The sequence below is a fragment of the Musca domestica genome, unplaced genomic scaffold (genome assembly GCF_030504385.1).
Source record: "Musca domestica strain aabys unplaced genomic scaffold, Musca_domestica.polishedcontigs.V.1.1 4, whole genome shotgun sequence".
NCBI lineage: Eukaryota > Metazoa > Arthropoda > Insecta > Diptera > Muscidae > Musca > Musca domestica.
In genome coordinates, this window is record NW_026712328.1 from 11,422,868 (window position 1) to 11,567,046 (window position 144,179).

Consider the following 144,179-nt stretch of genomic DNA (forward strand, 5'->3'; position numbering starts at 1 on the left):
AATTTTATGGCACGTCGAGGAATATCTCGTGAATTTTACAGCGACAACGGAACGAATTTCGTTGGTTCGGAAAGAGAATTACGAGAAGCCTTAGAGGACGTGAATCAAAACGAATTAATTAGAACGTTCACAACAAAATGGATTTTCAATCCGCCAGCTTCACCCCACATGGGAGGTGCATGGGAGCGTTTGGTTCGCTCAATAAAAACAATACGATAAAATTATGCCTTCGAGGTCCCCAAATGATGAGCTTCTAGTAGGACTTTTATTAAAAGTTGAAAATATCATAAACTCAAGACCTCTAGCTTATGTCCCTCTATACGAGGATACCGAAGAAGCTTTAACTCCTAATCATTTCCTTTTAGGAAGTTCCAGCGGGTTAAAGCCCATGACAACATGTATAGACAGTGGCATAATATTAAAGCAAAGCTGGCTCATTTCACAACAATATGCGAACATATTTTGGAAGAAGTGGGTGGCTGAGTATTTGTCATCATTGACATGCCGAACCGAATGGTTTGAGAAATCGAAACCTATATGTCAGGGGGATTTAGTTATAATTGTTGATTCTTCAATACCACAAAATGTGTGGCTGCGAGGAAAAGTCATTGAAACCCGATTGGCAAGGGACGGTGAGAAGTGCTAAAATTCTGACACGTAACGGCATACTGAAAAGAAAGAGTCTGACGTTGAAAAACTTTCTAGCCACACTGAGGGGGAATGTTAACGCCACTACCAAAATCGTCAAAGATTGAACAATCTGGCAATATTTAAAATATGTACTAAATCAAATCTATTACTAATCTTAATTTATCTAAATTTATAATTGTCTAGTAGCGTCAATGTTCGCCATTTTCATTGCAATTTTGTCTTCTGACTAGCGTCGTGATCTAAGTTCAAATTAAGTAGCAAAAATCTAGTAGTCTCAATACCATAAAGTATGTTAATATTTGTTTGAAATTTGTATAGAGATAAAAACGATTTGTTTCTTTTTCATTTAGGAATTTTAATTAAGTATATTTGTTCAATAAACCAATTCGTCTTTGAACGGAGTGTACTTTATTCAAAATCCCGAGAAACCACTAGGCCGGCCATTTAGCCCTAACAGTCCCCATATAACGGTATCTCTCGGAATTCGGTTCTTGAGTTACCTACCTATATTGGGTATGTTGATAATCCACACATTTACGCGTATAATTGTTTCAAATTTGGTATTTTAGAAGGTTTGATAGATGACAATCCTTGAAGTATAAAATTGTCCACAAAGGTTGCCGTTTTGGTATGGCCCCATATAACGGCCTCATTCAAACAGTCTTACTGGTATATGAAGTTAAAAGTGAAACACGCTTGAATTTAGATACTTTTATATAAAAATGTTTCCTTTACCCTCAGATGGATGATAATAATAATTCTGCCCGGCAGAACTTATTTTTATACCCTCCACCAAAAAAGTATGGAGGGTATATTAAGTTCGTCATTCCGTTTGTAACTCATCGAAATAATCATTTTAGACCCAACAAAGTATATATATTCTTGATCAGCGTAAAATTCTAAGACGATTTAGCCCTGTCCGTCCGTCTGTTGTAATCACGCTACAGTCTAAACGAATTAAGATAGAAAGCTAAAATTTTGCACAGATCTCTCTTTTGTCTGCAGGCAGGTCAAGTTCGAAGATGGGCTATATCGGTCCACGATATCGTATAGCCCCCATATAACGGTACCCCCGATATTCGGTATTTCGATGATTTTAGCCACATTTTTCAATGGAATTTTCTGAAAATCCACACAAGTAGTTCCTTGTGGGTACTTTATACCTCGGCGGAAAATTATCTATATAGGTCCACCATATCGTATAGCGCCCATATAACGTTACCCCCGATATTTGGTATTTAGATGATTTTATCCACATTTTTCAGTGGAATTGTCTGAAATTCCACAAAAGGAGTCCCTTGTGGGTATTTTACCCCCTCAAAAAGAATTGTCTATATATGTCCACGATATCGTATATCCCCCATATAACGGTACCCCCCGATATTCGGTATTTTGATAATGTTAGCCACACTTTTCAATGGAATTTTCTGGAAATCCACACAAGTAGTTCCTTGTGAGTACTTCACCCCCTGAGAGAGAATTGTCTATACAGGCCCACGATATCGTATATCCCCCATATAACGGTACTCCCCTATATTCCGTATTTTGATGATTTTAGCCACATTTCCAATGGAATTATCAGAAAATCCATACAAGCAGTTCCTTTTGAGTACTATACACGCAGACATAGATTTGTCTTTATAGGTCCACAATAACGTATATCCCCCCATATCGGCACATTCCTATATTAGATATTTTAAAGATTTTAAAAGAATTTTTATTGGATTTTATTTATTTATTTATTATTATTATTCTTTTTTTTTTTTTTTTTTGAAAATGTTCTTAGTCGTTCCAAATGGTGGAGCGTATTCAAAGTTCGGCCCAGCTGAACTTACTGCTTTTTTACTTGTTTTTTAAGTAATATGAATTATTTGTCATTGAAATTGGGCGTTGGAGACCCCATAATTTCCATATCTTTTATCATAGTATAATTCAAAGACGATTAAACAAATGTCCGGTCCCTTAATCATATGATGGTTATACAAAACGTGATCAGTTTTTGCATGGATGGTTTCTTCCCAAATTACCAACATTTGCCGAAATTAGTATGAAAATATAGTTAAAATGTAAGATATACTTGAAATCGGGTTGTATACTTATCCGGGGGTTATGACCCATATCATGAACTGCAAAAGTGATTTAAGGTATCGTGAAAGTTTAGGAAGAATTTCTGAAAGAATAGAAATCCTTTTCCTTTTCCCTTTATTTCACTGATTGCAGTCCCAATGCATTTTGACGGATTATTGTCATGTGATAGAAGTACGTAGGTCCACGTGTTGCAATGAGCCTCGTAACGTTTTGTCGGTTATTTTTGTTTATTTAAATGTGTTTGCATCTTCCAGCTGAAGCACGATGTAGATCCTGGAGTTGAAAGCTAAATGCCAATTTCAGACATGAAAGATCACGATTTAACATCTTATTGCGTACTATTTCATTTTTGATATTATTCATTCAGAATTCAAAACAATAAAAAATGTACACTTCTATATAGTTTTTAAATTGAAAAAAATTCACGCCAAAAGGATTTTTTCTTTTATATTTTTATTGGCATATTTTACGCAATTTTTTTTTTGCAAGATTCCATTCCGGAGTTGTATGAATTATGAAAATCCGTCAAAACGTTTTTGAGTTATGAGCATAGTAACTAATAAACAAATTGAAAAAAAATCTTCAACTTGTTCGCTGGTTTTTTACAGCCAATATTTAAAGGTCCTTACTATTATTTTGAAATTTAATTCCATTGAAAAAATGTTCTCAGTTTTTCCCTATTTTAGAGCTTTTGCAGTGCAATATGCTCTTTTTTGATTTTTTAGGAATGTTGGTTTGACCACGTTAAATTATTTTGACATCATCTATTCAGTTCCGCCACTCCATTATTTTCGTCGCTTTCTACTACCTACTTCTATCACATGACAATATTTCGTCCAATGAGAACTGAATATGCAAAATTCATTGGGACTGCAATCAGTGAAATACCGAATATAAAGGGAAAAGGATTTCTATTCTTTCAGAAATTCTTCCTAAACTTTCACGATACCTTAAATCACTTTTGCAGTTCATGATATGGGTCATAACCCCCGGATAAGGATACAACCCGATTTCAAGTATATCTTACATTTTAACCATATTTTCATACTATTTTCGGCAAATGTTGGTAATTTGGGAAGAAACCATCCATGCAAAAACTGATCACGTTTTGTATAACCATAATATGATTTAACATTTGTTTAATCGTCTTTGAATTATACTATGATAAAAGATATGGAAATTATGGGGTCTCCAACGCGCGATTTCAATGAAAAATAATTCAAATTACTTTAAAGACAAGTAAAAAAAAATAAGTTCGGCCGGGCAGAATTGTTACTATCATCCATCTGAGGGAAAAGGAAAAATTTTTATGTATAAGTATCTAAATTCAAGCGTGTTTCACTTTAAACTTCATATACCAGTAAGACTGTTTTGATAATGCAGTTAACTTATCAAAAAACCATAAAGTGAATGAGGCCGTTATATGGGGCCATACCAAAACGGGCACCTCTGTGGACAATTTTATACTTCAAGGATTGTCACCTTCTAAAATACCAAATTTGAAACAATAATACGGATAAATGTGTGGATTATCAACATACCCAATATAGGTAGGTATCGTTGTATGTGTTAGACAAATCCGAGGAGAAATGTGGCAAAAATCATCAAAATACCGAATTTCGAGAGATACCGTTATATGGGGACTATACCAAAACGTGAACCGATAGCTCATTTTCAATACCAACCATCCTAGACACATTACAAATTTTTCAGCTAAATTCTGACGCTATACGTCAAATAATGTGGGCTGTATCGTAATTTAAACAAACAGACATACAGACGGACAAATCGACTTAGAATTTTATGCTAATTATGAATATATATGCATATTTAATGGGGTCTATGACGAACATTTAGTGTTACAAATGGAATGAAAAGTTAGGGTATATTAACTTTTCACTTCCAAAGTGGATGATATAATAGCATTAAAGACTAAAATTACGGACCGGCAACGCGGACCGGGCCAGCTAGTGTATATATATACATATATATGATATGATTTTATTAGGAAGCTTTGACCCACAACGTCTTTGCAATAGTATTAGGCTAGAAGTTCAAATTTGGTATTAGAAGTTCGTAATGGATACTACATCCTACGACAGAAAGTTGTCTGTGCAGGTCTACTTTTTGGTATGGCCCTCATACAATGGTACCTCCATATATCCGGTATTTTGATGATTTTAGCTACATTATTCACCGATTTTTTCTGTTTCGTATTTGAATATTATGAAGAAGGTTGCCACGTCGTCAAATTTTTTACGGTTTTTATTTTTTGAAAATTCGTTCCAAATGGTGGAGGGTATTCAAAGATCGGCCCGGCCGAACTTACTGCTATTTTACTTGTTTAAATTTCACTTGGAACTGGAGATACAGCATCAGAACCGGATGTACCTCCAAAAAATTATATTTTATATGCACATATATATTAATCGATTTCAAATGCAGTCTCCAAATTTGGAATATGTAACGAAATTTGGAACAAAAATAAATTTACCAAATTATATTGAAATCGGTTTAGCGTTGCATATAGCTCCCATATATATTTGCGTTCGATTTCATGTATCTGACGCAACAAATTTTAATGAAATTTGGAATGAGTACGGAATTAAGAACAAAAATAAATTTGTCAAATAATATTGATGCACCAAACACGCTGTGTATGTCAAATATCAATGAAATTTGGTATGAGTAAGGGAATTTGGGAAAAAAAAAATACATTTTTCAAATCAACTTAAAAAATGGGATAGCGAAGCGCACCGGGTTCAGATTATAAAACTGTTATAATTTTACTATGTTAAAAGTGCAACAGAATACTGATTTTCTATTCATTTAATATTTCTCCCAAAAACCGAGAGTGAGAATTTCGTTAATTGTTTGCAATTGAAAGTCTTTTTTTAAGAAAGGATCTTCTTTAAAGAACTCTTGTAACCACTCTGATATATTTCCCGCACGTAGCCCGCGCTTTATTCCAACATTATTCCTCTTATATGAGAATCAAAAACAACTAGTTAATACAGGCCTCGAACATCGATAAACTCATCTAGTTGTACATAATATGTATTTCATCTTCTGCCTGCAAAGAATGCTCTAGTTCCTCCCAAATTTCGGAGCCTACTTATTATCTTACGAAATAAGCGACCCATGGGCCCGTCCTAATATCTTTTGAAGGATAATGTTCCCATTGTCGGATTCTCATGATTACATCTCTCATTTGAAATATATACATTATTTTTAGAAGTATGGCAATAAAATTAGTAATCATTTGTAAATGTAACTGGTAGTCACTGACTTCTTTTTCATCTTAGTTAAAAGAAACAAGGGCCGAACTTTGAATACCCTCCACCATTTGGTACAAATTTGGCAATTTTCAAAAAAATAAAATCCATTAAAAATTCTGTTAAAATTCCAAAAATACCGAATATAGCCGTATATTAGGGTCTATACGACGACGTGGACCTGCATAGGCAACTTTTGTCATAAGCTATCATAATATTCAAATGCTTTACTTGAAAAAAATCTGTTTATAATGTAGCTAAAATAAATAAAATACCGAATACAGGGAGGTACCATACGTGGACCCATGGTACAATGAAGAGAAGGTAGGCCAACTTTGAAAAAATTGCAAATATAAAGGTCTACCTGTTTGGCTTGTAATGTCAGAATTAGTATCAAAAACAATAAAAAATCAAACAACTTGTTGCATTTATTTTGAATAAATAATTGAAAACCGCGATAACTGAATGAAATGTCAACACTTCTTTTCAAAATCATGTACTATATATCTCTAAAGGATTATTTCGCTACAAAAACTCTCGATTTTGTCGATCCATACGTTGAAATAAACATTTTGAAAACACCCGAATTTGAATGTTTTCTGAACAATTTTTTGTTATTGAAAAGAAAACACATACATAAACAAATAAAGATGACATATTAAGCCAAGAAAATAAAAAAATTAAAATCATATAGTATGATAGCCCTACCTTGATATCATTGTACCATGCGTGGACCTATATGACCGATTGTATAAGACAGACAAACAATTGCTACCCAGACAATCAAGTTTTTATTTCTGTTCATTTTCTTTTTTCGTCTGGGAATAAAAGCTTTTTCTACCCATTGCCCTTCTGTCAAAAATTTATTTATATTTCCAAAAAGAAAATGTGTTTATTTTTTAAGGATTTCGTCTGTTGATTTTGGATGTGCCGTGTCGGTGCTCGGACATAATCCCCACGCTTTTTTTTATACCCTCCACCCAAAAAAAGTATGGAGGGTATATTAAGTTCGTCATTCCGTTTGTAACTCATCGAAATAATCATTTTAGACCCAACAAAGTATATATATTCTTGATCAGCGTAAAATTCTAAGACGATTTAGCCCTGTCCGTCCGTCTGTTGTAATCACGCTACAGTCTAAACGAATTAAGATAGAAAGCTAAAATTTTGCACAGATCTCTCTTTTGTCTGCAGGCAGGTCAAGTTCGAAGATGGGCTATATCGGTCCACGATATCGTATAGCCCCCATATAACGGTACCCCCGATATTCGGTATTTCGATGATTTTAGCCACATTTTTCAATGGAATTTTCTGAAAATCCACACAAGTAGTTCCTTGTGGGTACTTTATACCTCGGCGGAAAATTATCTATATAGGTCCACCATATCGTATAGCGCCCATATAACGTTACCCCCGATATTTGGTATTTTGATGATTTTATCCACATTTTTCAGTGGAATTGTCTGAAATTCCACAAAAGGAGTCCCTTGTGGGTATTTTACCCCCTCAAAAAGAATTGTCTATATATGTCCACGATATCGTATATCCCCCATATAACGGTACCCCCCGATATTCGGTATTTTGATAATGTTAGCCACACTTTTCAATGGAATTTTCTGGAAATCCACACAAGTAGTTCCTTGTGAGTACTTCACCCCCTGAGAGAGAATTGTCTATACAGGCCCACGATATCGTATATCACCCATATAACGGTACTCCCCTATATTCCGTATTTTGATGATTTTAGCCACATTTCCAATGGAATTATCAGAAAATCCATACAAGCAGTTCCTTTTGAGTACTATACACGCAGACATAGATTTGTCTTTATAGGTCCACAATAACGTATATCCCCCCATATCGGCACATTCCTATATTAGATATTTTAAAGATTTTAAAAGAATTTTTATTGGATTTTATTTATTTATTTATTATTATTATTTTTTTTTTTTTTTTTTTGAAAATGTTCTTAGTCGTTCCAAATGGTGGAGCGTATTCAAAGTTCGGCCCAGCTGAACTTACTGCTTTTTTACTTGTTTTTTAAGTAATATGAATTATTTGTCATTGAAATTGGGCGTTGGAGACCCCATAATTTCCATATCTTTTATCATAGTATAATTCAAAGACGATTAAACAAATGTCCGGTCCCTTAATCATATGATGGTTATACAAAACGTGATCAGTTTTTGCATGGATGGTTTCTTCCCAAATTACCAACATTTGCCGAAATTAGTATGAAAATATAGTTAAAATGTAAGATATACTTGAAATCGGGTTGTATACTTATCCGGGGGTTATGACCCATATCATGAACTGCAAAAGTGATTTAAGGTATCGTGAAAGTTTAGGAAGAATTTCTGAAAGAATAGAAATCCTTTTCCCTTTATATTCGGTATTTCACTGATTGCAGTCCCAATGCATTTTGACGGATTATTGTCATGTGATAGAAGTACGTAGGTCCACGTGTTGCAATGAGCCTCGTAACGTTTTGTCGGTTATTTTTGTTTATTTAAATGTGTTTGCATCTTCCAGCTGAAGCACGATGTAGATCCTGGAGTTGAAAGCTAAATGCCAATTTCAGACATGAAAGATCACGATTTAACATCTTATTGCGTACTATTTCATTTTTGATATTATTCATTCAGAATTCAAAACAATAAAAAATGTACACTTCTATATAGTTTTTAAATTGAAAAAAATTCACGCCAAAAGGATTTTTTCTTTTATATTTTTATTGGCATATTTTACGCAATTTTTTTTTTGCAAGATTCCATTCCGGAGTTGTATGAATTATGAAAATCCGTCAAAACGTTTTTGAGTTATGAGCATAGTAACTAATAAACAAATTGAAAAAAAATCTTCAACTTGTTCGCTGGTTTTTTACAGCCAATATTTAAAGGTCCTTACTATTATTTTGAAATTTAATTCCATTGAAAAAATGTTCTCAGTTTTTCCCTATTTTAGAGCTTTTGCAGTGCAATATGCTCTTTTTTGATTTTTTAGGAATGTTGGTTTGACCACGTTAAATTATTTTGACATCATCTATTCAGTTCCGCCACTCCATTATTTTCGTCGCTTTCTACTACCTACTTCTATCACATGACAATATTTCGTCCAATGAGAACTGAATATGCAAAATTCATTGGGACTGCAATCAGTGAAATACCGAATATAAAGGGAAAAGGATTTCTATTCTTTCAGAAATTCTTCCTAAACTTTCACGATACCTTAAATCACTTTTGCAGTTCATGATATGGGTCATAACCCCCGGATAAGGATACAACCCGATTTCAAGTATATCTTACATTTTAACCATATTTTCATACTATTTTCGGCAAATGTTGGTAATTTGGGAAGAAACCATCCATGCAAAAACTGATCACGTTTTGTATAACCATAATATGATTTAACATTTGTTTAATCGTCTTTGAATTATACTATGATAAAAGATATGGAAATTATGGGGTCTCCAACGCGCGATTTCAATGAAAAATAATTCAAATTACTTTAAAGACAAGTAAAAAAAAATAAGTTCGGCCGGGCAGAATTGTTACTATCATCCATCTGAGGGAAAAGGAAAAATTTTTATGTATAAGTATCTAAATTCAAGCGTGTTTCACTTTAAACTTCATATACCAGTAAGACTGTTTTGATAATGCAGTTAACTTATCAAAAAACCATAAAGTGAATGAGGCCGTTATATGGGGCCATACCAAAACGGGCACCTCTGTGGACAATTTTATACTTCAAGGATTGTCACCTTCTAAAATACCAAATTTGAAACAATAATACGGATAAATGTGTGGATTATCAACATACCCAATATAGGTAGGTATCGTTGTATGTGTTAGACAAATCCGAGGAGAAATGTGGCAAAAATCATCAAAATACCGAATTTCGAGAGATACCGTTATATGGGGACTATACCAAAACGTGAACCGATAGCTCATTTTCAATACCAACCATCCTAGACACATTACAAATTTTTCAGCTAAATTCTGACGCTATACGTCAAATAATGCGGGCTGTATCGTAATTTAAACAAACAGACATACAGACGGACAAATCGACTTAGAATTTTATGCTAATTATGAATATATATGCATATTTAATGGGGTCTATGACGAACATTTAGTGTTACAAATGGAATGAAAAGTTAGGGTATATTAACTTTTCACTTCCAAAGTGGATGATATAATAGCATTAAAGACTAAAATTACGGACCGGCAACGCGGACCGGGCCAGCTAGTGTATATATATACATATATATGATATGATTTTATTAGGAAGCTTTGACCCACAACGTCTTTGCAATAGTATTAGGCTAGAAGTTCAAATTTGGTATTAGAAGTTCGTAATGGATACTACATCCTACGACAGAAAGTTGTCTGTGCAGGTCTACTTTTTGGTATGGCCCTCATACAATGGTACCTCCATATATCCGGTATTTTGATGATTTTAGCTACATTATTCACCGATTTTTTCTGTTTCGTATTTGAATATTATGAAGAAGGTTGCCACGTCGTCAAATTTTTTACGGTTTTTATTTTTTGAAAATTCGTTCCAAATGGTGGAGGGTATTCAAAGATCGGCCCGGCCGAACTTACTGCTATTTTACTTGTTTAAATTTCACTTGGAACTGGAGATACAGCATCAGAACCGGATGTACCTCCAAAAAATTATATTTTATATGCACATATATATTAATCGATTTCAAATGCAGTCTCCAAATTTGGAATATGTAACGAAATTTGGAACAAAAATAAATTTACCAAATTATATTGAAATCGGTTTAGCGTTGCATATAGCTCCCATATATATTTGCGTTCGATTTCATGTATCTGACGCAACAAATTTTAATGAAATTTGGAATGAGTACGGAATTAAGAACAAAAATAAATTTGTCAAATAATATTGATGCACCAAACACGCTGTGTATGTCAAATATCAATGAAATTTGGTATGAGTAAGGGAATTTGGGAAAAAAAAAATACATTTTTCAAATCAACTTAAAAAATGGGATAGCGAATCGCACCGGGTTCAGATTATAAAACTGTTATAATTTTACTATGTTAAAAGTGCAACAGAATACTGATTTTCTATTCATTTAATATTTCTCCCAAAAACCGAGAGTGAGAATTTCGTTAATTGTTTGCAATTGAAAGTCTTTTTTTAAGAAAGGATCTTCTTTAAAGAACTCTTGTAACCACTCTGATATATTTCCCGCACGTAGCCCGCGCTTTATTCCAACATTATTCCTCTTATATGAGAATCAAAAACAACTAGTTAATACAGGCCTCGAACATCGATAAACTCATCTAGTTGTACATAATATGTATTTCATCTTCTGCCTGCAAAGAATGCTCTAGTTCCTCCCAAATTTCGGAGCCTACTTATTATCTTACGAAATAAGCGACCCATGGGCCCGTCCTAATATCTTTTGAAGGATAATGTTCCCATTGTCGGATTCTCATGATTACATCTCTCATTTGAAATATATACATTATTTTTAGAAGTATGGCAATAAAATTAGTAATCATTTGTAAATGTAACTGGTAGTCACTGACTTCTTTTTCATCTTAGTTAAAAGAAACAAGGGCCGAACTTTGAATACCCTCCACCATTTGGTACAAATTTGGCAATTTTCAAAAAAATAAAATCCATTAAAAATTCTGTTAAAATTCCAAAAATACCGAATATAGCCGTATATTAGGGTCTATACGACGACGTGGACCTGCATAGGCAACTTTTGTCATAAGCTATCATAATATTCAAATGCTTTACTTGAAAAAAATCTGTTTATAATGTAGCTAAAATAAATAAAATACCGAATACAGGGAGGTACCATACGTGGACCCATGGTACAATGAAGAGAAGGTAGGCCAACTTTGAAAAAATTGCAAGTATAGAGGTCTACCTGTTTGGCTTGTAATGTCAGAATTAGTATCAAAAACAATAAAAAATCAAACAACTTGTTGCATTTATTTTGAATAAATAATTGAAAACCGCGATAACTGAATGAAATGTCAACACTTCTTTTCAAAATCATGTACTATATATCTCTAAAGGATTATTTCGCTACAAAAACTCTCGATTTTGTCGATCCATACGTTGAAATAAACATTTTGAAAACACCCGAATTTGAATGTTTTCTGAACAATTTTTTGTTATTGAAAAGAAAACACATACATAAACAAATAAAGATGACATATTAAGCCAAGAAAATAAAAAAATTAAAATCATATAGTATGATAGCCCTACCTTGATATCATTGTACCATGCGTGGACCTATATGACCGATTGTATAAGACAGACAAACAATTGCTACCCAGACAATCAAGTTTTTATTTCTGTTCATTTTCTTTTTTCGTCTGGGAATAAAAGCTTTTTCTACCCATTGCCCTTCTGTCAAAAATTTATTTATATTTCCAAAAAGAAAATGTGTTTATTTTTTAAGGATTTCGTCTGTTGATTTTGGATGTGCCGTGTCGGTGCTCGGACATAATCCCCACGCTTTTTTTTATACCCTCCACCCAAAAAAAGGAGGGTATATTAAGTTCGTCATTCCGTTTGTAACTCATCGAAATAATCATTTTAGACCCAACAAAGTATATATATTCTTGATCAGCGTAAAATTCTAAGACGATTTAGCCCTGTCGGTCCGTCTGATATTCCCCCATATAACGGTACCCCCGATATTCGGTATTTTGATGATGTTAGCCACATTTTTCAATGGAATTGTCTGAAATTCCACATTGCGCATTTTACCCCCTCAAAAAGAATTGTCTATATAGGTCCACGATATCGTATATCCCCCATATAACTGTACCCCCCGATATTCGGTATTTTGATGATGTTAGCCACATTTTTCAATGGAATTGTCTTAAAATCCACACAAGTAGTTCCTTGTGAGCACTTTACCCCCTAAGAGAGAATTGTCTATAAAGGTCCACGATATCGTATATCCCCCATATAACGGTACCCCCCGATATTCGGTATTTTGGTGTTTTTAGCCATATTTTTCAACGGAATGGTCACAAGGGATTCTTTGTGAGCACTTTACCTCCTGACATAGAGTTCTCTATATAGGTTAAGGATATCGTATAGCCCCCATATAACGGTACCCCCGATATTCGGGATTTTGATGATTTTAGCCACATTTCCCAATGGAATTATCTGAAAATCCACACAAGGAGTTCCTTGTGAGTACTTTACCGCCAGACATAGATTTGTCTATATAGGTCCACAATAGCGTATATCCCCCCATATATCGGCACCTTCCGATATTAGGTATTTTAAAGATTTTAACAGAATTTTCAATGGATTTTATTTTTTGAATATTTTCTAATTCGTTCCAAATGGTGGAGGGTATTCAAAGTTCGGCCCGGCCGAACTTACTATATTCACCACCCCCATATACACTTTAAATAAAAGTGTATATGGGGGTGGTGAATATATCAACCTAATCCGCCAAAGGTTAGGTGATGTCACAAACCTTGAAATATTGTTGTAATCACGCTATTGGTCACAATTATGACGAAATTTTGCGTTGAGTCGGGTTAGGGTCAGATTAAAGCCCTTTTGGGCTTGAAATGGTTCAAAAAGAGATTTTTCTCTTTTTGTAGTCTCCCATGCCATAATTGGCGACTAATTTTGCCTGGGTTAGAATTTAGAACAGCGAAGAAGCGCGCCTGTTTTGATCGACACAGTACAGCGAATGAAATGGACCCTACCTTTTGCGTGAAATAGCCATTTTCAAAAACAATATTTTACTTTGTGTAAATTTTGTGAATGAACGATTGATATTTTCTGATTGGCTACTCTGGCATTTCGTTTTGTTTGTGTTGGAGTTCCGTGAACCAAAATTTGCCTATAGAAAAAAAGCTCTTTTTGTTTACTTACATTCAAAAAAATAAGTTTGCTGAACAGGCTATAAGTTTGTCATTGCTTTTGAAAGACCTCGAATTCACGTCTTCGTATAGTCATCATATAACGGTATTTCCCAATATTAGGGGTTTTGACGTTTATTTTGGGTATTTGGAGTTCGCAGAGGTCCCGTATAGCCCCATATGACTGCATCACATGATTTGATTATTTAACGTTTTTTGCATTTATTAACGTTTTTTACATTTTGCAAGTTCGTTCCAAATGGTGGATGGTATTAAAAGTTCGACCCGGCCAAACTTAGCTGATTTTTTACTTTTTTTCTCATTTATTTTTACAATATTTTTCAGTGTTAGTCGTTGCATTAATATTCGTTTTGAAACTACTTGAAGAAAAATGAAGAAAACATGGTTATGTGCAGGAAAGTTGTTGAGGAGGTAATAAAAGGGCGCTAAGTGGCGCACAATGGTTCAAAAATTTATTTTCCAGGCCAACACCTCATATATTTTTTGTCATTTTTCATATAAGATATATTGCGTTCATTATTCATTTTGTTTTTCGTCAAATTACAGTAGTGCTTACACAATACATAATATCTATTTTATTTTTTTCGGGTACTAAATTTTATGTTTAGTGAACTAAGACTTTCATGAAACAATGTGGAACAAGATTTTGTATTCGCAGAAACATGCACCTTTTGTAACCGCCCCATTCATCAGTCATGTATAGAAATGTACGAATTAAAACAGGAAGCTAAAATTTTGCATAAATCTATCTTTTGTCTGCAGGCAGGTCAAGTTCGAAGATGCGCTATATCGTGGACCGATATAGCGTATAGTATATCGTATAGTTTCCATATAACGGTACCCCCGATATTCCATATTTTGATGATTTTAGCCACATTTTTCAACGGAATTGACTGAAATTCTACACAAGGACTTCTTTATGAGTACTTTACCCCCTGAAAGAGAATTGTCTATATAGGTACAAGATATCGTCGAAAAACCACACAAGGAGTTCTGTGTGAGTACTTTATCCCCTGGAAGAGAATTATCTATATCGGTCCATATTCAAATTCGAAACTTGAAATAAACGGTGAATAATGTTGCTAAAATAATCAAAATACCGTGTATAGGGAGGTACCGTTATATGGGGGCTATGCGAAGACCTGGTCCTGCATAGACAACTTTCTGTCACAGGCTGTAGCATCCATTACGAACTTCAAATACGACATTTCAAACAATTTCGGTGAGTATTGTACCTAAAATCGTCAAAATACCGAATATAGAGAGGTACTGACATATGGGGCAATACTATTCTGCCGCATACTGTAGTTCCCATTACGAACTCTAAATACGTAATTTGAAACTACTCAGGTAAATAATGATGCTTAGATCATCAAAATACCGAATATTGGGAGGTACCGTTATATGGGGGCTATACGAAGACGTGGACCTGCATAGACAATTTTTATACCCTCCACCAAAAAAGTATGGAGGGTATATTAAGTTCGTCATTCCGTTTGTAACTCGTCGAAATAATCATTTTAGACCCAACAAAGTATATATATTCTTGATCAGCGTAAAATTCTAAGACAATTTAGCCCTGTCCGTCCGTCTGTCCGTCTGTCCGTCCGTCCGTCCGTCAGTCTGTCTGTTCGTCCTTTGTAATCACGCTACAGTCTAAACGAATTAAGATCGGAAGCTAAAATTTTGCACAGATCTCTCTTTTGTCTGCAGGCAGGTCAAGTTCGAAGATGGGGTATATCGGTCCACGATATCGTATAGCCCCCATATAACGGTACCCCCGATATTCGGTATTTTTATGATTTTACCCACATTTTTTATCGGAATTGTCTGAAAATCCACACAAGGAGTTCCTTGTGGGTACTTTATACCTCGGCAGAATATTATCTATATAGGTCCACGATAACGTATAGCCCTTATATAACGGTACTCCCGATATTCGGTATTTTGGTGTTTTTAGCCATATTTTTCAACGGAATGGTCACAAGGGGTTCTTTGTGAGCACTTTACCCCTGAAACGGAATTGTTTATATAGGTCCACAATATCGTATATCCCCCATAGAACGGTACTCCCCTATATTCGGTATTTTGACGATTTTACCCACATTTTTCAACGGAATTGTCTAATAATCCACACAAGGAGTTCTTTGTGATTATTTTACTCCCTGAAAGAGAGTTTTCTGTATAGGTCCACGATATCGTATATCCCCCATATAACGGTACCCTCTGATATTCTGTAGTTTGATGATTTCAGCCACATTTTTCAACGGAATTATCTGAAATTCCACACAAGGGGTTCTTTGTGAGCACATTACCCCCTGACATAGAGTTCTCTATTACTATATTACCGCCAGACATAGATTTGTCTATATATGTCCACAATAGCGTATATCCTCCCATATATCGGCACCTTCCGATATTAGGTATTTTAATGATTTTAACTGAATTTTCAATGGATTTTATTTTTTGAATATTTTCTAATTCGTTCCAAATGGTGGAGGGTATTCAAGTTCGGCCCGGCCGAACTTACTGCTTTTTATACCCTCCACCTTGGAAAGGAGGGTATATTAACTTTGTCATTCCGTTTGTAACATCCCTAAATATTCATTTTAGACCCCATAAAGTATATATATTCATAATCAGCATAAAATTCTAAGTCGATTTAACGATGTCCGTCTGTCTGTCTGTCCGTCTGTCTGTCTGTCTGTCCGTCCGTCTGTCTGTCTGTTGAAATCACGATACAGCCCACATTATTTGACGTAGAGCTCCAAAATTTAGCAGAGCTATTTGCATTGTGTCTAGGATGGTTGGTATTGAAAATGAGATATATCGGTCCACGTTCTGGTATAGTCCCCATATAACGGTACCTCCCGATATTCGGTATTTTGATGATTTATACCACATTTTTTCACGGATTTGTCTTAAAATTGGTATTTGTAGGTCATAGCGGGTCCCTGAGCGTGTGGCAAAACATTGCATGTACAGGTCCACGTTGTGGTATAGCCCCCATATAAAGGTACCTCCCGATATTTAGTATTTTAGTTTTTTTACCACATTTTTTCACGGATTTGTCTGAAAATCGGTATTTGTTGGTCATAATGGGTTCCAGCTCCGGTGGCGAAACATTGTAATTATAGGTCCACGTTTTGGTATAGCCCCCATATAACGGTACCTCCCGATATTCGGTAATTTGATGATTTTTGCCACATTTTTTCAGGGATTTGTTCGAAAATTGGTATTTGTTGGTCATAATTGGTTCCAGCTTCGGTGGCGAAACATTGCATGCATGGGTCCATGATTTGATATAGCCCCCATATAACGGTACCTCCCGATATTCGGTATTTTGATTGTTTTTGCCACATTTTTTCACTGATTTGTCTAAAAATTGGTATTTGTTGGTCATAATGGGTTCCAGCTCCGGTGGCGAAACATTGTAATTATAGGTCCACGTTTTGGTATAGCCCCCATATAACGGTACCTCCCCATAATCGGCATTTTAATGGTTTTTGCCACATTTCTTCTAATGTTTCTTTTACCCTAAAGTGGAGGGTATTAAAAGTTTGGCCCGGCCGAACTTAATGTTTTTTTACTTGTTTACTTATTACTTGTTACATTTTTATACCTTCCTCCATACTATGCAGTGTATATCAACTTTGTCATTCCGTTTGTTACTCCTCGAAATACTCATGTCAGACCCAATAAAGTATATATATTCTTGATCAGCGTAAAATTTTAAGTCGATTTAGCGATGCCCGTCTGTCTGTCTGTCTGTCTGTCCGTCTGTCTGTTGTAATCACGCTATCTTTCGATGAATTGAGATAGATGACTAAAATTTTGCACACATGTTTATTTTTCAAGTAGGCAGGTTAAGTTCGTAAATGGGCCATGTATGTCCACGTTTTCATATAGCCCCCATATAACGGTACCTCCCGATATTCGGTATTTTGATGATTTTATCGACATTATTCACCGGAATTGTTTCAAATTTGGTATTTGAAGTTCGAAATGGATACTACACCCTAAGACAGAAAATTGTCTGTGCAGGTCCACGTCTTCGTATAGCCCCCATATAACGGTACCTCCCTATATTCGGTATTTTGATGATTTTAGCGACAATACTCACCGGAATTGTTTCAAATTTGGTATTTGAAGTTCGAAATGGATACTACACCCTAAGACAGAAAAATGTCTGTGCAGGTCCACGTCTTCGTATATTTTGATGACTTTAGCGACATTATTTAACGGTATTGATTCGGTATTTTGATGATTTTAGCGTCATTATTCACCAGAGTTGTTTCAAATTACGTATTGGGAGTTCGTTATGAGAACTACAATCTGTGACAGTAAATTGTCTATGTAGGTCTTCGTATAGGCCCCATATATCAGTACCTCCCTATATTCGGTATGTTGACGATTTTAGGTACAATACCCATCGAAAGTGTTTGAGATGTGGTATTTGAAGTTCGTAATGGATGCTACAGCCTGTGACAGATAATTGTCTATGCAGGTGCAGGTCTTCGCACAGCTCCGATATAACGGTACCTCCCTATATGCGATATTTTGACGATTTTAGCTACATTATTCACTGTTTATTTCAAGTTTCGAGTTTGAATATGATAATGGCTTTTGACAAACAATGCGGGTCGTATAGACCCCAATAGACGGATATATATGGTATTTTTAAAATTTTAACAAAATTTTTTAAGAATTTTATTTTTTGAAAATTTTTAAATTCGTTCCAAAAGGTGGAGGGTGTTCAAAGTTCGGCCCGGCCGAACTTACTGCTTTTTAACTTGTTATTTATTTATTTACTTAATTTTTCCTGATTGTGGTAATTTTGAAAAAAGCGATACTGTGTAGTATCCTATTGTTAAGGGTTTTAAAAAAATATTAAGTAGCTATATTATTCATTCATTATACCACAAATTATTTTATAACTAGTTACAATTTGGATCTACAGGTTCAATAAGTAGCAGTGACTCAAACAAGGGGTAAAGAAGCATAACAAAAAAATATTCAGAATGAATTTCCTAAAAACCATCTAAAACAAAGAACGGGAAATACAATACAGAAAGTTATTTTCAGATCTGACAAATATCTGAAGTTGATATAAATCTAATTTCAAGATTTTAAACGATTGCTGATGTACTTGCATGCAATGAAGAAATTGGTGCAATAAAATTTGAAGAACATATCAAGGAAACTGCGTGAATTATATAATTCAAAATATGAATGAAGACATATGTCTGCAACTGAGCACAAAGTCGTTAACTATGGATCAGACGTAAAGTATCATTTATACTAATGAAGAAGCTCAGGGAAAAAATCAGAAGAAGCTTAGGGGAAAAAACAACAAGGATTAACGATTTTATGGAGAGTATAATACAAGGAAAAGGTGTTGTCATATTTTTATCTGCTGCCATCGCCAAAACAAGTGTCAGAATTCGCCAAAACGAAATTCCCTCATATTGTGTCAAAAGTTATACTGCACTTAGGTTTTTGTAACTTCGTCATTTCGTTTGTAACATCTCTAAATATTAGTCGTAGACCCCATAAAGTATATATATTGAAATCACGATACAGGCCACATTATTTGACTTAAAACTTAGCAGAACAATTTGTATTGGGTCTTGGATGGTTGGTATTGAAAATGAGATATATCGGTAAACGTTTTGATATAGCCGCCATATAACGGTACCTCCCAATATTCGGTGTTTTGATGATTTTCGCCACATTTTTTCACGGATTTGTCTAAATATTGGTACTTGTAGTTCGCAATGGTTTCTAGTTCCGGTGGCGAAACATTGTATGCATAGGTCCACGTTTTTGTATAGCCCCATGTAACGGTACCTCCAGATATTCGGTATTTTGATTTCTTTTGCAACATTTTTCCACGGAAAATTTGGTTGGTCATAATAGGTTCTATCTCCGGTGGCAAAACATTGTATGTATAGGTCCACGTTTCGTATAGCCCCTATATAACGGTCCCGATTTCAGGTAGTTTGATTATTTTTGTCACTTTTTTAAACGGATTTGTCGAAAAATTGATATTTGTAGTTCGTAATGGGTTCTAGCTCCGGCGACAGAACATTGAAAATTTAGGTCCAGCTTTTCCTATAGCGCATATATAACGATACCCACCGACACTCTTCTTTTTTTTTTTTTTTTTTTTGATAGTTCTACTCACATTTACAAACGAAATTGTTTCAAATTTGGTATTTAAGAAGATTTGGAAGATGACAATCCTTGAATTTTGAAAAGTTTAACAGCATTATTCAAACGGTCTTACTAGTATTTGTAGTTAAAAGTGGAACACGTATGAATTCAGATACTTTTATATAAAAATGTTTTTTATACCCAAAAGTGAAGGGTATCAAAAGTTCGACCCGACCGAACTTAATGTTTTTTACTTGTTTTAATTATTTCTAATTAACCCACTAAATTATTTTTTCACTAGAAAGTTATTAGTCTCACGTTCATTTAAAGAATTAGTTTTAATTTATAACGGAGCGATTGAGTTAAATTTTTTAATTATTATGAGTTCATATTTAATTAATTATGTTTGTGATAAATAAATATCACACTTTAAATGGAAAATTGTACATAGACTTTAAAAGTTTTCATATTTTCCGATATTTTTTATTTATTTACTATTATTTTTTTTTTTTGGATTTCTCAATAGCAGTGCTCAGTTCATCTGAAACTTCTTCATTATTTTAGCTTTTGTGTGCATAAATAATAAATTATCCAAGTATTTATATTCAAAATAGATATAATGCGTAATTTCCTATAATTTGGCAATAATCGCCACGTTTGGCGAAAAATCGCCATATCTGACAGCCCTGACAGAAAACATCACGAAATTGTGTTAACGATTTATTAATATTTTGTTGGCATTATCTGATCTTCTCATCTTTAGAATTCGCAATCAATGGAAAGTACAGCATAAGGAGTTAGACGCACGTCATATGAATTTCTGAGTTTTTATATAAAGGTAATAGAAACATCAAGAACCAAGTTGTATATTGTTATGAAAAAAATATGCCTGTTATTATGCCAGTTATACAAATATTTTATATCCATTTGCTTTATAAATAATTTTGGCAAACACACATATTTAAAAACAATTAAATAGAATCGTTAAATATAAAGAAAAACAAAATTTTAATTTTCTCTTAAAATATCTCTTTTTTTTTGCTCATGTTCTAGAACACAGTTTCGAGCAGAGCTGATATAATACACAAAAACACCATTTAATTAATACAAAATTAAAAAAAAATCAAAAGTTAAAATTTGACCTTGAATTCATCTGCAACTACTAAATCGAATTTGATCGTTTTTGAGTCAGCGGGAAGCTAAATGTCTTACCTCTAGAACATAAAAAAGTTATGAAAATATCTGTATCCGTTCAATTTTGACCAGGGAAAAGCGATTCTGAACAACTGCGTTACGTAGGAGTGTGAGGCGATAGGGGTCATCAGAACTAGGAAAGGAAATTATGATCAAAGGTAAGGAGACGGATCAAAGGTAGGTATGGATTTTGATGGTATTCTGCATGTTATGATAGATTGTCCGTCGTTCCTGTATTTTTTAGAGTTTTTTTGTTTTTCCTGAGCCGGATGTTGGGATGGGATTCACCCAAATGGGAGTCGGCGGAGCTGGTCTCTGGACTGTATCAAAGAGAAACAAAGCACGCCATATGGAAGAACAGAGGGTCACGTTCAAATTAACCACAGCCGCATCCTTACTGAAAACTAGAGCTTTTGAAAGCACTCTCCAATCTATATGAATGTGCTGCTACTGAATATTCAGAAATTGTACCGGATTAAGTCGTTTGCAAGACTACAGCCAAAGGGATTTTGTTGCTACGTGCTGCAGCAACGTAGTCACCAGCTTGTATTGGTAGTAGTATGGAACTCCACCTCAGTCTGTTGAACCTATGCCGCATGTTGCTGTTCCAACTCCGAATTTAGCATGGTTTTGGCAATTTTATTGCATCAGACTCCGAGGTAAAATATTTTGGTTGCAGCGGTGCAGAAAAATAAACACAATGCAACACATGCATCAACGCTTGGGAGCATTGATGTGTCAAAAAATTTAAATGTTTTTTTTTTCAAATATAAGTAGATTTTTATATGTTTTCTTATACTACGTCATTCTGAGGCTATTATAATTCGCGTTTTTCAACAATTTTTACAAATTTAAATAATTTTTCATTCAACATTTTCAATTCCAAAATTGGTTTGACATTTCATTGTCCTAGCAGCTGTGTCGACGCGTCTACCTATATTCTTCAACCATGTCATGGTATTATTTAAATTTGTAAAAATTGTTGAAAAACGCTAATTATAATAGCCTCAGAATGACGTAGTATAAGAAAACATTTAAAAATCTACTTATATTTGAAAACACATTTAAAGTTTTTTGACATATCAATGTTCCCAAACGTTGATGCATCTACCTGTATTTTTCTACCATGAACCATGTAGTATATTGATTATTACACCGTGTTCACATTACACAGTTAACCTATTTATTTTATATTGAAACATATTATTAACTCGTATTTTAATCTTATTAGTTTCATCATTAATAAATAAATAAGGATTGCTCTACTTTGGTACTGTTTTGATTATAGAGAAGTTAATTATCATTGTCTTTTTAAAGAAAATTCGTCAATGAGTTTGCTTTCTCTGATAATTCTCCAAAGATAATTTGATCAACTTAAATAATCCGATTTCGCCAAATCCCCCTCCTAATAGCAATAAACTAAAAAGAGCAATTTCTAACCCAACTGCTATTGTGGTGTAGGCTCCAATATTAATTCCTCCAAACCCCCAAAAAAAAAATAAATCAGGATAGATTATTTAGAAAAGGTGGTGAACTTCTAATAGCAGCTCATAATTAGATTCCTTTAGAAGTTATTGATATCTCAGCGGATCCTAATAGCGAGTTTATCTGTGCAAAATTAAGTATCATTGGTAATACTCATGTTAAAATAAGAAGGTAAAATTATTTCAAATAAGACTAGCCATCTCTGCATTTTCTGTAATTTGCCTTATGAAATTTCATTGAATAAAAAATGGATTGCCATCTCTGATATCTGTGTATACAATGGATTTATAATTATGAATTTTGACAATGAGATGTTGTCAAATGAATAATTTTGAAAAAAACTTAAACATATGATTGCATGACTTTCCCTTCTTTAATTTGCGTTGGGGATTTTAACCTTCCCTGGGTTTCTTGGACCTCATGTGACATTATTTTACATTACATACCTCTGACTTACCAAACAGGTTGTTAGACTTAATTTTTTCGTCTTCATTGAATATTTCAATTTCTAGATGCTCTCCCTATGTACTTCCAGAGGAAAACTCTTTCCTGAATTTAATTTCTGCTAGTGCTTCCATTGATAGGTGTAATTTTGGGAAAACGAACCTTATTAAACTGCGCTATTGTTTAGTTTTGTAGAAACTGTACATGTTGTAAAAATAGTTTGTGTGTTGAATGTTCTTCTTTAAATTCTATTCTTATTATGTAAATTAGTTAAATAAAGAAAACACTTAAGATGCATGTGTTTTCCATATGCTATGTTTATGGTCGGTAATAAATAATGTAATAAATGTCACGGCCATAAATAGAAGATAAGAAAGGGTCGATCACAAATTAGGTACGTTTCATTTTCTCCCGCAACGTAATGTGTGCGTTAACGCACAGCGTGCATTAGTGAATAAAATGCATGTGTAAATGTATGAGATGTAAGCGTTAGTGTTAAGAATATGTTGTAAATAAATTGAGTTCCCTTCCAGCCACGGAACGAGAAAGATCATCTCGCGGCGTTTTCTTTTTCTTTCGTTAGTTACATCGCTTTGTGATGAGGTTAGGAGTCGACCTCATCAGCTATCTGATGGCATCGACATTGACTTTTGTGCCCAACATTTTATGAGCAACTTAATTTTGCATTATCTAACTCTGTACGTACAGTTAAACAAAATTTAGATCAGGGTCATGCTTAATTTACCCCACTGAGACGTTTACGTAATTTGAAAAACAGATTATTCAAAAAATTTTAAATGTCGAATACAGCACTGAACTATTCAAAGCATTCTTCCTCAAGGGATAGATATAACTCTGAATGCTCCAAATGTAATTCTCAACATTTTATAAAAATGAGACAAAGCCTGTTGCATAATCCCAAAAGCTTTTTAAAATTTTTAAATTCCAAAAGGAAGGCACAGAAATTTCCCAGCAGTATGAATCTTGGTAGTAGGGAATCTTCTGATAACTCAGTAATTTAAATTTTTTTTTTTTGCTTCTTAGTCTAGATTTAATGGGTTTTAAAACCTCCATTTTGAACTGGATATCCTCCTATTCAGAAAATCCTACTAAAAGTGTTATTTTTAATAATTTATCTTCAAAGAATATCATTGTATCATATGGGGTACCCCAGGGAAGTCCGTGGCCTATTGTTCTTTACCTTAATGATCTTCCGAACGTAATTTGTTTTTTTAATCTAATATACGCTGATGATGTGAAGCTTTTTCTTCACACTAAATCACTAAGTGATCAAAAACCCTTTTGATTTATTATCAGTAAAGCCTGGCTTTTGCCCTCTATTGTGTTTTTATTTATGTTATTACATTTGGTTTGCTTTGCAATTCCCCCCTTTTCCCCGCATTGTCGCAAACATTGTTCACTTCGTACCGGATTACGAGAATTTAATCGTTTCTTATTGTTTCACTTTGCAAAGCATCTTTACCAACAAATCAACAAACACATACAGTCCACACATCATCATTTCGTTTCCATCAAAACAACCAGGTACGTAAAGATAAAACTGCCTTGTTAAAAAATAATATTCTTTAAGAGAGAACTAAAAAACTTGTGTAAAACAACAACAAAACATGTTGTTTGCCCGCATCTAGTTTTGCAAATATTGTTTTGCCGTCGACAATCGAAAAATGTGTTTTATGAATGATCTCAGACTTTGTATTATTGGGCTTTTAGGTCTGTGTTTTATTTAATGAAAATAAAAACTATTTATTTCATGTTTCATCCGACGTTTCGTTAGGATTTTCCAACTTCTTCAGGTATATTTTTATTAAATCTGGCAACGACAACAGAAGTGGTAAAATATTTATTTAAGTTAATATCACATTATTGTTCCTAGCACTAAATGAAGTAATACTTACAAATATTTTTTTCGTCAAGTTTCTACATTTATATTTCGTTAAGCGAAGGATTTTTCACAAACACATCAATTAACTAATAAATAAATGTAAAAATAATTAAAATTATTATAAATATCACTTCACATCACATCACAGATGTTGCTTAGGTGCTAAGTATCACAGATTGTTGGAATACGACTAAAAATTGCGATCGTGTATATTGCATTTGTATTATCTTTGTCCTCCTTTCTATTTATTGCACTCTTTATTTTTTGTTGTATTCTTAAGCCCTCTAATGTATATCGTTTGTTCTCATGCTTCACTTTGTCCAAAATCTTGACGTTTGTGAGATCAGCTGTGTGGCCTTTTTCAACACAATGTTGTGTATTGTGTTCTGTTATTCTTGTGTTTAAGCTTCGCTTAAATATTCTTAATTTTAACTCATTTTTCATCGAAGATTATTATTCTGGAAATTGAAAACCATTTCTTGATTTTTCACTATAGTGTGAGAGATACAAAGCAATTATTTCGCGATAATGTTCGAATTTTTGGCCTTACATCGCGGTTTTAGTAAATTCTTGAAAGCTTTTCGGAACGTCCCTGGACATTTGATAAGTATGGTCGATTTTTTGGAAATTGTTGAGCTTGTTGATAATTGTTGCGTTGTTATTCCTTCGTATATTGTGCGCAGTCCAATTTTGTTTTCGGTTAAATTTATAGCAAACTAGCTGGCCCGGTCCACGTTGCCGGCCCGTAGTTTTTGTCTATTATGCATATTTGTCAAAACATAATTATTCACAAATATGACTGATATGAGTGTTCACGTAATGGTCGATTAAAAGTGTTTTAAAATACTTGTACCCATGGTACAATGATATCAAGGTAGGGCTATGATACCATATGATTTCAATTTTTTTTTATTTTCTTGGCTTAATATGTCATCTTTATTTGTTTATGTATGTGTTTTCGTTTCAATAACAAAAAAATTGTTCAGAAAACATTCAAATTCGGATGTTTTCAAAATGTTTATTTCATCGTATGCATCGACAAAATCTAGAGTTTTTGTAGCGAAATAATCCTTTAGAGATATATAGAACCTGGTTTTGAAAAGAAGTGTTGACCTTTCATTCAGTTTTCGCGGTTTTCAATTATTTATTCAAAATCAATGCAACAAGTTGTTTGATTTTTTATTGTTTTGATACTAATTCTGACATTACAAGCCAAACAGGTAGATCTCTATACTTGCAATTTTTTCAAAGTTGGCCTACCTTCTCTTCATTGTACCATGCTTGTACCAATATTTAAACCGTGGACTTCAAATGTGTGAATGTGCTATACAAATACATAAAAAAATTATATATCAATCTTATCCCCATGTAAGTGATCAAGTTAATTTTTAGTATGGTAAAAATCGTAGCAAAATTTTCCTGTCAAATGAGTAGTAATTTGGAAATTACTGTACTTTGTACACCTCATAATTGAGGGCTGAATGATTTAAGAATAAAATTTTTGTGTAAGATTTCCACCCCAAATATACATTTTTAGCCAAATCCTTTGAAATATGGTAAAATCAGGAGGTACCTTTATATGGGCACTACTCCGAAATATCGACGTACATTGAAAACTTTCTTCTACCACTTATAATCCAATATGACAAATAGCGGCCAAATCAAAAATATTGCTATTTTACACCCAATGGGGACTTTACTTAAATAAATTCGTATGGGGCAATTATCTGTATGATGGTTCCCTACCCCAAGGAAGCATATATACAATTTTTAAGCCAAATCAATTGATGAATGTGGTCAAGACCAATATGGAACCTACTCCAAAATTTTCAAATTTTATGCGAAGAGGTTCTCTACCCCCTTAGAAACAAAAATGCCAAATAAGGGCCGAAAAAATAAAAAAGTGGCTAAGACCTCACTAATAGCTTAAATCATACGATGGTTATATAAATATGAAATCGGGTTGTACCCTTACCGTGAGTTATGATCGATATCATGACCTGCAATAGCGATTTAAGTTATCTTGAATGTTTGGGAAGAATTTCTGTAAGGATAGAAATACTTTTCTTACTAAGAGTCCATTCCCTCTACTATTTTCCACCCTTTATATTTGGAATTTTACTGATTGTACTCCCATAGAATTGTGCATTTTGAGCTCTTATTGGTCGGATTATTGTCACATGAAAGAAGTAGGTCCACACTTTGAAATGAACCCCATTAGGCTTTTGTAATTTTTGTTTGTTCAAATGTGTTCGCAACTTCCAGCTGAACCACGATGTCGGCCCTGGAGTTGAAAGGTAGATGTCAGTTAACATCGTATTTCGCACTTGTTTCATTTTTTTGGTGAAAAATTGTATGTAGTGAAAAATTATTCTTTATTTTGTTCATAAAAAATACACTGAATTCAACAGAATAATACAAATTGATAAAAAAAAATGACAAAAGAAGAATAACAAATTGAAAAAATCTTCAACTTGTTCGCTGATTTTTTACAGCAAATGTTTAAAGATCCTTACAAAGTTTGTCAATAGAACGTACTATTATTTTAACATTTTGAGAATTTTTGCAATGAGATCTCTTTTTTCGTGATTTTTTAGCGATTTTGAAAAAGTAATTATCTTTTAATTTTGGTGTGACCGCGTTAAATTATTTCGATATCATCTATTCCGTTTCGCCACCACATAATTCGGTATTACACTTCCATGTAACCCGACATCAATTTCAGTTCTCAAGAAATCAAGTCAATTAAATAATTGGTATTAATATTCGAATTCAAAAATAAAATATAAAAAACACTACAAATGTACATTAGAAAAAAGTAAGTCAAAATGGAAAATAAATCATGCAAAATAATACATTACTATTGTACATTTCAAAAGTCAAAACGAAAATGTTAATATATCACATATTTACACGATTTTTTGGATATTATCCTTTTCGGACAGGAGACAATCCGAATTTGTATGAATCGTTAAAATCAGTCCAGCGGTTCTTATGTTATAAGTGTAGTAACTAACACAACTTTCTTTTATATATATATAGATTGCACTTAAATTGTTTTTTTTTTGCTCGTACTTTTTTTTGTTGTAGAGACTTGTTAAAAAACTTTCAAAATGCCGTTGAACCCAATCGACATGTTAATTAGAGCTTCGGATGCACCCGTAAAGTTTAACGCGAGCTTTAATCTATGCGTGATGAGGAATAAGACTTTCAAACTTTCAAATCCCACATCAATGGATTAAAAAGCCTGTGAGACAGAGTACAACAAATGTGTGAAAAAGGCTGAAAATTCATGATGACGTCTAAGAGATCTCAGAAGAAAAAATAGATGCTGTCGATCAAAAATATATTGCATCTTTTCAACTTTATTTGCGATACCAGGCTGCTATTAATAGGAATTTAGGTCAACTTAAATGGACTCGTTATACTTCTATTAAATCAAGTGTTAGTTGTTCATTATCAGAAACCCCGGGTGCGATCTCAAAAAAATCGCTCAATACAATTCTGCGATAACTTTGATTGAAACACGAAACCAATTAAATGTTTCAAATCAAGCTTTGGTCGAAAATCCTTTGCAGATTTAGACTCCGCTTACCTCTATTGTGGGGAATAGTAGTGCGAGTTTTCGTACATTAGATTATACTTTAAATTCTGCTGCCGTGTGACGCAGATGTTTTTAAAGGCGATTTTCACTCATGGCCAAGAGTTAGAGATTTGTTTGCCGCAGTGTACATTAATAATGCTCGTCTAAGCGACATTAAAGGACTTTGTCATTTGGTCCTGAAGACGATAGGGGATAGTCTCAAAGTTTCCACTTACAAATCGCAGTCTCGTGCCGACTTGGGAGGCTTTGCTCGAAACTAATGTTAATTCTAGGCATTGATGGCCATTTATGAGGTCAAACAGAAAATTGGGAACCGGTAATTGTATTTTTGTGTCTCCAACGACTGGCGAAAATAATTTGACTTTTTAGGAGCAGAGTGTGAAAGAATAATCCTTTCTTTTATCAAAATCGGCGTCATAAATCGTATGACTTTCCCATCTTTAAAATCTTAAATCCCGCTGATCGGTATAAAGTTATGAAACGCCATCATCATTGTATAAATTGTCTTCCTAGCGGTCATGAAGTAAAGATATATAGCATTTTCAGATTAAATGAAACCTTTTGCAATTCAAATGAAACCGAAATGAAACCTTTTGCAACCGAAATGAAACTTTTTTCAAATCAAATGAAACTTTTAGATTTTTAGAAGGAAAAATAACAAAACATTTTTATTTTTAGTAGGTTTAAAATTAAATCAACTAGTTATAACTAATATATAGTTAAAGAGGTATTTTTATTGATTATTAATATCTATGTTTTTATAAAATTATTTCTTAAAGCTTCCATAAATCGCAAGTGTAGATGCAGAAAGATTGAAAAAAGTTTTTCAATGTATTTTTCCAAAGGAACCGAATTAGGTACATTTTTATAATCTCCTCCATGGAAAGGAGGGTATATTAAATTTGTCATTCGGTTTGTAGCACCTCTAAATATTCGTCGTAGACCCCAAGAAGTATATACAATCATGATCAAAGTTTATTTACTTATATGTCTATTGAAATCACGATATTGATATGAAATTTAATTTAGAGCTTTGAAATTTAGCACCACATTGAATTGTGTGATGTTTCAATAAGGCATTACATTGTGTACGCAATAGAGCGAACCATTCAACAGCCCACATAGCAAGACTGCTCTATCTCCATAATCAATAAAGCTGCGGAGCGGGAATCCTTTATTAGGTACGATTAATAGATACTATAACTATAAAAAATTGTCGTAAAGCTTAATTTCGCATTTCAGTCCTAGCCATACCTATAAAGGCCAAAATTTGTTTGAATTTCTCTTTTTAGCGTTAAGCGTTTGGAATTTAATAATATGGAGGCATTTTATATCAAATCATTTGTTATAAAAATAATTGCAAATTTTAGAAATAATACAAAAATGTAGGTATTTATAATCAATAAAAAATCGTCTTTGTCAGTATATTAGATATAATTAATTAATTTAATTTGAAAACTACTAAAAATAAAAATGTTTTCTTTATTTTTCCTTCTATAAATTTAAAAGTTTCATTTGATTTGCAAAAAGTTTCATTTCGGTTGCAAAAGGTTTCATTTCCGCTGCAAAAGGTTTCATTTCCACTGCAAAAGGTTTCAATTCCACTGCAAAAGGTTTCATTTCCGCTGCAAAAAGTTTCATTTGAATTGCAAAAGCTTTCATTTAATCTGAAAGTGCTATATGATAGCAAACGTAGGTGTTCGAAGTGCAATAAGACATTGGATAATTCGATTCAAACTTTCACCGTGACCTCTAAAGTTTCCTTAAATTCGAGTTCTGGGCAATCTAATTCGAAAAATTGTGTAGCATCCGCATCAGCTGGATGTGTACCTCGTCAAGTGTTTAACGTGGCAGAGAAGAAAGCTGTACTTCTGGGTACGGCCATAGTGAATATCGTTTATCAAGGTGTTTAGTATCTTGATATGGCACTGATCATGCGCCGGAGTCCTCCTTTATGTCAGAGCGACTCGAAAATCGTTTGAAGCTACCCGTATCCCCCGCTAATGCTGCTGTTTCAGGAGATAGTTGTTCGCTCTCGGCTACTGCTAATAAAGTTTGTCGTGTAAAAATTAGCAGTCCACTCGATACTTCTAATGCATAAGAAACAAGTATGTTAGTGTTGCGTACCATTTCAGGATACCTTCCCTGATTTGTGGTCAATTCAGAGTTCAAGACGTAAATCCCCGTACTTCGCTTGGCAGATGTAATTCTTTTTGAACTTCGACCTGAAGATCTGTTGCTAGGAGCCAATCTTTACCCCAATCGTCCGATTTTGTCTGGAGCTTTACTGGCCCAAAACTCAGTGTTTGGGTGGCTTGTCACTGGTCCTATCCCTGCAGCACAAGTTTGAACTTTCGGCACTGCTATTGACGTAGCAGAGAAAGCTCAACTTAAACACATTGTTGGGATTCTGGGAACTTGAAGAAACTCCCAAAAGAAAAATAATATCCCCATCGTACCGTTTTTGGGGGAGAATTACGTCCGGACTACTCGTGGGAACTCAGAGGACGACGAAGCAGGTTTTAGACTACAAACTTCAGACGGTGTCATTGAGTGTTAATTGTGCACCATACTTAGCAATCCGGATTCTTTTGCAAATGGCGGATGATACTGAGTCAGGATTCCCCCTAGCAGCGCATATTTTTCGAAATTGTATGTACGTTGGCGATGTTTTAGCTGGAGCTCACCACATTGAGACTGCACTAGGAGCTAGGGACCAGTTCGCTCGGCAAAGAACGAGCGTAGAAAATGAACTGCCACTAATAGAGCTATTTTTGATCGTTTCCCCCCTTAGCCTTTGGTTGACGCTCAAGAGTTGTCGTTTGTGGAAGATAGCAGTTCTAAACCATTGGGTATTAGATGGAATGTGCGGTTAGATTGTTTCTACTTTGCATTTAAACCTATTTTTATCAATTCCAACTACAATAAGAGGGGAGTTCTTACGGCTATTGCGTATTGACCCCGTAGGATGGTTGGCCCCTGTGATCGTGACAGCAAAAATTATTATGCAGAAGTTCTGGTTACACAATGTTGATTGGGATGATTCACTTTGGCAGCTACTGTGGCTGATTGGAAAAAGTTCTTCGAATCATATCTCCAAGTAAACTCGATGTGGATTCCTAGGTGGATTCAGTATGTTCCAGGAGTTTCTGCAGAACTTTATGTCTTTTCTGGCGCCTCGGAAAACACATACACGGGGCAGTCTACATGCATGTCGAGTCTCAAGATGGAAATAATTTCGTTCATATGCTATCGTGCAAAACAAAGGTCGCTCCCTTGAAATCAATTTCATTGCACCGCTTAGAGCTTTGTGGATCAAATTTGGCTTCAGATCTTTTGAAAACTATAGTTCGGGAAATAGGTATCGAATTTCGTCAATTTTATTGTTGGACAGATTCCACTATAGTTCTTGCTTGTAATCTTGTTACCATTGACACTGACCTCGAAATGAGAATAGTTCGACGTTGAAGACATTTTGGCTAACTTTTGCGTAAATAGTTCCTGTTTGGCTAAAGCGTTTCGAGTCATTGCGTACGTTGTTAGATTTCTTCGCTAAACACATACCCGGTATAGAAACCATTGTTGATATCCTTGCAAACAGCTTTCTTCGTCAGAAATAAGTGACGTTCGCACTCGGCTGGTAATTATTGCTCAAAAGATGAATTTCACTAACGAGTACAAGAATTTGTTGGACAAAGAACCGTTAGATGCTAGGAGTTGTCTACTTTCCCTTAATCCTTTCATGGATGATAGTGGCGTCATGCGGATGAATGGCAGATGGGCACATTCACCCACGCTTGCCTATTCGGGGCGATTCCCCATAATTCTCCCCTGTCGTAGTACTTTGGCTCTCAGTTTGGTCGAATATACCCACCTAAAATGTGTACATGGTGATATTCAATTGATGTTGCGTACTTTGAGATTTGAATATTGGATTCCAATAACGGTACCTCCCGATATTGGGTATTGATGATTTATGCCACATTTTTTCACGGATTTGTCTGAAAATTGGTATTTGTAGGTCATGACGAGTCCCTGTGCGTGTGGCAAAATATTGCATGTATAAGTCTACGTTTCGTTATAGCCCCCATATAAAGGTACCTCCCGATATTCGGTATTTTGATTATTTTTGCCACATTTTTTCACGGATTTGTCTAAAAATTGGTATTTGTTGGTCATAATAGGTTCTAGCTCCGGTGGCGAAACATTGCATGTATGGGTCCACGATTTGGTATAGCCCCCATATAACGGTACCTCCCGATATTCGGTATTTTGATGGTTTTTACCACATTTTTTCACTGATTTGTCTTGAAAATGGTAGTTGTAGATCATAATGGGTCCCAGTTCGTGTGGCGAGTCATTGTAATTATAGGTCTACGATATCGTATATCCCCCATATAACGGTACGTCCCGATATTCGGTAATTTGATGATTTTTACCACATTTTTTCACGGATTTGTCTGAAAATTGGTAGTTGTAGGTCGTAATGGGTTCTAGCTCTTTTGGCGAAACATTGCATGTGTAGGTCCATGATTTGGTATAGCCCCCATATAACGGTACCTCCCGATATTCGGCGATTTTAATGGTTTTTGTCACATTTCTTCCAATGTTTCCTTTACCCTAAGGTGGAGGGTATTAAAAGTTTGGCCCGGCCGAACTTAATATTTGTTTATTTGTTTTGTATTTGTTTGTTTCGCTACAAAGGCATTAAATTTGGAAGCAATATTTGATTTGTCGACTGCTAATTTGTTGGCCACATTGCATAGATTCATTGCTCGTCGTGTTGGGAGGCTGGAGTCAAGAGCTTTAAACTACATTTTCGAAAGCAAACTCGAAATCATAAGTTAGCGTTGGAAGTATTAGCAACGGTTATGGCTAGGATAGAAGCCTGTTTGAGTTCTCGTTCACTTTTTTCGATGTCGGACGAATGCACCCGTTGGATAGATGTAGCGACTTCCGAGTCATGAATGTTGATATGGGACTAAGAATTGTAGTAAAATTTAACGATTGCATACGGTGTTTAGCAAAACCTCACCAAGCAAGGAACTTCCAAAGTAAAAGAAAATTTGCCGTATGTAACGAAGATCACCACACTCTTCTTCACGTTGATTCGAAGACCGTGGTTAAAACCCCAAGTAATTTTCGGCGTCGTCCGCATACGGATTATAAGCACCATTCGCGTCGTAGTCCGTACTTTCACCCGAATGAAAATTCTTGCCCCTCGCGGGTAGGATTGGTCGAATTTTTGTCTTCCAGTCTGGTATCTGCCTTTCACAGACTGTGTTAGTCAAAGTTAATGCTTTCATAGTGAATAGTCTTCGTATCCGTACTTCGCGAATCGATAATAGTCAAATATGTAGGCTTACTGTCACCTCTATTTACGACCGGAGTCAGTCCATTTCAATTGTGGCAGTTGTGACACATTAGGACCAAGCGCGTATACCTACATCGGCAATCCCAGAGCTGGTGGTCTTCCTTTGGCCGATCCAGATTTTAATCGGTCTGGTCGGCTGGCCTTGGTACTCGGGCCGGAGGTCTATGTCAGGGTCGCAACATCGGGTGCATGCGGGTCGTGGGTTACCGATGGCCCACTACACCCTATTTGGGCGGGTATTGTCGGGCATATGTAACATATAGTGTTACCAAATATTTTTTGAAAAATGAAATATTAAGAAAAAGAAACAAGAACTAAATTGAACTTGGAAAAAAACATGACAAAATGTGTATATATCGTTAGCGTAAATGCAAAAAGGTGTAACTAACAAAAGCATAATTGCGTATGAGAAACAAAAAACTTGTTTTGTTGTTGCAAAATGGTCAGGCTTAATCCCTTTATTGTTGTTTTTATAAAAACAACGTTTGTTTATTAGTGGAGAACAATGGTAATGTTTACCAGGTGGTAAGGCAGGGAATACCTAGGTTTCGGTAAGAGCCACCAATCCTCAGAAGTTATTTTAAGAATAACTTCTATGACAAAAACAAACATTTTTTTACCCAAATGACGAGATCGTAAGCTCAATAGAAGAGGAACCAAAGAATTAAGTAAAACTAAAATTCTTTCGGAAGATCTTCTAAATCTTACAACCGCACTTATAAACATTTACATCTTTCTCTACTTGTTATGCGTTCGTTCAACCTGAACGAAGTAGAATAACCATGTAGGTTGGTTTTGTCTGTTGCAACAAAAACCCCTTCGTCGACCGTGTCTTGTCTATTAATAGAACAGTGTTGGCTTGTTTGTTCTGGATACCATTTGTAGAATTTTGTTGTAGCAAAATGGTCAGGCTTAATCCCTTTTTTTGTTTTTTATATTAAAAAAAAACAATATATTGAGCTTACGATCTCATCACTTGGATAAAAAAATGTTTTTTGTCATAGAAGTTATTCTTAAAATAACTTCTAGGGAGAATATTCCAGACAAAAAAACAAAGGAACTGATGAGGATTGGTGGCCCTTTCCGAAACCTAGGTATTCCCTGCTATACCCCAGGTAAACACTATCGTTCTCCACTAATAAACAAACGTAAAGGGATTAAGCCTGACCATTTTGTAGCAACAAAATCCTATAGTATCCGGAAAAAAAACAAGCTAACACTGTTCGAAACAAAAAACTTTTAATGTAAACTTCAAACATATCGAATGAGGACTTTTACCAAGTTAATAAAAGTGCGTTTTTTTTTTTTTTTTGATCGGAGGCGTGTAAAATTTTGTAAAGAAATGTACTTTAATGCCATTAATAATATTCATTCAAAGGCTCAATTTTCAATTTCATGTTAGTTCCGTCTTTTTGCATTTTAGCTAACGATATGTTGTATTTTTAGTTACAACATCTCAATATGTTGCAATTTGGGCGGCATGATTAATATGGATTGGAAATTATTGTTTTGCTATGTTTACAATGGGTTAACGCATAATTAATTTGTAAATGATTAACATTGTTGAAATCTGTAATTGTCAACAGATTTCAACGAGTGGCAAATGACGCTTTTTCACTGGCTTAAGTCATCGGCTGGCTTCTTCCATGACAGAAGAATACAGGTAGATGCATCAACGCTTGGGAGCATTGATATGTCAAAAAATTAAATGTTTTTTTTTTTTTCAAATATAAGTAGATTTTTATATGTTTTCTTATACTACGTCATTCGAAGGCTATTATAATTTGCGTTTTTCAACAATTTTTATAAATTTAAATAATTTTTCATTCAACATTTTCAATTCCAAAATTGGTTTGACAGTTCATTGTCCCAGCAGCTGTGTCGACGCGTCTACCTATATTCTTCTATCATGGCTTCTTCGTAGAGGAACAAAAGAGTTTTATATTGACTTAGTTCGATTTTGGTCCTATGCTCCTTTGTTCTTTTCCGAAGAAGTCAGCCGATGACTTAAGGCAGTCAAAAAAGCATTTAATGTATTTTCACCTTTAGTACGGTCTTTGGTGTGTACGCGCTCTCTGCCTATGGGAAGGTGGCCCCCTCTGTCGGCAAGGGCAGGTGTGAAACTGGCTTAAGTCATCGGCTGGCTTCTTGGAACAAAGGAGCGAAGGACCAAAATTAAACTCAGTCAACCTCAAACTCCTTTGTTCCTATACGCAGATGCCTTAAGCTAGTAAAAAAAGCGATGTATTCCCACAAAAAATACAATAATTTGAAATTATTTTAAATTCGGTTGCAAAATAAATGCATATTTTCGGCGTTAATGGGCAACACATTGTACAATTTTGGGATAAAACTGTATTGTCCTACTATTTTAGATTCAATCTTGTCGAAGAACCCCAAAATCCCATTCTTGTTTCGCGAGTTTTCCCCGATTTAAAAATTTTGTAAAAAAAAATGAAAATAGACAAAACCAACTGTTGCATATTTAAAAGTCTATTTGAAAAATTCTAAAAAAAATTCTTAAATGAAAAATTCTTTATATTTGTAAAATATGTTGAAAAACACGAATTATAATAAACTCCGAATGACGTCGTATGAATAAAAATATATAAAAATCCACTTATGTATTTAAAAAAAAAACATTTAAATTTTTTGACATATCAATGCTCCCAAGTGATGTATTCTTCTGCCATGCCATGGTAGAAGAATATAGGTAGACGCATCGACGCAGCTGCTAGCACAATGAACTGTCAAACCAATTTTGGAATTGAAAATGTTGAAGAAAATTTTTTAAAATTTGTAAAATTTGTTGAAAAGCACGGATTATAATAACCTCCGAATGACGTCGTATAAGAAAACATATAAAAATCTACTTATATTTGAAAAGACATTTCAACATTTTTGACATATCAATGTACCTAAGCGTTAATGCATCTACCTGTATTCTTCTGCCAGTGCCATGCGTGGTTTGAACGCCTAAATTCCTGTACGTAATTTTAAGAGCGAACAACGTGATTCAAATTGCAATGGGAACATTGTATAAGCAAAAGGGATGGCTAAAGTCAATTAATCAATAAGCCGTCATTACATACCCCTACTCCGTTGACCGCGTTCCCGTAAGTCTTCAATGTTTGGCGGAAGAAATCTTGATTTGAAGTACAAGTATTTTGATAATAGTTTTCCTTGATTTTTCTGGTGTGTGTCGCAGTAATATGGATTTTACGGTATTTCTGAACAGAGATGAATTGTTCAAAGCTGTCATAAGCGAATTGAAGTCGATGGGCATTAAATTCTTTAAAGAGAAATTAAAAGCAACACAAAAGAATACACTTGTTAGTGGAAGTAAACGTATATTTCGAGTACCTCTCCATCACCTAGAACTCTGTGATGTTATTCTCGCGAATGGAAGCGTTGTTCAAATTCCAAAATTTGTGGCCGACGCAACCAATCGAATATTAGAACAGGTAGAAACGGAAGGCATATTCAGAAAAGCTGGTTCTTCGTTGAGACAAAAAGAAATTCGGGCAAGTATATTGATTTAAAATCTACAATGTATGTAGGTTTTAAAAGTGGATGGGGAGCAAATGCAAATTATTGCCTCAGCAAAAATGATCAATGGCATTTACCGAAAATTCTACTACAAGATAGTTCCGTGTAGAGACCCAAAACTAAATATGTTCATGTGTATTTCTTCAACAGGTAATTTTGGAGAATGGCATCCCACTCGGAAAATCACATCATGTTATAGATGTTGCAAATGTGATTAAGTATTTTTTTCGAGAGCTTCCGGAACCACTAATACCGACATTTATACAGGAGACAATGCTGCGTGCATTGCTAGCAGGGGAAAAAAATAAGAAAGCAATATTATTATCCTGCTTACTTCTTCCTACGCTTACAATTAATACCTTGCGGTTTTTTATGCAGTTTCTTCAAACCGTTTCGCTCAGTGAAAATGCCAATAAAATGTCTGCAGAGAATTTGGCTATCATCCTTACTCCAGGATTAATGCCGTTTGGGGACATTAACAGCCGCCGCTTTATAAATCACCTTAAAGTTGTTCAAATTCTTATTGAAAATGCTAACATAATTGGCATTGTTCCAATAAATATTGCACATAAACTACAACCGAAGGTAACCTCAGAATCAGAACTTTCGTCAATTACATCTGCAAATTCGGTTGAAAATATAAATACTAAAAAAAAGCAAAAAAGACGCAGCGGTTCGTTAACAAGTATAATAATTGGGCTCAACTTGAAAATTGTCTTACCTTTTCAATGCTTCCAGATATGTTCAATGGCTTTAAAAAATTGGTTGGGTCAGCTATGGGAAGCACAGAAGAATTGGAAAAAGGCTTGCAGAAGTGTAATACCGCCTCAAATATTCTAATGTCTGATTCTATAAATCCAAGTACTCCCTATAATAAATCAAGGAAAAAACGTAAATTTCCTGAACCAATGAGCGCTTTTAGCCTGAAAAAGAAGTAAGTCCAATGCGTTTGTATTATAGTTCGTTATGAGCGAATATTACATTTTAGGCGTGACTTGTTGGCGCTTCTTCCAAGTAATAGTGGTGGTTTACTACCGAGCACTCCGCTGATCAAGTAAGTATTCAACTATAGATTAAAATCTATATGTTTCACGATTTACATAATACATATATATCGTTATATCCTTCCCTTAATTTCCACTAAATTTGACGAAGACATTTGTGTCTAAACCGATATTCACCAAAATTCATATTATTTGAACAGATATTACGTTTCTTATGCACAATAAACGTGAAATCAGATGAAGATATATATGGGAGCTATTTCCAAATCTGAACAGATCTTTATAAAATTTAGCAGAGGAATTTGTATGCTGTGTCTGAAAGCTGGGGTCAAATATCGTTATTGTGAAGAGTAATCTACGGGTGTAAGGGACTTAAATACAAAATCGGATGGAAAATATGTATGGAACTATAAGTCCCATACATATTTCCCATATTTTAACTGATTTTCACCAAAGTTGATACACTTTTTTGCTGAATTCGTTCGCCTATACCTTATATCCATTCAATTGGGACTTTATTAACCATAAATATATATATATATATATATATATATATATATATATATATATATATATATATATATATATATATATATATATATATATATATATATATATATATATATATATATATATATATATCCTCCGAATATTCTTCGGAAATTTGCAAAATTTACGATAGTTTTGGATTTGATACAATTCAATGGGTTAAATGTAATTGAACAAAATATGGGATATGTCTGTCTACGTTTTGATATTGCCCACATATAAGGGTATACGCCGATATCAATTACTTTTTATACTTTTTAAACTTATTTCAACAAATTTTGCTAACCTGAGAATTTAGAAAGAAAAAAATGTTCTTTCAAATAGTAGTATTGCCCACGTTTTGGTATAACCCTCATATAAAGGTTTCCCCCTGATTTTAGCTTAACGGGGCCATGCCATATTTTTCAATTGTTTTACTACGTTCACACATATGTCAAGACTCGCTTGTGCAAATAAATCGAGTCTTATTATATTTTGTCAAAATACTTTAAAAAGTATGCAAAAATTCACTTAATTCCTTTCCCAAAATTTGTTTAAAATTTAAATTTTTTATTAATGTCTTTTTTTTGTATTTAAAAAAATTACTAAATAATGTAATAATAATGTTAAGTATTAATAAGGGATATGAGATTTGAAACATTACTAAGTAGAATAGACAAAATTATAGATTAGTTTCTCAAAAATGTTGAGAAAGCTAGTTCATATTTATTCATAGTTCATATATAATGCCCTATATCCAGGCGTCTCCAGTTTCAATTGTATAGCGAAATTCAAATATACAAATTTATAGTTTTTATATAGTTTTTATCCTGTTCTACTTAACCGATTTATACAATATGGGTATCATTTGAAAGCTTATGAAAATACCTATCGTTCTGATAAGTAATACGAGCAAATTGGTATTTTTGTACCATATTGTAGTAAATACTCCTGCCTTTTAAAATGGTGTCATATATGTCGATATGTCTACCGTAATTCCTATGATATTGGATTTTCTCCACCAATTTAAGTAGCCGGCCTTCAACTAGGGCTTAAGTGTATGTTCAACAACAACTACGCAGTTTTTCTGAATTTTACTTTGTTTAGAAAAATACATGTACAGACGGACGGACATGCATGAATCGACTCAGAATGTGATTCTATGTACATCATCAAAAGGAACTATGGGTCTATCTCGCTTCCTTCTCTATGTTACAAACTAATGCACAAAGACTTAATACCCTGCCCATAGTGTATAAAATATTAATTTTTTATTTATTTGTCATTAAAGTAATTCGTTTTGGTCTTACCGTGTCATCTTATAAATACACCTTTCGCTCGATGTATTCGGTAACATTCATATAAATACATGTATTTAACTTGTGTAATGAAAAACGTCGACGCTGTAAAAATTTTTGATCAGAAAGAAAAGTAAATTCTTCACCAGTTATAAGTAAAGGCTATAAGTAAATTGACTTTTTCTACAAGTATCTCTTGCATTATTATAATATACTTTTGGATGCTCCCTCTCGATAAAGAAATGCTTTGTATTTTTGTATAAATTATTATAAACTAAAAGTATATAATAAAACACAGGTATATTTATAGTAGTGTGATATAGCATATAGTTAGGTAGTATAGCGTTACTTATAAGTTATGCAAAAAATGCAAATTATAATAAATGTCACTTAACATATGACTTGATATCATGTGCAAACGTTTATTGCTGCCATTGTTACTTTCTCCTTTGAACTCGCGAAATCCAACTGATTTGATTCAACAATGATATTAGCGATTCGACGTTTTAATTTCTCTTTTTGATAAACATAAGAATATATACTTTTTTAAATACAAAAATTCCAATTCAAAAGGATAGTAAGATTTGTACATTTAGCTTGCAACTACAATTTCAGAGGAACGATATGAAAGCATTGGAATCAAACATATACATTATAGTCTTGTCAAAATGTCATATATGTAGTTCCGAAGATATTTGCTTCAAAAAAATCCAATCCCCGGCCAAAGGACGCCTATTTACAATAGGGTAAAATTCAGAAAAACTGCGAATCGCGTAGTTGTTGTTGAACATGCACTTAAACCCTAGTTGAAGGCCGGCTACTTAAATTGGTGGAGAAAATCCAATATCATAGGAATTACGGTAGACATATCGACATATATGACACCATTTTTACTTACCAAAACGATTAGTATTTTCATAAGCTTTCAAATGATACCCATGTTGTATAAATCGGTTAAGTAGAACAGGCTAAAAACAGGATTTTGTATGCGAACTTTTGGTAATTTAAAATTCGGTATTTAGAGTTAATAACAGGTTGTACCCAATATGTCGGGATATTTTCTATATAGGTCAACATTTTCCAATGACCTCATAAAACGGTACCTCCCGTATTCGGCATTTGAAGACTTTAGTCATATTTTCTACCAGAACTACGTAAATTTCGGTATTTTGCAAATGGTATTAATCCTCTAGCGGAACAATTTTCATATAGATTAACGTTGTTCTACGTGCCCTATTCATACTTTCCAAATGATGGAGGTTATAGAAGTTTTTTTTTTGTTCAAAATAATTTTTATACATTTTGTAAATTTGTATATTTGAATTTCGCTATACAATTGAAACTGGAGACGCCTGGATATAGGGCATTATATATGAACTATGCAAAAATATTAGCTAGCTTTCTCAACTTTTTTGAGAAACTAATCTATAATTTTGTCTATTCTACTTAGTAATGTTTCAAATCTCATATCCCTTATTAATACTTAACAGTATTTACTTACATTATTTAGTAATTTTTTTAAATACAAAAAAAAAACATTTATAAAAAATTTAAATTTTAAACAAATTTTGGTAAAGGAGTTAAGTGAATTTTTGCATACTTTTTAAAGTATTTTGACAAAATATAATAAGACTCGATTTATTTGCACAAGCGAGTCTTGACATATGAGTGAACGTAGTAGAACAATTGAAAAATATGGCATGGCCCCGTAAAGCTAAAATCAGGGAGAAACCTTTATATGAGGGTTATACCAAAACGTGGGCAATACTACTACTATTTGAAAGAACATTTTTTTCTTTCTAAATTCTCAAGTTACCAAAATTTGTTGACATAAGTTTAAAAAGTAATTGATATCGGGGTATACCCTTATATGTGGGCAATATCAAAACGTAGACAGACATATCTTTTTGAAAGAACATTTTTTTCTTTCTAAGTTCTCAAGTTACCAAAATTTGTTGAAATAAGTTTAAAAAGGTATAAAAAGTAATTGATATCGGGATATACCCTTATATGTGGGCAATATCAAATCGTAGACAGACATATCCCATATTTTGTTCAATTACATTTAACCCATTGAATTGTATCAAATCCAAAACTATCGTAAATTTTGCAAATTTCCGAAGAATATTCGGAGGATATGTTTCCTTTCCTTACTTAATTATAAATTCGCTCTGTCATTTTGTACCCAAACCTCTTTTTGGAACTTTGATCTACTAACTGCATACTATCCACGCATGTCGCGCAATGTCGTTACTCGCTATTGCATAAAACGATACCTGTGATTTAAATATAAGATTAATTATATGATTAAGATTTCGCACGAATTTTCGGAGGATATGTATCCTTTTGTTACAAAATTTAAAATTCGCTTTACCATTTTATATAGTCCGCAATTTGTAGTGCCTCTTTATATTCGGTATTTACCTGATTACAGTCCCAATAAATTTTGCATTTTGAGTTTTCATTGGACGGATTACGGCCATATGGAAGAAATAGGTTCACGTTTTGATATGAGCCCCATACAGCAGAGTTGACCATTTTTGTTTGTTTAAATGTGTTCGCATCTTCTAGCAGAAGTACGATGTAGGACCTGTGTTTGGAAAGCTAGATGCCAATTCATATACATGTATAAAATTTTACATACAGAATGTAAAGCATATACATATATATTTATATATATATATATATATATATATATATATATATATATATATATATATATATATATATATATATATATATATATATATATATATATATATATATATATATATATATATATATATAGATATATATATATATATATATATATATATATATATATATCAAAATCAGACCACCGTTCTAGAGGTATAAAAGTTTCTTTTATATGATGAAATAAGTTTTTATTTTGTTCACAAAAAACTAATAAATTCAATATGATAAGCCAATTTAAAAAAATGGTACATTATATAAAATTGACAGGAAAGAAAAACGAATTGAAAAAAGAAAAAATATACGAGCAAATTGGTATTTTTGTACCATATTGTAGTAAATACTCCTGCCTTTTAAAATGGTGTCATATATGTCGATATGTCTACCGTAATTCCTATGATATTGGATTTTCTCCACCAATTTAAGTAGCCGGCCTTCAACTAGGGCTTAAGTGTATGTTCAACAACAACTACGCAGTTTTTCTGAATTTTACTTTGTTTAGAAAAATACATGTACAGACGGACGGACATGCATGAATCGACTCAGAATGTGATTCTATGTACATCATCAAAAGGAACTATGGGTCTATCTCGCTTCCTTCTCTATGTTACAAACTAATGCACAAAGACTTAATACCCTGCCCATAGTGTATAAAATATTAATTTTTTATTTATTTGTCATTAAAGTAATTCGTTTTGGTCTTACCGTGTCATCTTATAAATACACCTTTCGCTCGATGTATTCGGTAACATTCATATAAATACATGTATTTAACTTGTGTAATGAAAAACGTCGACGCTGTAAAAATTTTTGATCAGAAAGAAAAGTAAATTCTTCACCAGTTATAAGTAAAGGCTATAAGTAAATTGACTTTTTCTACAAGTATCTCTTGCATTATTATAATATACTTTTGGATGCTCCCTCTCGATAAAGAAATGCTTTGTATTTTTGTATAAATTATTATAAACTAAAAGTATATAATAAAACACAGGTATATTTATAGTAGTGTGATATAGCATATAGTTAGGTAGTATAGCGTTACTTATAAGTTATGCAAAAAATGCAAATTATAATAAATGTCACTTAACATATGACTTGATATCATGTGCAAACGTTTATTGCTGCCATTGTTACTTTCTCCTTTGAACTCGCGAAATCCAACTGATTTGATTCAACAATGATATTAGCGATTCGACGTTTTAATTTCTCTTTTTGATAAACATAAGAATATATACTTTTTTAAATACAAAAATTCCAATTCAAAAGGATAGTAAGATTTGTACATTTAGCTTGCAACTACAATTTCAGAGGAACGATATGAAAGCATTGGAATCAAACATATACATTATAGTCTTGTCAAAATGTCATATATGTAGTTCCGAAGATATTTGCTTCAAAAAAATCCAATCCCCGGCCAAAGGACGCCTATTTACAATAGGGTAAAATTCAGAAAAACTGCGAATCGCGTAGTTGTTGTTGAACATGCACTTAAACCCTAGTTGAAGGCCGGCTACTTAAATTGGTGGAGAAAATCCAATATCATAGGAATTACGGTAGACATATCGACATATATGACACCATTTTTACTTACCAAAACGATTAGTATTTTCATAAGCTTTCAAATGATACCCATGTTGTATAAATCGGTTAAGTAGAACAGGCTAAAAACAGGATTTTGTATGCGAACTTTTGGTAATTTAAAATTCGGTATTTAGAGTTAATAACAGGTTGTACCCAATATGTCGGGATATTTTCTATATAGGTCAACATTTTCCAATGACCTCATAAAACGGTACCTCCCGTATTCGGCATTTGAAGACTTTAGTCATATTTTCTACCAGAACTACGTAAATTTCGGTATTTTGCAAATGGTATTAATCCTCTAGCGGAACAATTTTCATATAGATTAACGTTGTTCTACGTGCCCTATTCATACTTTCCAAATGATGGAGGTTATAGAAGTTTTTTTTTTGTTCAAAATAATTTTTATACATTTTGTAAATTTGTATATTTGAATTTCGCTATACAATTGAAACTGGAGACGCCTGGATATAGGGCATTATATATGAACTATGCAAAAATATTAGCTAGCTTTCTCAACTTTTTTGAGAAACTAATCTATAATTTTGTCTATTCTACTTAGTAATGTTTCAAATCTCATATCCCTTATTAATACTTAACAGTATTTACTTACATTATTTAGTAATTTTTTTAAATACAAAAAAAAAACATTTATAAAAAATTTAAATTTTAAACAAATTTTGGTAAAGGAGTTAAGTGAATTTTTGCATACTTTTTAAAGTATTTTGACAAAATATAATAAGACTCGATTTATTTGCACAAGCGAGTCTTGACATATGAGTGAACGTAGTAGAACAATTGAAAAATATGGCATGGCCCCGTAAAGCTAAAATCAGGGAGAAACCTTTATATGAGGGTTATACCAAAACGTGGGCAATACTACTACTATTTGAAAGAACATTTTTTTCTTTCTAAATTCTCAAGTTACCAAAATTTGTTGACATAAGTTTAAAAAGTAATTGATATCGGGGTATACCCTTATATGTGGGCAATATCAAAACGTAGACAGACATATCTTTTTGAAAGAACATTTTTTTCTTTCTAAGTTCTCAAGTTACCAAAATTTGTTGAAATAAGTTTAAAAAGGTATAAAAAGTAATTGATATCGGGATATACCCTTATATGTGGGCAATATCAAATCGTAGACAGACATATCCCATATTTTGTTCAATTACATTTAACCCATTGAATTGTATCAAATCCAAAACTATCGTAAATTTTGCAAATTTCCGAAGAATATTCGGAGGATATGTTTCCTTTCCTTACTTAATTATAAATTCGCTCTGTCATTTTGTACCCAAACCTCTTTTTGGAACTTTGATCTACTAACTGCATACTATCCACGCATGTCGCGCAATGTCGTTACTCGCTATTGCATAAAACGATACCTGTGATTTAAATATAAGATTAATTATATGATTAAGATTTCGCACGAATTTTCGGAGGATATGTATCCTTTTGTTACAAAATTTAAAATTCGCTTTACCATTTTATATAGTCCGCAATTTGTAGTGCCTCTTTATATTCGGTATTTACCTGATTACAGTCCCAATAAATTTTGCATTTTGAGTTTTCATTGGACGGATTACGGCCATATGGAAGAAATAGGTTCACGTTTTGATATGAGCCCCATACAGCAGAGTTGACCATTTTTGTTTGTTTAAATGTGTTCGCATCTTCTAGCAGAAGTACGATGTAGGACCTGTGTTTGGAAAGCTAGATGCCAATTCATATACATGTATAAAATTTTACATACAGAATGTAAAGCATATACATATATATTATATATATATATATATATATATATATATATATATATATATATATATATATATATATATATATATATATATATATATATATATATATATATATATATAGATATATATATATATATATATATATATATATATATATATATATATATATATATATATATATATATATATCAAAATCAGACCACCGTTCTAGAGGTATAAAAGTTTCTTTTATATGATGAAATAAGTTTTTATTTTGTTCACAAAAAACTAATAAATTCAATATGATAAGCCAATTTAAAAAAATGGTACATTATATAAAATTGACAGGAAAGAAAAACGAATTGAAAAAAGAAAAAAATCTTCAACTTGTTGAAGATTTTGTCAATAGTCTATACCATTATTTTGAAATTCGATCCAATTGAAAATTTTTATCGATTTTTTCGATTTTAGGATTTGTGCAAGGATACAGCCTTTTTTATTTTTAGCGATTATAAAAAAGAAAATTTTCCTTTAACTTTGGTGTGACCGCGTTAAATTATTTCGACATCATCTATTCAGTTTCGCCACCACACAATTCGCAAGAAATCGAGTCAATTAAATAAAGTTGATCAAATTAAATAAACCGTTCCTACGCGATAAAATATTGATTTTTTCGTTCATAGTTTATCCTCTTACTCAATAAATACATAAAATCTATAAATAACACATTTCACATTTTTCACATTTTTATTTATTTATTTATTTATTTTTTTTTTTTGATCTTATACTTTTCTGTCAAGAGACAATCCCGAATTTTTCTTTATCGCTAAAATCAGACCATCGGTTCTTGAGTGATAAGCGTAGTAGCTAACACAAATTTTTTTATGTATATAGATATTTGATTGGTTAATTTTTTATTCAATTTTAGGAAGACTACAAAACACCGTTCTAGCCTGAACCATATTCAAAAGATTGAGAGTTTAAATCCACAAATATTTGTTTCATCCATTGAAAGACGATGGAGCATTGTGGGGAGTCCAGATGAGCAAAATCTTAATAATGCTGAAGGTTCTTCAGATGAAAAAAGTAAAAAAAACCAGGTGGACAATAATGCACTTAAACGGCAATCAAGTACAGAGGATGTAATGAGCGCGCCATGTTGCCAAGAAAAATATACGAATAAAATTGATTATATATGCGATAATTTTAAAGACCATCATAATGAAATTAAGGATTTAATTCAAATTGAAATCTCTTTAGAAAAATCCTGTAATGATATGGAAAATATACAAAGGAAGTACGAAAGAATTTTAAAGGAAACCCAGGCATTGTCGTTACAGAAAAGGGACCTTTTTATTCGTGAACAAAAACACCTTCGTCGTTCCTGCAACGTGGATTTACGTTCACCAAGTGCACGTAAAATTGGAAGCATAAGACGCAGGGAGACTACTATGGTAAAGCAAAGAGGAGGGAATGACATTATAAATAACAACGATGTTTCTAATAAAAACACAAACTCCAAAATTCATTTAAAGCGATCACGACAGAGCGTAGGACCTATTTGTAGTTTTCGGGAGACCACTCAAAATTATAAAGAACGCGAAGTTGTTATTAAAAATAGCAATATGTGGGTACCTGGAGAAAATTTTTTTGGAGAAGTTCCACTGAATTCTAATACAGTAAATAATACAAAACAAAAACTATATTTTGAATATTCAAGGAATGATATTTCCTCCAAAAGGGATCTGGGTGAAATATTTCATGTTAACAGTTCGGCATCTTCTCCAATAGTAATTAAACAAAAATCTATTAAATCGGCCTCAACAAGTAAAGTACCATTTGTCAGTCGAATTCAAATGTCTGGAACAATAAATAATGACGACAGTGGTCGAGCGTCAATTAACCAATTAAGAACCCACAATGCTGGAATGGTGATAGCAAAAGCTAAACTTTTTGATAGATTAGGAGCTTGCAACACTGAAAACAAATATGGAATCAGCTATAATAAGACAAGACTGTCAACCAATTCGATGGATTCCAGACGTAAAACAATAAATGGTGGAGCAGTAAATTTGGCAGATAAATGGTCCATTTCCAAAAACGTTAATAAAGTTAATCGCGAGGAAAATCAAATGCAATCGCGTGGAAATTCCAAAATAGGCAGAATAAATTATGAAAAGCCTGTTCCAAATTAATTAATTATTAATGCAGTATTAAATAAAAAGATATAATGACTCAAAATGTACTTTTTATATAAAATAATCATTACAATGTAACATAAGATATTTATAACCAGCCATTCTCTTCTTTATCCAATTAACAGATTTTAACATGGAATACTTAATCTTTATATTTAGCAAATATTTTATTATTATTTTTCCCACATATCACCGGAAAATTAACCTCAATGAACCAATAAATAAAAGAGATAAACGTCTGCGCCCTATTTTATCATTGTAAAGATTAAAAAGCACGATTCGAAAAATATGTATTTATGGTAGAATTTTTTGCAAATTTGAGTTTTAAAGCAAGCTCACGAGCTTTATTGATGGGCAACGACAGCAGATGTATCCAGCTGTTTCACCGTAACCACTGAGATTCCATACGGGTCCAACTCTTTGGACGACTTGGCGTTCGGATGACGTCAAAATAGTTCTGTATTGTACAGAATGTTGTAACAGAAACGCTAATCCGCCACCTCCAGTTCTTGGGATATGGTGTTCCAGTTCTTGAGATCTTTCCTCAATACATGGTTTCCTTCCCCGCTGCAATTACATCATTTCATCTATCTTACCTCGGACCCCGTTGCAATTGAAATGGAAAAATGATACACAGTCATAATTTGGAACAACACTACACGGACCACAAGAATCTGGAGCATGCGCTTTGCTGGTTCGTTTCCAGTGCAGAAAATAAGCAAGCACTAACATACTAGTTCTTTTCTAGAACTGCAACAATGTAAAAGTTTTTACTATGGTAACCGATTCTCCCTTTATGGTATCGAAGACTTTTTGTTGATGCGAACATCATCACCCTTATTCTACTTGTCAGCGTCGCTTCTTTTGGGATGGCATCACTTAGTTTTTTAGTTAATGTTAATGTTTATGCATTACATATTACCTTATATATATTAACATATACAACATCGCAGTATACCAGACAGGTGGACGTCGTTAAATAGACTTAGAATTGTGTGCAGATCATGAATACAGGGTGAGATAAAAAAAACTGCAACAAAGTCAAACGCCATAATTTTACATTTTTTTGTTATGGCGGCCCGCACCATCACCACGGCCGGCGCATGAGTTCTAGTGGCCAACCGAAGGTGTACATTTTCAGCTGACCTCTTTGGCAAGTAAACATGATCATTTATGTTGCGGTGTAAGTTCTTGCACTTTTTGGAATTTGAATGGCTTTACCCCGAGCTCATTTTTCAATATTTGCCGAATGGAATATTGCGATATGTCGCTTCTTTACTTTTCAAACCATTTCTGCTGATGCTTTCTTCCGCCCACTTCCTTAACATCGGGCTACGCTACCAGTATCGTGGTAACGAGCGATGGTACGTGACATAAAAGATTTATTAACATTTAAATTCTGGAGTTCTATAACGATAGCCACTTGTGGTTTTCCAGCCAAATATAAAGAAATCACACTATCAGCTTGAAATCCATCACGAATAACATTTTTTCTGAAAAACTCTCACCAAAATGCTTTTGTATGCTTGTAAACAATATAATGAGCTGTCACTGGAATAATTTAACAGCTGTCGGACGAGTGGCTTAGAAATGACAGCAGTCTGAAGTTTGTTGCAGTTTTTTCATCTCACCCTGTATATCTACTTTATGAGGTTTACGATGAATATTTAGAGAGCAAACGAAATGACGAATTGAATATATCCTTATTTTCATAGTGGATGTGGTTATAAAAACCACAACAAATAATCTTCAAAGAGCTTTTTCAGGATTCGTCGCGAGAAATTACAGAAAAACGGTCAATAATATAATTTTCGGTTTTCACTTTGGTAACCTCTCAGGAAGATAGATTTTTTGTTTTTATTTAGAGTAAGACATTGGAAGCTATGTATCAATGGGGCAAACCCCGACATTAATATATCAATTTGGGAGAACTTGACTGATGTTTTCAACCACTCGTTATTTGAATAAGCATTGTATACGTATTTATGTTGCTTCTAGTGACGTTCGAAAAATAATTAATTAATCATATGACAATAAGAAATAATCAAGCAGTTCTGCATTTTTCTTTCCATTTTTACACCCTCCGGATACATAGTATAAATCCGTCTGTTGTAATCTCTCCAGAGTTCAAACGGCATGTAATAGGAAGCTAACATTTTGCATATAGTTGTCTTTTGTCTGCACTCAGGTCAAGTTCGAAATAAAACTCAATATTTGGATTTCGTAATGGGGTTTTCTGTTTATATTGAACAATTTCTATATAAGTCAAGTTTTTTCTATAGCTCCTATCCCGCAGATTGTGATGACTTTTTAGAGAACTATTCGGAATTTGGATTGGATGGTCGTAATAACATAAGTGATACATACAACTCTAATACTGGAATTTTGGCATTTAAAGACATATTTTTATATGAGTTACTTTCCAATTGGTGGGGGAAAATTTTTCACATTTATACCCTGTTCCAGAACTGCAAAATTATGAAAGTTTTTTCTACGATAACCAATTTTCCTTTATGATATCGAAAAAATTTCAAAATTAGTAGATAATGCTAGTTCTAGAACATTGGTATCACAGACAGGGTGTGGTTCGGAATCAAGTTAAAACTGTTTGGCAACTTTATGTTCGTTGTGAAACCGATGAACAACGGAGAAGAAAGCATAATCGTTTCTGGTGAGATCTACGATTAAATTCGAATTTTAAGAGAGATCGGATGAAGACAAAGTAAGTCTGAACGGCAATCGTTTATTCTGTTCAACCCACAACCGAATTAACTATAATGCCCCAATCCATGCACAATTACCGAAGGTAGAACAACGCTTACTCCTAAATATAATTTTTTCTTTTGGCGCACTTATTCTGCCAAAACATATACACATTTTGCTTTGAATAAAAAATAAAATTATTTCGAATTCAGCTGTAAAATAAATGCATATTTTCAACGTTGATGGGGTTGATGTATTGTCCTGTTGCATGTTTAAAAATCTGTTTGATACAATAATAATCCAGTACAGAGTTGCACTTCCCTATTTTTTTAAGTGGAGCAACCTTTCTAATTAAGCCATATTTGACACTATAGGACTCCGGTACAGAGTTGCATTTTCCCCACATTCTTTAAGTTGTGCAATGCATCAACGCTTAGGAACATTGATATGTTAAAATTTTTAAAATATTTTGTCAAAAATATGAGATTGTTATATGTTTTCTTTTACGAAGCAAACCGGATGTTGTTTATTTTAATAATTTTCATTCAACATTTTCAATTCCAAAATCAGTTGGACATTCATTGCCTTAGCAGCGGTTTCGATGCGACTACCTGTATTTTTCTACCAATACATACTTCAAATAAATCTTATTAAAGTGTTAACCTTACAAAAATTACTAGCATAAACATGGCATAAAGTAGGTTCATTCAATCAGTGTGACCATTTTAGTATTTTTGCAACTAAAATAAGCATTATTGTTTTATATGTAGCTGCAACATTTTTATTTAGAATTTTTCTTAGCATTTCTCAATTATTAATTTAGCTTTTTAAGGGTACAATAAGAAGATAGATCAGATTCGTAAAAATTACCCCAAAATTGTGCAATGCAACCAAATTTGAAATAATTTCAAATTATTGTATTTTTTAATCAAAACAATACACATACACAAAATGTGTGTATGTTTTGACATAATAAGGGCACAAAGAAAAAAATATATTTAGTCGGTAGGTTTGTTCTACCTTCTGTAATTATGCCTGATATAACCCTAAAGCGCTGTCAGCTTTCTGTCAAAAAGAATTACAATGACAAACGTCAATTTTGGTTTTTCTTTCTTTAAATTTTCATATTTTCAATTCGAAATCTGAAATTAAGTTTTGCGCAAGAGATGGCAAATTTGAATAAAAAGAGGGATTGAATTCTGACAATGTGAATTTAAGGCTCCATAAAAAAGCATGGACAAATTCCTACAAGATAAATAAAACCCTTATATTTCCCCATTAAGATGACTTGTCTAAGGTACACTAAATTTAGCAGACTTCCTTGTATAGACCACAGTCATCAAAGGATTTTTATTTTGGCCACATGTTTTTGTTTTGAATTTAAAGTATTTTGAATACTCAAAAATAAAAAAATCAAACATTTTTGACAAAAGTCGGTCTCTATCAGAAAAAAATGTAAGCAGCTGAGAGCTACCATCCATAATGAGAGAGTACTATGCATAATTTTATCCACAAAATGTCAAACGTTTTAATATTTTTTTTTTTAGAAAATGCTGATAACTTTTGTTTGACTAGTACGATTAAAATGTCAAATTTGGCAGTAGAAAAATAGAAAGGGTTTAAATGAGACCCTGTTGAAGAAATTGAATTCTTTTGTTATTAAGTTTCTAGCATAGACTAATAAATATATATGGACAAAGGAATGCTCTCACAGCTTATCTTGGAAAAAATTGCAATCAGCAGGTCTCTTATATGTTGTTTCAGGGTATGAGTGAAAATATTGAAGTCCATCACAAATCGGCTACTTTAACGGCCTGTAGTCAGAGATATTCTGGAGTGAGTTGGTAGGTTTGGCTGTGCAATTAAAGAGGTGCCAATGTTGCAACATTTCATATTGTAAGATTTCATTACTCTATGGTTTTACCCCTTAGAAAAATAAATGACCAAAACTCTTATTAGAAGTGGATGTGCTAAAGCTACCAGAAAGTTTTAAAGAAATATCTCTCTTGCAATATGGGAGTATAAATATAAAATAAGCCAATAAATTGTAGAACCGTAGTTTATAAAATACACATTTTCCCTTATTTATCGGCAAAGAAAACAGTGATCGAAGCAATAATTCAGTGGAAAGTCCGTAATAATAGAGAAAAAGTAAAAAAACATTAAGTTCGACCAGGCCGAACTTTAAATACCATCCAACATTAGCTAAAATATACATTTTTATGTAAAATGGATTCAAACATGTTTATTAGGTTGTAATATATGTTTTAATAAACATTTGTATAGGTTAGTGTTTTTTGATAATGCATAATTAATATAATATTACAAATTGTTATTGCCTTAAATTATTCATACATTTTTCTAGTATATCTTTTTGAATTATGACATAATCTGGATGTAATTTTAAGACCTGCTGGCATATTACTATAGCTTCAACAAACTGTTTAGTTTTCATGTAGTTGTAAGCCAATTTATAGCCGATATGTGGTTTCGAGCTGCCGTTGCAATTCCATGCACTGCAATAATTTTTAGCAGCGTCTCGGTAAAGCTGCGACTTTTCCGATATATATCCTGCTAATTCATAAGCTTTAGAAGAGGACTTATTATGCTGCAGGACTTTTAAAACTAAGGATTCTGCCACATCCAATTTGTTGGAATTAATATAAATGTCTGCCAATAACAACCAACTGCGCTCTAAATACTCGGCTTCTTCAAAATTCCATGCAACTCGGACTACCCGTTTTAGATGGTTTTTCGCACGTTGAGTCTGTTTTAATTGAACCAAAGCCGTAGCTGCACCAAGAATAGGGCCAACGCTTCCTTGAAGATCTTCTCTATTAGACAATTCAAGAAAGTCTCGTAGTGCAGATTCAATTTGAAACTTTTGTTTAGAAGCCAGTTTTAGAAAATTTTTTAGTAATCGATGATTAATTGCTTCGTTGTTCATAACAGTCGGGCGGGGTCTCAGCTCTTTTAATAAACGTTCTGCTGTTTTTAATGCAATGGCCCGCGCATCACTCATTTCTCCATTTTCTTCAGATTCCAAGCAATCATTTCCATTAGGTATGTCGCCATCAGGATTAATACATATTTCAATCATATTATATATAGCTTGCGGACCCCATTCATTATCTCTTCTAGAAACGTTAAAACTTCGTAATGCCCCATTTGGATTTCCATTATACCATTCGTAAAGTCCACGGCAATAGTTTAATCCGGGACATGTCCCGGGAAATGCTGTTGCTTGTTCGGCTTTTTGCAGAAATAAAATAGCGTGATTTAAAGATCCAGACCGTCTCATTACTTCAATCAATCTTGCTAAGGCTGTCCAGTAGCAAGGCTGTGAGAGCAATAGCTGTGAGAAGTGGTATGCAGCATTTTCGAAGTCCATCTAATAAAAAACAACTATTATTTATACTTTATCAAATTTTAATAAAAATCATACCTTGCGAAATGATAGATCAGCCATTAATACGGACGCAGCCTCATTGTTACAATCGATTTGTAAAATTTTTAAGCAAATGTCGCGACATAAATCTGTGGAATTCATTTGCATATAGATCCGACTGAGCGATATCAATACATTAATATCATTGGGATCGTACTTCAAACATTCCTTTAGGTGGATCAGAGCTTGCTCTATATTGCTAATCTTGGTGCAATGCTGTGCCATCAGCAAACAAATCCTATATAGTTTAAATCACAATTAATTAAAAATGTTTGTTAAATAGATATTAAAAATATTAAAATAATTAAGAATCACACTTAAAATAACTTAAAAAATAAAAATATTATTGTAACCATGTCATAATTCAAGAAGGTAGAATAAAGCTACCCTAATACAATTTTTTCTTTTGGTGCCTTTATTCTGTCAAAACATATACACAGTTGGCGTATGTGCGTATTCTTTTGAATAAAACATAAACGTTGTTGTTGTAGCAGTAGTACATGCAAGTGTTTGCGTTCTGCTAATCTGGTTCCAGCTCCAGATTTAGAAATTCGGCTACTCGGGCTGTAGCCAGAGATATTCTGGAGTGAGTTGAGAAGGTTTGGCTGTGCAATAAAATAGGTGCAGCCATGGTACAATGAAGACGAGGTAGGCTAACTTTGAAAAAATGCAAGTATAGAGGTCTACCTGTTTGGCTCGTAATGTCAGAATTTCTATCAAAACAATAAAAAAGCAAACAACTTGTTGCATTGAGTTTGAATAAATAATTAAAAACCGCAAAAACTGAATGAAAGGTCAAAATTTCTTTTCAAATTCATGTTCTATGTATCTCTTATGGTTTATTCCCTACAAAAACTGTTGTTGTTGTAGCAGTTTTACACGTTCTGTTGTTTTTTCCGACTAATCCGGTTCTTCCTCAATGTCCAGGTTTAGGAATTCTGCTACCTTTATGGGCTGTAGCCATAGATCCTCTGGACGGAGTTGGGCAGGCTTGGCAGGACAATTAAACAAATGCAGCGTGTTGTGCGGGCCTGTATCGCACGCTGGGCAGGCGTTCCGCAACCCCTCATCAATTCGCGCCCAATAGGAATTGAGACGGCTGCACCATCCTGAACGTAGTTGGGCCAAAACTACCCTGGTTTGCCTAGGCAGCCGACGTTCTTCAGCTGCAATGGATGGGGGGTGGACTCCGAGTATGGCATTCATACTGTAATTATTGACTACCTCTGCGACTGCATCAGTATGAATGCTATTCAGACCCGCTTGATAGGCTTCATGATCTAGAGGCTCTCTCTTATATCGCTGGACCTCTCTCTCTAGATCGTGCAGGTCCTTCCTGACACGCCTGGGTGGGGGAGTTCTATCCACCATATGGTGGTTAGGGTGACTCCCGCGATAACACCCAAGCAGGTACTGCAACGAAAGCATATGATTATGCTGACGTAAGGGAAGAACCTTCGTCTCCTCATGTAAGTGGTCCACAGGCGTCATGAGGAGGCACCCTGTTGCAGTTCTCAGGGCGGCATTCTGGCAGGTCTGAATACATTTCCACTGCGTTGCACTTGTATTCGCCGACCACACTGGAGCCGCATAGCTAACCACAGACCGACCTATCGCTTTATAAGAGGTCAACAAGGTTTCCTTATCCGCACCCCAAGTGCTGCCCGCTAGCGCCTTGAGGACCTTGTCCCTACTTTTCATTTTATCGCAAATAGCTGTGGCTTGCGCGGAAGACTTGAACATGCTATCTAATGTGACCCCAAGAATTTTGGGGTAGTTGGTGGTCGGAATTATATGCCCCTCGACCTGCACATTCAGCTGTGTTCTCATCTCCGCAGTCCATGTGGTAAATAGTGTGGCCGTCGATTTAGTGGCGGATATTTTCATATTCCTCGCGTGGAAGAAGGCGGCAAGCTCCGCGAGATAATTATTCACCCTGACACATATGTCATCAACTACAGGACCCGACGCCATGATCGTACAATCATCCGCATAAGTTACGATCTCGATGCCGTCTGGAGGGCGCGGAATTCCGGAAAGGTAGATGTTAAACAGTTCCGGAGATATCACCCCACCTTGGGGAACTCCCTGTTTCACTCTACGAGGCTTGGACTTCTTATTCCGGAATTCCACGTACGACTGGCGTCCACACATATAGTTGACTATCCAACGTTTCAAACTTGGCCGGAGGGTAGTGTTCTCAACGTCCTCGAACAGCGTGGCATGGTTGACCGTATCAAAGGCCTTTGATAGGTCGAGAGCCACCACTACTGTTCTGTGGCACGGCCTGTTCTGGTTGAGTCCTCGACTGATATGTGTGTATATGGCGTGCAATGCTGTTGTAGTGCTATGTAGTGGACGGAAACCGTGTTGATGGTTAGAAACTGAATAGCTTCCTCTGATACTGGGGAGGAGTAAGGCCTCGAGAGTCTTTGCTACTGGCGACAAAAGCGAAATTGGCCTGTATGATTCGCCTTTGCTGGCATCCTTGCCAGGCTTCAGTAGCGGGACCACCCTGCCCATTTTCCAGGCTTCGGGAACTATGTGGGTGGCTAACGACAAGTTAAGGACTTTGGTTAAATACTCAACTCCCGGCGTATCCAGTTGCTTCAACATTACTATTGATATTCCGTCCGGGCCCAACGCTTTAGATGACTTAGCGTTTCGGATGACATTCGCAACATCACCCATCGTAAACTGTGGAGGTACATCCTCAGCGGGAAGAGCTCTTATACGACGTAGTACTCTTCGCCTCGCTCTATCACTCTCGGGGTGCTCGACAAATTGGCGGTTAAAACAGCCAGCGCACCTCTTCGGATCAGTCACAGTTACGTCGTTAAATGTGACTGCTGTCCTATCATCCTTTTTCCCAGGGTTCGAGAGTGACTTTACCGTTACCCACAGTTTACTCAAATCGGTTCCGATGTTGCAACACTTCAGATGGTCTAGCCACTTTTTCCGCTTATGCTCCTGTACCAACCGGTTGACTTCCACTGTCAGTTCACTGACTCTGGGATCAGTAGGGTTGGTACGTCGGAGCTCATCACGCTCATTCGCTAATCCCGCTGCCTCTGCTGGGAAATTTGGTCTTACTTCGGGTATTCGACCAGCAGGTATATAGCGAGCGGCTGCAGCTTTGATGATGTCCCGGAAAATCCTTTCAGCTACCCGAACATCAGAAGGATTGGGCAGTTCTCTGAAGCGAAGGTTGATGAACTCTCTGAACTCGGGCCAGTGGGCTTTCCCATGGTTAAGGAAAGTGCGGCGTTCAGAGGTTATGAAATCGGGCGATCTGCTGATGGAGACGATTATCGTATACATGTATACAAAAACTGTAGATTTTGTCGATGCATACGTTGCTATAAGCATTTTGAAAACACCCGAATTTGAATATTTTCTGATTTTTTTATTGTTGAAAAGAATACACATACATAAACAAATAAAGTTGACTATTAAGCCAGAAAAATAAAAAAATTAAAATCATATGGTAGTTCTGCTCTACCTTGAATTCATTGTACCATGGGTGCAGCCTATTGTGCGGGACTGTATCACACGAAGGGCAGGCGTCGCGCACATCTTCATCAATTCGTGCCCAATACGACTACACCATCCTGAACGTAATTGCGTCAAAACTACCCTGGTTTGTCTAGGCAACTGATGTTGTTCAGCTGCAATGGATGGGGGTGGACTCCGAGTACGGCATTCATTTTATAATTGCTAATAGCATCTGCGACTGCATCGGTATGAATGCCACTCAGACCTGCCTGATAGGCTTCTTGATCTAGAGGTTCTCTCTTGTAGCGTTGGACCTCCCTCTCTAGATCATGTATGTCCTTTCTGACACGCCTGAGTGGGGGAGATTTATCCACCATATGATGGTTGGGATGACTCTCACGGTAGCACCAAGCAGGTACTGCAACGAAAGCATATGACCATGCTGACGTAAGGGAAGGACTTTCGCCTCCTCATGTAGATGGTCCACTGGTGTCATGAGCAGGCACCCTGTCGCAGTTCTCAGGGCAGCGTTCTGGCAGTTCTGGATGTACTTCCAATACATATAGTTGATTATCCAACATTTCAAACTTGTCCGGAGGGTGGTTCGATGCACGTCCTCAAACCGTATGGCATGATTGACCGTATCAAATGTCTTTGATAGGTCAAGGGCAACCAAAACTGTTCTGTCACACGGCCTTTTCTGGTTCAGTCCTCTACTAATATGTGTACAAATGGCGTGTAATACTGTTGTGGACGGAATCCGTGCTGGTGGTGGGCAACTGTATAGTAGTATTGGCTACTGGCAACAAAAGCGAAATCGGCCTGTACGATTCGCCTTTACTAGCATCCTTGCCTGGCTTCAATTGCGGGACCATCCGACCCATTTTCAAGATATCGGGCACTATGTGGGTGGCTAGCGACAAATTGAGAACTTTCGTTAAGTTCTCGACTCCCGGCATATCTAACTGTTTAAAAATTACCATTGAGATTCCGTCCGGGCCCAACATTTGCAACATCACCCATCGTAAACTGTGGTAACCACACCTCGGCGGGAATAGATCTGATACGACGTAGTACTCTTCGATAGTCACCGTTACGTCGATAAAAGTGACTGAGGCCCTATCATCCGTTTTCCAGGGTTCGAGAGCAACTTAACCTTTACCCACAGCTTACTCATATCGGTTCCAATGTTGCAACATTTCAGGTGGTCTATCCACTTTTTCCGCTTATGCTCCTGTACCAAACGGTTGACATCCACTGTCAAATCACTGATTCTAGAATCTGTAGGGTTGTTACGATGGAGATCATCACACTAATCCCGCTGTCTCTGTTGGGAAGTTTGGTCTTATCTCGGGTATTCGACCAGCAGGTATGTAGCGAGCGGCTGCAGCTTTCATAATGTTTCGGATAATCCTTTCTGCTACCCGAACATCAGAAGGGTTGGGCAGTTCTCTGAAACAGCGTTTAGTGAATTCTCTGAACTTAGTCCAATGTGCTTTCCCATGGTTAAGGAAAGTGCGGCGTTCAGATATTATGAAATCGGGAGATATGCTTATGGAGACGATTATCGGGAGATGGTCTGAGCCAAGGGAAATAACGGGTTGCCAAGTCACGTCATTTATCAGACCGGGTGACACTATGGAGAAGTCTGGGGAACTGTGACACTCTCATCTTATGGGGGGTAACCGTTAACCGTGCAGAATGTGGAGCAGTCAATCTGCCCTGTCAGCGCTGATCCTATCTGTCATTAACTAGGATGAAATGCCACAACTCATGGTGGGCATTAAAATCTCCTAGTACCAGGCGTTTATTGCCAACCAACAATGGGCTAATATCTGGAAATTAACGCGGTTTACAGCTATTAATCGACGGGATATACACACTAAGCACCTTTACCTCGCCTCCACACTTGACTGCTACCCCCATACATTCCATGTATGGCTCAATCGAGATAGGTCTGTACTGAACAGAATGGTGTAACAGAAACGCTAATCCTCCACCTCCACTTCTGGTGCGATCCTTCCTTAGTACGTTCTAACCGTAACAACGTTGTAGGCTGCAAATTTCATTCAGCTTGGTTTCCTGCACCGCTGCGATCTTAATATTCCTCCGATTCATAAATTCCAGTATCTCATCTATTTTGCCCCGGAGTCTGTTGCAATTGAATTGCAAGAACGATGCACAATCCGTGGTTGGAACAGCATATCGGTTGCAGTTCTGGAGACTGTGGTGGAGTTCCATACTTCGGCGACGCCTCTGATGAGGACGACGAAGAAGTGGATTTGCTGGGGACTACGCTACTGGGGCACGTCGCAACTTAATCTCTTTCGCTGCAGTCTCGCACACGCCTTAGTCAGGAACAGTTCTTAAAGTGCGCCCATTCCTATATCCATTACATCGCACAGAAACAGATCGGTGGTGAATGACGTGTTCTGACAAACCCAGCAGAACCCACGTCCAGAGTTTTCCTCAATCCCGACACGGACCAATATAATCCGGAGCAAGCATTCCGGAATATACTGCTCCCAACGCAGAAAAATAAACAAACACAAACATGTAAATACTGGGTTGACAGCCGCTGGACGGAACTGGGATGTTGTTTCCGGTCAATCCGGTATCGTAAAACCCGCTGCCGTGGGATTGAGCACCTGATATTGTAAGATTTCATTACTCTATGGTTTTACCCCTTAGAAAAATAAATGACCAAAACTCTTATTAGAAGTGGATGTGCTAAAGCTACCAGAAAGTTTTAAAGAAATATCTCTCTTGCAATATGGGAGTATAAATATAAAATAAGCCAATAAATTGTAGAACCGTAGTTTATAAAATACACATTTTCCCTTATTTATCGGCAAAGAAAACAACGATCGAAGCAATAATTCAGTGGAAAGTCCGTAATAATAGAGAAAAAGTAAAAAAACATTAAGTTCGGCCAGGCCGAACTTTAAATACCATCCAACATTAGCTAAAATATACATTTTTATGTAAAATGGATTCAAACATGTTTATTAGGTTGTAATATATGTTTTAATAAACATTTGTATAGGTTAGTGTTTTTTGATAATGCATAATTAATATAATATTACAAATTGTTATTACCTTAAATTATTCATACATTTTTCTAGTATATCTTTTTGAATTATGACATAATCTGGATGTAATTTTAAGACCTGCTGGCATATTACTATAGCTTCAACAAACTGTTTAGTTTTCATGTAGTTGTAAGCCAATTTATAGCCGATATGTGGTTTCGAGCTGCCGTTGCAATTCCATGCACTGCAATAATTTTTAGCAGCGTCTCGGTAAAGCTGCGACTTTTCCGATATATATCCTGCTAATTCATAAGCTTTAGAAGAGGACTTATTATGCTGCAGGACTTTTAAAACTAAGGATTCTGCCACATCCAATTTGTTGGAATTAATATAAATGTCTGCCAATAACAACCAACTGCGCTCTAAATACTCGGCTTCTTCAAAATTCCATGCAACTCGGACTACCCGTTTTAGATGGTTTTTCGCACGTTGAGTCTGTTTTAATTGAACCAAAGCCGTAGCTGCACCAAGAATAGGGCCAACGCTTCCTTGAAGATCTTCTCTATTAGACAATTCAAGAAAGTCTTGTAGTGCAGATTCAATTTGAAACTTTTGTTTAGAAGCCAGTTTTAGAAAATTTTTTAGTAATCGATGATTAATTGCTTCGTTGTTCATAACAGTCGGGCGGGGTCTCAGCTCTTTTAATAAACGTTCTGCTGTTTTTAATGCAATGGCCCGCGCATCACTCATTTCTCCATTTTCTTCAGATTCCAAGCAATCATTTCCATTAGGTATGTCGCCATCAGGATTAATACATATTTCAATCATATTATATATAGCTTGCGGACCCCATTCATTATCTCTTCTAGAAACGTTAAAACTTCGTAATGCCCCATTTGGATTCCCATTATACCATTCGTAAAGTCCACGGCAATAGTTTAATCCGGGACATGTCCCGGGAAATGCTGTTGCTTGTTCGGCTTTTTGCAGAAATAAAATAGCGTGATTTAAAGATCCAGACCGTCTCATTACTTCAATCAATCTTGCTAAGGCTGTCCAGTAGCAAGGCTGTGAGAGCAATAGCTGTGAGAAGTGGTATGCAGCATTTTCGAAGTCCATCTAATAAAAAACAACTATTATTTATACTTTATCAAATTTTAATAAAAATCATACCTTGCGAAATGATAGATCAGCCATTAATACGGACGCAGCCTCATTGTTACAATCGATTTGTAAAATTTTTAAGCAAATGTCGCGACATAAATCTGTGGAATTCATTTGCATGTAGATCCGACTGAGCGATATCAATACATTAATATCATTGGGATCGTACTTCAAACATTCCTTTAGGTGGATCAGAGCTTGCTCTATATTGCTAATCTTGGTGCAATGCTGTGCCATCAGCAAACAAATCCTATATAGTTTAAATCACAATTAATTAAAAATGTTTGTTAAATAGATATTAAAAATATTAAAAAAATTAAGAATCACACTTAAAATAACTTAAAAAATAAAAATATTATTGTAACCATGTCATAATTCCAGAAGGTAGAATAAAGCTACCCTAATACAATTTTTTCTTTCGGTGCCTTTATTCTGTCAAAACATATACACAGTTGGCGTATGTGCGTATTCTTTTGAATAAAACATAAACGTTGTTGTTGTAGCAGTAGTACATGCAAGTGTTTGCGTTCTGCTAATCTGGTTCCAGCTCCAGATTTAGAAATTCGGCTACTCGGGCTGTAGCCAGAGATATTCTGGAGTGAGTTGAGAAGGTTTGGCTGTGCAATAAAATAGGTGCAGCCATGGTACAATGAAGACGATGTAGGCTAACTTTGAAAAAATGCAAGTATAGAGGTCTACCTGTTTGGCTCGTAATGTCAGAATTTCTATCAAAACAATAAAAAAGCAAACAACTTGTTGCATTGAGTTTGAATAAATAATTAAAAACCGCAAAAACTGAATGAAAGGTCAAAATTTCTTTTCAAATTCATGTTCTATGTATCTCTTATGGTTTATTCCCTACAAAAACTGTTGTTGTTGTAGCAGTTTTACACGTTCTGTTGTTTTTTCCGACTAATCCGGTTCTTCCTCAATGTCCAGGTTTAGGAATTCTGCTACCTTTATGGGCTGTAGCCATAGATCCTCTGGACGGAGTTGGGTAGGCTTGGCAGGACAATTAAACAAATGCAGCGTGTTGTGCGGGCCTGTATCGCACGCTGGGCAGGCGTTCCGCACATCCTCATCAATTCGTGCCCTGGTTTGCCTAGGCAGCCGACGTTCTTCAGCTGCAATGGATGGGGGGTGGACTCCGAGTATGGCATTCATACTGTAATTATTGACTACCTCTGCGACTGCATCAGTATGAATGCTATTCAGACCCGCTTGATAGGCTTCATGATCTAGAGGCTCTCTCTTATATCGCTGGACCTCTCTCTCTAGATCGTGCAGGTCCTTCCTGACACGCCTGGGTGGGGGAGTTCTATCCACCATATGGTGGTTAGGGTGACTCCCGCGATAACACCCAAGCAGGTACTGCAACGAAAGCATATGATTATGCTGACGTAAGGGAAGAACCTTCGTCTCCTCATGTAAGTGGTCCACAGGCGTCATGAGGAGGCACCCTGTTGCAGTTCTCAGGGCGGCATTCTGGCAGGTCTGAATACATTTCCACTGCGTTGCACTTGTATTCGCCGACCACACTGGAGCCGCATAGCTAACCACAGACCGACCTATCGCTTTATAAGAGGTCAACAAGGTTTCCTTATCCGCACCCCAAGTGCTGCCGGCTAGCGCCTTGAGGACCTTGTTCCTACTTTTCATTTTATCGCAAATAGCTGTGGCTTGCGCGAAAGACTTGAACATGCTATCGAATGTGACCCCAAGAATTTTGGGGTAGTTGGTGGTCGGAATTATATGCCCCTCGACCTGCACATTCAGCTGTGTTCTCATCTCCGCAGTCCATGTGGTAAATAGTGTGGCCGTCGATTTAGTGGCGGATATTTTCATATTCCTCGCGTGGAAGAAGGCGGCAAGCTCCGCGAGATAATTATTCACCCTGACACATATGTCATCAACTACAGGACCCGACGCCATGATCGTACAATCATCCGCATAAGTTACGATCTCGATGCCGTCTGGAGGGCGCGGAATTCCGGAAAGGTAGATGTTAAACAGTTCCGGAGATATCACCCCACCTTGGGGAACTCCCTGTTTCACTCTACGAGGCTTGGACTTCTTATTCCGGAATTCCACGTACGACTGGCGTCCACACATATAGTTGACTATCCAACGTTTCAAACTTGGCCGGAGGGTAGTGTTCTCAACGTCCTCGAACAGCGTGGCATGGTTGACCGTATCAAAGGCCTTTGATAGGTCGAGAGCCACCACTACTGTTCTGTGGCACGGCCTGTTCTGGTTGAGTCCTCGACTGATATGTGTGTATATGGCGTGCAATGCTGTTGTAGTGCTATGTAGTGGACGGAAACCGTGTTGATGGTTAGAAACTGAATAGCTTCCTCTGATACTGGGGAGGAGTAAGGCCTCGAGAGTCTTTGCTACTGGCGACAAAAGCGAAATTGGCCTGTATGATTCGCCTTTGCTGGCATCCTTGCCAGGCTTCAGTAGCGGGACCACCCTGCCCATTTTCCAGGCTTCGGGAACTATGTGGGTGGCTAACGACAAGTTAAGGACTTTGGTTAAATACTCAACTCCCGGCGTATCCAGTTGCTTCAACATTACTATTGATATTCCGTCCGGACCCAACGCTTTAGATGACTTAGCGTTTCGGATGACATTCGCAACATCACCCATCGTAAACTGTGGAGGTACATCCTCAGCGGGAAGAGCTCTTATACGACGTAGTACTCTTCGCCTCGCTCTATCACTCTCGGGGTGCTCGACAAATTGGCGGTTAAAACAGCCAGCGCACCTCTTCGGATCAGTCACAGTTACGTCGTTAAATGTGACTGCTGTCCTATCATCCTTTTTCCCAGGGTTCGAGAGTGACTTTACCGTTACCCACAGTTTACTCAAATCGGTTCCGATGTTGCAACACTTCAGATGGTCTAGCCACTTTTTCCGCTTATGCTCCTGTACCAACCGGTTGACTTCCACTGTCAGTTCACTGACTCTGGGATCAGTAGGGTTGGTACGTCGGAGCTCATCACGCTCATTCGCTAATCCCGCTGCCTCTGCTGGGAAATTTGGTCTTACTTCGGGTATTCGACCAGCAGGTATATAGCGAGCGGCTGCAGCTTTGATGATGTCCCGGAAAATCCTTTCAGCTACCCGAACATCAGAAGGATTGGGCAGTTCTCTGAAGCGAAGGTTGGTGAACTCTCTGAACTCGGGCCAGTGGGCTTTCCCATGGTTAAGGAAAGTGCGGCGTTCAGAGGTTATGAAATCGGGCGATCTGCTGATGGAGACGATTATCGTATACATGTATACAAAAACTGTAGATTTTGTCGATGCATACGTTGCTATAAGCATTTTGAAAACACCCGAATTTGAATATTTTCTGATTTTTTTATTGTTGAAAAGAATACACATACATAAACAAATAAAGTTGACTATTAAGCCAGAAAAATAAAAAAATTAAAATCAAATGGTAGTTCTGCTCTAACTTGAATTCATTGTACCATGGGTGCAGCCTATTGTGCGGGACTGTATCACACGAAGGGCAGGCGTCACGCACATCTTCATCAATTCGTGCCCAATACGACTACACCATCCTGAACGTAATTGCGTCAAAACTACCCTGGTTTGTCTAGGCAACTGATGTTGTTCAGCTGCAATGGATGGGGATGGACTCCGAGTACGGCATTCATTTTATAATTGCTAATAGCATCTGCGACTGCATCGGTATGAATGCCACTCATACCTGCCTGATAGGCTTCTTGATCTAGAGGTTCTCTCTTGTAGCGTTGGACCTCCCTCTCTAGATCATGTATGTCCTTTCTGACACGCCTGAGTGGGGGAGATTTATCCACCATATGATGGTTGGGATGACTCTCACGGTAGCACCAAGCAGGTACTGCAACGAAAGCATATGACCATGCTGACGTAAGGGAAGGACTTTCGCCTCCTCATGTAGATGGTCCACTGGTGTCATGAGCAGGCACCCTGTCGCAGTTCTCAGGGCAGCGTTCTGGCAGTTCTGGATGTACTTCCAATACATATAGTTGATTATCCAACATTTCAAACTTGTCCGGAGGGTGGTTCTATGCACGTCCTCAAACCGTATGGCATGATTGACCGTATCAAATGTCTTTGATAGGTCAAGGGCAACCAAAACTGTTCTGTCACACGGCTTGTTCTGGTTCAGTCCTCTACTAATATGTGTACAAATGGCGTGTAATACTGTTGTGGACGGAATCCGTGCTGGTGGTGGGCAACTGTATAGTAGTATTGGCTACTGGCAACAAAAGCGAAATCGGCCTGTACGATTCGCCTTTACTAGCATCCTTGCCTGGCTTCAGTTGCGGGACCATCCGACCCATTTTCAAGATATCGGGCACTATGTGGGTGGCTAGCGACAAATTGAGAACTTTCGTTAAGTTCTCGACTCCCGGCATATCTAGCTGTTTAAAAATTACCATTGAGATTCCGTCAGGGCCCAACATTTGCAACATCACCCATCGTAAACTGTGGTGGTTCCTCCTCGGCGGGAATAGATCTGATACGACGTAGTACTCTTCGATAGTCACCGTTACGTCGATAAAAGTGACTGAGGCCCTATCATCCGTTTTCCAGGGTTCGAGAGCAACTTAACCTTTACCCACAGCTTACTCATATCGGTTCCAATGTTGCAACATTTCAGATGGTCTATCCACTTTTTCCGCTTATGCTCCTGTACCAACCGGTTGACATCCACTGTCAAATCACTGATTCTAGAATCTGTAGGGTTGTTACGATGGAGATCATCACACTAATCCCGCTGTCTCTGTTGGGAAGTTTGGTCTTATCTCGGGTATTCGACCAGCAGGTATGTAGCGAGCGGCTGCAGCTTTCATAATGTTTCGGATAATCCTTTCTGCTACCCGAACATCAGAAGGGTTGGGCAGTTCTCTGAAACAGCGTTTAGTGAATTCTCTGAACTTAGTCCAATGTGCTTTCCCATGGTTAAGGAAAGTGCGGCGTTCAGATATTATGAAATCGGGAGATATGCTTATGGAGACGATTATCGGGAGATGGTCTGAGCCAAGGGAAATAACGGGTTGCCAAGTCACGTCATTTATCAGACCGGGTGACACTATGGAGAAGTCTGGGGAACTGTGACACTCTCATCTTATGGGGGGTAACCGTTAACCGTGCAGAATGTGGAGCAGTCAATCTGCCCTGTCAGCGCTGATCCTATCTGTCATTAACTAGGATGAAATGCCACAACTCATGGTGGGCATTAAAATCTCCTAGTACCAGGCGTTTATTGCCTACCAACAATGGGCTAATATCTGGAAATTAACGCGGTTTACAGCTATTAATCGACGGGATATACACACTAAGCACCTTTACTGAACAGAATGGTGTAACAGAAACGCTAATCCTCCACCTCCACTTCTGGTGCGATCCTTCCTTAGTACGCTCTAACCGTAACAACGTTGTAGGCTGCAAATTTCATTCAGCTTGGTTTCCTGCACCGCTGCGATCTTAATATTCCTCCGATTCATAAATTCCAGTATCTCATCTATTTTGCCCCGGAGTCTGTTGCAATTGAATTGCAAGAACGATGCACAATCCGTGGTTGGAACAGCATATCGGTTGCAGTTCTGGAGACTGTGGTGGAGTTCCATACTTCGGCGACGCCTCTGATGAGGACGACGAAGAAGTGGATTTGCTGGGGACTACGCTACTGGGGCACGTCGCAACTTAATCTCTTTCGCTGCAGTCTCGCACACGCCTTAGTCAGGAACAGTTCTTAAAGTGCGCCCATTCCTACATCCATTACATCGCACAGAAACAGATCGGTGGTGAATGACGTGTTCTGACAAACCCAGCAGAACCCACGTCCAGAGTTTTCCTCAATCCCGACACGGACCAATAAAATCCGGAGCAAGCATTCCGGGGTATGCTGCTCCCAATGCAGAAAAATAAACACAAACATGTACATACTGGGTTAGCAGCCGCTGGCCGAAACTGGGATCTTGTTGTTTCGGGTCAATCCGGTATCGTAGAACCCGCTGCCGTGGGATTGATTGCAAAATGAATACATATTTTCGACGTTAATGGGCAACACATTGTAAAATTTTGGGATAAAACTGTCTTGTCCTACTCTTTTATATTCAATCTTGGGGAATAACCCAAAAATTCCATTCGTGTTTCGCAGGTTTTCCCCAATATAAGAATTTTGTAAAAAAAATTAATATAAACAAAACCAAATGTTGCATATTTAAAAGACTATTTGACACTATAATACTCCAGCACAGAGTTGCATTTTCCTAGTTTCTTTGGAGTTGAGCAACCTTTCTTACTGAGCCATGATTGTAACATAATTTTCGTAAAAAAAACTAGAATACTTGTTCCTAAAGACACTTTTATACAAGTAACTAAGAACAAAATTGCAATTTTTAATAGTTTAAAATTTTTTTATTAGCAGTCACGTATGATCTAAGTTCTGCTTCAATATTAATATTTATTTATTGTTGTGGAGATCTCGTATCACGACGACAAAGATAACTCACTGGCGACATTGGCTCAGCAGGAAGCAATGTAGTCCCCATCTCTAAAGTTCACCCACTACATGCTCCGGTGTAATCTCACAACCGAGTTAATGGGGAAAAATTCCTAAATGTTCTTTGCATGCATTTCATCTCACCTATGTTTTGTTCAATCATGGACCAAAAGAACCCAGAAAAAAACGTTCAGGGATATTTTGCATAAAAGTAAACGAAAACAAAACTGTGATCTCGTCTCGGTGTCGCCGAATTAATAACATTAAAACGGAATGGCAAATGGTTGCAAAATAAAGTTATTGTTCAGGTTCTTCTCCACAAAACTTACTATGCTGTGCTGTTTCAACAGATATACCTTTCATGTAGGCATGTTGAGCAGTGCTCATCGAAGTCAAAGGAAATATAAGTGACTCTAATTTCCCTCCACAGCGATGAAATGTGAGAGAGACGCAGACAAGCCTTAAAGATAAATTCCAGAAATGGTATTATTACCATCGATGTGTGCTTTAACATGGCGAGAGTAATGCCGTCCTGTCCCGGTGACTTGAAAGATTTGAAGGAATTTATCGCCCATAAGATTTTGGGGGTGCTTGCAATCCTATCAATGATACTTACCTCCTCTACCCCACAGTGCTGACTATGTCGCTCTGACAGTCGATCATTTCTCGCATCCGTGCTGTTCGGAAAGTGAGTGCTGGCTAACAGATTGAGAGTCTCTAGACCAGAGTCAGTCCAACTTCCATCTTCTCGTTTTCTACATCTAATGGATTTAGGGTCCTTTGGGTTGGTTTGTCTTTTACTTAGAAATTATTTATGGAAATACTTATAGCGTTTATGCTTTTGCATTATTTATATATTAAAATAATGTTGGTGATATAAACTGAGTTTGGGCTCCATCTTCAGATACACCAGAGATATAGTTGCGAGTTAATAAAACATTAAATTTATTTTATTAAAAAAAAATATTTTTATTTATGTTTTATTGGAGTGAACCTCCTTTATTGAGTTATCATTAACAACTGAAATAATTTTATAGTAACATTTGTCATTATGGTTATCATTATGTTTACTTAAATTACAAAGAAATCACCTGATGTGGTGGCAGACATGGTGTCAGCAAATTTTGGTGAGAACAGAAATAAGAACGGATGCACGTGTTAATGCAAGTATTGTGGGAAATGCTTATTTTATTTATTAGAAGAAATGTTAATATTTTTAATGTTAACTCCTCCGCCTTTAATTTCGAACGTCCGCGTTCCTTATAAAGAAAGCAGGGTTATTATCAATTATTTGTAAAGGAGCTGATATTTGCAATTTTTTGATTTAGCAATTTTAACAAACTTTGGAATTATTGATACTATTATGATCAAAATTATAATTAATGTAAAAGTTGTTGCAAATCCAATAACTTGTTTATTTTCTATTAATTTTATTATTGATGTATTATTAATGTGAAGTTGCTCCATACTTTGTAAAGAAAGTGTTTTTTCAAAGGAGTTTATAGATGGTAAATGTATAATCGCAGGTAATGGTTTGTAAAGGATTGTCTCAGTGAGACTGTAATGTTGATTACCGATAGTTATCGATGTATTTTGATATCTAATTACGTATGTCCGTTCAGATTAACTAATTCTCCATTAATTTCAACTTTATTTTTAAATTCATTTAATATTATCAAACCGGGTGTAATATTTTCAACTATTGGTATATGAAATCCGTTAGTAAGAGTACATTGTGATTTTTTTCCTTTTAGTAAGTTAGGTAAACATATCTCATTACTTAAATCTAACAAATTTTCGTTATTACATATTTTTATATTGTAAGCTGTTTTACATTCTTTTCTTACAGGACTCGCAGGTCTCTTTTTCAGTAATTGGTATAGCTATAATTAATATTAGTTGGTCTTGGCTACTTACGATTTTGGTTTCGCTAAATTTTATTGATAACATTAATAATATTTCCGTTTATCATATATTGTTTATTATTGTTATTTATTAATTCGTTATTTTTATTATTTAATAATATTAAGTCATTATGATCGGAACTCCGGATTTCCATATCGTTCCTAAGAAATCGATAGATTATAAATTTTTCTAACTGTGTTGGATCTGTTGTTACTCTATGTCCAAAGAATGATTCTATTGGTTTAGAATTTGTGGTACTATGGATAGGATTATTATATCTGTATAAAGCTTGATATAGTAGGTCGGAAAATGAATCAAACGTCTTTTCCGCTTTGATACATCGCATGATTTCATTCAACGTAGAGTGAAATCTTTCTACTTGCCCGTTTGTGGTACCAATATGTGGGGGTGTTTTAAAAATTTCTATTCCAAATTGATTTTCTAGCATGAATTTTATTAAAGTTGCTGCTAGCGATTTTTCATTGTCGACTACAATTTATTTGCGAAAACCAAATGAAGTTATTAATTCGCGAAGAGGTTCTTTAATATCCTCGACAGATCGTGATTGTACTATTTTTGCCTGAGCGTATTTAGAAAATTTATCTATACCTGTAAGTATTATTTTATGGTTTACGTAAAATAGATCTAAATGGACTATTTGACCTGGATATTCTGGAATTGGAGTTTCGTTTTGTTTGGGTGTCTTTCATATTTTTGTTCTTTGCAAACTATGCATTGTTTTACTATTCTCTTAATTTTAGATTGCATACTAGGAAAGTAAAATCTTTTTAGTAGCTGATGTTTATTTGCTTTTGCGTTTCATTTGTAGATCGTGATTTATTTGTAAGATCGGTAACGATTTCTCTTGAAAATATTAATTTGGAATTTCTAAAATGAATAGGATAGACTCTTTGTAATCCTCCTAAAGTTTTTTCATCTGTGTGAATGCCGTTTATGGATTAAGATATCTTTTGAGTAAAGATACAAGTTCTTCGTCAGTATAATTGTTTTGAGTAATGGTATGACGATGATATGTGGGAAAAATTATTTCAAATTTGTAAGTTGGAATGTCGTCAGTATGCAGAAATATTTGGTTTTTATAAACATTTATGGGAGAGTTGGAAAATTGTATCAAATTTTCAGAAGAACTTTCGTCGCTATGCTGCGTTGGTGTTAGTGAATTAATTTGTGGTGCTCTTGAAAGTGCATCTGCAACAACATTAGTTTTTCCTGGTTTGTATTGCAGTTCATAATTATATTCTTCAAGGGTAGCTTTCCATCTTCTAAGCTTACTATTAGTATTTTTATTGCTAAGTGCATGTGTAAGAGGTTGGTGGTCTGTAATTATTTTTACTTTAATTTCTTAAATTTTCTAATGCCCATATGATAGCGAGCATTCTTTCATTTGTAGCATAATTTTCTTCAGTTTTTCTTAGAGTCCTGGATATAAAAGCAATTGGTCTATTGTCTTGCGATAATACCGCACCTAACGCAAAGTTTGATGCATCAGTGGTGAGTTCAAATTCTTTTTTAAAATCGGGATAGGCTAGTACTACGTCTTGACTGAAGGAATTATTTAGCTTAAGGAATTAAAAGCTTCCATTGCTTGGCTATTGAGAGAAATTACTTGAGATTTTGGCAGGTTGCCTTCCTCCCCTCTTAAAAGAGCTGTTAGGGGTTTCGCTATTTTTGCGTAATCCCTAATGAAGCGACGGTAATAACCGGACAGGCCTAAAAAGGATCTAAGTTCTTTTATTGTTTTAGGTTGTGGAAAGTTTTTTATTGTTTCTAATTTTTTTGAACTTTTTTTTAATTCCATTACTTGATATAATGAATCCTAAAAACTCGACTTCATTTTTTATAAATTCACTTTTATCAAGCTGCACATTCATATTAGCGTTTTGTAATGTTTGGAAAATTTTCTCAATATTTTCTATGTGTCCTTTTTCAGTTTCGCTGAAGATTAAAATGTCATCTACATCCACAAAACATATCTTTCCAATATGTTGGCGTAAAATGTCATCTAGTGTTCTCTGAAAAATTGCAGGCGCATTTTTTAAACTAAAGGATAGGCTTGTGAATTCGTATTTTCCGTTATCAACCGAAAATGCTGTTTTTTTTATATCTTGTTGTCTTAATGGGATTTGATGGAAACCGCTTTTGAGATCTATAACCGAGAACCATTTTTTATTACCTAACTGCATCAATATATCGGATATTTCGGGTATAGGATATTTATCTGCTATAGTTATCTGATTAAGTTTTCTATAATCTATTACCATGCGAAACTTTCTTTTTTCGGAAGCGTCTATTTTTTTAGGTACTATCCATACAGGAGCGTTGTATGAAGATCTTGATGGCCTAATTATACCGTTTGCAAGTAATTCGTTAATTTGTTTCTCCACTTCTTCTTTTAATGAAGCAGGATAGGGGTAACTTCTAGAATAGACTGGCTTGTCTGATGTAGTTCTTATTTCACCTTTCACAATTGTTGTGTATGTCAATTTTTCATCTGGGTCCAGAAATAATTTAGGATATTTTTTTGTTAATTCTCTGATTGCATTTTCCTGATCTAGAGTCATATGTTGGGTTCTAATTCCTATAGTATTTACGTCACTAGTATATTGTTGGTTTATTTTTATTTTCTTTCCACCTCTTATTACTAATAAGCTGCGCTCTATGTAAATTATTGCTGAACGTTGTTTTAAAATGTCGTTCCCTAATATGGCATGAAAAGATTTGAGTGTTGGAAGTACCAAAAATTTTATTGGAATTTCATTATTTCCAAAAAGGTTTGCAAAGACATGGTGGGTAACTTTGATAGGACCTCCTATCGAATTAGCATAAAATTCGTTTTCATTTTTGATAATGTTTTTTGATAGGTTTGGTTGAATGTAGTTTTTATTTGAACCTGTAAGTTTTCTTGATATTCTAGGAAACTATTAATATATTCCTGTAAGGTTTGATCTTGGTTTAGATCATCTTCTATTTCATGTTTTACCACGGTGTGGAAATTTCTTTGCACTTTTAGAGGTGGTCTAATTTGAAGTGATTGTTGTGGTGGTCTTTTCCCTTGGAAGTTTTGCATAGGTCTTGGTCTGTTTATATAATTTATGTTACGAGTTCTTATACTGTCGTCGACTTCCATTGGTTGGGGTGGTTTAGGAGCAAAAGGTCTAGGTGGTGGTTGAAGGTTATTTTGGAATGGGTTAATTTGAAATTGATTATTTGAATTGGCCATTTCGTGATTGGTTATTTGGGAATGGATATGATTGGAATTATCCGTTTCTTGTCTGAAAAGTCTGATTTCTAGTGTCAAACCATGGTTGGTATGGTGACGTCGGTTGATACGAAAATTGTGGATAGTGTGTTGTTGGCTTATTATATCTTGGAGGCAATTGTGGTGACTGAACAAATTTCTTTATACTGGGGCGTGAATTTTGTGCATAGTTTGTTCTAAAGATTTGGTTTTCCAATTTTTGGCACAATGCAAGTGCTTGTGGTAAGTCTCTTGGCTCTTTTATTGCTAAAAGTCTTGGCATATCGCCATTTAGTCCCCTAATGAACGTATCTATAGCTTTTTCTCTATATGCTTTGGTTAAAATGTTTGTAGCTTCATTCTCTATTTCTAAGGATAAGGGTTAGGCATCCGTATACTTCATGGTAAAATTCTTGGATACTTTGCCTACCTTGGGTCAAAGAGGTTAATTGATATTCGAGAGATGATACATCTCTTTTATCGGCGTAATGTGTTATAAGACAATTTGATATACAATCCCAGTTTAATGGAGTATTGTATAATTCTAATACGTTGTCTGCTTGTCCTGTGATCTTGTTTCTTATAACGCTAATAATTCCGTAATATTTGGCAGTGCCCTTTATCGGTTCATAAATTTGAAGAATTCTCTCAACGCTTTTTTTGCCATGATATAAATTCCATACTGTTACCTGAAAATTCTCTTAGACTTTTTACGATATCTGGGATTTTATCTAGGTCTCCTATATTAGCCCTATGTTCTTGATTTATAACCTGATCCGTCCCTGAGAATTCATTTGAATTTTGATTAATAATTGAATTAAAAATGTGTATTCCTTCCGTTCTAATTGCTTGTGATACTATTTCTGTTATTGCGTTTCTAAGATTGACTGACATATCTTCTTCAGGTCTAATTTCTGGGGCGTTGAGTAATGGTGGTCGGATATGATTGTTGGGATTTGACATGATAGAAGATGGTTTTTTTATGTTCGGGAAAAGGATTTTAAAATTAAATCTTATAAATTAATTTTAATACATTTTTATTTGTATGTATTTGATAAGTCGTTATTTCTATTTACTAGTTCTTTTTTCTTTTTAGTGTTGTTTTTATAATTATGGTTTTGAATTGTTTCTTTATATATTCAGTTTGTAGTATTTTATGAAAATTATTCTTTTCTTCTTGTGTTATTTAGTTAATAATTATGGTTTTGAATTATTTCTTTATATAATCAGTTTGTAGTTTTTAAAGAAAATTATTCTTTTCTTCTTGTGTTATTTAATAATGTTTAATTTAAATTGTTTAATAATTGTCTTAAAATTAGAACTTACAAAATAAATATTTTAATCTGCATCCCACCGCTGGTTCCGATTTTGTCCTTTCTACGACTGCTACTTGGGATATTCTTCCAGACACTTATGAGGATGTCTTGCGTTGAAAAACTGCAAGATGTAGAGTTCCGGGTTGCTGTGTCACGATATTTTCTTAATCTTCGATAATATGCTTCTTCACTTTCTTTTTTGTTTAAAGTCGAAGCAATTAACTGATTTGGATTAGAGGTGTTTCTTTTATTTACTTGATATTTTTTTATTGCTCTTTTGCCAGTTAGTGATTTATTTATATTGTCTTTTACTTGTTAAAGTTTTAGAATGTTTTAGTTATTTTATTAGTTCACTAAATTTTCACTTACGTATTTAAATTTTTGTTAAATTTATAGAATGTTTTTTATTGTTCATTGAGATTTCTTTATATGTTCTTTATTAAAAACTTTTTTTTTATTTTATTGAATTAATTTTTTTCACTTATTTTTCAGTAATTTTTCACTAATTTTATTATTCATTGATATTTCTTTATATATTCTTTATTAAAAACTTTTTTTTATTTATTTTATTGAATTAATTTTTTTCACTTATTTTTCACTTATATTTATTTGTATTAACTTTTAGTTTGAAACACCGTTTTATTAAAAACTTTTTGTTATTTATTTTATTGAATTAATTTTTTTCACTTATTTTTCACATATATTTATTTGTATTAACTTTTAGTTAGAAACACCGTTTTATCGCGATAGACACTTAGCTGAACCCTCGAACGTTGGGCGCCAGTTAATAAAACATTACATTCCAAGACCACCTTCATATCTTGTATATCTACATTTTAGGTGTTTTGACAACAAAAGAGCCAAAATTATAATAATATATGTTATCATGCAAGATGTACCCTGCCAATGAACAAGCAAAATAAAAATATCGTTAAAAGTTTATTTTTTAAATTTTGCATAGTTTTACATGGTACAATAAAAAGTTGTTTTCATTTATTTTGTATTATTTGTATATTTTTAAAATGTGTCAAATAGCGCGAAAAATGAATGAAATGCCTGGATATGCTCTAAAAAATATGATCAATCAATCGTTCACTTCCATGGTAAATCTGCTTAATATTATTAATGCGCGCTCCGCAATTTAAGTTTCTTCCAATCATTGATTTTGAAAATATTTTATTTTTCAAAACAATAAATACATACACAAAATTGGCAGAAGTCGGACACACTTAGAAAAAAAGATTGTAATCATCTGGTAGCTTTACCTTACCTTTTTATTGTACCATTGTTAAAACTATGCAAAATTTAAAAAAATTAACTTTTAACGATATTTTTATTTTGCTTGTTCATTGGCTGGGTACATCTTGCATGATAACATATAATATTATAATTTTGGCTCTTTTGTTGTCAAAACACCTAAAATGTAGATATACAAGATATGAAGGTGGTCTTGGAAATGAAAAAGATAAGTACTCAATAACACTTTTACTGGCATCTGTGTTTGAGATTTGGAAATGTGTCCTATAATTGTTCGAAAAGTAGTAAGTGATAATAAATTGGATATTGGGTGAAGGGATAGAGAAAGAATTGTAAAAGGTATTTGTTGGTGTATGTACTTAAAAGAAGGAACTTATTTTGGAAATGCGTACTATAATTGTACTAAGTGGTACTAAATTACTTGTAGTGATGAAATGAACGAAACTATATCTCTGATGTATCTGAAGATGGAGCCCAAACCCAGTTTATATCACCAACTTTATTTTAATATATAAATAATGCGAAAGCATAAACGCTATAAGTATTTCCATAAATAATTTCTAAGTAAAAGACAAACCAACCACATGAACCAAGACCCTGGAAAGCAAGGGCAATCTCGTTGTTGGATGCGATGTCAAAGTCCACCACTTTCAATGGGGCAGTAAGGATACCAATGCCAAAGGTGTGCCCATTTTTGATTTTATGCTTAAACATAATCACAAAAGATGTAACAGGGGAAACGATGCTACTTTTCAAAATAAAAATAGGGAGGAGGCCATTGATCTCTCTCATAACATAGCAAATCTCAGTAGAGGAACTGCATCAAAAACCTCATAAAAATCCAAGAAAGGCTCGATGGGACAAATTCGCGGAGTTTACCGAGTCGAGGCTTATATCTACATGTAAACCTCTGCCTCAAACATTGATGGGCCTGTAAATTCAATAAATTCAAAGATTCAATTAGAATTCAAAGATTTTAATTGGGTGTTATGGGAAAACTTGTCCGCTCACCTCCCCTGGCAAAAGATGACAACCTGTTTGGTGGTCTAAAGATCTAACCAAGCTCAGGAAATTAAGTAGACGATTATATAATAGGACCAACAATACCAAAATGTATACGGACTGGGAAGCTTATAAACATTCTTTCAACAGGTACAAACGTGAGATCAAAATGGCCAAAAGGTTATCATGGGTGTGTCTTACTGAGTAGAAGATGTCAATGAAGCTTCCAGATTTCGTAAAGTTTTTTCAAAGGACCCTAAATCCATTGGATGTAGAAAACGAAAAGATGTAAGTTGGACTGACTCTGGTCTAGAGACTCTCAATCTGTTAACCAGTACTCACTTTCCGAACAGCATGGATGCGGGAAATGATCGACTGTTAGAGCGACATAGTCAGCACTGTGGGGTAGAGGAGGTAAGTATCATTGATAGGATTGCAAGCACCCCCAAAATCTTATGGGCGATAAACTCCTTCAAATCTTTCAAGTCACCGGGACAGGACGGCATTACTCCCGCCATGTTAAAGCACGCATCGACGGTAATAATGCCATTTCTGGAAGTGATCTTTAAGGCTTGTCTGCTTCCCTCTCACATTTCATCGCTGTGGAGGGAAATTAGAGTCACTTATATTCCCTTTGACTTCGATGAGCACTGCTCAACATGCCTACATGAAAGGTAAATCTGTTGAAACAGCACAGCATGATGTAGTAAGTTTTGTGGAGAAGAACGACTCGTACTTCACTTTGGCAGCCTTTCTCGATATAGAGGAGACTTCAACAATGTTACACTTGAGGCAATTCATGGTTTCATTACAAAACTTAGTTTACCACCAACTCATGCATTGGGGAGTGCTCTGTCAGGAAATCGTTTCCATTTCTTTGTCTTCTGTCTCCATTACTTTGTCTTCTGGTAACAAAGGATACTCTAAAGGATGGAACAAAAGTAGTGGCTTACGCTGACGATGTGGTTCTACTGATTGCGGGTAAATTCTTGCAAACTGTTTCAGATCTCATGCAGGGAGTTCTTGTGAAACTCTCTAGATGGGCACGATGCAACGGCCTCGGCGTGAACCCATTTAAAACTGCGCTCATACTTTTTACAAGGAGGCGGAAAATCCCAATTTTTTAGTTGGGTTAAGCCTGCCAACGAAAGATAAGTACCTAGGTACTGTCCTTGGCCAAGAAATAAATTGAAAAAGGAACATCGAGGATTCCTTATATTTTCGCAATTTTCTTGCGATTATAAATTCAATTGTGCTATTTTTTTTGTTTTGGACTGTAGTGCATCCAATCGCCACTGGAGTTCACCTTTCCCGTAAGAAAATAGTTACAAATTTTCAGTTTTCTCAGAGTTTCACCGATTTTTTGTAATTCTCAACATTTTTGAGTAATATGTTTCTGCACAACTCTTGAAAGGTCTGCTATTATTCCATTGTTTTTTTAAAAATGGGAAAGAGAATTTTTATTTACCCTCTACAACATCCTGTCGTTGTCGTTGGATTCTTTTATTAGTAACGCTGATCACACCAAAACCAAAAAACCAGCGCAATCGCTCCCACCATGACAGTTACCGAAATTGACAATTTGTCATCGTCCCCAATCTACGTCGATGACATAAGTTCTTGGATATGGATATGACGGAGCAGTTTAATGTGGTTCGCAAGCATAAGAATTGAGTGAATTGTTTTGCACTGAATCATTCACACGGTTCTTGTTTCAGTGACATCTTTCCACCTAAATCACGATCGGATTCTCGGTTCGTTTCTTCGCGAACATCCCGAAGGGATCTTTCACCTCCCTGGTTCAGTAAAATTGGACCATTTAGCTAACCACGGTCCTGTGTCTGTTGAATTCCGCCTCTCCAGTAAGTCGCGTCGCGACGTTGACACTGAGGGAGAAGATACTGTGTCAATTAACACAATTTTAGAGATTCGATTCGAAGGTGAACTTCGAAGGCACATTTCGCGTAGAAAATCGGGTCACCACTAAGACACCAGCCGAGTCTCTGTTCGATGCTTTTAAGAAAAATTTCCCACATCTTTCTTAGCCTCAATCATCGGAGATCGATATTGTCATTGACATCGATATCTATCCCAAAGTTATCACGGAGGGGGTGTATGTATGAAACGGTTTACCGACTGCCCAAAGTACGGTTTTCGACTGAGCCATATATGGCCTGTGCTCTTAAAAATAATAATTTGTTTTGTTTTCTTTTTCAACATTAATTCCGTCAAAGTCGAATTTGTCTAATTACAATTAACAAGTTCCAGAACTGTTTTATAACTTCAAGAATGTAAACGTTTTTATTGCGTTAATCAAATTATCCATTATGATATCGAAATGGCAAACTAGTCGCTTCTTGTTGGTTCCGGGACAGAGCAAAGGCGTAGTGCGTTAACTCTACATTGGACTTTATAGTATCATTAGTAACACACTTTAATTCATATTTTTAATACTTGTGAAAAGAGAAAGAAACCAATTAGTTGAAGGAAGAATACATTCCACTTTCTTTGAAAGTTTATAATATATTTACAATTTCCTTTACATATATGATTTTATTTTGTTTTTTGCTGAAAGAGTGCGCTCCTGGGAATAAAAAAAATGGGTGTGAGAAAGTTTTCCTCGTTTTTGAGTGTGCCCAAAATTTGTTGAAATGTGAGCTGATCTACTCTTGCCTAGCTAAGAGTTGCGTTTGTATGTGTTTGTATTTTTGCAGCCACCATTAGCAAAAATAACAACAACAATCAAATCAAAAGTATCGTTGCCTATCTTAATAAAGCCTGTGCTAGTGCAGTTGTTTGTGTGCTTGTTAGCTTTGTCAGCGTGGTTTGTAAGCTGTCGTCATAAATGATTTAGTGTTTAAAGTGAAACCAAACATATGACATGACATAAGCATCCACCAACTTAAAACTAACAGCCGTGAGTTTTTGAATTGTATAAAATTGTGAAAAAAATATCTAATGGGTAAGCACCATCCTAACAAATTATGACAACACGTTTCGAAAACTTCTAGGAATGCGTTTATCCAAAAAACACCGGTCCCCTGCAATATATTCTGCTGTCTTTTTCTTCGATTTTGTACACGATAAACCTAACCTCTTGCCTCCTTTCCTTCAAAGTGCACAGCAACATAAAAACCGGTTTGCTGTCGCAAACACACACGAATCACCAAAATAATGCTCTACTCATATTCACTCTTAGAGAAAACTCTTCATCTATTTTGAGTAATTCTGCTGCCACTCTAATTTTTCAAACAAGAGTGACTCAGGAGTGCTCCCACACAAAATAAAAGAGTGAAGAGTAGACTCCATTAAAAACCACCACTCTTTTAGCAATCGCATGACAAAGAGGAAAAAACAAAACGGATCAATATATAACATCACTATTCATCACTGGTATCCAATTGACCAAAGGCATGGTACAATAAAAAGGTAAGATGTCCGTAAATTAAAACACCTTGTTGCCTATAATTTTGAATAATTCTGACAGGAAGCGGGCATAGCCTCTGGGTTGTATTCCTGTAGTTTTACGAAGCTGTTCTACCTCCTTATTGTACCATGCCCAAAGGTAGAAACACAACAATGTCATAAATTGATTTTGCGGTAAGTAATCTCATTTGTTAAAAATTGTTTTTATATATTTTTGACATAATAAATTTACAAAACTTTTGTTCGCTTGCAAAATGTTTGCCCACTTCTGAACTTGTAGCATTGAACTTGTTTAGCTATGTTTACAATTGTTTACTTTGAAAATTTTGGGGGAATTTGTTGTCCAAAAATGAGATTGAATAATGTACCATGTGAACTTGGTATAACTGAAGTTGTGCGACTTTCGTACTAGTATCTACGATACGTCATCAGATGTTACGTTGCGTGTGTTCCACTAATTTTGATTGACAATCATTTGGCATCGTCAAAATTAAAGTATGTTGTGTGTTTGGAGATTTTTCGACTACTAAAATGGCAGACGATTTACAAAACTATAAATTACAACTTCAGCAGGTAATAATATTTATTTTTGACAGTATATTTATCATCTAAAATACATCTGTGTTTAGGTGGAAGCTGCTTTACTTACAGACCCTGAAAATGAAGAGCTTCTGAAGTTGAAAAAGGATTTGGAGGAGGTCATCGAATTAACCCGAGACCTCGTAAAAACTCAGCTAGAGGAGCAAAGTAAACCTGCATATATTGAGCCTGCAAATTCAAAATCTTCATATGATGATATAGAATCAGCTTTGATTCACGTTGAGAAACTTTTTTCGCCAAGCAAAGTATGGAAAATTGGTGATAAATGCCAAGCAAAGTGGACAGAAGATGGGCAGTTTTATGACGCCACCATTGAAGATATTACGGAACATGGTGAAGTTAGAATTATTTTTGATGCTTATCAAAATCGATCGACTACACTACTTAATGAGCTTCGTGAGAGAAGTAGTCGTACAGAAGTTTTTCCGAGTAACAAGCGTCATAGGCCTAATCAGAAAGAGTATCTTAAGAAACGAAAGCTTAAGAAACAACAACGCTTTAAAGAACTGGAAGAAGAACGAGAGCAAGATAAAAACAAATGGTTAAGTTTTACCACAAAGCATTCAAAAAAGCAAGGAATGCAGGTAAAAAGTATTTTTGCATCTCCTGAAAATGTTGAAGGTCGTGTGGGAATCGGTACGTGCGGTGTTGCTGGTAAAGGAATGACGGACTACACAGTCGGTGAAAAACATAGAAAAGGACTTTAAATTATTAAATTAACTTCAATTATGATTCTAAGGTGTTTTTTTTTGTAATAAAATGTATTTCATACTTACTTTGACATCATTTTATCTCTGTCATTTCCTCTTCCAGCTTGGTGAACGGAATTTCGCTTTTGAAGTATGTATTGATTTTCTTTTGCTTTTGATAACGTCTCAAATGCAAGGTCATCATGGCCGGCCTTTTCATGGACACGTGCCAATAGCAAAAGTTTTTTTGTTCTGAGCTGGATCTCTTCTGCATCCAAGGAGTCCCTGTGTATAGAGTGATAATTAAGATATTAATTTACTGCTATGAGATTTTGCTGTTGAATCTAAAACAATTTTCTAGTCACTTTAAGTCATATGTGATACCCTACTCACTAACTTACGATAAAGTTCCTATAGATGTGACCTTGGAATAGAATTCCTCAAGTAATAGGACTACATTAAAATCATTCAAATTATTAAGGTCCTCAAAATGTTTATTAGTAGAATTCAGTTCAAATTTATTGAGTGCTGTGTTATTAAATCCTCATTTAAAATAATCCTAAAGACGCTGAAACCAAAATCACAAATTTTACATTCAAGACTAGTTTTTCCAAGCATAATTGACATTACATGTTTGTGAATGTGTCTGGTCCATTTCACTTCATTGTATAAATGTTTATGTATATGCAATATATATCATAAATTTTGACATTTTTCGCTGTTATGGCCCATTTCACCCGCTAAATATTATGTCTCGATTTCCATCTAAAATGTTATTAGTCTTCCGGCAAATGTATGAAATGAATAACATAAGGAATATTCTACCTATTTATATAAGTGTTCACATTTATTTTGATGTTACAAAAAAACAATTCCCGCATCATATTTCAACATACCACAGGTTTGAGCTAATTCGTGCATTTAACATGCAAATCCCTGTCAGCATATTGCCACAAACATGGAAAACTACTCTCAATCAGCGAACAAAACAATCGAATAATATAAGTCACAAATTTTAATTTTTTTTCAATCATTTTGTACTCCGAACGAAAGAAAACCACAAACATTTCATTGCCAGAAGTACACAAACAATTGGTCTGTTCCAGAAGTGCAAGAATGTAAAACCTTTTACTACGATAACCGATTTTCCCTTTATGATATCGAAAAAATTGCAAAAATAGGAGATTCTTGCAGGTTTTGGGAGATAGGTAGATCCATATGTAAAATGGTGGGTCTAGAACCAATATTTCGAGGTGTTACAAACTTTCGTTGTTGGGTATAAAAGAAGTTTCATTAATGCACTTGTCTACTTTCTTTTGCGCAAACTTTTACGGATTAGGTTGATAATTCCGTCAACCCCATTTATACTGTTATTTAAAATGGAAAACGATCGGAGGCAATCATTATTAGAAATGGAAACAAATCTTCGTTTTGAAAGCACAAATTTTTGACAGAAAGGCAATAGTGTAAAATCATGGTACCATGGCACAATAGCTGCAGGTAGAACAAACCTGTAAACTAAATACAATTTTTTTCTTTTGGTGTCTCTATTCTGTCAAAGTATATACACAGCCTTTATATGTGTGTGTATTATTTTGAATAAAAAAGAAAATAATTTGAAATGATTTCAAATTTAGAGACAACAGAAATTCTTATTTTTTACGCTAACGGGCAACAATAGGTGTGTCTGGTTACTTTTCCAGCAGGAATTGTCCAGCAACTTCTTTCTGAGAGAGTAATGCTAGGAACACAATTGGAGCGAACGACGAATTTCGCCCTACGCGGCGACAAAATGAGCCGCGAAAATTCGTCGTATGGAACACAATACCGACGAAATTATAAAACAGCTGATGAAGTTGTTTACTTTTTGCTCATTTGTTGACTACAATGAATTATACAAGAACACATAATTCTTTACGTTCTCTATTATAATTTCACTTATGTCCATCTTCTCTATTATAAATTCACTGATATCCATCTTCACTCAGGCGCAAGTACACAAATAAATAAACAAATTAATTATGTTTTTTTTTATACGAGTAACAGATAGTAGAGTGACCATAACAAATTTTAAAGTAAAAAGTAACTTTATTTACTAAAACACATAAAATTCGTACAAGTATGGCCACCTTGTACTGTTTTGTTCGCCGGTCGCCGGCGTATGAAATAGAAATAAAGCTAATTGAGTTCGCGGCGACCGACGAAATTTTCGCCGGTGCCGTGATTGTGTGCACTTCCATATACACATATGTGTTTTATTTTTGACGACGAACATACGCCGCGAAAAAATTCGTCGTTCGCTCCAATTGTGTTCCTAGCATAAGGTAGTTTTATTCTCTTTTGCAAGGAAAATGCGAAAAGTAAACAGACGGTATTCCTGCAGAAGCTTGCAACTAATCAGCTGATTTGTCAAAACAAACCAATTTGTCCCCATAAGGAGAATTAAAACAAAGGAAGAAATACTAATTTTACAAGTTTTTTAAATAAAAATGTTGGAAATAGTCTTTTATTTTCTTATTACATATTAATATTTACTTTTTTCACATTTTTTTACGTTGTTCTCAAATTGAAACTAAACAAACAATAGAAAACATCTGATTGAATGTCGATGAATGGGAAGAAGAAGAGTTGCAAGTGATTGCAAGAAGAAATTTGTCCAGCAAGAATTTGCAAACTCTCACTGAAAGAACTGTCAAAATTTCTCTCTCCAACCGCTCTATTTTGCAGAACTTTCGGGTTAACAGACGACTTCCAGTAACAATTTGTAACAATTGTTACAAATTTTAGAGTAACCAGACACACCTAATATGTATAATAAAACAATCTTGTCCTACTATGATGGATACAATTTTGTGGAGAAACACCAATATTCCGTTCAAGTTTTGTGGGTTTTCGCCATGGTACAATAATATAGATAACAGCAAGTGTTGCTGTACAGCAAACATATGTGCTACAAGTGTCAGAGTTATTTGTCCAAAAAATGTAAACAGAACAATTAATTTTAGGAATTTGGGTTATTAAATTTAAAATACAAAAGAATAATTCTCAAAATATTTAATTTTAACGCTTTCATCTCATTCCACTGAATGTATAGTTTTAGCTGTAGGTCCACATCTCTGGGAAAAACATCATCCCTTTCAAATTGAAACCAAACTGCACATAAACATAAAGTATTCTACATTTTGCAAATTAAGGAAACATGAAATATATATTAATATGGTGTCGCTGTTCCTTTACCGCGAAAAAAGTGTATACCTATTATATATCAAGAAATGTAATTAAATCATAAAACGTCATATCGAATTTGTCACTAGGCTTACTATAGAATCAATCAGCTGTGGTTTGATGTTACCTGTAATAATTATACCATGGGTTTTCCCCAATATAATGACTTTATAAATAAAAAATTAAATAAACAAAACCAAATTTTGCATGTTTTAAAAAATCTATTTGACACAATAAGTACAGAGTTGAATTTTCCTAGTTTCTTTGAAGTTAAGCAACCTTTCTTATTGACAATGCATGGTACCATGAAGCGAAGGTAGGCTAAGTTGGAAAATTTTGCAAGTAAAGAGGACTACCAGCATGGATTGTAATGTCATAAAATTAAACGAAAGCTCTACATTTATTTCAAAATGATGTTCATATTTCTCTAAATATTTATTTCGGTACAAAAAGTGTAATTTTTGTTCATACATATGTACGTAATAATACGCATTTTAACTGCAATTGATTTTGAATATTTTCTCAAGAATTTTCATACGGCTGAAAAGCACACATTTGCAAAAAATAATTGACATGTTAAGCTAGGCAAATAAAAAAATAAACTCGAATGGTTTCATTGTAACATGTGTAAAATCATGGCACAATTACAGAAGGTGACCCATTCTGTCAACACATATACACAGTTTGTTTATGTGTAAACTGTTTAAAAAAAGATGGTGCAACATAAATGCATAATTTCCAGGTTTACAGACAATAAACTGCACAATTTTGGGTTAAAACAAAAGAGTCTTGGACTCAAAAAAAGAACATTAACTGGAATAAATACTTGATTGATTGTGATTTTGGAATTCATTGGGTTTGCCACAAGCAGCACAATTGATGATGAGCCAAAAAAATATTCACAAAATAATGTTTATGGAAATACTGATTCTCGGAAGTGGATGAAAGCTTTTAAAGTCTTTATAAAAATTAAATTTAAAACGTTTGAGTGATTCGATTGAAAGTAATGCTTTACAAAAACAGTCTAATAGCTTGTTCAACAAACATATTTTTCTACCATTTGCAAGTCAAATGGCAGGCAATTAGAATTTTTGGTTTTCGTACGGACGAAAAAAGTAAATGAAATCAAAGGAAAGCTCAAAAGTCGGGCGGGCCTACACCCTACACCACTATGCATATTTAGTAGAACTCTCGTAAAAGAAAGGTTTATATTGCAAATTCTGAACTCTATGTCATACCTGGTACAAAATATCGTTATGGTAGAGAGCATATTCCAAAAGTTGGAGATTTAAAAACCAAATCGGATGAAACATATATATGGGAGCCAATTTGAAATTCTTCCTTCTATGCTAAACTCGGTTGAATTTCGAAAATTCACTCCATTTGGGCTAATATTAGCTATTTGGTGCACAATAAACATGAACTCGAAAAATGATATATATATGGAGGCTATATCCAAATCAGAGCCGATCTTCATAAAATTGAAAACAGCTATTTCTTGGCTGCATCTGATATCTGGTACCAAATATTATTGTATCGTGCACCAAATTTAAAATACTTATTTATATACTAAATTCGGTCTGAAGTGCCAAAATTCACACTATTTGGACTGATATTAGCAATAGCAAATATAATCATGAATTGCTAGGCTGTATCTGATATCTGATGCAACATATCAGTCTCGTGGAGTGCATATTACGAATGTGAGAGTCTTAAACACCAAATCGGATGAAACATATATATGGGAGCTATAGCTATATCTGAACCGATTTTCAAATTTGAAAGCACCTGTTTGTAGGCTGAATTCCGTCAGATGTAGCAAAATTCAAACCATTTCTACTGATATTGACCATTTCCAAATTGTTATTTAGAAAATTTCATCTCAATCGAATAATAAATGCGACCTGCATTTTGTTTACAAAAATACATGGACGGACGGACAGACAGACGGACGGACATGCATAAATCTACTAAAAATGTGATTCTATGCTGATCACCAAAAGGAACTATGGGTTTATCTCGTTTTCTTCTCCATGTTACATACAAATGTACAAAGACATAATACCCTTACCACTATGTGGTGTAGGGTATAACTAGATTGTCTAGTTGAAATTTGCTTGTCTGCCTTGAACAAAAGTTCTGTAAACAGTCTATAAGTCTTTACATTATAGTATGAACCCTACATTATAAATATAAGCGCTACCAATAAACAACTACGACCGAATGTTGATTTTTAAAATGATATTTTAAGTAGTCCCATTACATATTTACATATTCCAATATCGTTTTGTCAAAAAGTATACAAAGCAGGGTTTAAAATGCTAACGCCAAATTAGCGATAGCACCGAAAATTTTCAGAATTGCAAACAAAATTTGAAAAATTCAAATTTAAAAATAAAAATTCTTATATATGTATATTGTAATAGCCCCAGTATTTAGCATCTTATTATATATTATTGAATTCAAATTACTTTAATTTTAAACATTGTATGGCTGATCATGTGCTGGCTGTGGCTGTCAATATTTATTAGCAGATGCACTGATACAATGTTTTAAATTAAAGGAATTTGAATTCAATAATATATAATAAGATGCCAAATACTGGGACTAGTACAATATATGTAAGAAATTTTATTTTTAAATTTGAATTTGTCATTAAAAAACGGAACAAAATATATTTTAAGAAAATATGTAGATTTCAAAGATTTTTGCGTTATTAATTTTGGTTATTGTGCGTAAAAGTTCTCCTGCATTCTTTATCCCACTCGCGCAAAATCTTTTATTGTAATTAATTATTAAATAATGTAAATAAGTAGTTAACTCAGATAGTGACTAATATATACATACAAAAACATGTAAATTGAGTCAAAATATATCAATAAATCAAAAAATGCTTCTATATTTTCTCAAAAATTCGTGTATGGCTAGGTTAGCTTGAAAAGAGCGGCAAAATAAATTGCTACAAGTCATAGCGGACATACACATAAGCCCGAAGTTTGGCCTGTTGTGCGCTCTACTGACATGTTGTGTGAAAAAAGGATTTCATTGATTTATGTTAAAAAAATAAGCCTACATTGGAAATTCTCTTGACGTTTCCTACATTTGAGAGTGATCTCTTCCTAAGAAATGAGTTCTTAAGTTTGTGAAATCAGGTCGGTGGTATATTATTATGAAAGTAGTATCAGTCCACGTTTTGATAACGGTGCCTCCCGATATTCGGTATTTTATGCGCATCCGATTTTAAAATACAGCGAATCAATACATTTTAATGCTTATGCGTTTTGCGAAATTCTATTTGGCAATGAAGATGTAGGAAAGCGTGAATTTTCACTGACCAAAATTGAAAGCAGTAAGGAAAAGTCAAAAGTCGGGCGGGGCCGACTATATGATACCATTCACCACTGCACTATGGGTTTTTTTACGTTTATTTTGGCATAAACTCTAATTTCAAAGCTATTGAATTGAAATTTGGTTTATATGCATTTTTTATGCTTCCAAGATGACCTACCACTTTTCATATGATTTGGGGCACTATTTCATATAGCTGCTATATAGCCGATCTGGCCGATTTGACCCAACTTTTTTGTTTATGAAGCTATTGAAGTGAAATTTGGTTTGTATTAATTTTTTATACCCCAAAGATGACTTACGAATTTTCATATGATTTGGGGCACTATTTCATATAGCTGCTATATAGCCGATCTGGCCGATTTGACCCAACTTTTTTGTTTGCGAAGCTATTGAAGTGAAATTTGGTTTGTATTAATTTTTTATACCCCAAAGATGACTTACGAATTTTCATATAATTTGGGGCACTATTTCATATAGCTGCTATATAGCCGATTTGGCCTATTTGACCCAACTTTTTTATTTATGAAGCTGTTGAAGTGAAATTTGTTTGGTATACATTTTTTATTCTCCCAAGATGACCTACGAATTTTCATATGATTTGGGGCACTATTTCATGTAGCTGCTATATAGCCGATCTGGCCGATCGGCTATGATGATTTGGAGAAACATACTGCTCATTCATTACAATAATTATACTTTTGCTAAGCCATTTTGAATGTTTAGTTTTAAATCGCTCTAGTTTACGGATGCACTTTGGCAAATGCTTTTTTATATAATTAACAAAATCTTTCACTTGTTTTGATATCAAACGCATTTGGTCTTCATTTAAACTGATATTATTGATATTCTGTAACACATATTTCACAAGTGCATCTTCTGAGCGATTGTTGCTTCTCCAAATTTCAATAAGCGCTGCATGGACAAACACATGTTTATCTGCAAAACACGTGTTGGCACAAAATAGAACAAAAAAGGCTAGTTACTCATTAATTAACACACTTTTGTTAATAACTTGGCATTTATACCTTTTTGCAATGCTTTGCCATTCACAAGTTACACTCCACGGAACACAACTACAATTTATAGATTTTATATAAAGCTATACATAAACGAAACAATTCACAGTATTACAACAACAGACAATTATGACAAAAAGGGCACCTCGTCTTAATTGTACATACCTGCACTAACGTTTTCCATAATTACACATTTTATTTTTTTCAATTTTGTCAAATCAGAAGCACTTGAACTTAGCTGATCTTTACCGCCAGTTGTACCAAATCAAAGTGACTTTCAAACAGCTGACTTTAAAAGCTCGCCAGCAAAAAAGGGTTGCCACCCGTATTGATATTAAACATTTTTTTTTCTAATGTGGGTATCTACATTTAGGAAATCAGTTAAATTTCAAAATATGAAACCAAAAAAAAAATGACTTTATGCCAAAAAATCATGCTTTTTACCCATAGTGCACTGTGCATATTTAGTAGAGCTTCCTTAACAAAAGAATTTATTTCAAGTAGATCATACTACTCGTCAAAATTTGGCTTTAGAGCAAATATAGTTTGTTATAGAGTGCATGATATCACTTGGAGAAGGATTATATTAAAAATATATATATCGGAACCGACTTGCACAAAATGGAAACGTACGTCCCGAAATTCACTCTATTTGGTCTGATATTAGCCAATATTTTCACTATAATCCGGAAATCGAATTAAGGATATATATGGGATCTAATTCAAATCTTAGCCGTTCTCGATAAAATTTGGCAGAAGTACCTGGTACAAAATATCATTTTTGTCGAGTGCATGTTACGAATGTGAGGGAGTTAAACACAAAATCGGATGAAACATATATATGGGATGTACCAAAATTTAGAACTTTTTGAAAAATATTGGTCATTTTGTGCACAATTAACCCGAAATCGATTGAAGATATATATATATATATATTTAGAACCTATATCCAAATCTGAAACGATCTTCATAAAATTTGGCTGATGTATTTCCGAGCTCTATAAGTTATCTGGTACCAAATATCATTGTTGTCGAATGCATATTACGAATTTGAGAGACTTAAACACCAAATCGGACGAATCGTATATATGGAAGCTATAGCTATATCTGAAGAGATTTTCATCAAATCTAGACTGAATTCGGTTGGATATGCCAAAATTCAGGTCATTTGGACTGGTATTGGCTATTTGGTGCATAATTAACCCGAAATCGATTGAGGATATACATGGGAGACAAAATTTGTAACACTTATTTCAGAGCTGTGTACGATATCTGGTAACAAAGATTATTGTTGCGGAATGCATATTACGCTTGTGAATGACTTTAAACCCCAAATTGGATAAAACATATATAAGAGAGCTATAGCTATATCTGATCCGATTTACACCAAATTTGAAGTACTAGTTTATAGGATGAATTCAGTCGTTAATGCCAAAATTCAGTCCATTTGGACTCATATTAACCATTTGGTGCACAATAAAGCTGATATCGGATAAAGATATATATGGGAGCTGTATCCTAATCTGAATTTTAGAATTATTTCGGTCGGATCTACGAAAATACAGGCAATTTGGACTTAGATTAGCCATTTGGTGTACAATTAACCCGAAATCGGTTGAAGATATATGTGAGCCATATCTAAACCTGATCCGATTATCACCAATTTCAATTCAATGCGACCTGCATTTTGTTCACAATAATACATGGACGGACGGACTGACATGCGAAAATCGACTCAGAAAGTGATTCTATGAATATCTGTTGGGGCAACCCAAATTAACAATATGGCATCTCATGTTGCAACATCCTATACGGCAACGCTCATATAATAGGACGCCGTGCTACCGCCATTTCAGCTTGCTCAGTCTTGTTCTGTCTGTCACTCGAGTCTGACTCACTACAATGTAACTTCTTCTTTCTTTTTAAATTAGTAGCTGTGAACGCTCATCATCCAATAAATCTTTACACCTTTAGTATTAACAAACATTGGCTTTTATTTCAAACCATAAAAGCACAACAAAAGTGGCTACGAGGATAGTGGAAATTGATCAATAATTGCACACACAACAATCCGCAATAATGTCTCAAGACATAATTCTACAATTGTTAACAGAGCAACAAAAAGCTATGTCGCAACAAACGCAACTGCTAAAGCATATGGCTGATCTTCTTCAAGCACAAGGAGCACCAAATTCACCACACTCACCACAAACATCAAATTCATCCAAAGCAGCACTAATGGAATCACTAGCACAGTCAATGACAGCATTCGTGTACGAGCCAGAGAGCGGTCTGATATTTCAAGCGTGGTACAACAGGTTTGTGCATGTTTTCGGAAAAGAAGCAAGCTCAATTGAAGAACATGACTAAGTGGCCTTGTTATGGAGAAAAATGTCGAACCAAGTACAAGAAAGGTTTGCCAACTACGTATTACCAGCAAAACCTGAAGAACTCAAGAAACTGTTTGGTAAAACAAAAACACAAGTCTCACAAAGATACAAATGTCTCCAGCTAGCAAAAGGCGACAGCGAAGATTTCATAGAGTACGCAAGCAGAGTAAACCTACAATGCGAACTATTCAAAATGAGAGAACTGAAAATCGACTAATTCAAATGTCTCATTTCTCATTTAGGACTCAAGTCAGCAAAAGACAACGACATAAGACTTCGCTTACTAAAGGTACTGGATGATGAAAACACTACAATGAACCCAGATCAACTAGTAGACGAAACACAACGAATTCTAGATCTCAAATCGGACAACATTTTCATTGAACATCAATCAAAAATCGTCTGTTCACTCAACAAGCAAGCACGCAAAAGACTTTAAGAAGCACAAAACACCCAATTCACCCTGTTGGTATTGCGGAGACCTTCACTTCAAATTTTGTCCTTTCCAGAAACATAAATGCACAACATGCAATCAAGTGGGTCATAAAAATAACTTTTGCAACATCGCTAAGACTGGTAAGAATTTCAAATCATCATCTGAAAACAACCAGAACGAATTCAAGAAATACAGCAATTCAAGGAAATCATTCAAAACTAAGGCAGTTTTCAAAACACACAACATTAATTTCCGCGACTTAAGGAAATACACAACTGTCCTAATTAACAACAATCTTGTAAAACTTCAAATTGATACTGCGTCAGACATATCCATTGTATCTATCAACACATGGAAAGCTATAGGTAAGCCTGAAGCCTACGAAACTTTTGACAACGCTAGCGACGCAAACTCAATCAAGCTCCTAGCAGAATTTCAATGTGACGTCACAATCGACAAAACATCAAAAACATTAAAATGTTATATAACAGATATAGAAAAACTCAATATCATGGGAATCGATTGGATTCAATCATTCAATCTATGGCAGAAACCAATAACCTCATGGTGTCATCAAATAACCTTCGTTGATGAAATAGCAGAATTGAAAACGAATTATCAATCAGTTTTTGATAACAGTACCCCAGGTATGTGCAAAACAAAAGTCAACATACAATTATTGACAAACACAAAATAAATATTCGTTCCCAAACGACCAGTTCCTTTCGCAGCAAGAATGGAAATTGAAACAGAACTCCTCAGATTAGAAAACGCAGGAATATTCACACCGGTAGATTCATCGAGGTACACAGCGCCGATAATGGTCAGCAAACGTAATGGAAAAATTCGAATATGTGCAGACTATTCAACAGGACTAAACTCAATAGTAGAACCTAATCAGTATCCATTACCAACACCGGAAGAAATCATGTCTGATTGCCACAACTGTGTAATCTTTAGTCACTTAGATCTCTCAGACGCATATTTACAAGTCGAAGTTGATGACGAAAGTAAAGAGCTTCTCACCATCAATAAACACAAAGGTCTGTATAAGTTCAACCGTCTAACCCCAGGTATAAAATTAGCTCCGGGAGCATTTCAAAGGATCATGGATAAGCTATGCGTAGGCATAGAATGAGCAAAAGCATATATAGACGACATCATGTTATCAAGTCCATCTATTCCGGAACATAAATCCAATTTAAACAAGCTTTTACAAAGAATTCAAGATCACGGATTCAAGCTGAAATTTGAAAAATGCCAATTCTTTCAAAAAACAAATCAAATATCTAGGACACATAATAAGCAAAGATGGAATCAAACCTGACCCAATCAAAATAGCAGCCGTTCAAAATCTTAAAACGCCAGAAAACGTCTCGGAAGTAAGATCGTTATTAGGCTCTATTAATCATTACGGGAAATTTGTAAACAACATGAGAACACTACGTAAACCTCTTGACGATCTACTAAAAAAGGACGCCAAGTTCGAGTGGACGTCACAGTGTCAAAAATCATTAAACGACTTTAAGAGCATCTTGACATCAGATCTTCTTTTAACGCATTACAATCCAAACTTGCCCATACATGTAGCAGCCGATGCATCATCTCACGGAATCGGCGCGGTTATCTATCATATGTTTCCAGACAACACTATGAAGGCAATACATCATATTTCCAGCAAATCGTTTACAACGATGAGCCCTTATATTACTGGCTTACAACTTCGTAATTAAATACACAAACACAAAGAACTTTGGTCACGCTGATGTATTATCAAGATTAGTCAACAATCACGAAAAACCCCCAGATGACTTTATAGTGGCTTCAATATCATTCGAAGAAGACATACGTAACGAGGTAAATGAAACTATGTCAGTTCTCCCAGTATCATTTAAAATGATCGTCGATGCAACAACAAAATACACGGATTTACAAATGGTCCTCAAATACATTCAAACAGAATGGCCAGAAAGCAAGAAAAATGTTAACCCATCAATAATTCAATTTTTCAACCGCAAGGAAAATCTTTCAACGTTCGATGGTTGCATTCTTTTCAATAATCGTATAGTAATTCCTAAATCATATCAGAGACAAATCTTACAACAACTTCACAGACGACACTTATCAGCAGAACGCAGCAAAGCCATCGCCAGAAGTTATGTTTATTGGCCAAACATCGACAAACAAATTGAAGACTTTGTTCGGAATTGCAAAAATTGTCAACATGCGGCAAAAAGTCCAGTAAAAACAAATCTTTGCCCATGGCCATTAACTTCACACCCTCTTGAAAGGATACATATAGACTATGCTGGTCCAGAAAAAGGTAAATATTATCTTCTTATCATCGACTCGTATTCAAAATATCCTGTTATCTACGAGACTACAACGACAACCACATATGCAACATTAAAAATGTTAAACGAATATTGTGCACTCTTCGGAAATCCTGAACAATTAGTCTCGGACAACGGAACACAGTTTTGTTCAGAACAATTTGGGAAGTGGTGCAGCAAAAAAGTCATTAAACACACAAGGACTGTTCGTTTCCATCCAAGTTCAAATGGACAAGCCGAGCGTTTCGTTGATACACTTAAACGTGCATTAAAAAAACTCGAAGGAGACGAAACGCCTACGGAATCTCTCCAAACCTTCCTAGAAGTCTACAGATCCACACCAAATCCCAATTCACCAGAAGGTAAATCTCCAGCAGAACCTTTTTCGGAAGAAAAATGAGAACGGTCTTCGACGTTCTAAGGTAACGACAATCGCCTGAGTATAACGTCAATCACAAAATGGAACAGCAGTACAATACCAAACACGGTACCAAAAACAGAGAGTTTAGCAAGCAAGAAACTTCAAAGGAAAGAAAGGTTACTGGACAACAGGCGAAATAGTCGAGCGTAAAGGGAAAGTCATTTACAACACTCTAATCGACGTTGGGGACAGAAAAATTCTAGTACGAGCTCATACTGATCAACTTCGACATAGAGAATCGGTAGAGTCAAGCAGTCAAGAACGACAAAAACTACCATTGGACGTACTACTTGAAGAATTCGAAATCGCTTTGCCTAACCATCAAGAACATTTTGCAACTTCAACAGGTTCACCAAACGGGACACCTCAAAGAATAACAAGTCGCAGACAACCAGTCGAACCTATTTCAAGATCACCTTCTCATCTTAAGGAGGGAGACGTTGTGGCAACCCACATTTATAATATGGCATCTCATGTTGCAACATCCTATACGGCAATGCTCATATAATAGGACGCCGTGCTACCGCCATTTCAGCTTGCTCAGTCTTGTTCTGTCTGTCACTCGAGTCTGACTCACTACATTGTAACTTCTTCTTTTTTTTAAATTAGTAGCTGTGAACGCTCATCATCCAATAAATCTTTACACCTTTAGTATTAACAAACATTGGCTTTTATTTCAAACCATAAAAGCACAACAGTAACTATAGATCGATCTCGCTTCCTTCTCCATGTTACAAACAAATGCACAATGACTTAATACCCTTACCACTATGTGGTGTAGGTTATAAAAAAGCATCGCTTGGATCATGCTCAAGTTTTTAAAAAATCATCTTCTTTTCGCTGTAAGTATTAGCCAGTTAAAAAGTTCGGTCCGGCCGAACTTTGAATTTTCAAAAAAAAAAAAAAAAAAAAAAACGTTAAAAATTCTGTTAAATTCTTAAAAATACCGGATATAGCCGTTATATTGGGGTCTCTACGACGTAAACCTACATAGGCTTTGTTTGTCATAAGCCATTACCATATTCGAAACTTGAAATAAACGGTGAATAATATAGGTAAAATCATCAAAATACCGTATATTGGGAGGTACCGTTATATCGGAGCTATACGAAGACGTGGACCTACATAGACAATTTTCTGTCACAGGCTGTAGTATCCATTTCGAATTTCAAATACCAATGTTGAAACAATTCCGGGGAATAACTTCGCTAAAATCGTCAAAATACCGAATATCCGGAAGTACCGTTATATGGGGACTATATGAAAACGTGGACCTATATGGCCCATTTTCAATACCAAGAGTCCTGCGGGTATAATATACGTATTACCAGCAAAACCTGAAGAACTCAAGAAACTGTTTGGTAAAACAGAAACACAAGTCTCACAAAGATACAAATGTCTCCAGCTAGCAAAAGGCGACAGCGAAGATTTCATAGAGTACGCAAGCAGAGTAAACCTACAATGCGAACTATTCAACATGAAAGAACTGAAAATCGACTAATTCAAATGTCTCATTTCTTATTTAGGACTCAAGTCAGCAAAAGACAACGACATAAGACTTCGCTTACTAAAGGTACTGGATGATGAAAACACTACAATGAACCCAGATCAACTAGTAGACGAAACACAACGAATTCTAGATCTCAAATCGCACAACATTTTCATTGAACATCAATCAAAAATCGTCTGTTCACTCAACAAGCAAGCACGCAAAAGACTTTAAGAAGCACAAAACACCCAATTCACCCTGTTGGTATTGCGGAGACCTTCACTTCAAATTTTGTCCTTTCCAGAAACATAAATGCACAACATGCAATCAAGTGGGTCATAAAAATAACTTTTGCAACATCGCTAAGACTGGTAAAAATTTCAAATCATCATCTGAAAACAACCAGAACGAATTCAAGAAATACAGCAATTCAAGGAAATCATTCAAAACTAAGGCAGTTTTCAAAACACACAACATTAATTTCCGCGACTTAAGGAAATACACAACTGTCCTAATTAACAACAATCTTGTAAAACTTCAAATTGATACTGCGTCAGACATATCCATTGTATCTATCAACACATGGAAAGCTATAGGTAAGCCTGATGCCTACGAAACTTTTGACAACGCTAGCGACGCAAACTCAATCAAGCTCCTAGCAGAATTTCAATGTGACGTCACAATCGACAAAACATCAAAAACATTAAAATGTTATATAACAGATATAGAAAAACTCAATATCATGGGAATCGATTGGATTCAATCATTCAATCTATGGCAGAAACCAATAACCTCATGGTGTCATCAAATAACCTTCGTTGATGAAATAGCAGAATTGAAAACGAATTATCAATCAGTTTTTGATAACAGTACCCCAGGTATGTGCAAAACAAAAGTCAACATACAATTATTGACAAACACAAAAGAAATATTCGTTCCCAAACGACCAGTTCCTTTCGCAGCAAGAATGGAAATTGAAACAGAACTCCTCAGATTAGAAAACGCAGGAATATTCACACCGGTAGATTCATCGAGGTACGCAGCGCCGATAGTGGTCAGCAAACGTAATGGAAAAATTCGAATATGTGCAGACTATTCAACAGGACTAAACTCAATAGTAGAACCTAATCAGTATCCATTACCAACACCGGAAGAAATCATGTCTGATTGCCACAACTGTGTAATCTTTAGTCACTTAGATCTCTCAGACGCATATTTACAAGCCGAAGTTGATGACGAAAGTAAAGAGCTTCTCACCATCAATACACACAAAGGTCTGTATAAGTTCAACCGTCTAACCCCAGGTATAAAATTAGCTCCGGGAGCATTTCAAAGGATCATGGATAAGCTATGCGCAGGCATAGAAGGAGCAAAAGCATATATAGACGACATCATGTTATCAAGTCCATCTATTCCGGAACATAAATCCAATTTAAACAAGCTTTTACAAAGAATTCAAGATCACGGATTCAAGCTGAAATTTGAAAAATGCCAATTCTTTCAAAAAACAAATCAAATATCTAGGACACATAATAAGCAAAGATGGAATCAAACCTGACCCAATCAAAATAGCAGCCGTTCAAAATCTTAAAACACCAGAAAACGTCTCGGAAGTAAGATCGTTATTAGGCTCTATTAATCATTACGGGAAATTTGTAAACAACATGAGAACACTACGTAAACCTCTTGACGATCTACTAAAAAAGGACGCCAAGTTCGAGTGGACGTCACAGTGTCAAAAATCATTAAACGACTTTAAGAGCATCTTGACATCAGATCTTCTTTTAACGCATTACAATCCAAACTTGCCCATACATGTAGCAGCCGATGCATCATCTCACGGAATCGGCGCGGTTATCTATCATATGTTTCCAGACAACACTATGAAGGCAATACTTCATATTTCCAGCAAATCGTTTACAACGATGAGCCCTTATATTACTGGCTTACAACTTCGAAATTAAATACACAAACACAAAGAACTTTGGTCACGCTGATGTATTATCAAGATTAGTCAACAATCACGAAAAACCCCCAGATGACTTTATAGTGGCTTCAATATCATTCGAAGAAGACATACGTAACGAGGTAAATGAAACTATGTCAGTTCTCCCAGTATCATTTAAAATGATCGTCGATGCAACAACAAAATACACGGATTTACAAATGGTCCTCAAATACATTCAAACAGAATGGCCAGAAAGCAAGAAAAATGTTAACCCATCAATAATTCAATTTTTCAACCGCAAGGAAAATCTTTCAACGTTCGATGGTTGCATTCTTTTCAATAATCGTATAGTAATTCCTAAATCATATCAGAGACAAATCTTACAACAACTTCACAGACGACACTTATCAGCAGAACGCAGCAAAGCCATCGCCAGAAGTTATGTTTATTGGCCAAACATCGACAAACAAATTGAAGACTTTGTTCGGAATTGCAAAAATCGTCAACATGCGGCAAAAAGTCCAGTAAAAACAAATCTTTGCCCATGGCCATTAACTTCACACCCTCTTGAAAGGATACATATAGACTATGCTGGTCCAGAAAAAGGTAAATATTATCTTCTTATCATCGACTCGTATTCAAAATATCCTGTTATCTACGAGACTACAATGACAACCACATATGCAACATTAAAAATGTTAAACGAATATTGTGCACTCTTCGGAAATCCTGAACAATTAGTCTCGGACAACGGAACACAGTTTGGTTCAGAACAATTTGGGAAGTGGTGCAGCAATAAAGTCATTAAACACACAAGGACTGTTCGTTTTCATCCAAGTTCAAATGGTCAAGCCGAGCGTTTCGTTGATACACTTAAACGTGCATTAAAAAAACTCGAAGGAGACGAAACGCCTACGGAATCTCTCCAAACCTTCCTAGAAGTCTACAGATCCACACCAAATCCCAATTCACCAGAAGGTAAGTCTCCAGCAGAATCTTTCATCGGAAGAACAATGAGAACGGTCTTCGACGTTCTAAGGAAACGACAATCGCCTGAGTATAACGTCAATCTCAAAATGGAACAGCAGTACAATACCAAACACGGTACCAAAAACAGAGAGTTTAGCAACGGAGAATTGGTCTATGCAAGAAACTTCAAAGGAAAGAAAGGTTACTGGACAACAGGCGAAATAGTCGAGCGTAAAGGTAAAGTCATTTACAACACTCTAATCGACGTTGGGGACAGAAAAATTCTAGTACGAGCTCATACTGATCAACTTCGACATAGAGAATCGGTAGAGTCAAGCAGTCAAGAACGACAAAAACTACCATTGGACGTACTACTTGAAGAATTCGAAATCGCTTTGCCTAACCATCAAGAACATTTTGCAACTTCAACAGGTTCACCAAACGGGACACCTCAAAGAATAACAAGTCGCAGACAACCAGTCGAACCTATTTCAAAATCACCTTCTCATCTTAAGGAGGGAGACGTTGTGGCAACCCACATTTATAATATGGCATCTCATGTTGCAACATCCTATACGGCAACGCTCATATAATAGGACGCCGTGCTACCGCCATTTCAGCTTGCTCAGTCTTGTTCTGTCTGTCACTCGAGTCTGACTCACTACATTGTAACTTCTTCTTTTTTTAAATTAGTAGCTGTGAACGCTCATCATCCAATAAATCTTTACACCTTTAGTATTAACAAACATTGGCTTTTATTTCAAACCATAAAAGCACAACATTAACTATAGATCTATCTCGCTTCCTTCTCCATGTTACAAACAAATGCACAATGACTTAATACCCTTACCACTATGTGGTGTAGGTTATAAAAAAGCTTCGCTTGGATCATGCTCAAGTTTTTAAAAAATCATCTTCTTTTCGCTGTACTTTTCAAGTATTAGCCAGTTAAAAAGTTCGGTGCGGCCGAACTTTGAATTTTCAAAAAAAAAAAAAGTTAAAAATTCTGTTAAATTCTTAAAAATACCGAATATAGCCGTTATATTGGGGTCTCTACGACGTAAATCTACATAGGCTTTGTTTGTCATAAGCCATTACCATATTCGAAACTTGAAATAAACGGTGAATAATATAGGTAAAATCATCAAAATACCGTATATTGTGAGGTACCCTTATATCGGAGCTATACGAAGACGTGGACCTACATAGACAATTTTCTGTCACAGGCTGTAGTATCCATTTCGAATTTCAAATACCAATGTTGAAACAATTCCGGGGAATAACTTCGCTAAAATCGTCAAAATACCGAATATCCGGAAGTACCGTTATATGGGGACTATATGAAAACGTGGACCTATATGGCCCATTTTCAATACCAAGAGTCCTGCGGGTATAATATACATTTCAGTAAAATTTTATCAATCTACTTTAATTCGTTCCATTTACGAACTGGCCTATTGGCAAAATAAACATGTGTGCAAAATTTTAGCCTTCTATCTCAATTCTTTCGAAAGATAACGTGATTACACCGACATCGCTAAATCGACTTAGAAATTTTACGCTGATCACGAATATATGTACTTTGTTGGGTCTGACTTGAGTATTTCGAGGAGTTACAAACTGAATGACGAAGTTAATATACCCTCCATAGTATGGTGGAGGGTATAAAAAGCGTATAGATTTTTTTAGTTAAGTAAAAATCACGTATCCAAAATAAAATCCAGCACACGTTTTTTTTCGAAAATATTTTATGCAGTTATTGTAAATTATAAACCGTTATAATACATACGACACAAAACATCCTAGTGGAAGAGGTGGAAGATGTTGCGGCCGCAACATGGAAAATATGAAACTGACCACATACAGTTGCACTATTTTAAACGAATACAGTTATAGTTTCTGTACTGCTATACTGTCCTTCAAGATTTGAGCCACATTTTCCAATCGTATTGTCTGTGTGTGTGGATTTTCAAATCATCAAATCAAATCATGTGGGTAAAATCATAAAAATACCGATTATCGGGGGGTACCGTTATATGGGGGATATACGATATCGTGGACCTGTGTAGACAATTCTCTCTCAGGGGGTGAAGTACTCACAAGGAGCTACTTGTGTGGGTTTTAAGACAATTCCATTGAAAAGTGTGGCTAACATCATCAAAATATCGAATATCGGGGGTACCGTTATTTGGGGGCTTTAGGATATCGTGGACCGATATAGCCCATTTTGGAACTGCAGACAAAAGACTGATCTGTGCAAAAATTTAGCTTCCCATCTTTATTCGTTCTGACTCTAGCGTGATTACAACAGACGGACTGACAGGGCTAAATCGTCTTAGCATTTTACGCTGATCAAGAATATATATACTTTGTTATGTCAAAAACTATTATTTCGATGAGTTACAAACGGAATGACGACCTTAATATACCCTCCATACTATGTATGGTGGAGGGTATTATAACGTTTTAAAAATGTTTACTTTATTAAATTTCCACCATTGTAATATTTTCCATGTTGTGAACATTAAACTTTTAAATAGTTGAGAAAGTGGACGCAAAATTGAATTTTTTTAAATGGAAAGTAAGTTGTTTAATAGTATAATACAATGTTAAATGCTTATAAACTCAAAAATAATAATAAAAAAATATTTACATTATTGTCTGAAATTTGTAAACATTTTTGCGTGGTCCCAATGCAGCTGATGTTACTGGATAATTTTTGCTGAGCAAATTTTTCAGTAAAATTTTGAAAACTCTCAGTAACTCAACTGTGAAAATTTCCGTTTATCATCGTTCCGCCTTTGTAAATCATCCACACAAAAAAGCTTATGCAACGGCAAAACGCTAAAAAAACTGTGAGCACAATACTCTCAATTTAACTAATTAAAAATGTTAATACCTTACTGTGGTGCCTTTTTTTTACATGGTCAACATTTAGTTCATATTTACATTTTAATTGAATTTTCCGGTTCTTCTAATATGTCGCAGGCATCCTTATATTGTTTTAATTTTAGAAAAAGTTCTGCTAAGTCCAAACTCATATTAGGGTGTATTTGAATGGCATGCTGGTAAAATGCTATAGCCTTTGTATATTGATGAGATTTTATATAAACACGTCCCAATTTATTAGCTAAATTCGAATCCTGTGGGTTCATCTCGTATGCCTTCTGGTAGGCGTTGACAGCCAAAACCGGTTCTTTTGGAAATAAACGATATTAAAATTTATTGAGAATATGTTTCCTTATTATTTACCTTGTATTGACATATATGCTTTTCCCAATATCAAATAGCTCTGAGGCTCTGGACATGACTCAACTAGTTGGTTAAAACATTTTGCAAAGGCTACGCGATCCTTCCGGTTGTGAAGATGAATATTTGCCAAGTTAGTTTTGGCCTTAAAAAATTATGCATATACATATGTTTATTATACATGTACATAGATTCGGTCAATCATTTGAATAAGAATATAAGCACCTGTATAAAATAAGATTGTCCAGGCTGTATCGCTGACAACAACTCAATAGCTTTGTTGACGTTGTCGTTTTGTAACATAAATTCAGCATGTGCAATTACTAAACGGCCCTCCTCTGTAGTATTGTTGAATTCCTCCATAGCAAATTGTAATAACCGCTCACTCTCATACACACCCTGCGTATCACCTATATCCTTATATGTTCCAATAAGTTCCAAATACAGTGTGACTCTATCTGCAACAGTAAAGTTTTTTTCCGGTCCTCTTTGGTGGATCTTGCTCCCAAGCGAAGTTGATTCGTTACCCAAGATATGTATTGCAGACATAAAGCTTTTTTGAGCTTCAGAGTATTGTTGTTGTTGTCTCTGTGCAATACCCATTAATAGATAATATTTCGGATCCTCACGCACAGCAAAATCATATGACAAAGCCATTTCCAGATACTGTAATGCTTTAACATACTGATGGTTGTATATTTGAACTTGCGCTAAAAGCAAGTACGCATCCGTAAAAGTGGAGTCAATTTCATTGACAATTCTTTGCAATAAGGAACTTGCCGAATTGATTTCACTGCACAAGAGATGTACCTTTGCACGTGCAAAATTTGCATTAATATGCGCCGGGCAATATTTAAGAAGGAGGTCCAATATTAAAATGCAATGTTTTAACGTTATATGCACTGTGTCTTGTATTAGGTGTAAGGATGGTTTAATATTCATTTGTAGCGGCGAGTGTCTTAAAAATTCTGCTGTTATTTGAAGTAGAAACTCCGGATCTAATTTCAAAAGATATTCCGGTCCAAACAATTCACCTTCCAAATCCCGTAAATGCTTCTCCATAGCTTTCGTTAAATATTGAATAGAATGGTCAGTTTGATTAGAATATTTTGCTTTTAGAAACAACAAGAATGGATGTTCTTCACCAGCAAACTTGTCACACAAATAGTCAATCTGTTGGAGAATTTGCTCCGAACGTCCATTTTCAAACATCTGACAAAGAGTTAAACCACACAAAGCGTAAAAATTGTTGCTATCCGCTTTAGTGGCAGATCGATAGCAAATTCCAGCTTCATTTATGTTGCCAAGTAAAATCCTTTGATAGCCCAATTCCACGATGCAGTCCGCGAAAGTTGGGTTCGCTTGAATTATTTTGTCAATAAAACGAAGAGTAAGGGTTAGAATATCTGCATTTCGAGAGCATATACGAGCAACTAGTTTACAGTTTTCTAATAAGAGTTTAACATTTCCCACTTCTACTCTTTCTGTAGCCACCAAAAGTTGTTGAACCGTAGAAATACCTCCTTTTAAATTGCCATCTCGTGTTATGAGAGTGCAAGCCTTTATTCGGAGTGCAGCTACGTTGGTTGGCTCCAAATTAATTACACGCAGAGCCGTTTCGTAGGATTGATCCCAGTTGAGTGCAGCAAGTTGAGTTTCCATTTTTACTATTAATGGTATATTTAGCTGGGGATATCTAATTGAAAGCTTTATGAGAAAATTTATGGCATTTTCAAATAGACCGCGCAATTGAAAACAACGAACCAATGCCAGAGTGGCGTCAATATTTTTCCCATGTGTAAGAATATTTTCTAATTTACGTATAATATTTCCATTTATCTCATTTTTTGTCAAATATGTATTAATCCATGTTTGCAATATTATTGAATATTCGTGATCATTATCAATTTGTAAACCTTTGTTAACGTAAATATCGGCATCACGAAAATTTTTAGCCAAAAAGAGGAATAAACTGGCATTGTAAAAAGCGTTAGTACCGGCTTTGTTGTAGGATTCATCTAATCGCTGTTGTAAGTTTTGAATGGCTTCGTTGTCAACTGCACTGCAACGCTTATGTGCATACAGTAAAGCCATAATAGCTGCAATTCCAAGTTCATCATCGCTCTTAAGTGGATTTAATTCTCGTATACCTTCTTGAATCCTGTTGCCTAACACCAATGCCATACCATTGTACAGTCGAAAAGTGAAATGATTCGGATATTTTGATAATCCATCTAAAGCCGTTTTCTGCATGGTATGGAAAAGTCCCGAACGGCCATAGTATAACAAGAGGCTCTCGAAATCTTGAATATCCATTATACTTACAAGCACACAAACCCCATATGTTTAAAAAATAGACTTTGTAATGAATGAAGCATATAACGTTTATTCTTTAATGTCCTTTAGATATTGTTGAGCATATTTGGATACGTAGGATTGAACGAATTCGCAATGTATTTCTAGTTGCAAGTCATTTTGGGAAACAAAATCCAAAGCTTCCTGCAAAGCATAGATGAGAATTATTAATAAAAGTTACAGAATTGGACGTAAACAATAAATGTTATAAGTGTGCAAACTAAATTTCTTCAGCAATCCTTCTGTAAAAGTCCTCATGATTATGATGGCATGGCGACATTAATACTGGAAATTTGTTTATTCTTTTTTCTTATTAAGAACATTTTAATGTGTTAATAACCTCTATCATTAAAAAAGTAGCACTTTTGAAAATATGGTTCCAGAATTTGAAGAATACCGAATATAAGGAGAAACTGTTGTATGGGGGCTATAGGAATACATAGACCTGTATAGATATTTTTGTGGTACATATTAAGAACTTCAAAAACCAACTTTGAAACAATTCCGCTAAAAAACGTGGCTGAAATCATCAAAACCCGAATATAGCGTAACGTTGATCCCTGAGTGTCTCAAAGAATATCAGGTTTAGTTATCAAGTTATTACAATGGTACGGAAACCAATCCCAAGTCTTCCTCAAAATCCTCAAATTAAACTAAATTCTAATAATTTAATTTCTTATCATTCAGTAAGATTTTTCAAATCTGACAAATACGAAGCAAATGGAAATTTGATGAAAGTATACAATAAAAACATAATTGCGACTTTCAGATGGCACGCTTGCCACAGCGTTTCCTCCGAAACAGCCTAATGCAATCGAAGTCCTAAATAAATCGGCCGTCAAACCATTTGATGTTGATGGTCGATACACAATATTCAATGCAAGAAACGCCATCGCCAAGCCCTACAACATATATTCTGCACAATCTCACGGCAGCGGGTTCTACGATTTCGGCCAGCGGCTGCCAACCCAGCACTCCACCGCAGTCTCCAAAACAGCAACCAACACCGCAGCACCTAACGCCATATGTTGCTGTTCCAACTCCGGATTGTGCATTATTCTTGCAATTCAATTGCAACGGACTTCAAGGCAAAATAAATGAGATAGTGGAGTTTATGAGTCAGTGGAATTTTAAGATCGCAGCGGTGCAGGAAACCAAGCTGAAAATTGCAGCCTACAACGTTATTATGGTTACAACGTACTAAGAAAGGATCGCACCAGAAGTGGAGGTGGGGGGTTAGCGTTCCTGTCACACTATTCTGTTCAGTACAGACCCATCTCTTTTAAGCTAGTCTCTAGTGACCCATACATGGAATGTTACGAGGATGCCCCACAGTTCGCCAGACATAACCATAGTGTCACCCGATCTGATAAATGACGTGACTTGGCAACCCGTCACTTCTCTTGGCTCAGACCATCTCCCGATAATCGTCTCCATAAGCAGGTAGCCCGATTTCATAACCTCTGAACGCCGCACTTTCCTTAACCATGGGAAAGCTCACTGGCCAGAGTTCAGAGAATTCACCAACCGTCGCTTCAGAGAACTGCCCAACCCTTCTAATGTTCGGGTAGCAGAAAGGATTTTCCGAAACATCATCAAATCTGCAGCAGCTCGCTATATACCTACTGGTCGAATACCCGAGATAAGACCAAACTTCCCAGCAGAGGCAGCGGGATTAGCAAACGAGCGTAGTGATATCCGTCGTACCAACCCTACTGATCCTAGAATCAGTGATTTGACAGTGGAAGTCAACCGGTTGGTACAGGAGCATAAGAGGAAAAAGTGGCTAGACCATCTGAAGTGTTGCAACATTGGAACCGATATGAGTAATCTGTGGGTAACGGTTATGTCGCTCTCGAATCCTGGAAAAAAGGATGATAGGACCTCAGTCACTTTTAACGACGTAACGGTGACTGATCCGAAGAGGTGCCCGGAATATTTTAGCGATAGGGCGAAGCGAAGAGTACTACGTCGTATCATATCTCTTCCCGCCGAGGAGGAACCACCACAGTTTACGATGGGTGATGTTGCAAATGTCATCCGTAACGCTAAGTAATGTTTAAGCAGCTGAATACGTCGGGAGTCGAGTACTTAACGAAAGTTCTCAATTTGTCGCTAGCCACCCACATAGTGCCCGAAATCTGGAAAATGGGCCGGGTGGTCCCGCTACTGAAACCAGGCAAGGATGCCAGTAAAGGCGAATCGTACAGGCCGGTTTCGCTTTTGTCGCCAGTAGCTAAGACTCTTGAGGCTTTACTCCTCCCCAGCATTAGAGGATTTCGTCCACAACATAGTACCACAACAGCATTACACGCCATTTCCACACATATTAGTAGAGGACTGAACCAGAACAGGCCGTGTGACAGAACAGTGTTGGTAGCCCTTGACCTATCAAAGGCATTTGATACTGTCAATCATGCCACACTGTTTGAGGACGTGCAGAGAACTACCCTCCGGCCAAGTTTGAAACGATGGATAATCAACTATATGTGTGGATGCCAGTCGTATGTGGAATTCCGGAACAAGAACTCCAAAGCCCGTAGAGTAAAACAGGGAGTTCCCCAAGGTGGGGTGATATCTCCGGAACTGTTTCACCTCTACCTTTCCGGAATTCCTCGCCCTCCAGACGGTATTGAGATCGTAACGTATGCGGATGATTGTACGATCATGGCGTCGGGTCCAGTGGTCGATGACATATGCGAAAGGCTGAACCCCTATCTCGCGGAACTTGCCTCATACTTCCACGTGAGGAATATGAAAATATCCGCCACGAAATCAACGGCCTCACTCTTTACGACATGGTCTGCGGAGATGAGAACACAGCTGAATGGTCAGGTCGAGGGGAATCTAATACCGACCACGAACTACCCCAAGATTCTTGGGGTCACGTTCGACAGCATGTTCAAGTCGTCCGCGCAAGCTACAGCTATCTGCGACAAGATGAAAAGTAGGAACAAGGTCCTCAAGGCGCTAGCCGACAGCTCTTGGGGTGCGGACAAAGAAACCCGCGAATAATAGTGCTACGCAGTGGAAGCATATCCAGACCTGCCAGAACGCTGCCCTGAGAACTGAGACAGGGTGCATTCTCATGTCACCAGTGGACCATCTACATGAGAAAGCGAATGTCCTTCCCTTACGTCAGCATATGCTTTCATTGCAGTACCTGCTTGGATGTTACCGTGAGAGTCATCCCAACCATCATATGGTGGATAAATCTCCCCCACTCAGGCGTGTCAGCAAGGACATACATGATCTAGAGAGGGTGATCCAGCGCTACAAGAGAGAACCTCTAGATCAAGAAGCCTATCAGGCAGGTCTGAGTGGCATTCACACCGATGCCGTCGCGGATGCTATTAGCAGTTATAAAGTAAATGCCGTCCTCGGAGTCCACCCCCCATCCATTGCAGCTGAAGAACGTCAGCTGCCTAGACAAACAAGGGTAGTTTTGGCGCAATTACGTTCAGGATGGTGTAGTCGTCTCAATTCGTATTGGGCACGAATTGATGAAGATGCCCGGCGTGCGATACAGGCCCGCACAATACGCTACACCTCTTTAATTGCACAGCCAAACCTACCCAAATCACTCCAGAAAATCTCTGGCTACAGCCCGTTAAATTAGCCGAGTTTCTAAACCGGGAGCTGGAACCATATTACCAGAACGCAAACACATGCATGTACTACTGCTTCGACAACAACAACATATATTCTGCAAGCCAAGAATAGAAACCAACATAGACTAATAAAATCCTTTACAAAACTTAGGGACGAGTGCATGTAGGTATGTATTCGGGAGAACTTAACTTAGAAAAAATGAAATCACAACCAATCCTAAAAATACTTCAGAAACTAACCCTTGCCGAAAGAGAAAAAATCATCACTAGCCGAAGTTTACAGTACTGTATTTTAATATTCAGATGTACATACAGTTTTGTAAACAATCAATGGTAGACACAGAAGTCGCAAATAACCAGGGATTCCAATAATAGAACTGCTTTGGATGATTTATCAAAAATCTAAAAGAAAATTCAGTAAGTAAATGTCAAAATTAGTGGAATTTTATTTTTTTCGGAGACCTATAAAATATGTAATTACTAAGAAATTGAACTTGCCAAATCAAACCAATTGGTTTCACAAAATGTAAGCAATAGAACATTATTATCGAACGATGTTCAGAGAGCCTAGAAAGTCTAAAAAAAAACAAAATGTGTGGGGTAAATTTGAATCTAGATTGCTGTAAAGAAGTAAAAACTCGCATTTCCGGGATTCCTTTGGAATGACATATAAGTGATTTACCCCAGCAGTAAAGAGAATGCCAAAATACGCTGTGCCCTTGAGTAAATTTAAACGAATACGTCAGATCAACTATTGAAACTATACGTTGCAATAAAGTTTCAGAAATTGTAGAGTTGGACAAAAGCAATGGCGGCTGTTCTCCCAAAACACAGATGACAAAGGAACCAGGTCTGTATTTCCAGTAAAATATAATCTAGGACATAGGTGGAAATTTACTGCCCGAAGTATGAACAGATTGATACGATTGTGGAGGAAATTAGTCGCAACTCCAATTATCTATACCTCAAAAGAGCGAGGGAAATGAAATTCTATGTAGAGAATTTACGGTAGTAAGGAAACATACGCAGAAAAAATTATGTGTCTATAAATTAAAATGGATTTAAAAGATTATTAAAAAAAACTGGCAAATTAAGATCCAAGTCAAGTAAACCCCGTGAATATTTCGTAAAACACAGCCTAAACCATATAAACCCTAAACCATTCAAAGTATAAAGCGAAATGATGGGACATGGGTCAACTCGGGACACTGGACGTTCTAACGGCCAACCACTTCCCTGGTTGCAAGAATAAGATTGCTGTGGGCAACCATTAACACCTTTCCCACGTAATACAGCAGAAGATGAGAGGCTGATGGAAAGGTTAACCAGCTTTCCAAGCTTTCATCCGAGAACAAAAATTTTCTACTGTTAAAATCCCCTGGTCCTGATGGCATAATACTGGCAATGTTACAAAATGCATCTGAGTCGTGCTAAGAGCCGCGTCCTTAATGACAACCGGAAGCGGGAGGATGACACTTTTCGCAGTTTGGTCATGCATAAGCACTAAAGATGATAAAATTAGTGATTATATGTACACCTTTTACGACTTCAACTATAATGACGTAATGCAACGCTTGGAACCTCCTCTGGACGGACTGGTCATATAAACTGTTTTTCATGCGGGGATTCTTGCAATCAAGAAAGCATTGCAAACGGTAAGAAATCTTTACAATGGAAACAGGACCAGTACCATCATTTGTCGATAGGTCCTTAAAGCTTTCATGTAAAGTGTCAACAATCGAGATGTAATTTTTTTTTTAATGTTTGTTGTTGTTGTTGTAGCAGTTTTACACGTTCTGTTGTTTTTTCCGACTAATCTGGTTCTTCCTCAATGTCGAGGTTTAGGAATTCTGCTACCTTTATGGGCTGTAGCCATAGATCCTCTGGACGGAGTTCGGTAGGTTTGGCAGGACAATTAAACAAGTGCAGCGTGTTGTGCGGGCCTGTATCGCACGCTGGGCAGGCGTTCCGCACATCCTCATCAATTCGTGCCCAATACGAATTGAGACGGCTGCACCATCCTGAACGTAGTTGGGCCAAAACTACCCTGGTTTGCCTAGGCAGCCGACGTTCTTCAGCTGCAATGGATGGGGGGTGGACTCCGAGTATGGCATTCATACTGTAATTATTAACTACCTCTGTGACTGCATCAGTATGAATGCTATTCAGACCCGCTTGATAGGCTTCATGATCTAGAGGCTCTCTCTTATATCGCTGGACCTCTTTCTCTACATCGTGCAGGTCCTTCCTGACACGCCTGGGTGGAGGAGTTCTATCCACCATATGGTGGTTAGGGTGACTCCCGCGATAACACCCAAGCAGGTACTGCAACGAAAGCATATGATTATGCTGACGTAAGGGAAGAACCTTCGTCTCCTCATGTAAGTGGTCCACAGGTGTCATGAGGAGGCACTCTGTTGCAGTTCTCAGGGCGGCATTCTGGCAGGTCTGAATACATTTCCACTGCGTTGCACTTGTATTCGCCGACCACACTGGAGCCGCATAGCTAACCACAGACCGACCTTTCGCTTTATAAGAGGTCAACAAGGTTTCCTTATCCGCACCCCAAGTGCTGCCGGCTAGCGCCTTGAGGACCTTGTTCCTACTTTTCATTTTATCGCAAATAGCTGTGGCTTGCGCGGAAGACTTGAACATGCTATCGAATGTGACCCCAAGGATTTTGGGGTAGTTGGTGGTCGGAATTATATGCCCCTCGACCTGCACATTCAGCTGTGTTCTCATCTCCGCAGTCCATGTGGTAAATAGTGTGGCCGTCGATTTAGTGGCGGATATTTTCATATTCCTCGCGTGGAAGAAGGCGTCAAGCTCCGCGAGATAGTTATTCACCCTGACACATATGTCATCAACTACAGGACCCGACGCCATGATCGTACAATCATCCGCATAAGTTACGATCTCGATGCAGTCTGGAGGGCGCGGAATTCCGGAAAGGTAGAGGTTAAACAGTTCCGGAGATATCATCCCACCTTGGGGAACTCCCTGTTTCACTCTACGAGGCTTGGACTTCTTATTCCGGAATTCCACGTACGACTGGCGTCCACACATATAGTTGACTATCCAACGTTTCAAACTTGGCCGGAGGGTAGTGTTCTCAACGTCCTCGAACAGCGTGGCATGGTTGACCGTATCAAAGGCCTTTGATAGGTCGAGAGCCACCACTACTGTTCTGTGGCACGGCCTGTTCTGGTTGAGTCCTCGACTGATATGTGTGAATATGGCGTGCAATGCTGTTGTAGTGCTATGTAGTGGACGGAAACCGTGTTGATGGTTAGCAACTGAATAGCTTCCTCTAATACTGGGGTAAGGCCTCGAGAGTCTTTGCTACTGGCGACAAAAGCGAAATTGGCCTGTATGATTCGCCTTTGCTGGCATCCTTGCCAGGCTTCAGTAGCGGGACCACCCTGCCCATTTTCCAGGCTTCGGGAACTATGTGGGTGGCTAACGACAAGTTAAGGACTTTGGTTAAATACTCAACTCCCGGCGTATCCAGTTGCTTCAACATTACCATTGATATATTCGGATGACATTCGCAACATCACCCATCGTAAACTGTGGAGGTACATCCTCGGCGGGAAGAGCTCTTATACGACGTAGTACTCTTCGCCTCGCCCTATCACTCTCGGGGTGCTCGACAAATTGGCGGTTAAAACAGCCAGCGCACCTCTTCGGATCAGTCACAGTTACGTCGTTAAATGTGACTGCTGTCCTATCATCCTTTTTTCCAGGGTTCGAGAGTGACTTTACCGTTACCCACAGTTTACTCAAATCGGTTCCAATGTTGCAACACTTCAGATGGTCTAGCCACTTTTTCCGCTTATGCTCCTGTACCAACCGGTTGACTTCCACTGTCAGTTCACTGACTCTGGGATCAGTAGGGTTGGTACGTCGGAGCTCATCACGCTCATTCGCTAATCCCGCTGCCTCTGCTGGGAAATTTGGTCTTACTTCGGGTATTCGACCAGCAGGTATATAGCGAGCGGCTGCAGCTTTGATGATGTCCCGGAAAATCCTTTCAGCTACCCGAACATCAGAAGGATTGGGCAGTTCTCTGAAGCGAAGGTTGGTGAACTCTCTGAACTCGGGCCAGTGGGCTTTCCCATGGTTAAGGAAAGTGCGGCGTTCAGAGGTTATGAAATCGGGCGATCTGCTGATGGAGACGATTATCGGGAGATGGTCTGAGCCAAGAGAAATGACGGGTTGCCAAGTCACGTCATTTATCAGACCGGGTGACACGATGGTTAAATCTGGCGAACTGTGACACTCTCCTCTTATTCGGGTGGGGGCATCCTCGTTTACCGTGCAAAATGTGGAGCAGTCAATCTGCTCTGCCAACGCTGATCCCCTCTGGTCATTACCTAGGACGGAATGCCACAACTCATGGTGGGCATTGAAGTCCCCTAGTACCAGGCGGTTATTGCCTTCCAAAAGTGGGCTTATATTAGGCAAGTAACGCGGTTCACAGCTATTAACCGGCGGGATATACACATTAAGCACCTCTACCTCGGCAGTACCACACTTGACTGCTACCCCCATACACTCCATGTACGGGTCACTAGAGACTAGCTCAAGCGAGATAGGTCTGTATTGAACAGAATGGTGTATCAGGAACGCTAATCCCCCACCTCCACTTCTGGTGCGATCTTTCCTCAATACGTTGTAACCATTGCAACGTTGTAAGCTACAATTTTCATTGAGCTTGGTTTCCTGCACCGCTGCGATCTTAATATTCCTCCGATTCATAAAATCCACTATCTCATCAATTTTACCTCGGAGTCCGTTGCAATTGAACTGCAAGAACGATGCACTGTCCGGAATTGGAACAGCAACATGTGGCGTTAGGTGCTGCAGTAAAGGTTGCTGTTCTAGAGACTGCGGGGGAGTTCCATACTCCGACGACGACGAGGTCGTGGACTCACTGGGGACTACGTTGGTGCAGCACGAAGCAACATAGTCCCTATCGCTATAGTCTCGCAACCGGGTTAAACCGGAACAATTTCTAAAATGCACCCATCCTCTGCATCCATTACATCGCACCGAGACTGATCTATGGTGGATGGTGTTTTGGCAAACCGTACAGAACCATGGTCCGGGGTTTTCCTCAAGCCCGGCTCGGACCAAAAGAATCCGGAGCAAGCATTCCGGGATGTGCTGCTCCCAAAACAGAAAAATAAACAAACACGAACATGTATACACTGGGTTGGCAGCCGCTGGCCGAAACTGGAGTGTTGTTGTTTCGGGTCAATCCGGTGTCGTAGAACCCGCTGCCGTGGGATTGATGTTTGTTTCAATTGATTGGCTGATGATGACTTTTTTAGACATAGACATGTAAAATAGAGAAATAGGGTAAGTGCGCCTAAGTTCGGCATGTCCCAGTAGTCGGCATTTTTGAAATTTAAACTTAAATAACTAAAAATGTGGTCGATTCCATTTTTTTTTTAATGCAATAATTGCAAAAAAAACGTCAGCAGTGTTGTCTGCTCTCTTTCTGTAAAAACGATGAGCTCCGATCATTTATTACGAGAGAATAACGGTTTTCGTCAGTGAGTGTCTTCCAACGCGTGCGACAGTGCTTGTTTGTAAAGAAAAAATTAGTGGTGGCGTCAACTTAATCATCGATTTAAGTAAATTAAATTTAATACTTTTGGAATCAGAAATATGTTATAATAGTAAATAACAGTCTAAAGATCATTTTATAACTTAAAAAACGGTTATAATCAAGCATTTTTCTCTTATATTATTTAATGCCGACATTAGGAACAGAAAAAAAGAGATTAGATCATTTTTGACCTATTTCACCATAACTTGAGAAAAGTATTAAAAAAATCCAAAATCTACTCAAATAAAAAACAGTTTTGAGTCGGCAGTTGCTTTTATTTGTGATTTTTGACCAACATTTCTAAATTAAGTATGTTTTTTTTTAAATAAGCTATTTGACGTTTTAGATAGCGGTGGCATTTAATAAAAATGTTGGTTATCTAAAGGAAAAAGATCAATTCACAAATTCCAAATATAATAAAGGTACTTTTTTATTTAATCTCATTTTTATTTTAATTGAAAATCCATACTATTCTTGTTTTTCTACCTATATTTGGTTTAGAATGATAATTAAATAAAACACTATTTAAAAACGAAATTAGTTAATTAAACTGTGAATTAGTATTACAGTATTGTTTTATACTATTTGAAATAAAAAAATATACAAAATAATATTTTTTTAAATGAAGTAGCATATGCCAACTACTTGCAAATAGACATGCCGAGTATTGGAAAATGGTGCCGACTACTGGCAAAAAACTACTATTTTGGTAAAATTTCAAATTTTGCCAATTTAATAAAAACAAATTCAATTGTTGTTTATTATTTCGAAAACTAAACAAAATATGGAATCTGAACAACTTTATTTTTCTGCAATTGAAAGATTTCACTCAGAATGTCGAAAATTGAAATATTGAAAAGCCTAAAAGTGCCGACTACTGGTACACTTACCCTATACCCTCTGTCATAAGGTTTTTTATCTTTTTGGCAGTTGGTTATTCCTTGAATTCCTTCCTCCTATACATATAAAAAACTATATCAGCAATATATGATATGGACCTGCAAGTTGTATCATTCCTATTACACTTGCCTCGAAATACGTTATTTAAATGAAGGTAAATATACAAATTCAAGTTTGATAGAAATATTTTCGACATTGAATGCCCCAGATTTAATTATATACAGTGTATGCGATGTAAGTCGAACCGACAAGATTTTTGCTTTAGAATTTTGACGAACAAAATTCTATTACCGACCGACTTATTCTTTATAATAACGAAAAAATAGTACAACTTGGGAGCAAATTGAGTTTAGGGACTTTGCTCGATCGTTCATTTATCACAGAAAAATACCGTTCTCCAGTTATTCGACCCGAATCTACAGAGCCGATAAATATAATATAGTATTCTGGAACTAATAGAGATATTGGCACACCACTTTGAAAGGAAAAGAGCTTTAAATGTGATGTATATAATTTATTACCCCTTAAATAATAAGAATGCACGGTGCAAAAATGCAAACTTTCTACAATTACTCATAAAGTGGTTAAAATAACCCCATTATGAGTAGAAAATATATATCCATAAGCTTTAAAATAAATCCCATATTGCATTAATCGGTTCTGCAGAATCGGATAAAACCTGGATTTTGAATTCGAACTATTGGGTTAAAAACCGCTTATTTTCCCACGAACATAGCTCCCAAAGTCAACATAATCCCTAACTTGTACTAATTTGCACACTCAACATATGTGCATTTTATTATTGTTTTCAAATCAAATCACCTTACATCGCAAACATCCATGCGAATGTAACTTGAATGTATAGATGTTCTAACCTTTGCTAAAATTTTTCCAAGTCCTCTTCCTCCAAGTGCAGTAGGCACTGTTGTATGCATTAACTTGATTAATTTGTCATCCAGATCATACTCAAGATAAGCAGTGCCTACATTCTGAATTTCAATGAAGAAGCGTTTATTTTCCCGGTCATGTTGTACGTTTTGTTGGTAGCCTGTAGTACTAAAATTTAGATGGGACATGTTTAAACAAGTGTTGGGTTTGGACAAAAATGCTGCTTGAGGAAATCCAGGTTGTTGTCTTTGGCAAATTTTATGTGGTAAACTTCCACCGTTCGCAGTAGTCCATGATAATCGAAAACACCTTATCCAATTGTTACTTTTTCTCAAAATACGACCCGTAAGTATAGTGTTCATTTTCCTAAAGGTGCATAAAAAATCTAAATGGTGAACCAAAATAACTCAAATGTCATACCTGAATCTGAATGAAAACAAACTATATTCCAAAAACTTCCACTAGAAAATGATTCTTTAATTTTATCCTCAACGAAAAAACCGTCGCCATAGATACCTTGTCGGGTAAACACAAAATAGGCAATACAGGTCTACCTAATACCCGACGTAAGCCTTTAGCGTTTTTTACAAGAGCAGTTTTCGTGCCTTAAAAGGCAAAAAATAAATGTTTAAAAAATTATAATTTATAGGAGTTTTTAGTTTTTAAAAATTTGCTGCTATTTAGTTGTTTATGGGATATGGGTAACATGGATTACGTGTTTGGTGAACATGGACAAACAAAACATGTTAGGTAGGGTTGATAAGTATTTTTACGGCACGTCAGCTATTAGGTATAGGCCATGCAGCGTTGTCAGTGTTGCATGGTAGAAGAATATAGGTAGACGCGTCGACACAGCTGCTGGGACAATGAGCTGTCAAACCAATTTTGAAATTGAAATGTTAAATGAAAAATTATTTAAATTTGCAAAAATTTTTGAAAAAAAAAAACGCGAATTCTAATAACCTCCTTTTGACTTAGAATAAGAAAACATATAAAAATCTACTTATATTTAAAAAAACATTTCAATTTTTTGACATATCAATGCTCCGAAGCGTTGATGCATCTACCTGTATTCTTCTGCCATGTCAGTGTTGGGAAAAATTGCGGGGAAACATAACAACAATTTGGGGATTTTTTGTAAAGTTACTCCCAAGGTACAATAAAAAGGTAAGCTACCAGTTGATTCCAAGTGTGTCCGACTTCTGCCTATTTTGTGTATGCATTTATTGTTTTGAAAAACAAAAACCAAATATTTTCAAAATCAATGATTGGAAAAAACGTACATTGCAGGGCGCACATTAAATAACCATTTTTGACATGGAATTGGAAGATTTATCAATTTAGATCATATTTCTGAAAGAAAATCCAGGCATTTCATTCATCTTTCGCGCCTTTTAAACAATATTCAAAATAGTAAAAATATTAAATTAATTAGAACCACCTAGTGCATCTACTTTTGAATAATTCTGACAGAAAGCGGGGTGTATTTCTGTACTTTACTTCTACCTCCTTATTGTACCATGGTTACTCCTCTTGTTTGTTTGTTAAGTTATGTCCTCTTAAAGAGTCGCCCTTTTTCAGGATTGTATTAAAAACATTTGACCAAGAGAAGTGTTTGCGCCAATACAGGGAAAAGCAAAACCAAATGTAAAGTAAGATACATAAACATTCAAATATAACATAAAGGCAAACAATGCAATCTACACTAAACAGTGGTTGACGGTATATTATAAAATTAGAGATCGCATTTACTGTTCGATTGATACAGTTCATATATACTTATTTTATCTACTCCTCGATCAGCTTACAATGTTGAGTTATTTAGCTATTGTCGTCTGTCTGTTGTAATCAAGCTATCTTTCGAATGGATAGAAGGATACAATTTTCAACACATTGTTTTTTTAGGCAGGTTAAACTCATAGCCCGATTGACGATTTAGGTTAGGATTTCCAATAAAATAGTTTTAAGTTTGGTACTTACAGTTCGTAATGGGCTCTACTTCCTGTGGAAGAACATTGTATATGTAGGTCCACTTTTTCTTACAGATCCCATTTAATGGTAGCTTCAGTTAGAACTAGAAGGTAAAGTCATGTAATCATATGATAATTTTTTTTTTCAAATTTATACATTTGACAACATCTCATTGCCAAAATCGATATTCATAAATCCATTGTATACACACAAAATCAGATATGGGAACTGTTTTTTATGCATTGATATTTGACAAGGTAAATTACAGAGAATGCAGAGCTGGGAATGCTAGTTTGAAATAAAGTTAGCCGGGCCAAACTTTTAATACCCTCCACTTTAGGGAAAAGGAAACATTAGAAGAAATGTGGCAAAAACCATTAAAATGCCGAATATCGGGAGGTACCGTTATATGGGGGCTATACCAAATCGTGGACCTACACATGCAATGTTTCGCCAAAGGAGCTAAAACCCATTATGACCTAAAAAAACCAATTTTCAGACAAATCCGTTAAAAATGTGGCAAAAATTATCAAAATACCGAATTTCGGAAGGTACCTTTATATGGGGGCTATGGACCTATACATGCCATGTTTTGCCACACGTACAGGGACCCGTTTTGACCTACAAATACCAATTTTCAAAAAAATCAGTGAAAAAATGTGGCATAAATCATCAAAATACCGAATATCGGGAGGTACCGTTATATGGGGAATATACCTGAACGTGGACCGATATATCTCATCTTCAATACCAACCATCCTAGACACAATACAAATTGCTCTGCTAAATTTTGGCACTCTACGTCAAATAATGTGGGCTGTATCGTGATTTCAACAGACAGACGGACAGACAGACGGACATCGTTAAATCGACTTAGAATTTTATGCTGATTATGAATGTATATACTTTATGGGGTCTACGACGAATATTTAAGGATGTTACAAATGGAATGACAAAGTTAATATACCCTCCTTTCCAAGGTGGAGGGTATAATGATATGGTCGAGTACTTCAGAAAAGGGTTGCCATATTCCACTTATCTAACCATTGTTCAAAGAGAAAGGTTGCTCAACTTTAAATAAAGTAGAAAAATGCAACTCTGTGCTGGAGTCTTATGGCGCCAAATATACTTTTGAATATGCAACAGTTGGTTTTCTTTATTTTTCATTTTTTAACAAAATTTTCATTTTGGGGAAAATTCGCGAAACAAGAATGGAATTTATTCCAAAAAATTGAATCTTAAATAGTAGGACATTACACTTTTATCCTAAAATTGTACAATGCGTTGCCCATTAACGTCGAAAATATGCATTTATTTTGCAACCGAGTTTGGAATAGATTTAAATTATTGAATTTTTTATTTAAAGCAGTACACACATATACACAAAATTTGTTTTCCGATCGAGATGAGGTTTTGCACAAATAATTTTTAGTTCCAGCATATTGCGTTTTGTTTAAGTCCATAAAGCGACTTTCGTAACTTGCATACTTGGTTTTTAGGAGCATTAGGAGCGTCAGGAAATTCCATGTAAATATCTTCTTTTAAATCCCCGTAAAGAAATGCATAATAGGTCTCTTCATAGTCAATTTCGGCTCTCCGAAGGAAGCCTTTCGGTACTAGTCGGACTTTGTATTGGACGGGATTGACATTTGCATCCTCTTTGATGCGAAATACCTATTTGGACTTCAATACTTTATGGTTGACAGGGCGTGAAACCAAATCCCAAATACGATTTTCTTAAATACAATCAAGCTCATCCTTCACAGCTCTCATCCAATTATCTTTAAAAGAATCGCTCATGATTTCGTCATATGTTTTAGGCTCTACTATACAATGGGAAATTGCGGAATTGGCATTTCTGCTTCTTGGCTCCAATGAAACAGCTTCAGAGTTTGGTGGTCAGATTGCGTAGCTGTGGTTTCATTTTCGTTAATAGTAGTTTCTTCGGCGCCAGAAACCAATTCATCATCTGAATTACTTTCATCATTACTAAAATGTTCAGCAGGAACGAGATTCTCCAAACATTCCCCCTCTTGCTCGTTACTGCGGGATCTTATAAGCAATTAAAGATTTTCTTTTTCCTGAATCTGTTGCAAATAAGGAAAACAGTCTTCGACAAAACGAACATCTCCATTACACGTATAACCCATCATTGCCATTTCTTGTGATTTTGAATCCAGTTTTTAAAGATAAATTCAAAAATTTAAAAAAACTTAATTATTGTAATACTTTAATGCTAAACAAATAGCTCGGAAAGGAACAGCTGACCATGCGAAAAGCAGGAACATGCCTAATTTAGTCCGCATACACGAAGGGTTTGCCCTTCGTGCAGGAAACTGCAGCCTTTTGAAATTGAGTGGCATTTCTGTTGCTATTAGAGAATTCGAGGTGGCAACATGCCTCTCCATAATAATCGCATCCTTAATTGAATTGTTTTGTAGTTTTCTTACTCTTAGCCTAATATTATTCTTACTCTTAACCTAATACCAAAAGCGTTGTTGATCAATGTTTCTTAATAAAGTCATATCCAATCTGGACCGATTTCAATATAATTCTTTAATTATTAAAAATCGGCTATGTCCAAATTTGAACCGATTTCAAAATAATTTGACAAATTTATTTTTGTTCCAAATTTAGTAACTCATGCCGAATTTCATTGGAATTAGAAATACGTATCGTGTTTGTGTATCAAATACGTGAAATCGGCCGAAAATATATATATGGGAGCTATATCCAAATCTTAACCAATTTCCAATTAATTTGTCAAATTTATTATTGTAGTCGATTTCCGCCACACAATCTGAATTTCATTTGAATCGGTTATATATACCGTGTTTAATGCATAACATACATGAAATCGTCTGAAATATGTATTTGGGAGCCATATCCAAATCTAAACCGATTTCAATATAATTTGACAATTTTTTTGGTACCAGATTTCGTCTGTCTGTCCGAATTTCTTTAGAATCGAACATACAAATCGCGTTGGGTGCATCAAATATTTGAAATCGGCCGAAAATATATATTGGAGCTATATCCAAATCTAAACCGATTTCAATATAATTTGTCTAATTTATTTTCGGACGAATTTTCTAGACGAATTGCATCATGCTTTCCAAATTTCATTGAAATGTGGCCTACACAGCGCGTTTAATATATCAAATACATGAAATCGGTCGAATATATATATGGGAGCTATATCCAAATCTGAACCGATTTCAAAATAATTTGACAAATTTATTTTTGTTTCAAATTCGTTTCGTATTCTAAATTTCGTTGGAATCGAACATACATATCATGTTTGCTGCATCAAATATACATATACATATCATGTTTGCTGCATCAATATAATTTGGCAAATTTATTTGTGTACCAAATTCAGGCACTCATGCCTAATTTCATTGGACTCGGACATACGTATCGTGTTTTGTGTATCAAATATGCGAAATCGGCCGAAAATATATATGAGAGGTATATCCAAATCTGAACCGATTTCAATATAATTTAACTAATTTATTTTCAAAATTTTTAATGGGAATCGAACATACATATCGTGTTAGGTGCATCAAATAAACGAAATCAGTCGAAAAAATATATATGGGAGCTATATCCATATCTGAATTTTACAAATGTATATGTATACTTGGAAATTTTCAGGAAAATCTGTTCAGCGGTTTTCGAGTCCATAAATTATTAACAAACAAACATTTTCCTCTTTTATAGATATAGATGTTGCTGTTACGGCTGCTTCGCCCCATAATTCTTTCGGAGAAGCAGATTCTATAAGCATACAGCTTTTTCAACCAATGTGAGGTTAAATATTTCAGCAATATAAGAAACTGTGTGTTGAAGCTGAAATCCTTTTCTTTTAAAATATTCCTTTGCTTTGTTTGAAAGATATTATGTACCTTGGTCTAAAGTTACTGTTGATATCGTGGTATTATGCACTGCCGTAGCCATTGCCTCGATAAATCTGCCAAATGCGTCTGATTTTTTTTTGAGTAGATGCTGTAGCTTTTGAGATGAAGCTTACAAAATACCTGTGACCATCCTATGTTTGCAGATCAATTGGTCCACATATATCACTGTGGATTCTTTCGAGAACGCGACTGGATTTGGACGACTATCTTTAAGAGGACGACGACATTGCTTGCCCTGAACACATACATTGCATATGCCTACAGGCTTAACATTTTCCAAACCACCATCCATTTTATGTTGTACCATTTCTTCCATACAATTGTCACTATGGTGACCCACATCTTTGAGTGCCATAATTTTCCCAAATCAGATGTACTTAAACTCACATTTGCCCTATCTTCAATTCTTATTTGCAATTCTTACAAACTTCCTTTCTTGGGAGCTTTCATAATGACCTTTCATCCCTTTTCAAAAGAGCAACATTTTTAGAATATTCAACGCATATTCCATCTTCTGTTATCTTTGGCATAGACAGCAAGTTATCCCGAAGTCCTTTAACATATAGAACATATTTCATTGTGATCGATGTATCTTTCCAATATCCTTTGATTGCACCGTTCTTGTAAGCTAAAATATTTAGAAGATTATTGAAACATCAAACATGTTTACATATGTGATCCGTCGCCCCAGAATCTATTTTGAATACTAAATCTTCAGACTTATCTTTAATTATCTTACCTTCAGGGACCGCTGAATGAAACAAATTGACTTCGAAGCTGACGCTGCATTAGCTTTTTATACCCTCCACCATACATAGTATGGAGGGTATATAAAGTTCGTCATTCCGTTTGTAACTCATCGAAGTACTCATTTTAGACCCAACAAAGTATATATATTCTTGATCAGCGAAAAATTCTAAGACGGGTTTCCAACGGAATTGTTTGAAATCCACACAAGGAGTTCCATGTGGGTACTTTATGCCTCGGAAGAGAATTATCTATATATGTCGACGATATCGTATAGCCCCCATATAACGGTACCCCCCGATATTCGGTATTTTGATTATTTTACCCACATTTTTCAACGGAATTGTTTGAAAATCCACACAAGAATTTCCATGTGGGTACTTTATGCCTCAGAAGAGAATTATCTATATAGGTCGACGATATCGTATAGCCCCCATATATCGGTACCCCCGATATTCGGTATTTTGATGATTTTATCTACATTTTTTAATTGAATTGTCTGAAATTCCTCACAAGGAGTTCCTTATGAGTATTTCACCCCCTGAAAGAGAATTGTCTATATAGGTCCACGATATCGTATATTCCCTATATAACGGAACCCCGATATTCGGTATTTTGATGATTTTACACACATTCTTCAACGGAATTGTATGATAATCAACACAAGGTGTTCCTTGTGGTTACTTTATCTCTTGGAAGAGAATTATCTATATAGGTCCACGATATCGTATAGCCCCCATATAGCGGTACCGCCCAAATATCCGAATATTTTGATTTTAGCCACATTTTTTAACGGAATTGTCTGAAATTCTACACAAGGAGTTTTTTGTGAGTACTTTAATCCCTGAAAGAGAGTTTTCTATATAGGTCCACGATATCGTATATCCCACATATAACGGTACCCTCCGATATTCGGTATTTTGATGATTTCAGCCACATTTTTCAATGGAATTGTCTGAAATTCCTCACAAGGTGTTCTTTATGAGCACTTTACCCCGGAAAGAGAGTTCTCTATATAGGTTAACGATATCGTATAGCCCCCATATAACGGTACCCCCCGATACTCGGGATTTTGATGATTTTAGCCACATTTCCCAATGGAATTATCTGAAAATCCACAAGAGGAGTTCCTTGTGAGTACTTTACCCCCAGACATAGATTTGTCTATATAGGTCCACAATATCGTATATCGGCACCTTCCAATATTAGGTATTTTAAAGATTTTAACAGAATTCTTAATGGATTTTTTTTGAAAATGTCCTAATTCGTTCCAAATGGTGGAGGGTATTCAAAGTTCGGTCCGGCCGAACTTACTGCTGTTTACTTGTTCATTTTCCATACGGGCGTTTATGGCCCCTTTTCTTACAGCGGAAACACACACCAAGGAGTTTTTTATACCCTCCACCATACTATGGAGGGTATATTAATTTTGCCATTCCATTTGTAACTCATCGAAATACTCATGTCAGACCCAACAGAGTATATATATTCTTGATCAGCGTAGAATTCTAAGTCGATTTAGCGATGTCCGTCTGTCTGTCTGTTGTAATCTCTCGAACGAATTGAGATGGAAGGCTAAAATTTTGCACACATTTTTATTTTTCCAGTAGGCAGGTTAAGTTCGTAATGGGCCATGTAGGTCCACGTCTTCGTATAGTCTCCATATAACGGTACCTCCCGATATTCGGTATTTTAATGATTTTAGCGACACTATTCACCGGAATTTTTTCAAATTTGGTATCTGAAGTACAGCCTAAGACAGAAAATTTACTGTGCAGGTCCACATCTTCGTATAGCCCCCATATAACGGTACCTCCCTATATTCGGTATTTTGATGATTTTAGCGACATTGTTCACCGGAATTGTTTCAAATTAGAATTCCTAATGGGATCTACAGTCTGTGACAACATGTTGTCTATGCAGGTCCAGGTCTTCGTATATTCGGTATTTTGACGATTTTAGGTACAATACCCACCGAAATTGTTTGAGATGTCGTATTTGAATTTCGTAATGGATGCTACAGTCTTCGGACAGCTCCGATATAACGGTACCTCCTTATATACGATATTTTGATGATTTTAGCTACATTATTCACCGTTTATTTCAAGTTGTCGAATTTGGATATGGTAATGGCTTATGACAAACAATGCCTATGTAGGTCCACGTCGTATAGACCCCAATAAAACGGCTATATTCGGTATTTTTAAGATTTAAACAAAATTTTTTAAGGATTTTATTTTTTGAAAATTGCCAACAAGAAGGACATACGCCCAATTTCAAAGATGTCGACATCTTGGCACAAGAAAATAACTACAAACGTAGGTACATGCTAGAAATGCTACATATTATAAATGTACCTCCTAATAAACGAATGAACTACAAAATTGACACGAAACATTGTGCTCAAATTTATAGAAATGTCATCGAAAAGCAAAAGAAAAATTAGTTGGAAAATTCGAGTAAAAAGGAAAGGATGGAAAAGCTGCATCAGAGAACTTAAAAACAGAAGAGTTAAAATCCAATGTAATTATCGTTATAGTGTTTTGTTTTATTTATTTATACTAAATGTTAATTGTTTTTTCAAGTCAAATCCCTGATGATGACTCGAAGATAGTCGAAATATCGGACAAATAAATTAATATATAAAAAAACAAATTCGTCTGTTTTTTTTAAATTCTGACCTCGAGCCAAACGAAAAACCAGAAGAAAATTTTTTGAAAATTTTAAAATTCGTTCCAAATGGTGGAGGGCATTCAAAGTTCGGCCCGGCCGAACTTATTGATTTTTAACTTGTTCGACAACACTAAACGCAAATGTCGTGGATGTATCCAAGTCACAACGATCTTGCCTCATCGGATGATCTGCCAATAGCCTTCGCTTAACTATTTCGATAGATAGGTCTTCTTCATTCATATTTTCCAACGCGGCCACTACCGGGTCAAAAGCTTATATCATTGCAATGAGAACTGACGATACTTTGGTATACTAATTTTTCTATTCGCAGATTCTCTTTTCTCCACTTCCAAAATATATATTTGTCGCCTACAATCTGTGGAGTAGGAGATAATAGCTACATGCAGTTGCAGTGTTCAGTTACCTTTGTCCATTCTTTAGTATAAAAAATCTTTAAGAAGTGAATTCTTTATGTTGTTCGGGAATCGAACATTTCAAATCAATATTTCCAGTCAAAATAGTGCAGAAATTATGGATATAAAAATATTGTTTAAGATCCCTTGTACCTTTAAATTTAAAGTCTTTAAATTTAATGAAAACAACAACTTTTAGTGTTCTCACAAAATGCTTATAGAAACGTTGTGCCATTGCAACACTTAAGAAGATTGCGATCAAATAATATATCAACTATAAAGAAGAACAAGTACAGCCGGGTCGAACTTTTAATACCCTCCACCATTTGGAAGGAACTTGAAAATAAAAAAAAACTCCGTCGAAAAATTCCGTCTAAATGAAAACTTGTATGTTGAACCTATATGAGGAAGTGAATCTGCGTAAGTAAATTCTTGTCATTTGCTGTAGTATCGATTCCGAACTTTAAATACTAAATTTAAAACAATTCCGGTGAATAATGTCGCTAAAATCAAAATGCCGCATATCGGGAGGTACCGTTATATGTCGACTATACGAAGACGTAGACCTGCATAGGCAATTTTATGTCATAACTCGCAGTACCTATTGCGAACTTCAAATACGAAATTTAAAACAATTCCGGTGAATAATGTCGCAAAATCATGAAAAATCGAATATCCGGAGGGTAAAACTTGTAAAAACAGTACTAAGTTCGGTCGTGCCATTCAGTACCCTCCTCAATATGGAAGGAACTTGAATACAAGATGGTGTTGCTAACTTCAATACACAAGTACATATACTTAAAAAACAGTGCATCCAGGGCATCTATAAATTGCATTCTTTCTTCAAATGAAGAAGTATTGTAAATAGATTTACAAAATTTTCCATTCAAATGAGCTGTAATTTCGAATTTGCAAAGTTTGAAAGATCATGCTACGTGTCCTTTTTAATTTTGTCCACCTTATAATTGAAGGCAGAATTATTTCAGAATAGTCAAAGTTAATAACTCTTTTACACCCAATACCATAGCACCTCGAATTGTGCGTTAAAATTCCCATAAAGTCTGTGTTTTTGATCTTTACTATGATCAAAAACACATCCTTTATAGCTGACAGTTGAACGATATCCGCCTGTTTGTCCGCCAATCTGTTAAAATCACTATAAATCGGTGGACCTTGAGGTACTGTTTTAAGGGGATATACCAAAATAAATACCTATGTTGACTTTTTTCGTAAATTTTGAAAATTTTAGAGCAAAATTTGAGGCCTCTTGTGTATATATATAGGCCCTAAAAAGTTTGGCCCGGTGGCCAAAAACCCTTTTCGGGATTTTGATCTACTGACCGAATACTATCCACATAGAATTTCCCAACCCCCAGATTGGCTGTTGCGCAATGTCATTACTCGCTATTGCGTATAGTCCCCCGTAAAATTGTAACTTCGCTCTACCATTTGTTATAATCCGTATATTGCAGTGTATCTTTGTATTCGGTATTCCACTGATTGTAGTCGCTATGAAGTTTGCAATTTGAGTTCTCATTGGACGGATTATTGACATATGAAAGAGTGTGTTCACGTTTTGATATGATATGTTTGCTTGAATGTGTTCACATCTTCCAGCTGGGGTTGGAAAGCTAGATGTCAATTTTAGTCAGGAAAGATCGTATTGTGCACTTATTTAATTTTCTTATTTCTTTTACATTCAAAGTTTAAAGCAAAAACAACTAAAAAACTTTAAGTTCGGCCGGTCCGAATTTTGAATACCCTCCATCATTTGGAACGAATTTGGCAATTTTCAAAAAATAAAGTCTGTTAAAAATTCTTTTACAATCTCAAAAATTCCGAATGTAGACGTTATATTAGGGTCTATACGACGACGTGGATCTGCATCATCAAAATACCGGATGTCGGGAGGTATCGTTATATGGGGGTTATACGAGGACGTGGACCTGCACAGATAATTTTCTGCCTTGGGCTGCAGTATTCACTACGAACTTCAAAGACCAAATTTGAGCTATACCAAAACGTGGACCTACATGGCCCATTATGAGTACCAAAAGTCCTGCAGACATAATATACATTTGAGTAACATTTTATCAATCTACTTCATTTCGTTCGGAAGCTATATTGATTTCCACAGACGGACAGACGGACGGGCATCGCTAAATCGACATAGAATTTTATGCTGATCAAGAATATATATACTTTGTGGGGTCTAAAATCTATATTTCGAAGTGTTACAAATGGAATGACAAACTTAATATACCCTCCATACTATGGTGGAGGGTATAAAAAAGCAATAACAAATGTAAACTTCAAAATAGCGTGTTCCCGGATTTATTATAGCAAATGTTTTAAGGTCCATACGAAGTTTGCTAATAGAATGGGATATCATTTTGAAATTAGATTCCATTGAAAATGTTATCTCGATTTTTCCCGATTTTATAATTTTTGTAATGAGATATATCTCTCGTGACCTGTTAGCGATTTTTGGTGTGACCGCGTTAAATTATTTCGACTTCATCTATTTAGTTTTGCCTCCACATAATTCAGTACTGCACTTCAATGTAACCCGCCTGAAGTTTCCGATCTCAAAAAATCGAGTCAATAAGGTTAATCAAATTGAAAAAACCGTTCGTACACGATAAAATATTGAATTTTTTTGTTCACATCTTATCCTCTTCTGAATATATAGTATTCGTATCGTTCCACTTAACCAATAAATACATAAAATCTATAAATAACATAAATACATAAAATCTATAAATAACGTTGTCCTCTTATACTACCGAAGAAAGACACATCATATTGGTATTCAAAAAGAAAAAACACAAAAAATGTACATTCGAAAATAGTTAGTCAAAATGAGAAAAAATCCTGCAAAATGGTCAGACTTAATCCCATTACACCTAAGTCTGTTTTTACACGGTCTTTTTGAACACGGTTTGAAAATTGAATATTTTTAATTTATTTACACGATTTTATTCCATTTAGCACGATTTGAAATTTTATGTACTTAAATTTTTTTGTCAAATTTAATTTTTGCGAAGTATGTTCATATCACAAAAAAGTATTTATGAAAGAAAAAAGTCTGAAACCATCGATAGTATCGATAGTTTGCGAACACTAGCTTAAAGATTTAAGTGAATTCCCCTTTAGCGCGTACAAACAATTTTTACTGGTCAAAGCAAATGTGAATAGCACTATGTGCATACAATGAAATTTACTGGTCAGAGCAATTGAAACGTGTTAATATTTTGTGAACTGTTAATGCAATAAGACATGTTTGGTAAAGAAAAAAATAAAAATTCTTGTTTTTCACTAATTTTAATAGGTTTTAGAGATTAGGAACAAATCACCCATTTTTGTATAAGATCAATGTCTTTTTTACACGGTTTTTTTTTACAGGGCTTCTTCTGGAACTAATCTACCGTGTAAAAACAGACTTAGGTGTATTGTTCTTTTTATAAAAACAACGTTTGTTTATTAGCGGAGAACGATGGTAATGTAAACCAGGGGGTAAGACAGGGAATATCTAGTTTCGGAAAGAGCCACCAATCCTCATCAGTTTCCTTGTTTTTTGTCTGGGATATTCCCCCCAGAAGTTATTTGAAAACAAACAAGTAAAAAAGCTGTAAGTTCGGCCGGGCCGAACTTTTAATACCCTCCACCATTTGGTACAAATTTGGCAATTTCCAAAAAAAAAAAAAATTTAAATTAAAAAATTAAAACCCGTTAAAAATTCTGTTAAAATCTTAAAAATACCGAATGTCTATACGACGACGTAGACCTGCATAGGCAACCTCTGTCATAAGTTATTTTCTGTCTTAGGCTGTAGCATTCATTACGAACTTCAAATGCCGAATTTGAAACAATTCAGGTGAAAAATGTCGCTAAAATCTTAAAAATACCGAATATCGGGAGGTACCGTTATATGGGGCTATATGGGGGCTATATGATAACTTGGACCTACTTGGCCCATTTACGAACTTAACCTACCTACTGGCCTACTGGCAAAATATACATGTGTGCAAAATTTTAGCCTTCTATCTCAATTTGTTCGAAAGATAGCGTGATTACAACAGACAAACAGACACACAAACGGACATGGCTAAATCGTCTTAGAATTTTACGCTGATCAAGAATATATATACTTTGTTGGGTCTGACGTGAGTATTTCGAGGAGTTACAAACGGAATGACAAAATTAATATACCCTCCATAGTATGGTGGAGGGTATAAAAATAAAATCCGTTAAAAATTCTATTAAAATCTTAAAAATACCGAATGTCTATACGACGACGTAGACCTGCATAGGCAACTTTTGTAATAAGTTATTACAATATTTAAATGCGAAACTTGAAGAAAAATCTGTTTACAATGTAGCTAAAATCATCAAATTACCGAATATAGGGGGTACCGTTATATGGGGGCTATACGAAGACGAGGACCTGCACAGACAATTTTCTGGCATGGGCTGAAGTATCCATTACGAACTACCAAATTTGAAACGATTCCGGTAAATAATGTCGCTAAAATCATCAAAATACCGAATATCGGGGGGTACCGTTATATGGGGGCTATACGAAGACGTGGACCTGCACAGATAATTTTCTGTCTTAGGCTGTAGTATCCATTACGAACTTCAAATGCCAAATTTGAAACAATTCCGGTGAATAATGTCGCTAAAATCATCAAAATACCGAATATCGGGAGGTACCGTTATATGGGGGCTACATGATAACTTGGACCTACATGGCTTATTTACGAACTTAACCTGCCTACTGGCAAAATATACATGTGTGCAAAATTTTAGCCTTCTGTGTCAATTTGTAGCGTGATTACAACAGACAGACAGACACACAGACAGACGGACATGGCTAAATCGTCTTAGAATTTACGCTGATCAAGAATATATATACTTTGTTGGGTCTGACGTGAGTATTTCGAGGAGTTACAAACGGAATGACAAAATTAATATACCCTCCATAGTATGGAGTTTATTTTTTTACCCATGTGACGAGATCATTAGCTCAATAGAAGAGGAATCAAAGAATTACATAAAACGAAAAATTACTTCGGAAAATCTTCTAAATCTTACAACTGCACTTATAAACATTTTCATCTTTCTCCACTTGTTATGCTTTCGTTGAAGCATAACGTAAGTTGGTTTTGTCTGTTACAACAAAAACTTTTTCGTCGACCGCGCCTTCTCATTAATAGAACAGTGTTGGCATGTTTGTTCGGGATACTGTAGTATTTTGTTGTTGCAAAATAGTCAGGCTTAATCCCATTATTGTTATATTTATAAAAACAACATTTGTGGGAACTGATGTGGATTGGTGGTAAACTTTACCATCGTTCTCCACTAATAAACATCGAAAAAGTAAGTAATTCCTCTGAATCCTTGCATTATAGGTATATTGAGTCTTCGGCAACGATGCAGATAAAAATGAAGTGTAAAGGAAAAAGTTCAGAAATAAACAATGTTTTCCCTTAACAGAAATGTATGCTATTTTTTATGGTACATATTAAGTACACATATTTCTTTTGTTTAGAGACTCACAATGAAATTATATCAGGAATAATTCTTACTTTTACACTTTCCCAAAAAAAAAAATAAGTATAATGATATATTTTGATCAGCGTACGAAAATAAACTATATCAAACGTTTGCAATCGTTTCGTTCTGCATTCTCTGGAAGTACGAAACGAAACCAAACCGCAATAAAGATAACGTGACTTTTTATCTTGTACTGTTTGTGTAAATGAGTGGAAACAAAAAAACCGAAATGTACTCTGGATGACGCAACATTGGAAACGAAACAGTTGAAAACCCATTGGAAATGTTTGCAAACATTTCCATGTATATTAACTCATTACAATTAAAGTAAGAACTGAATTGAAGTTAAATCATGCTTTTAATTCATTTATTATGTCCATCACACTGTGTAAAACAATACTTTGAATGGCAACTCTAAATATAGCAGTCATCATCATGGTAGAAGAATATAGGTAGACGCATCGACGCAGCTGCTGGGACAATGAACTGTCAAACCCATTTTGGAATTAAAAATGTTGAATGAAAAATTATTTAAATTTGTAAAAATTGTTGAAAAATGCATATCTTTACAACCCACGATTTGTGTCGTATAAGAAAACATATAAAAATCTACTTATATTTGAAAAGAAATTTAAAAATTTTTGACATATCAATGCTCCCAAGTGTTGATGCATCTACCTGTATTTTTCTACCATGAGTCATCATTTCGCATCTCAAACGTTTCTCGGCGATTGTTTGTTTGTGTATTTCTGGCATTGTGAAATTGTTTGGAGCAGCGATGCCAACTTAGTGCTTTTCGCGCTATTCATGGTGCTTTTTAGACCCCCCAAAACGCCAAAATAGTGGCCATAGCGCGAAACGAAAAAAAAAGCACTGTACGTACGCTTTTCATCTTTTCTGTTGGTGTTTTTGGCGGTTTTTAGATTTTAAAATGTGACAATGCTTATACATTTGAATATTTTGATAATATGGCATCTACTTATCGCAAGTTTTTTACTGCAAATTCTTTACTTGTCTTTCATTCCTGTCATTGAAGTTCTTTTGTTTACATGTAACCATGGTACAATGATATCAAGGTAGGGCTATGATACCATATGTTTTCAATTTTTTTATTTTCTTGGCTTAATATGTCATCTTTATTTCTTTATGTATGTGTTTTCTTTTCAATAACAAAAAAAATGTTCAGAAAACATTTAAATTCGGATGTTTTCAAAATGTTTATTTCATCGTATGCATCGACAAAATCTAGAGTTTTTGTAGCGAAATAATCCTTTAGAGATATATAGAACCTGGTTTTGAAAAGAAGTGTTGACCTTTCATTCAGTTTTCGCGGTTTTCAATTATTTATTCAAAATGAATGCAACAAGTTGTTTGATTTTGTTATTGTTTTGATACTATTTCTGACATTACAAGCCAAACAGGTAGACCTGTATACTTGTAATTTTTTCAAAGTTGACCTACCTTCTCTTCATTGTACCATGCATGTAACTCTTTTTTAATAAACTAAAGTAAAACGAAGAATTTTGTGTATTATAAATCAATTGAAGGAAAAGAAAAATGAACGAGAAAAAAACGTTAGTTCATAGATTTGATATTTTTTCAATGGAATTGTCTGAAATTCTACACAAGGAGTTCTTTGTGAGTATTTTACACCCTGTATGGACAAAACGTTCACAATATCGTATATCTTCCATACATCGACATCTTCCGTTATTGGGTATTTTTAAGATTTTGACAGAATTTTTAATGGATTTTAATATTTTGTAAATATCCTAATTCGTTCCAATTGGTGGAAGGTATTCCATTAAGTAAAAAAACATTAAGTTCGGCCGAGCCGAACTTTTAATACTCTCCATCTTAGGGAAATGAAACCATTAGAACTAATTATGACCCACTAATACCAAATTTTAGACATATTCGTGGGAAAAAGTGGCAAAAATCATCAAAATACGAAATATCGGGAGGGCTATGCAAAAACGAGTACCATTACATACAATGTTTCGCCAACGGAGCTAGAACTCATTATGATCAACAAATACCAATTTTTAGACAAATCCATGACAAAAATGTGGCAAATATCATCAAAATACCGAATATCGTGAGATACCGTTATATGGGGGAAATACCAAAGCGTGGACCTATACATGCAATGTTTCGCCATACGAACGAGGACCCACTATGACCTACAAATACCAATTTTCAGACAAATCCGTGAAAAAATGTGGCAAAAATCATCAAAATACCGAATATCGGGAGGTACCGTTATATGGGGATTAAAGCAAAACGTGGACCGATACATCTCATATTCATTACCAACCATCCTAGACACAATACAAATTATTCTGCTAAATTTTGACGCTCTACGTCAAATAATGTGGCCTGTATCGTGTATCGTAAACTTTCAAAATGCCTATTTTGGTCGCTGAGTTGCAGAAAAATATTTTTATTACGAAAATATAAGCATTTTATTTTTTTCGGTAGATCGAAAATGCGTTAGAGAATCCCACTACACACTTTTGAATAATTTTTATATATTTTCGTAAGATATCATTTAGAATGGCAAATTAGATATATTATTGAAAGATGATTTTTGTTTATTAAGACAACCGTAATATGTGTCAAGAATCCCATCAGAATACCAATATACTGGCTTTTATTGGGAACTAACCTATTGAAATATTTGATTAAATTCATCAAAATGTCGAATGTCGAGGGGGTACCATTATATATAGATGTAGCAATACGTGGACCTATACATACAATTTTCGGCTAGGAGAAGACAATTGTATTAAAAAAACTTACAAAAAACATGAAAATACTGAAGGTCTAGGGGTAATTTTATATAGGGGCTATATGCAACATATTTACACAAATTTTGGTCAGAGTCAAAAGTACTCATTAAGAACTTCACATATCCGGTTCCAGACAAATCAATTGAAAAATTACTAAAATTATCAAAACATCAAACACCGGGAGGTACCGTATATGGTTATACGATATCGTGGATCTATATAGACCATTCCCTTTCAGAGGGTAAGGTATCCAAAATCAACTTCATTTTCTGAATTTGAGACAATTCCATTGAAAATGTTGCTACAATAATCAAAATACCGAATATCGGGAGGTACAGTTATATGGGGACTCTACGACATCGATGACCAATATAGCGCATTTTGCAGGCACAAGGCACACAAAACCAGATCATAACGGCTTCAGCAATTGGTGAAGATTGTAATTTTTCCCCATTTATAAACAGACATTATTGTTTAAAAAACAACAACAATGGTCTTACTCCCGGCTATTTTGAAATAAAACAAGTAAAAAAGCAGCTAAGTTCGACTGGGCCGAACTTTTAATACCCTCCACCATTTGAAAGGAACTTGCGAAATGTTGAAGGAACAGTTTAAATGAAAATGGGGGCTATACGAAGACGAGGACCTATATACACAATTCTTTGTCATAGGACCTTCAAATATGAAATTTAAAACAATTCCGTTGAATCATGTCGTTAATATCATCCAAATGCCGAAAAAAGGGAGGTACTGTTATATGTAAGACATATGAACTCGTGGAAGTGCAGAAGTATCAATTAGGAACTTTAAAATCAAAATTTGAAAATCCTTTAATCCTTTCAAGTCACCGGGATCGGATGGGTTTATTCCCACCATGTTACAGCATGCATCGACGGTAATAATACCATTTGTCTGTCTTTTGTAAATCCGATATTTTTTAAATAATTTTTATTGAAAATGCTTATGTGTGTATTAGCCATATATGCAAATCTTCTGATTTTCTGAATTTTGCTGATCTATGTTATATTTGCTAAAGATTTGTTAAAAATTCGGTATTTAGAGTCCGAAATGGGGTCTGCCTCCTATGACAGACACTTGTGTATTTAGGTTCACATTTTGTACCTCCCCTATTCTGTGCTAAGATTATTAGAACCACATTTTTCTATAGGGTTTCGTATAGCCCTATAGAATAGAAAGTGCCTAATAACAGATATGACATATTCTGTTCGAATGCTGATAAGTTCCAAATCTGTGACCTGAGGAAGGTAATACTAAAAACATCAGACCTTTACCTTATTATTTGAAATGACTGTTAAAACAGTCGATTTAATTATCATAAAGTAAAGGGATTTATTCCTTAATTTGTTCTAGACAAAAGGAAATTCTTTAAAGAAAAATGAATTCAAATATCACATGATGGTCGTGCCCGATTCTGGCCTTTGTCTAGGATATCTCGTGCAATTATTATTGAAATCGGAACCAATATATAGCTTAACAGGCAGCTTAGGTTATATAACAACTTTTAAATTTATTATTTTTTTATTGAGATCTGATATTGATACCCAATACCATGACCCAAATTTATATTTTATCCAACCCCAGCGCTGATATTAAACCATAATATAACCAAAAACTTTCTTTTTAAAGAGGTTATCTTGATATCACAATTGCTATTTCCTTTTATATTAATTTAATAAAGCGGACAACAGAATTTTAACCATTTTATTCTGAAATAATTACACATAAAACAGCTTTAATGTTAGATTTCTTTCAGAATGTGTATTAATGTTAACAGTTATTAAAATTACTTCTAAAAGTAAGTGAATTTTATAACATATCAACTACAATACTAACGGCGCTTGAATAATTCCTCTACATATCTGCCAATTACCATTTTTTTGTTTTGATTTCAAATTGATATTGTGAACTTTTTATTGAAGCATCTTTACGATTTTATTTTTCTTGTCTGTACCAAACGATAACACGACAAACAGCAGGAAGGTTGTCCTTTAAAAATCCACTGGTTTGAACAATTTCTTCCTCTATTTGAACAGAGCTGCCTACGTACTCGATACCCGCGAAACCTTGATTGGATAGTTATAGCAGCCCATTCTTCTGATTGCAATATCATCTCAGAATTCGGAGAACTTGGGTATATATGCATTTTTAATAGTATTTTTATTGTTTTTCCTTTTAAACAACTGGCAAGTACTTTATATTCACTTTAACGAGTAATCTCATACTAAACAAAGCGAATTGTAATGAAGCATGCTGAGTACTGGATCAATGCAGGCGCACAGTAGGTGACAATAGGTATGTTTCATAACACATTAATTATTAACAACTTGTACAAAACAATTTCTACTAAATGTTATTTGATAACTCAAAAATCCAGTAACTTAGTACCTTTAAGTAATGTATAAAGGGAATTTACAATTACTTTCTGAAAAAGTTTGGACTAAATTTACATTTTTCAAGCGTGAGTTCCAAATTTGATTTTACACAAACTTAGCCAAAACTATACTGAGATTTTGTGCCATCAATAACAAGTTTATCGATTTTATATAAAAACTAGCTAAATCCGGTGCGCTTCGCTACCCCTTTTTATTTTATATGCATTCAAAATTTTATATACGAATATTTGTTGGTTAAAAAAATTAAACAAATTCAAAAATTAAGAAAAAAAAAAACAAAATATATAGTATTACTTTAATGCGTAAATAAACAAATAGCTCGGTCTACCAACGCGTGAACATGACAAGCTGACCATGACAAAAGGGGAAACGTGCCAAATTTAGTCCGCATACACGAAGGGTTTGTCCTTCGTATTTATTAATTTCATAGCAAATGCCAAGCATGCAGGAAACTGCAATCTTTTGAAGTTGAGTGGCATTTCTGTTGCTATAAGAGACTTCGAGTTGGCAACATGCCTCTTCGTAATAATCGCATCCTTAATTGAATTGTTTTGTATATCCAAATCTGAACCGATTTTAATATAATTTGACTAATTTATTTTCTGATCACAATCCCGTCACACGTACATACATATCGTATTTGGTACATCAAATAAACGAAATCGGCCGAAAATATATATGGGAGCTATATCTAAATTTGAACCGATTTTAATATAATTAAGCACATTTATTTTTTTAATTCCGTTAGACATACCAAATTTGGAGACTGTATCTGTAATCGATCAATAGGTATAGCTTGGGAGGTACCTCCGATTCTGACCATATATTTCCAGTTCCAACTGGAATTTCAATTAAAAGCAAACAAACATTTTCCCCTTTTATACATACATACAGTTCGGCATATTAAATTCCTTACAAAATATGGTCTACTGTGCTTTTTTTTATATTTAGTGTGTTGTGTGATGTGACTATGCGCATATCATGAGACATTGACAGAAAATGCATCTCATTCGCCTTTTTTCAGGCCTATATTTCAACTTATTTGTACCATATTATTCATGGGTGTACGTGAACCGGTCTGCACTGCAGGACCGTTTTTTTATTGTTAAGTACATATTTTTAGGGGTAATTTTATATAGGGGCTATATGCAACATATTTACACAAATTTTGGTCAGAGTCAAAAGTACTCATTAAGAACTTCACATATCCGGTTCCAGACAAATCAATTGAAAAATTACTAAAATTATCAAAACATCAAACATCGGGAGGTACCGTATATGGTTATACGATATCGTGGATCTATATAGACCATTCCCTTTCAGAGGGTAAGGTATCCAAAATCAACTTCATTTTTGAATTTGAGACAATTCCATTGAAAATGTTGCTACAATAATCAAAATACCGAATATCGGGAGGTACAGTTATATGGGGACTCTACGACATCGATGACCAATATAGCGCATTTTGCAGGCACAAGGCACACAAAACCAGATCATAACGGCTTCAGCAATTGGTGAAGATTGTAATTTTTCCCCATTTATAAACAGACATTATTGTTTAAAAAACAACAACAATGGTCTTACTCCCGGCTATTTTGAAATAAAACAAGTAAAAAAGCAGCTAAGTTCGACTGGGCCGAACTTTTAATACCCTCCACCATTTGGAAGGAACTTGCGAAATGTTGAAGGAACAGTTTAAATGAAAATGGGGGCTATACGAAGACGAGGACCTATATACACAATTCTTTGTCATAGGACCTTCAAATATGAAATTTAAAACAATTCCATTGAATCATGTCGTTAATATCATCCAAATGCCGAAAAAAGGGAGGTACTGTTATATGTAAGACATATGAACTCGTGGAAGTGCAGAAGTATCAATTAGGAACTTTAAAATCAAAATTTGAAAATCCTTTAATCCTTTCAAGTCACCGGGATCGGATGGGTTTATTCCCACCATGTTACAGCATGCATCGACGGTAATAATACCATTTGTCTGTCTTTTGTAAATCCGATATTTTTTAAATAATTTTTATTGAAAATGCTTATGTGTGTATTAGCCATATATGCAAATCTTCTGATTTTCTGAATTTTGCTGATCTATGTTATATTTGCTAAAGATTTGTTAAAAATTCGGTATTTAGAGTCCGAAATGGGGTCTGCCTCCTATGACAGACACTTGTGTATTTAGGTTCACATTTTGTACCTCCCCTATTCTGTGCTAAGATTATTAGAACCACATTTTTCTATAGGGTTTCGTATAGCCCTATAGAATAGAAAGTGCCTAATAACAGATATGACATATTCTGTTCGAATGCTGATAAGTTCCAAATCTGTGACCGGAGGAAGGTAATACTAAAAACATCAGACCTTTACCTTATTATTTGAAATGACTGTTAAAACAGTCGATTTAATTATCATAAAGTAAAGGGATTTATTCCTTAATTTGTTCTAGACAAAAGGAAATTCTTTAAAGAAAAATGAATTCAAATATCACATGATGGTCGTGCCCGATTCTGGCCTTTGTCTAGGATATCTCGTGCAATTATTATTGAAATCGGAACCAATATATAGCTTAACAGGCAGCTTAGGTTATATAACAACTTTTAAATTTATTATTTTTTTATTGAGATCTGATATTAAGAGACATTTTACTACAATTGTTGCTTTTTCGGAGTCGACTTCGTAGTTCGAAAATTGGTTAGGAGTCGGAGTCCTATGACTTTACGCATTAATTGTGAAGATCAAAGTCACAATCGATTGAACTCTAATTTTGTATTTTGTTCTTTCAAGGTGCATAAACACTGTTAAATATTGCATTCTAGAGAAAAAAGTTAGTTTCAGACTTGGGCTTCACTTACCCAATACCATGACCCAAATTTATATTTTATCCAACCCCAGCGCTGATATTAAACCATAATATAACCAAAAACTTTCTTTTTAAAGAGGTTATCTTGATATCACAATTGCTATTTCCTTTTATATTAATTTAATAAAGCGGACAACAGAATTTTAACCATTTTATTCTGAAATAATTACACATAAAACAGCTTTAATGTTAGATTTCTTTCAGAATGTGTATTAATGTTAACAGTTATTAAAATTACTTCTAAAAGTAAGTGAATTTTATAACATATCAACTACAATACTAACGGCGCTTGAATAATTCCTCTACATATCTGCCAATTACCATTTTTTTGTTTTGATTTCAAATTGATATTGTGAACTTTTTATTGAAGCATCTTTACGATTTTATTTTTCTTGTCTGTACCAAACGATAACACGACAAACAGCAGGAAGGTTGTCCTTTAAAAATCCACTGGTTTGAACAATTTCTTCCTCTATTTGAACAGAGCTGCCTACGTACTCGATACCCGCGAAACCTTGATTGGATAGTTATAGCAGCCCATTCTTCTGATTGCAATATCATCTCAGAATTCGGAGAACTTGGGTATATATGCATTTTTAATAGTATTTTTATTGTTTTTCCTTTTAAACAACTGGCAAGTACTTTATATTCACTTTAACGAGTAATCTCATACTAAACAAAGCGAATTGTAATGAAGCATGCTGAGTACTGGATCAATGCAGGCGCACAGTAGGTGACAATAGGTATGTTTCATAACACATTAATTATTAACAACTTGTACAAAACAATTTCTACTAAATGTTATTTGATAACTCAAAAATCCAGTAACTTAGTACCTTTAAGTAATGTATAAAGGGAATTTACAATTACTTTCTGAAAAAGTTTGGACTAAATTTACATTTTTCAAGCGTGAGTTCCAAATTTGATTTTACACAAACTTAGCCAAAACTATACTGAGATTTTGTGCCATCAATAACAAGTTTATCGATTTTATATAAAAACTAGCTAAATCCGGTGCGCTTCGCTACCCCTTTTTATTTTATATGCATTCAAAATTTTATATACGAATATTTGTTGGTTAAAAAATTAAACAAATTCAAAAATTAAGAAAAAAAAAAAACAAAATATATAGTATTACTTTAATGCGTAAATAAACAAATAGCTCGGTCTACCAACGCGTGAACATGACAAGAACAGCTGACCATGACAAAAGGGGAAACGTGCCAAATTTAGTCCGCATACACGAAGGGTTTGTCCTTCGTATTTATTAATTTCATAGCAAATGCCAAGCATGCAGGAAACTGCAATCTTTTGAAGTTGAGTGGCATTTCTGTTGCTATAAGAGACTTCGAGGTGGCAACATGCCTCTCCGTAATAATCGCATCCTTAATTGAATTGTTTTGTATATCCAAATCTGAACCGATTTTAATATAATTTGACTAATTTATTTTCTGATCACAATCCCGTCACACGTACATACATATCGTATTTGGTACATCAAATAAACGAAATCGGCCGAAAATATATATGGGAGCTATATCTAAATTTGAACCGATTTTAATATAATTAAGCACATTTATTTTTTTAATTCCGTTAGGCATACCAAATTTGGAGACTGTATCTGTAATCGATCAATAGGTATAGCTTGGGAGGTACCTCCGATTCTGACCATATATTTCCAGTTCCAACTGGAATTTCAATTAAAAGCAAACAAACATTTTCCCCTTTTATACATACATACAGTTCGGCATATTAAATTCCTTACAAAATATGGTCTACTGTGCTTTTTTTTTATGTTTAGTGTGTTGTGTGATGTGACTATGCGCATATCATGAGACATTGACAGAAAATGCATCTCATTCGCCTTTTTTCAGGCCTATATTTCAACTTATTTGTACCATATTATTCATGGGTGTACGTGAACCGGTCTGCACTGCAGGACCGTTTTTTTATTGTTAAGTACATATTTTTAGGGGTAATTTTATATAGGGGCTATATGCAACATATTTACACAAATTTTGGTCAGAGTCAAAAGTACTCATTAAGAACTTCACATATCCGGTTCCAGACAAATCAATTGAAAAATTACTAAAATTATCAAAACATCAAACACCGGGAGGTACCGTATATGGTTATACGATATATATAGACCATTCCCTTTCAGAGGGTAAGGTATCCAAAATCAACTTCATTTTCTGAATTTGAGACAATTCCATTGAAAATGTTGCTACAATAATCAAAATACCGAATATCGGGAGGTACAGTTATATGGGGACTCTACGACATCGATGACCAATATAGCGCATTTTGCAGGCACAAGGCACACAAAACCAGATCATAACGGCTTCAGCAATTGGTGAAGATTGTAATTTTTCCCCATTTATAAACAGACATTATTGTTTAAAAAACAACAACAATGGTCTTACTCCCGGCTATTTTGAAATAAAACAAGTAAAAAAGCAGCTAAGTTCGACTGGGCCGAACTTTTAATACCCTCCACCATTTGGAAGGAACTTGCGAAATGTTGAAATGAAAATGGGGGCTATACGAAGACGAGGACCTATATACACAATTCTTTGTCATAGGACCTTCAAATATGAAATTTAAAACAATTCCGTTGAATCATGTCGTTAATATCATCCAAATGCCGAAAAAAGGGAGGTACTGTTATATGTAAGACATATGAACTCGTGGAAGTGCAGAAGTATCAATTAGGAACTTTAAAATCAAAATTTGAAAATCCTTTAATCCTTTCAAGTCACCGGGATCGGATTGGTTTATTCCCACCATGTTACAGCATGCATCGACGGTAATAATACCTTTCTGGAAGTGATCTTTAAGGCTTGTCTGCGTCTGTCTCACATTCCATCACTGTAAAGGGAAGTTACGTTTACTTATGGGGCAATTCATGGTTCCCTTACAAAACTTGGAATACCCCCACTCCTAATTGAATGAAATCTAAGTAGATTTAGCGATGTTCGTCTGTTTTTTGTCCGTCTTTTGTAAATCCGATATTTTTTAAATAATTTTTATTGAAAATGCTTATGTGTGTATTAGATAAATATGCAAATCTTCTGATTTTCTGAATTTTCCTGATCTGTGTTATATTTGCTAAAGATTTGTTAAAAATTCGGTATTTAGAGTCCGAAATGGGGTCTGCCTCCTATGACAGACACTTGTGTATTTAGGTTCACATTTTGTACCTCCCCTATTCTGTGCTAAGATTATTAGAACCACATTTTTCTATAGGGTTTCGTATAGCCCTATAGAATAGAAAGTGCCTAATAACAGATATGACATAATCTGTTCGAATGCTGATAAGTTCCAAATCTGTGAACGGAGGAAGGTAATACTAAAAACATCAGACCTTTACCTTATTATTTGAAATGATTGTTAAAACAGTCGATTTAATTATCATAAAGTAAAGGGATTTATTCCTTAATTTGTTCTAGACAAAAGGAAATTCTTTAAAGAAAAATGAATTCAAATATCACATGATGGTCGTGCCCGATTCTGGCCTTTGTCTAGGATATCTCGTGCAATTATTATTGAAATCGGAACCAATATATAGCTTAACAGGCAGCTTAGGTTATATAACAACTTTTAAATGTATTATTTTTTTATTGAGATCTGATATTAAGAGACATTTTACTACAATTGTTGCTTTTTCGGAGTCGACTTCGTAGTTCGAAAATTGGTCAGGAGTCGGAGTCCTATGACTTTACGCATTAATTGTGAAGATCAAAGTCACAATCGATTGAACTCTAATTTTGTATTTTGTTCTTTCAAGGTGCATAAACGCTGTTAAATATTGCATTCTAGAGAAAAAAGTTAGTTTCAGACTTGGGCTTCACTTACCCAATACCATGACCCAAATTTATATTTTATCCAACCCCAGCGCTGATATTAAACCATAATATAACCAAAAACTTTCTTTTTAAAGAGGTTATCTTGATATCACAATTGCTATTTCCTTTTATATTAATTTAATAAAGCGGACAACAGAATTTTAACCATTTTATTCTGAAATAATTACACATAAAACAGCTTTAATGTTAGATTTCTTTCAGAATGTGTATTAATGTTAACAGTTATTAAAATTACTTCTAAAAGTAAGTGAATTTTATAACATATTAACTACAATACT

General features: G+C 35.4%; 3 protein-coding genes across 6 annotated transcripts; 2 read left to right on the plus strand and 1 right to left on the minus strand.

Moving 5' to 3' along the window:
• The first annotated feature begins 37,160 nt into the window (after positions 1–37,160).
• Positions 37,161–48,914, plus strand: LOC105262494 (uncharacterized). Of its 2 annotated transcripts, none has more exons than XM_011297666.3 (5): positions 37,161–37,608; positions 37,784–38,318; positions 38,372–38,567; positions 38,622–38,687; positions 47,406–48,914. In XM_011297666.3, exons 1-5 carry the CDS (start codon positions 37,297–37,299, stop codon positions 48,670–48,672), a joined length of 2,376 nt encoding a protein of 791 aa, XP_011295968.1. In that variant the 5' UTR covers positions 37,161–37,296; the 3' UTR covers positions 48,673–48,914. The 2 variants fall into 2 exon arrangements, with proteins under 2 accessions (XP_011295968.1, XP_011295969.1); XM_011297667.3 differs by having other exon boundaries at positions 37,784–38,306.
• A 4,677-nt stretch (positions 48,915–53,591) lies between these two features.
• Positions 53,592–117,330, minus strand: LOC101892257 (tetratricopeptide repeat protein 21B). Of its 3 annotated transcripts, none has more exons than XM_059126722.1 (10): positions 117,095–117,298; positions 116,609–117,040; positions 103,529–105,802; positions 103,307–103,448; positions 103,004–103,250; positions 82,564–82,761; positions 62,527–62,767; positions 61,421–62,472; positions 54,824–55,064; positions 53,592–54,769 (listed from the first exon to the last, which is right to left on the minus strand). In XM_059126722.1, exons 3-10 carry the CDS (start codon positions 105,617–105,619, stop codon positions 53,711–53,713), a joined length of 5,271 nt encoding a protein of 1,756 aa, XP_058982705.1. In that variant the 5' UTR covers positions 105,620–105,802; positions 116,609–117,040; positions 117,095–117,298; the 3' UTR covers positions 53,592–53,710. The 3 variants fall into 3 exon arrangements, with proteins under 3 accessions (XP_058982705.1, XP_058982704.1, XP_058982706.1); XM_059126721.1 differs by having other exon boundaries at positions 116,662–117,040; positions 117,095–117,291; XM_059126723.1 differs by lacking the exon at positions 116,609–117,040 and having other exon boundaries at positions 117,095–117,330.
• Positions 81,607–82,562, plus strand: LOC101895277 (survival of motor neuron-related-splicing factor 30). Its single transcript, XM_005189850.4, has 2 exons — positions 81,607–81,760; positions 81,817–82,562. Exons 1-2 carry the CDS (start codon positions 81,719–81,721, stop codon positions 82,492–82,494), a joined length of 720 nt encoding a protein of 239 aa, XP_005189907.1. The 5' UTR covers positions 81,607–81,718; the 3' UTR covers positions 82,495–82,562.
• Positions 117,331–144,179: the final 26,849 nt, after the last annotated feature.

Coding starts and splice junctions, on each gene's coding strand:
- LOC101892257 (XM_059126723.1), bottom strand. CDS start 105,619: ATGGATATTCAAGATTTCGAGAGCCTCTTGTTATACTATGGCCGTTCG. Junction 62,473..62,526: donor CTGATCTATCATTTCGCAAG/GTATGATTTTTA, acceptor GTTTTTTATTAG/ATGGACTTCGAAAATGCTGC. Junction 55,065..61,420: donor AAATGTATGAATAATTTAAG/GTAATAACAATT, acceptor TAAACTATATAG/GATTTGTTTGCTGATGGCAC.
- LOC105262494 (XM_011297666.3), top strand. CDS start 37,297: ATGGATTTTACGGTATTTCTGAACAGAGATGAATTGTTCAAAGCTGTC. Junction 37,609..37,783: donor TGAGACAAAAAGAAATTCGG/GCAAGTATATTG, acceptor TTTCTTCAACAG/GTAATTTTGGAGAATGGCAT. Junction 38,319..38,371: donor ACGCAGCGGTTCGTTAACAA/GTATAATAATTG, acceptor CAATGCTTCCAG/ATATGTTCAATGGCTTTAAA.
- LOC101895277 (XM_005189850.4), top strand. CDS start 81,719: ATGGCAGACGATTTACAAAACTATAAATTACAACTTCAGCAG. Junction 81,761..81,816: donor ATAAATTACAACTTCAGCAG/GTAATAATATTT, acceptor ATCTGTGTTTAG/GTGGAAGCTGCTTTACTTAC.